The sequence below is a fragment of the Nelumbo nucifera genome, chromosome 6 (genome assembly GCF_055504915.1).
Source record: "Nelumbo nucifera cultivar China Antique chromosome 6, China Antique-T2T, whole genome shotgun sequence".
NCBI classification, from domain to species: Eukaryota; Viridiplantae; Streptophyta; class Magnoliopsida; order Proteales; family Nelumbonaceae; genus Nelumbo; species Nelumbo nucifera.
The window spans coordinates 15,346,954-15,475,786 of record NC_142654.1 but is presented as its reverse complement, the minus strand read 5'-3'; the positions used below and the strand labels follow the sequence as shown (position 1 = coordinate 15,475,786).

Sequence of the window (128,833 nt, the reverse complement as noted above, 5' to 3'; positions counted from 1 at the left end):
GGTAGGAAAGGCAATGGGGTGGGTTGTGGGTAGGGATCATATTCTTTATTCCCGACCCTGATTATGAAATAAATCCCCATCCCTGACCCCAATCCCGTTGGGATTGAAAGTTGTCTTCCATCCTTGATCCCTGGCAGAGTCGAGTTCCCCACAAGGACCCAAATCCCTGATCTTGACTCCAGTTGGGGATTCCTATTAATCCCCATCTCCATCTCTGCCCTGCCAAAGCAATTTGCATCCCGGAAGTCGGGTACCTGGTGGAGATGGAGAAAATTGCCATCCCTAGTGATAGGTTGGGTTAAATGGTAAATTTGTATTAACTCCAGCCTTAATTTAGTTTCAGGCAGGTGAACCCATTAACAAACCTAATCCATTGGCATTGTAGCCTTATGATGTTTGTATATATAGGCTTGGTTGAATATGATGAGGTTGAAGCCAATTCAGGACTAGCCCCAAAAATTGGCCTAAGTCACAGGCCCTGATTGAGCAAGTTGAAGCCCGATGTATTCAACCCAAGCCCAACCTGCACTGCAAGTTTACATACTTGGTTGGTCAATCAGCCTGTACTATCTAAGTCTCTCTCTCTCTTGATAATAGTACTATCCAAGCCCAGCCCATGTAAAACTAGGATTGGATCAGATCAAATTAGGAAAATGCTCTTCATTTTTCGAGTGAAAGAATATGAGATAATGGTTTTGGTAGCAATGTAACGAAGAAAACGCATCCGTTTCTTTTCGTTGGTTGCTCATAGAAACCATCTCTTGACTGAGTTTGGATGGGCTTCCCACAGAGACCGCCCCACAGTCCATCCCCCTCGTGCATTGGAAACCTCTCCCGTGCTTGTAATGGGGAGATGTTCCTAATTCACGGGAGAGATGGGCTTTGGGGCGCCTGTGGGGCGTGTTCTGTGAGGAGCCCATCCCATCTCTGGACTTGTTGTATCTAGAAAATGCCCATTTGATTTCTCAACCATGGCAAAGCTAATGGGTTAAGCTTTTATGCTCTTATAAAAAATACATTTGATATCTAATAACATCTGCTAAATTCCTTGAAAAAACTACTAGTTATATCTAGATGCGCAACTCGGACTGTGTTAGGTTGGATTCGAGTCAACCCTAACACAAGCCGAGTTGTTGAACCCCCAACCCTAATCCTAACTCAACCGAGTTTTTTGGGTTGGTTTGGTCCAGTTTCTTCCCTTTGTTTTGATAAAATATTTTTATTTCTCAGACTTCAACCTTAACTGAACCAAAATATCACTCAAGTTCATGTTTTCGATCTAACCCTAACCCTAACTTTAACCTGACCTTGACTACTTTTGGGTTAGGTTTTGGCTAACCCGACCCAAGTCACTAATAGCTCAACCCAAATTGCAACCGTAGAAATAACTATATATCAATACTATATATAAAAGTGAGAATGCAGAGTGGAAGATTTTTTGGACTAAAATTACCTCCTATTTCATTGTTTGAGAAATAGTATAAAAGTCATCTTATTGTAGCTTTAATGCCAACTCTAATTGTTATTAAAATGCCCATATTTATGTATTTAGTGCATTAAGAGTTGAAAATGTAGCTTCAATTATTACTTTCCACTTCATTTAATCCCCTCTCATTAAGTCTTATAACTTAAAGTATTAACTCCCATTTTCTCTTATTAAATCATATATTAAGTTATTCTTCACTAATAAATGATACTAATTATATTTATGCCAATATTTTTAACAATATAAACCCATATATTTTAAAACTAACTCAATAACCAACCCATTCTTTGTCAAAGTGGTAGCTAAGAAATTCAACTATCTGAATCAAATTGATCAACCAATATAGTCATAATTAGGTGATAAAATTTTTAAAATAAAAATAAATATAAAAAATACAAAATATAGAAAAAAATTAGACACATTTTATGATATTTTTATTAAGGAAATTAAAAAAATAAGTGTAATAAACAAGAATATTTTTTATTGATAATAAAAATTAAACACATAATTTAGAACTAAGCAAAAATGAAATTATTTTACTGTTTGGCAAAGATCAATAGTTCATTAGGTCAAATTTGTTAGTGTTTAATGTCATAAATAAATAAATAAATCAATCAATCAATCAATAAAAAATAATAAAGTATAAAAATACAAAATGAATAAATTTTGCAAAAAGAACATTCATTCACATGTATAATATCATATTAAACAAGAAGTAAGTGTGACATATCAAAATTATTTTTATACATAGAAATATAAAAAGAATTATAGAAAAAGTTGAACACATCTAAAATTCTATATTTACACTACTATTAAAAATTTGAATAAGATTATGGAACATTCTTTTAAATAAAATACTTAATTATGAATTTAGTCCCTATTTAATTGTGATGTTTAAATTGTAAATTGAACTACTACTTAGGGGTGTCAATTGGATTGGATTTGGTCCAATCCGATCTAGAAAATATTTTGTACCAGTTCAATTTAATGTCTGGACTGTCCAATCTATTCAAATTCGTTTTAATTTAGATGGTTTTCAACCCAAACCCAGTCGATTGACACCTATATTCTTATCTTATATCAATGAACCAGATATTGACTTAATCCAACCCAATCCAATATAAATTTATTACGAATGGACCTGGTCCAATCCAATCTAATAACTATTTTGGACTGGATTGGTCCAATCTAATATGTCTTGTTGGTCCATCCAATCCGTCAAAATTGATTTTGGACCGGATGGGATCCAGTCCATTGACACCCTTACTACTACCTTTTCACTGTTTGGGTGACACCTTAGCTGGCCGAAGCTACCACGTGATTTGTCTCTGTGGCCAGTGACTTCGGACCACGTTGGCACACGTCACCACAACCGTGTCATGAAGAGGCCTCATGAGGAAGCAAAGTCTCACACGTAAAAGGAGATGTAGCCTGTCGAGGAGAGTAGGACCTCCTGAGAACCTCGGTGGGTGACCTCATCCTGACAACCCCGTGAACCTCATTCGACTACAACACATGTGTTCGGTCTATATAAAGGCATCTACCCCTCAAGATAAGCTCACTAGGATCTAACACACATTACGCTCCTCGACTTGGACAAGTTTTGTACCTGCTCAACCCAATTGATCTCTCTATCTCTCTCTCTCTCTATTATTGATTCGAGCATCGAAGTGCCTGCCTAGGGATAAATTCCTCGGGCCTCTGATTCTCTTTGTTCTTGCAGACTATGGTGCACGACCTCATCCTTCCACCTTGACCTCGCCCAATTGGCAGGACTATGTGCTGCGTGTTTGATTCGATATAGCTCGGATCAAACATCATTCACCTCATTCAATTATCTTTATTTAAATCTTACATTTCTTTGATAAATGAACAAAAAATAAGATACACCAAAAAGATAAAACATTACAAAAAAAAAAAGAATCTAGCCAAGTAGGTAGGCCTATCAATGATACTTGAAGCTTCACAACTTGATTTGATGATATTTGGATGGGTTTTTTTATGTAATCAGATTTGAATTTTGCAATCTGCATCCTATTAATAATTAAATTAAAAAAATAAAAACAAACAATAAAAATACATATTAATATAATTTTTTGATACATTATTACTATCATTATCATCATCTAGAATTGATACATGCAAAGCACGTGCATGCTTACTAGTTATATATAAAAGTTTGATTGTAGTATGAAACTTTTTTTGGATTAAAAATACCCTCTATTTCATTGTTTGAGAAAGGATATAAAAGTCATTTTTTATAACTTTAATGACAACTATAATGGCCATATTTTTGTATTTAATCCATGTCTATGTGTAAGGGTTGAAAATGCAACTTCAATTATTACTTTCTACCTCATATAATTCTCTCTCATTAAGCCTTATATTTAAGGTATTAAATCCTATATTTTAAAGTTATTTTCACTAATAAATGCTATTAATTAGATCTATGCCAATATTTTTAACAATATAAACCAATATATTTTAAAACTTACTCAAAAACAAAACCATTCTTTATCCAATCAGTGGCTAAGCAATTCAACCATTCAAATCAAATTGATCAACCTATGAAGCCATAGTTAGGTAATAAAATTTTTAAAATAGAATTAAATATATAAATTTACAAAAAAATATACACCTTTATGATAATTTTATTAATCAAATTAAAAAAAAATAAATGTAATAAAGAATAATTATTTTTATTGATAATGAAAATGAAATACATAATTTAGAATTGACAAAAAATGAAATATAAAAATTAATAATAAATTGTTCAATTTTTTGGTTAAATGTGTTAAACTTTAATGCCATAAATAAATTCAATAAAATATAAAAATATAAAAATGAAAAAAATACATAAAATAAAAAAAAAGCATTTAAGCACATCTATAATATCGTGTATTTATCGTATTAAACAAAAAGTAAGTGTGACATATCATAATTATTTTTACACACAAAAATACAAAATGATTTTCGAAAAAATTGAACACATCTATAATTCTATAGTTACACTACTATTAAAAATATGAATAAGATTGTGAACTTTTTTTGACTAAAAAAAGATTTTAAAAACCGACCCAGAAACAAAATCGCTTTGGCTTCTGATTTTTGGGTCAATGGTTCAACCATCCAATTTGAGCGGGTTAAACTGATAAGATATAAAATATAATGTGACTTTTTTTTGACCATTGATTAGGATTATGTTAAATTCCACTGCATATATACATTATTATGAGAGGGGAGTGTGGAGCTTTGAGAAGGAGGCGGTTGGTTAAAGTTGAGAAGTGAGAAAGAAGAAGAAGAAGAAGAAGAAGAAGAAGGAACCGCCATCGATGGCTATCTCCATATTCATCATTTCCCCCATCATGACATTGTTTGCCCTCTTCGTACATCTCTTTAAATCTCTCTCAAATCCCAAATCGTTTACTTTATTGGTGTATTTTAGATTTTAATATAAGACTAGTGTTTAATCTCTCATCTCTTGCATCATTTTTTTGATTTCTTCATTAGAGTTGCAATTTTTTTTTGGTTGTTACAACTTAAAAAGAATCACAAAAATAAGAAAACTCAAAATCAAAATGGAAAAACTAAAAGCCTTCACTAATTTTGGCTATTGGGAAGAATTGAACAAGATTATGAGATATGAAATTTTCTTTTTCAAAATTTTTATTTTATAATTTCTATTTTAAAATAAATAAAAAATTTGGAATTAATTTGAAAGCAACCCGGGAATCATTAATCGGGTTACATTTTAATGGTTAAACCATCTAGGTCAGTGATTCTTTAACCATTTCAATTGGTTTTTGTAAAGTAGCAGTTTAGGGCCAAAACGGAACTGGTGACCTAACCGGTTCTTGGGTCAAACGGTTCGACCTTTGGTTTGGTCCGACTTTTAAAACATCGAGTAAAATACTCATTTTTGAATTTAGTCCCTATTTAATTATAAGATTTAAATTGTAAGTTGAAATACTACTTTTCACTTCATTCAATTCCCTCTATTTAAATCTTACATTTTTTGATAAATGAACAAAAGAAAAAAAAATACACCAAAAAGACAATATTACAAAAAGAAGAGTCTAGCCAAGCAAGTAGGCTTGTCAATGATACTTGAAACTTCACAATTCGATATGAGTATCACATATTCGGATGGAGTTTTTTATGTAATCAGATTTGGATTTTGTAATTTTTATTTGATTAATAATAAAATATAAAAAAATGTAAAAGCAAAAAATAAAAAATACATAAAGTTTATAAAAAATTTTGGATATATTATTACTATACTTATCATCATCTAGAATTGCCACGTACAAGGCACATGCCGACTTACTAGTGTTTAAAAAACGTGGAACCAAAATTCTGTTGCCACCAGGGTTGGGGAGGGGGGCATGGGTATTAGGGAATGAACTACCCCTGTTGTGTAAGGCCCATGAGCCATGAAACAAAAATTAGTTCCCTAAAACTCATTAAATTATAAGAATTATTATAAATGGGAATATGCAGTTATATTAATATGTACTAGGCCCAAGAGATAAATTATATTATTATTAATTTAATATTATTTTCTCAATTCATTGTGATATAATAATTCATTAATGAAGTATTATATCGGTGAAATTCCAACATACATACTTCAAGATAGATTCACTTAATCCTTATCAACATTCACTCATCAAATATTCCCTGGCTCATCAAAGAATGTTTCCCCAATAATATCCATGTGGATAGATCATAACAATAAGTTCATTTAAATCTAACTACAACTATGCATGTGTTTGGTATAATTTTTGTTTATTAAATAAACATTTGTATTTGATTTGTCTTCAAAACCAAGAAAAATACTTGATAAACCATTTATTGACAACTAGTTGCCATTAAGCACCACATCAGTGGTTGGGTGAATAAATGCTCAACCGTTGGGAGAAGCGTTAAATTGGAGTTTCTTCCAACAGTTGGTGCACACATAAATCAAAACCCACTTTTGCGAATACCAATGCATATGGATGAACAAGATGAAAAAAATGTTGATTTGGCAGTAACATGGTGGGTATTTTGATAAATGCCTATCACGAAACATCTACGGAACAAAACACATGCTATATAGCTTTATTATTGGTGATGATCATAATTTTGGCTTAAAATTATTACGAACACTAGTGAACTATGGAGTGTAGGCAAGGTTCAAAGTACCGATATGTGTGATACACAAAAATTGTGTATTATGTGACTTAAAGGGAGATATATTAAGATAAAAATGTTTTAATCTCCATGAATTAAGTGAGGCATCTGTGAAGAAATCAGATTTGGTCCTCACAAAACAGTCCTCACTGTCCCTTAGCCGTGTCTTGGAAATATTTCCGTATTACCAAATCCGAATTCCTTTGGGAAGGGTGTCTATTATCATGTAAAACTGGCCACACGTTTGGATGCAAATCGGGGTAACCGAAACCATTCTGATGTGATAATCTGACGGATCTTATAAAGATTAATCCAAATTCAAATTCACTAAGGATCTGAGTTATTCGAATCTGATCCGATTCAATTTAATTACCATAGGAATTTAACAAATTATTAGCAGGAAAAAAAAAAACAGTCTATACAAAAAAACACAAGCATTTTTTTTAACCATTTTTGTCATATATTTAAAAAAATGATAGTATAACTAAATAAAAAAAATGTAATAGAAAGATATGGTCCAGTCCATTTACACCTCTACCCATATTAATTACCTAAATTGGGTGGATTCAAAAACCAATCCGAATTGATCAATACGTAGCAAATGTCTATACAGTCCCCGATTTGAACTCGCGTTCAGACAAAAAGAAAAACATATGTAGACTGTTTGTTTTATGAAATGCAAAGGGTGTCATCCGTGTCTGGGTGGTGTAGTTGGTTATCACGCTAGTCTCACACACTAGAGGTCCCCGGTTCAAACCCGGGCTCAGACAAATGTTTTTTCGCGAGGCAGATGGGGGCATTTTTACGTCCTGCCTTTGTCCATATTTTGTCTACGCAATATGTAATTATCTATCACGAGAGGGGGGTACTTTCGTAATTTGACATTTTTTTTTTGACGATTTGAATTACTAAAGTACCTCTCTCGATTAATAAGCCCGCCCCCCCTCTCCCCCAATGTCCCACAGCACATCCCCGCCGTGTATTGTGGGGGGTTGATTTGATCTCTATTTTTTGTGATGTTCCCTATCATTTTCAACATACAGGCTACAATTTTAAAATTGAACATTCTAAAAAAAACTTTCAACTAATCCTAATCAATTTATGGTTGCTTGACTATGAATATAATTGTAGATCTTAACACAATTTTTGGCAGCTAAGCACTTCGATGGTATGACATTTGTTCATGTAAGGTGGTGTTTGGAATCAATGCCATTTTTTTTAGAAAATGGTGCTATATAAACATACTGTTTTTTCAGGAAACATTTTCTTAATTTTTTTTATTGGATATCATTGCTGTTGCTGTCACATAAGCATTTTTCAATGCTATATTGGCCTACTGTTAATAATAATAGAAAAAAAAATAAAAAAAACCCCAAAGAGTTTTTTCTTAGATCACATCTTTTTCGATTTTATAAGGCATGACCTGAGAAAATGTTTTAAATTTTAACCAAACAACAGATGTTTTCCAAAAAATAGTTTCTGATGTGATGATGCTGATATAACACCGTTTTAATGAGAAAACAACATTAATGCCAAACACCTAGGTAATAATTATTTAAGGGTATAGTTTCCTTCAGTTTAACTATTTTACAAGTTGTTAATAAAGACACCAACAACAATCAAGATACCAACTGAGTGGTGGCTTGATTGGCATGTAACTGGGTAAGTCCCAGACGCAATGCGGTACTATACCATGAAAATTAAACCTTCACAAAAGTCACTTTTTTAACATTTTCAGCCGCTCAAGTCGCAGCTTATGGAGGCCATAGCTTTAAAATTGGTTAATGAAGATCTATCACGTTTATTATTATTATTATTATTTTATTTTTTCTTTTTGGAATCCTGGAGGCAGTTAGAAAAATTCCATTCAACAATCAACAAAATTAAATCTCATTCAGCACCATAGACCTTGTGAAGTCTAGAGATGAGGACCAGGTCATCATGGGGAGATGATGCCTAATGGTTTAGTGGGCTAGCTCATTGGGCTATCTATTACAAGAGCGAGATGTATGTATGATGAATCATAGGAGTGGTAAATCCCAAAGGAGAGTTTTACAGTCTAGCTTGGACAATGGTGAGGATCTGCCAAGGAGGTTCCAAATTAATCCAACGAGAGGGCTTCAACTACAGATCTTGCATTACTTTCAGCTGAGATACAGTCCATAAACATAGCTGTAACTAAGCGTAAACCTTCCAGATTTTGCATCACTTTCAACAGATTTTGTAATCAAGGATTAAGGCTTCAACAATGCTTCTACTCTTGTTTAATTTTGATCAGTTGAAGTAATATATATATATATATATATATATATATATAGCTAGTTTATGTTCTTTATATATATATATATGTATATATTTATCTAAATTCCAAGTAGTATATCTTTAATTGGGCAATTTCTACAAATTTAGTTAAGGAAAATGTCATAGTCGAAATAGGATTTGGGGTTAAAAGTATGTTTCCAAACCATTGAATCAACCACTGTTTCGCTACTTTGATATTAGAAAGGTTAATTTTCTTGTCTAATTATTACTGGGTAATGTGATATACTATTTAATCTCCAAGGTGCCCACCATTTACAGGAGTCGAAAAAAATATTTTCTCTTAAGACAGATCTGCATGCAATGATACTTGTCCATGTATCATAAACTCTGCAGCCCGCCTTTGTAATCCTAATTGGTCTTTCAAATATTTAGTTTTCGAGAATATTGCACCAAACTTTTTCAGGTTCAGACAAAAATCCCCATATCATTTTCAACACCTCAGCTTTATTTTTGAATATGAGCATTTGATTCCAAGTCTGCTAAACTTTGGATTTCATATAGAGGTGCTTTCTGTCAGCTGTGTTTGGTTGAACTGTAAATAAATTTGTGTTGATGCAAAATTATGGTAGTACAAATGATTTGGATGCAAATTCTAATTTATTTTTGCTCTAAAATTTACCTTATTTTGTTTGATTGTAGCACAAATGAAGTATAAAAAGACATGAAACAAAATGAAATAAAATCTTAAACAAAATTAAACCAGAAAATGCATTATTTTTATTTGCACGCATTCTCATGCATTTGTATTAGTTTAAATAAAATCGCTCTCTAACCAAATACAACCTAAGGCTCAGTTTGGTAGGACTGTAAATATAAACATGTACAATGAAAATATAAGGTTCAAAAATACCACATGCAAGGTTTAATTTTACACTAAACATATTTCTATGTACACTTTTTCCCAAACTGATGAACCCAAGGTTCTAAATATCCATACACGATATGCCGATAGTGGCATATCGGGCAGTATTGATTTTTTTTTTTATATATTTTTTTTAAAATTGGTTTAGAGGGGCCGGTTTAAGGCTTCTCCACCCCCTGAATTGGTCAGAACCCCGATACACCCTCCATAGGGGCATATCGAGATGCTCCCGATATGATACATATTAACCGATGCATGTTGATACTTTAAACCTTGGATAAGCCTAAACAACCTCATTATAAATCACAAGCAAACTTGTTTGAAAGTTGAAACATTACAGGGATTCTTTGAGAAGAGAGTGATAGAGTGGCACTGATAGAAGAAGACAACCAAGAAAAGAGAGTGATCGGGCTTTTCCAGCCTTAATTTGGAATGCATGGTGTTCAAAATTAAATCATGAAGTTAACTTCTTTGAATTATATATATAGAAAAAGTGTGGACCACCAAGCCACCGAGAGGTATATATCTTTAATTATTGCATGTCCCTTTCACACCAAGCTCACATAGAATAAGCTTCTTAAATCTTCTGTGAACAGACCTGTTGACATAAATAGATGACTTAGCTCTATTAATCTCTTGGCCCGATATAGGGTAGTAGCTAGAATTGAAACGTGTGATTCAAATTACGAATTTCATGCATATAGAGCAATTACCAAAGAGTAGCATATGATCAACTCCAGAGTAATATGCTTGTCAGATTCCCACTGTGAAACTTTGATAGGACTTCGATTGTTAAGATAACAAGTATGGTGATTGTGGGTATTTTTGCTTCAACCCTCTTGTAGGGATAGAAAACCTCCTTAATAAGAAGCAAGGATTAAAATATTAATATGATACATAGGTCGTTTATAAGATTTGTGTTTTTAGAGATGTAGGGTCTCAGCCCTCTAATGATTATAACAAAAAAAAGGGTCGATTATATTGATATGCATCGGTATTCAATTTTGGGTATTGGGCATATCGATGTATCGATAATTTAATCCTTGTTTAGAAGTGTTGCCATACTAAGCAGTAGGGATGCATCGATGAGTTAAGGATCTCTTGCAATAGTTGCTATAATTTATAGATGAACAACCTCTTGAGCAATAATTTTATTATCATTAATTTGCCTCCGTGGGAGGAAAGTATTTTGTTTTGATGATATGAAGCAGTTCAACAAAGGCTTATGTATGGGTTAGAAATGATCTTTGCAACAATCTTGTAAAATGACAATGCTAAGTCCAATGGGCCTAAAATCATGAATTCTCTCCAATTCTCCATCTCTTTATTTTTGGGTATAGGGGTACTAAGAAGGTTTGTTTAGTTTCTTCCATTTAGTGAGATTCCAATTATATGTGGAGAAAAAAAAGATGGTAATCTATCTGGGCATGAAACATTTTAGTTGCTCAACTCTTTTAATTTCGAACAAGGTTTGGCTGAATGCGGTGGTTGTTCAGCAGGCTGTGGAAGTAATGATAAGGTTCCAAGCCAGTCCGTGCATTGCACAGGTCTCTTTTAGAAAGTTCATTTAAAATGGAGTTGTTATTGAATGCAGACAGAATTTGAGCGTGAACTTGTTTCTTGATGAAAAACCCCAAGGCTGTGGTTGGTTTGAAAGAAAAGGTAGGGAGAGGAAGGGAAAGGTTGTTAGGATTTGAGTCTTGGGCTCATGTGCAGTTTAGCCACGTGGCCCACTTGCAATTTGGTCGATTAACTGGGTTGTTACACCGCAACCGACCATCTTTGTAATTATAAATACCATTGTCTTTCAATAAGAATTTATAGAAGTTTCACATTTCTGATACCTCGCCTTACAAAGGTTTATAGGGTTTTCCATACCTTTTCTTTCAAACCAATCACAGCCTAAAATGATTAATCATCAAATGAATCTGGGAATGAATTTATGAACTTAAATGCTGAAAAGAGAAACTTGCTACCTACAAAAAATCGACGCAAAAAAAAAAAAAAAAACTCGAATGGTCTGACTTGTTCCACCTGATCTCTAGAAACCAATTACATAGCCCCAAGTATTTACTATAAAAATACCAAATACTCGCCATTGGTTTCAAAAGTTTGCTGTGAAAGTCTTGAGAAGGAAAATTTACCTCATTGTGCTTGAAAATTGGAACAATGTAGAAAAGAAATGGGTGGGCCTGGGCTAGAATGTGGGCCCAGATTCTATGCTGGCTGGGCCTGGATTGTCGTCAATTTGTTACGTACTTTCCTACAAGTTGATCTTAGTCATCACTGTGTGAATTGTCCAGGCCGTCTAGAGGTTCTAAGAGAGTAGATGTAACTTTACAAAAGGCTGATGAAAAAACTCGCTTGCTCCAATTCAACCAATCATGTAAACATGATATAAAAACGTCTCTCTCTCTCTCTCTCAGAAATGAATTAAGGTAGACAGTGACCCAACAATTATCAAAAAGCAACATCATTTCCAAAATCGCTTGAGAGTTGAGACACATTCTCGGTTACTCAATCGCAAGTGTATTCCCCTTTTGACCGGGTCCTCTATAGGGCTTGGACCTGGAAAACCACCACACAAGGTGCTGCCTTCCTCTCCTCTAGAACTGAAGTATCACATAAAGAAGTGTCTCTCCTCGGATCCCTCAATCATCACTTTCAAATGATAAAGATTCATTGATATGAGAGAGAGAGAGAGAGAGAGAGAGAGGGTGGCAATATCAATCCATTGTAGCAGTGGCTTTCAGATCCGAGATATTTCCCTTACTTTCATGCAAAATTGAGTGAAAGGGAGGAAGTTGATGGCGACTCTATAAAAAGAGCCATGGTTAACTCCCCTTTCTTAAAGTCTGCAAAAGCTCAAGGTGTGGAAACTTTGTCTCCATGCCTATGTATCTTTTGCAGATGCCAACAACTCTTCTTTTCTGTTTCTCTCTCTCTCTCTCACGTAAAGTTGGTGGTTCAGCAGCTTGTCTTGTTCAACCTTGCCATTAGATCCAAGGAAACCAGCTGCTTTGCCTCTTTTAACGCTAGCTCTCTCCACATTTGTTCTCAACCTAGATGTTATACTTTGGTTCTTGTACGACTAACCAACTTCACTAGTTTTTCTCATACTAAGTTAAGGCTTCCCCAATAGCTAAAAAGTATTTCTCTGAGTCTGAAAGATTCCAACGTGGTAAACTAGATTCTCTCAACAGCATTGCTCAGTCTCAGCACAACACCTTAACACATCTTCTGGTTCTACTTTTATCATGGTCGAGGTTGTAAGTCTGATTACTCAATTAATTAGTGCTTATTAAGTGATACAGATGAAGAATCAATGCAGCAGTGACAGATATAATTATCAACACATTGATCAAATGTTCCAATAACAAATAGATTAATTAACCAATAGCCATTTTATTGGGTCATTTACTGCTGGATTAAGATTAGGTGTTTTGCTTTGATTTAGTGATTTAGCTAGTATCTAATTAGGTTTAAAGAATTAGCCTAATTAAGCAACTTGCCTCAGAGGTTCTAAAGGGCAGCTTAACTTTATAAAGGGAGAAAAGGCAAGAAATAACAAAGTGACAGCATTATCTAAAGAGAGAGAGAGAAAAAAAAACCCAGAAAAATGGACATCTTGTGAAAGACATATATGATTTGAGTTTACTTTTAGGGTTTGAATTATGGTGGATAGAAAGCTATCAAAAGTGAAGAAAACCATTCTCCCGAAGATTAAAAGGAGAAAGAGAAATTCTTGGTGAATCTGATTGGTTCTCACACAAATTAAAGCTAACAAGGGGTGTTGGTCTAATGAGTATGTCTCTCATCCCATTCCCATCAGGCTTATCATTGAAGTTTTTACAACAACCACTACCACTTTGTGACGTCTCACTTTATTGCCCTCATGGGGCCAAAGCTCGAGGCCTTGTCTTCATGTGATAAGGGCTCCACGGCCATCATTTGAACAGCCACTATGAAAGTTTTATGCCCTAGCTATGTCCAACCGAAACATACATAGGCCCCAGAAAAGAACCTCACCATCATCCTTACCAGATCTCCTCCTGGCTCCTCCACAAAAGAAAAAAGAAATTAAATTAATTGAACAATATAAATATAATAGCTAATTAAGTGCATAAATAAGACCTCTTTAATTTGCTTTATATCACTTGTTTTCATGTGACAAGTTTCAGTCCAGTGGTGCTTTACCACGTGGCAAAGAGATCCCTTTTTTGTTTTTAATTTCCTTTTACCTAATGCAAATATCATAGTTGAACTACACATTGCTTATTTTTGTGTATTTGGATTATATATAATATGCTAATACATATCCTATATAGCTCTAGCTAGCTAGTACTAGAATAAGACACATAGATGAAGCCAGAGTAGTGGAATTGGGTGATTTGATGCCAACCCATAAGAGTTAAGACCCATCTAGCTATAGCTCCAACCCTAGCTAACCCATGAATAAAATTGGAGGTTACAGAACTGGGTTACACAACGTTGCAACCATATATACCAACCCAAAAATTGAATATTCCCCTTACAAAGAAAAGAAAAGGAAAATTGCTTGCTTTCTCCAACTCCAAGACTAATTAGGGGTGTCCATGGTTCGGTTAACTGAATCATGGCCCCTTTTTGTAAATCGAATCGATGGTATCAGTTTTTTCATTTTGCCAACTGAAATCGAACTGGTATCATCGGTTAATTGGTTTCGATTTTTTATATTTATAATATATATTATATAAATATATGTATAATATTATATTATAAATAATAAATGATATATAATATATTATAAATATTTTAAAAATATATAATATATTTATAAATAGATCATTATAAATATAATATAAGTATATATTTATATATAATGAATATATATATTTATATAAAATATATAGAAAATATGTGACATATATTAAATATATATATATATATATATATATATATATATATATATATATATATATATATATATATATATATCGGTCGATTCGATTAACCGAAAACCAAACTGATCATTCAATTTTTCAAAAATTTTGAACCAAAACCAAACCGACCGATTCAATTAACCGCATTTTGTGGTTCGATTATTTTATTTTTCATGGACACCCCCTAAGACTAACCCAATAAGAAGCTGCTATTGGACTCACCCCCTCAGAAAAAGCGTTCCCATTCCACTCTACAACCAAGGGTGAGAGTCTTTTAGTAATTAATTGCAAAAGGGTGCAATGAGTTTACATTGGTGGGATTTGTCACCAAGTCCACCTTGAGTTGAAAGGATTCTGATCAGTCTATGGATGGAGATTGGAGAGATTGAATTAAACAAAACCTAATTTTTGTTATTCAACAAACCAGAAAGAAACCATGTGACGATCAATGCAGTATATATTTTAAAGAGGAAATGGCAACATCTGGGGCTGACGTGAAGATGAATACGACAATTGGCCCTGGTTGGGATTTGCCATGAAAAAACCCTATTAATTTAATAGTGGTTGGAAACTAGACAGCACGGAACCCATTTGACATAAACCTGTATAAAAAATGGCTGGATAAGGGAAGGATGACCTGAATGCATGAAGTGACATTTGGTCAATTTAGGCTTGAGCTACTCTACAATCTCTTCCTGCATAGGCCTCATAATTTGTAGGAAGAACGAATCTGAAATGTGACAAAGCACAAAGATAATCCAAACAGAATGTATCTCTTCTTGAATAGAAAGTGAGTGTATTAAAAAAAGCATTAAGAGATTCCTTTGAAAGTAAAGTTCATAGCCAGTACATACATGTATCCTTCACAACATGTCATGTAATGGATGTGCGCCATCTCTTGGATTCAAGATTAAGCCCAACCCATACTGATCAAAGCATCTGGGTACAACTCTGGAGCTCAATTTGGATATAAAAGACAAAAGCCTTTGAGATCTTCAATGGCGATAGAGTCATGATAAAATTATCCACTGGATTGGAACCTTTCTTACAAGATTAATGATGGTCTTGTATGTCAAGGAACCCTACTCATTACTCAATCTTTCAAGGAAACCAATGGAGTAGCACTGCACCTTTTTATTTCAGTGAATATGTGTAACAAACCTGGTTAGCTTCTATCAGGACATCCTTTCAATTAATCCTCCATTTGGGTGACATTTGACATTTTTGAACTCAGTGAAAGCCATCTTGTTTAGGGCCAAAGCGACAGGTAGGGCTGGCAATGGACTGGTTAAGCTGGCCCAATCCAACCTTTTGGTTGGGTTGGGCCATATATGCACTTGAGGCTATGTTTGGTTTGAAGGAAAATGTAGGGAAACCTATACCTTTCCCTTTCTTTTCCTACTTTTTTCTTCAAATCAAACATTACCTAAATGAACAATGGAATCTTACACGTGGCAAAATGGGTGGGGCCCAAAGATCCTACATGCTTGTCTCTCCATCCTACAGCTCTTTGGATGTATATACACCATTTTTATATGGGTATGTTTCAATTAAAATATTTCAACCCTGAACCGTTGACACTCTTTGGACAAATTGTCAATAAAAATGTCAATGTGGCGTATAAGGTGACTTGGATGATGGGATTGAATACATGGCCAATTCAGAGGGTTCTGTCCTTGATGAACGGTTTGGATCATGGTTTTCAAAATTGGACAGGACGGAAAAACCGGGAACCGGTCAAGTGATCGGTTCCATTTTACCCTAGAACTGTTATTTCACAAAAAACCATTGATTTGGTTAGCAAACCACTGATCCGGGCGATTAAACAGTTCGAATCATCCAACAGTTTGGCCATTTTTTTTTGTCAAAATGGGCTACCCGTTTGATTTGGACAATCAGATCATTCGACTTAGGAACCAAACCCTGACCGGTTCATTGTTTGGTTCGGTTTTAAAAACCTTGGTTTGGGTCAGCCTCATCATCTTACTACTACGTGGGAGAAATAGGTTGGGTTGCATGGAGACCTAGCTAATTGACCCGACTGGTAAATTTTTTTTCCTATAAATAAAATAGTTAGACAATATTGAATGTGAAGTATGCAGAAAAAGAAAAAGAAGAAAAAATTGGATGATAATTTGAAAAGTAAAAATCTGCTTTTTTATTTTTCAAAGACTTTGTAATATTAAAAAGAAAGGAGGGCATTGTTTCCTTCAGATTTAGAAGGGTTTTCTATGTTAAAAATCAACTGTGTGCATTGTTTCTTGTTCTTGCTCTGTTTATTTTCCTCTCCATCTCGTTAAGTTCATCTTTTGACTTCAAAATCACATGCCCTTTCTTAACAAAATGGTATCATTATCAAAGCCTAGGTTCACTAATGTGTGAATTTTCCTAGTTTTTAGCGAGATGGAAGAGAGTTCCTACACAATGTCCAACCTTACTTCTTGTAACTACACTGTTTGGGAGACAGGGATGGAAATTAAGACATATTGTATTGTAAGGAGATCGATGTTTCAGCCCATCAAACTATAGGGTGTCAAACCTTATAACAAGGCCAAGGATGACTTGGGGTTGTTAAATAAGAAAGTAATCAAACAAATTATACAGTGGGTAGATCGATTAAAGTGTCTTCCACCATGTTGCATAAGAAGTTGATGCATGCATGCATACCAACTCATCTTGTACAAGTTGGAGAACCTGTATGATCAGCGCAAGACCAATGCTTAATTTCATGATAAAAAAGCTTGCGAACATGGAGTACAAGGATGAGAGTAATGTTGCAGAACACCTGAGCAAATTCCAAAAAGTCTTGGATGAGCTATCTAGCATGAAGATTGTTTTTGATGAAGAGGTTCAAACATTGTTCTTTGTATCGACTCTAAACATGGTAAAGATAGCATGATCAACGAAGAAACGAGAAAGGAGAGTGACACCTTCTCTTAATCTAAAGCTCTTATTGTTGAGAAGAGGGTGATGACAAAGACAATCCAGAGGAAGGTCCAAACCATGGAAAGGAGTAAAGTGTTAAGCTTGGCCATATAAAGGAGTGCAGGAGGTTAAATAAGAGAGCAATCGAGAGGAAGGGGTAAAGATAAAAGAGAAGACAAATTAAAGGCACAATCGTACGTAGTTACAAATTATGGCGAGGTTGTTATCACCTGTGGTGATGGAGTTGTGAACCTTTGCATGCATGCCAATACTCCAATTGGGTGATAGACTAGGTGCCTTGTTCTATGTCAGTTACTGACGAGATTTCTTCTCATCCTACACTAACGCTGACTTTGGTTGTATTGGGTTGAGAAATAATAGTATTGAAAACACTATAAAAAATAAGGATTTTAACGACCAAAACTTAGAATGTTGGCATGGGGAGGCTTGTTTAAAGACCAACTTGGTTGCAAGCTGCTGCTTCCTCAAGAATGTTATACACGTTCTAGAAATCTGTCTCAATCTTATCTCCATTGGTTGTTTAGTTGATGGCTGGCTAGAGGTGAGAAGTAAATGTTGTTGAAGATACCTTCATTGAGCCATGACACATGAGACTTGGCCACATGAACAAGAAGCTAAGGGGATCAAAACCCATGCTAAATGTATGCATTTGAAAACAAGTTTGACTTTTTAGTTGGCAAGTAACATAAGATCTCTTTCAATAATCTCCTCACAAAAGTCACAATATATATATATATATATATATATATATATATATATATATATATATATATATATATATTCTTGACTTAGTTCATACTAATGTATGTTTTATGAGTACTATGACACTTAGTGGTGCCTTGTACATCGATGACCATTCTAGGAAAGTGTAAGTTTATGCTAAAAAATCCAAAGACCAAAGTGTTGATATCTTTAAGCACTTCCATTCGAGTATAGAGGCCCATTTAATTATTTTTGCAAAGAGCACACTATCAAGTAAGGGTGTCAATGGATCGGTTTTAAATGGATTGGACGGACCAACAAGACATATTGGATTGGACCAATCTGGTCCAATATATTTATTAGATTGCATTGGACCTAGTCCATCCGTAACAAAATTTATATTGGATTGGATTGGGTTAAACCAATATCTGGTCCATTGATATAAGATAAGAATATATGTGCCAATAGACCGGGTTTGGGTTGAAACCAATCTAAATTGAAATGAAATTGAACAGATTGGATGGTCTAGACATTGAATTGGACCGGTCCAAATTGATCCAAAGCATTCATCGGATTGGATTGGACCTGGTCCATTTATAATAGACTCACACTGGACTGGATCTGATTGGACCAAATCTGGTCCAATTGACACCCGTAAGTATCAAGTTGGAGAAGACCATCCTGAAAGAGAAAATCTAGTGCATGCTCTCACAATCTAAACTATATATCTAAACCTTTCTATGAAGAAGCAATGAGGACTACAATTATATATGTTGATTATTGGCTAAGATGTTGAGAAGATTGCGAAGCTGAAAAAGGAGTAAGGCAAATCTTTTGCTATGAAGAAGGAGATTTCATTTCCTTGTTGTGTTTATCTTCTATCAGAAATCAGAGAAGTCATAATCCCTCCATGCATTAAAAGAAATAGTGGAAGTTTATTTGGACTAATGTTCCATGGTTTTTCCCTTCAAGTTTCAAAAGGTTTTTCACGTTAAAAATCATATGTGCATTGTTTCTTGTTTTTGCTCTATTTATTTTCCTCTCCGTCTCATCAAATTCACTTTTCAACTTCAACACACCCTTTCTCAACATTAACTCTATATGTATGACTGTATTCATACACTATCTCAATGTCTTCTTCTTTTATGTCATCTTTTCCTTTGACCCTAAGGCTCCGTTTGTTTGTAATACAAACGCTGAACCAGGGTATTTATGTATTATAGTTCACGTTTGTGAATGTTTATTTGATATGTAAAAAAGTCGTAATTATCAGATCAAAAATGTATTTTCTGACATTTTTGTACTATGAAAAAAGAGCATTACTATACCTATTTTTTGGATACAATTTTGCATTTTTTTGATAATCAATTTTTTAATCAAAGTTAAGGCATTGGAGCATTTAATTATGGGCCCACACTTAGTACTGATTTCAAACTAACAAGATGAATGCAAAAAATATTTAAAATATGAACTGTGTTTATATTCATGAACCGAAAAGAGGATAAATATACAAAGTACATAATTGCGTTTGCATTACAACAAAACAATATCCTTAAAAAAATAAGGGATAAAAGACTGAGTGACAGTTGTACAACAACATAAATGGTGTTTAGCAATAACATGAGCACCTTTGTTGTTGTCAATTTGTCATGTCTAGTAGATTTCACCAAGAAATCAGCCTTTTTTTTTTTTACTTCCTCTCTCTATTATATCATTTCTATTGTTTCGGCCAAACTTTATTTGGAAAACACTAATTCTTCCCTTGATTGATGAGAGTTTGAAACTCAAAGATTTTTCTCTCTCTCTCTTTATCATATATACCAGAAATACTTTTTCATCTTAATCTTCTCACACAAGACAAGTATAAAAATGTCTCGATTTGACTTAAGTGTTGCACAATTAGAAAACATATTTATATTTTGTAACAACTATATGATTACATGGTCCTTTTTTGAAATCTTCTTGGCTAAAAGTGGTGGTTGTAGTGTATAGCTATAATGCTTAACAGCTAATGAATAGGGGCAATTGTTAGATTTTGCGCTTAGTGGGATTTAAATTAAAGTAATTACCTAATTATTGCTGCTTTTAATTTAAATTAGATCTATGCGCTTAGCTAGTAAGTCTCGAGTGTTTCTGCAAGCTTTTTGATTTCATTAGTGAGTTTTGATATTCCCCCCTTTTTTATATCAATATTTTCTATTTATTTTTAATTAATTGGAGGAACTCATTTAGAAAAAATTACTTCATTTTTTCTATTTTATCATCAAATATCAATCATTTGATCAATGCCTAAGGTCAATTTCAACCAATAAGATGAAATGATTGAAGTGGCACATATGTATTTGATGAGGATGAGTGGGCCACTTAGGAAAAGAATGACAAAAGGTTAAGTTTGTATCCAGTCTTATCTCCGAGGACCTTGGATAATCATGACCAACATTGTATAATGGCCATTGTAACGATATTTTTTTTTTTAATTGGATAATATTTGTAGTGATGTATTGATAATTTCCTAAACACCCATTACTGAGTACTAAAATTCGAATAATTAAGAGCCAGGAAGGCAATTCATTCAACTAAATTATCATTTAGGCTGTATTGATTGTGATGCAAATGCAAATATGTACTTTGCATGAATATTCTTTTCGGCTCACGAATGTAAAATGTAATATGTTTTTTGTATTTTTCTTGTTTGTTTGAAATCAGTGCAAAATATAGGTCTCATCATTAAATACCTTATCTTTTTTGGTCAAATACATTATTTATAATATAAAAAATGGGTACAGTAATATGCTCTTCTCACGACACAAACAAAGATGTCAGAAAAAATATTTTTGACATCTTAATCATTATATTTTTGTATGGCAACCAAACATTCACAAGAAAACGCAGCCTTAAGATCAGTTATTAGGAGTACAAATACAAATATATCGAGTGAAAAGCCTTGTATTTTGTATGCATTTATATTGTACATATTTATATTTGTACTCTTTTTAAATTGAACCTTATTAGAAGGAATACAAATACAAATATGTAGAGTGCAAAAACCTTTTATGTTGTATTATTTTGTATGTATTCGTATTGTACAAATTTGTATTTGTACTCTCCCAAACTGAGCCTTAGGGGAACATATGAATTTATTGAATTGCCAGAAAATTGGATTCTTGCACCACCTTTTGTATTGTAAAGCATGATGTGTATATATTAGTGATTTTCCCTTTCCATTCAGCATCTGAAGTACCATCTCAGACCACACGAGATCTGCCACTGTGCATGTATCCCTTCCTATACGATTATTCACATGTCAGTATTCCATACACATGGGCCCATATATCTGCGTATGAAACATTGTTGTGTTCAGTTATAATTGGTTAAAGTTGCAAGTGATAAGTCGCACGGTTCGAGCAGTAGATTTGGGCTCAGCTCACACAATGGGATCCTTGGAGTGAGGTAGCTAAGAAGAGGCGAGAGGCAAGGGAGGTTTTTGACCTTGACAATTAAGGGTGTAAATGGATCGAATTTGAATTGGATCAGGTAATATTTGAATTCGAATCTGATTAAAAATTCGATATTAGAATTTGATTTGATATTCAATGGATATTGAAAATTAATATTTGAATTCAAATTCAATTAAATATTTAAATATTCGATTCAAATTTGACTAATTAATTATTTTAGGTAATTAATAAATACATAAAATAAATATTTTATTTATATAAAGCAAATAAAGCATATAAATATATAAATTATTTATATAATTTAATTATTATATAAAACATTTAAAAATTTTATATTATATATAAGAATTAAATAATCGGTTGAATTCGGATATTTATCGAATCGAATCAGGTCATATCCGAATTTGAATCCAATTAGCTATTCAGTATGAATAGGATATTTGAAATCAACTGATTAAACATTCAAATTATCTGAATTCATTTCGATTATATCGAATATCGAGTTTGAAATCGAATTTTTGAATACCGTTGACACCCCTATTTACAATAAACTAGGGTTGGTTTTAGATAGAATGAATGCAATCTCATTTTCAGTTTTAGAAAAATTATTCTGGTATATTAATTAAGACAGCTCCAGACCTTGGAATGAAAAAAAAAATTAATTTCATATCTAAGAAAATCATCATCATCATCCATGCCTTATCCCAATCATACTAGGCCAGCTACATGAATCCTGGTTCTACCATTCCTTATTTAAAGTTATATCCACTTTTAAATTATTAATGATTAATTAAATTATTTGTTATTATTAATGATTAATTAAATTATTTAAAGTTATATCCACTTCTAACCCTTTAATTTTAATGTGTAATAAATCATTTCTTCTGACGGATGCATTTAATTAACGAGATATTTAAAATAAAATTTTAATTTCGTAAATAGAGATATTGCAGGGAAGAGAATGAAATATTGGCAGAAAGAAACTTTTTATATGAGCTGTTGCTGTTGTGCATTGGGTAGATGCAGAAACTTAGAATATCTAAACTTGCAGCGTACATGAAGAATGAAATTAAATCAGTGTCTAAGCATTTAGAGCATGTGTACGGCATCTGCATCAGTACTAAAGAAGGCCTCGGTTGCCCCAATATTGGACCGTCCATAAATAAAATTCTCTTGAACCAATGGCCAGTCGGTCGATGTTCATTAATGGACCCAAAACTAATGGAATTTATCAAGTCCTCCGAATAATCTTAAGGGCCCCGTTAAGATCATGCATGCAAACCTAAATTTAATTCCATTTGATTAAATGATATGTGAAAGGAACAAGAACCCTATCATCAATTTCAGCCCAAATTGAACGGCAATGACTCACGTAGTAAACTAAATACGATGCGCCGGAATTGTTTCCAAGATATTCTCACTAAAGAAAGGGAATAAAGAATTCTAGAAAGCAAAGCTGGGAAAAGTGAACTGGTGACAATTTGTTAATAGAGACTTAGAGAGAGAAGGTAGAAAAGAGATGAGGAATAATGGAGATAGAAGGCCGGATATACATGGCCCAGCCAATGAAGGTTTTTGATATCGGTCAAAAGGGAATAAAAAAGAAGCCAAGGGTTTACAAAAGGCAAACCCACTTTCTGCAACTCATTAACATTTATAAATCCATTATCAATATATATCTCACCACGTTTCATGGCTACTTTCCGGCTTTTCAGATAAATGAGATTCCAAAACTTCCACATTATATTAAATTAATCTTACTTTCTTTTCCTTGTTCCCATAATGGAGGTTGAGTATTTGGTGCATAATCCACCATCACCTAAAATCAATAAGAGAATTAAATAACTTAAAAGCCAAAAGATTATATATATGGATTCTTTCTCTTTGTATCGATCATTTTCTACCTAAGCATGTCTAATTTACTGTTACGTGACTATGAAGGAAACTTAATAAAGAGAAAGAGAAGAACATAAATACATTATAAAGGCAAAATTTATGATGCATCCACTACACCATGCAGCAGTAAAAGACATGAACCAGTAGTGATAAAATGACACATCACAACTAATGACTCACCATCTCTTACCTACAAGAATAGAGAATTCTATTCTATTCACCGTGCATTGAAAACATTTCCCCATGCATAAAATTCCCCATATGTGACTGCGATCTGATAGAATCGTCATGGATAGGAGATCAGGGTCTTTAATGTTGTTGAAGTCGTGATGGTAAGTATTTCTTGTAATTAAAATGTGAAAGTAGAAAAGATTTTGCAAAATTTGGTATTAAAAAAAAGTAAAAACATTGGATTGTAAAATAAATTGTAATTTATTTCTAGACAACTCCATTAAAGTTACAGTCGTGTTAGATTTTTGGAAGGAAAAGTGTTGGGTAATAACGTGAGAGGTAGATCCAGGCTCTCCAATGATCACTGTCCATGTGCTTTTAAGTGCAAATAACTACTGTTAGGAAAAGTGTTAATGGAAAGAACTCCAAACAGAACACAGACAGACACATGCATCTCTCAATCCTGTATGACTGCCGCTGACAATAATGGCAAAGGAAAAGACTGGTTATTCAATCTCTCTTTCTTTTCTCTAGATCTACTCCTTTTTAGTTGGCAATTTTTTTTCCATTTTTCTTTTTTCCTTCTCTAATTTTTTCTGCAAGTGAAACTAGAGGTACAAATCTTCAACTGTTAGTTCAAACCCAGCCTTGAAATAAAAATTGAAGTTGGGGTTGAAAAATAATAGCCCCCCTTGAGCAGACCAACTTAAACTCAATCTTGTATGACTACTGCCGGTGACAATAGTGGTGAAGAAAAGACTGATTTGTGGAGTTCCTCTTTCTTTTCCCTGATTCCTTTTTAGTTGGCCATTTTCTTCATCTTTTTCTTTTTTACCTCAAAAAAGTTGATTGGATTATCATCGGCTGATTGAAGTTAGGGTTGAAAAATATTAACCCGGACTTAATTTCAGGATGGGTTGTATGTGTACAAGTGTATACATGCATGCTTGTATTTACTGCAATAAAGATATATATATATATATAATAAAGGATAAAGATATAAGTTAATATTATATAATTAAATTTAACTTTTATGACTAATCTACTGAATGTCCAACTCCTCGGATGAAAGGTAAATGGTAAGCTGAATTCTGATCAAGCTGAGAAAACTAGCTACTATTTTTAATGAGTCCATGGCATCGATATTAGAATTCAAACGTACCTTTTGAAACCTTTAACTTAGTTTCCTTGAGACAGTAGCCTTAAGGCATGGTCAGACCTATAGCATTATTACTCTACTGTTCTTGTCTCTTATTTGATGAATGTAAAATTAGAAAACCTACATAACTAAATAACTTATATCCACGTGATGGGAAGACAACAAAAACTGGGAAAAAATACTGTCAGAGATTACATTCTCTGCACATATTATTTGCATCTCGGAATACGAGGGGTGTTTGGTTTTTCTTGGAAAAAGAACTGTATCTTTGTCTGTTTTAGCTTTTCAAAATCATGGATTATCCCCCCAAACAGAGTCACAGACATATTTATTTATTTATTTTTTGGGGGTCGTATTTTAACAAGTATTTGTGGCATATTCTTTTTTTTTTTTTTTTTTATCTAACATGCGCATGTAGTTCAGGTTTTAATTTATTTGGAGGACGTACCGGTGAATCCATATCTAAGCTAGCTAGCTGTGGATATAATTTGTTGATTAATAATAACTTTGTGTGCAACTGTAAATTAATTAATTGTTTGCATGCATGGAGCAACGTAACCTCATATTCAATATAAACTGTTCATCGTTTATATGAAGTTCAAGAAATGGGCCCACTCTCTTCTTCCATGTGAAGACTGAAAGAGTGAAGAGAAGAGAATAACTTCATTTATTCAAGACAAAATTTTTAAAGACAAAACAAAAAATAAAGGAAAAAGCAAAAAAAAAAAAAAAAAGGAAAAGACTAGAGAAAAAGCAGTCTAACTTAGAGAGGCTTCTCCCTTTTAAACACAAGACTGGGAATAAAAGAGTTACAAAAGAAGTAAACCCAAAAGTAAGGGAGAATATATATTTAAGATGATGGAGAGTTTGAAAAGAAAGCATGTGAGAAAGACGGGAACAATTCATTCATCTAACTCCAAATTTGTGCTTCGAACTTATAGTGCATTAATTCCCCCCCCCCAAACCCCTAATCTTTTCAAAATCCACAAGCGACAAATTCCCTACTTACACTTGGGGTTTCAATTTTGAAAGCTGCTTGAGATAATTTTCTTTTCATGATTCTAAAGTAACAACATCTTTAGTGTCTAAAGATGAGATGCTTATTGTTTATGAATATTTGGTGCGAGGGGTGCTAATTTTTCCTTTTATTTGTTTTTTATTTAAATCCTTCAACCGCTGCTTTTCAAAGATGAGAATGTTTTGGGGTTATGAAATTAAAGAAGGAAAAGTAATTCTTTTCGAAACGCATCACCATGCATGAAAAGTAGAGCCTTTTGATATTTCTTGAGGAAGATTTTGCTTTTTCCTTCTAAAGTGGCCTCTCCTTTGCACAACCCTTACGTTATGGATCACATCTTAATCTTACTTTGTGTGTATTTACTTCATTCCTTTACACTAATTTATCAAAGTTTTTATATGTGGTGCAACCCCATGTTAATTAATTTGTTTAATTTGCTTCTTTCTTTTCCATTATTTTCCTTTGTTTTTTCAACCCATCTATGGGAATAGTCCATATATTGTTGCATTTTATGTATCAATACAGTTTTAAGAATTGAACCAAAACATCACTAACTCTTAGTATTTAGTATTGTATATATAGATTCAAAAAGCGATACATATCATAAAACACATAGACCTACGTACCCTTACACTTTTTTAACTTGTTTCATCATATATATTTGACAGTGTATCTTTTATCTCTCTTACCCACAAGAATCTTACACATGACACTACAATTATCATTGGAAACATCTCCCCATGAATAATAACCAATATTGCCATGCAAATATGGGAGATATTCTCAATGTAGAGCTGTAATAAGGTTGTGGGTCGTAGGGGATCGGAGCTCTTTGCATCGTTTATGTTTTTGCCTGGAATCTGTAGAGTAGAGAGTGGAGACAAAGATTAATATGTGGCAATTAAAGTATTCTATTTCCATCATTATTACAAAACTTTATTACAATTAGGATGTGACAACTCAGAAAAGTGTTTTGCTTTTTTACTTTTGGGTGTGCCATGTCACTTGGGGTTTTGTTACAACACCCCTCCCCCGATTCAAGAAACGTAAAGAAAAAGAGTAGTGATTCATTAAAACGCGCCCAGAATTCGAGGCAGGCTGTTGTGTTTCTAGTTTTGCATATATAATTAAACGGCAGGAATTATAAAATTTGTTAATAACTGTTGAAGCATCTTTGTTGATAGAAGCTAGGGTGTCAAACCAATAGCATGTGTTCCACATGTATATAATAATAATAATAATCAGAGAGAATGGCTTCATCATCATCATGTGTCCCACTCCCCCATATAAGCAACCATGTATAATGATTCTGTTTGGAGCACCTCCTTAGATTATTCTAGAGGGAATATGAATCATAATCTCATTATTTTCTTCTTCTCTAAGATTTTCGGAAGGGGGGAACTCATTATGATCACTTAACAAGGATTCTGTTTGAGTGATCCAAGAGAAGTACACCCCCTGTCATCTATATAGCAATCTTTGTTGCAGGTTGATGGATGAAATAATTATCCTCCTGAAGGTCTTACTACTCAGGACCCCAATGAAGAAGAAGAATAAGAAGAAATGGGGGTTTATTAATTAATTTAGGGCCCGTTTTGGTTTTCATCTGGGAATTGAATCCATTATTGATTCATTAGTTCTTGCTAAGATTAGTCAGGAAATGGTCAGGACATGTATATAATTGAACTGAATGACTTATTGATTTGTGTTAAATAATAAAGTCTCCGTCCCTAAGCAGCTTAATTAGGATATATTTCTTGAAAAAATTGTTCATTAAATGAAAAGACAAAGTGATATGTCATTCACTTCAACCACTCAAGCTGTTATCAAACAACCTCTAACTAGTGATTGAATTTAGAAGGTGCAACTTTCCTCTTTAGTGATACAGATTTTACTAAGGCCCTGTTCTCTTTTTGGTAAATTATTTATCCCGGTAAATACATATATTCATATTTTGTTTTTATTTCATTCTCAATCTCTCAGATAAATAAAATAATAACATCTTTAACTATAAAAATTCATTATTAAAAGAACATTTTTGTCCCATTCAAATATTAACAATTTCCCTGACGAAGTGATGAAAAAATTATTTACCCACACACCCAGAAAAATAAACTTTCTCCCATCCCACATAAATCTAAAAAATATAAATTTGTTGATCCCTCTCAAAATCCTAAAAACGAACGCCCCCCAAACTCCCAGAGGAAATGTTTCAAACGTGAATTACATACGTAGCGGATTGAATTTAATAAAAGTTTACCACCCCACATTAATTGATGGCATCTTCTAAATTTTTCTAACACTCCCTTGAGTCATAATAAGCATCTAATTATGTAGGACCCACCAGCCATATGTGCAATCACTTGTCCAAAGTCCAAACATCTCATCACCGTCAAACTCGGTGTACGCCACAAGAGTAGCAATTCAAGGAATTAGTTGACAACTGATAAATTCATCTGAGTTGCAATTTGAGGTTGACAATTGTTGCTAAATCCATCTTAATTCGAATAATTCCTAATTCATATATAGCTACAGATTAAATATATATTATAGATAAATTTTTAAAGGCTAAGGTTGTCAATCCAATACCATGGGCCTTGAGATGGACTTTATCTGATCTGCAGAATAAAGTGAGCCCCAATTTTCTCAAGCTAATTCCTTCATTCCACACTGACCCACAGTGGGTTGAACTCATCCTCATCCACACAAATGCATGCATAAACACGTAGGAGACACTTAAAGAGGTCACCACACGTGTGTATAAATATATATATATATATATATATGCACGTGTGATTAGGTGGTAAGTGGATGAAGACCTTTGGCTTTGGGCTTGGGCCCATGTAATCATCCATGACAAAGAAACACTGACTTCCAGATTTCCAACCCATATATTTGACAGAAAGGAACAACAAATGAGGGGAAGAAAATTATTCTTTCTGTTATATGAATGCAACTCATTCACCCAAAATGGATAACAAACAAAAATCTTCCTGTGGAGAGAGACAAAAGGAGAAAATAACGGAATAAACGGCCATTGAAAACCCAAAGAAGAAAGAAAAAAAAAGGGAGGTCAGAAACCAATTACAATAAGATGATGATGATAATATACATGTAGTTCTACATGGCGAATTCCTTCTTCCATATTCATTCAAAGGAAATATTCAAGAATTTGTCATGGAGGAAAGAAAATAAAAAAAAAAACTGAATCTCGGGCTAAGAAACAAAACTACAAGCCGAAGAAGATGTCTACACTGGTTCTATTTTTCTTTTTTTTTTTTTTTTTACAATTCCTGTAATTTGAAAATTATCCGTCTATCTACTGATTCAAGAAGTCCAATGTCGTCAATGGACTGATCATCGATGTTATCTTCTTCGACAGAGAGATTCAAATCCAAGGAGACACATGGGCTTGTTTCCTTCTCACACTCGGCCGCACTCTTCTCTTTTTCTGTCGTCTCACTGGATTTCTGCTTAATGGGAGGAGAGCAGGCTCTCGATCTTGAGCTGAAGCTTTCACAATTCAAAATGACAATGGCATCAGTGAGACGGACTTCTTCACCAATGGAATTTGTGACTCTCCCACTTTCAATTGCATTCTTAATACCCAACTGAGAACAGTAATCAACCTGCTCTACGTCTTCCATTAAAAAGACACGGTGTGGATTGCTGCAAACTGCTTCAGCAAACCTCTCGAGATAGCTGCAACTTGACTCATCTCTAGATCTTTTGTTTCTGAAATCATCCGTGGAATCGGCCCTTGTTGATGAGAATCTGCTCAGACCGATTGAGATAAAGTTATTCTGAGAACCAAAAACAAGGCCAGCCAACTCTCTTGCAATCTTTTCTTTTCCTTCGACATCAACACCATGGAAGAACAACCAAGTGTCCTCTTTGGCCTCACTGTTTCTCAGCTTCCCTTTCCTTCTTATCATTCCGGACCTGCACTGAAGAATGGTGCTTGCAATTTCAGGAATTATGTCTTTCTGCCATGGAACCTTTTGCTCCAACGCATTACATAGGGTCTTCAGGTTCTCAGCATTAAGTTCCTTGAATCTGTGAAGGTACTCCATTTCCATTGCATCACTAGAAGAAGCTGAATTAGGGGTGGAGTTATGGTTAGAGTTGGGATTGGATAAGAGAGACGGTTTTGGCTCCCGGTGATCTGGAATGTACATTCTTAGATTTGGGTTGAAGCTCTCATCAACCCCAGTTTCGCAGATCCAGAAATGGTGCTCCCTCCATGATTGTTTGGGTTCAATAACGACAGGCCAGCCATGGTTAGGCTGGTGCAAGTTAGAGTAGTGCTCATGGGAAGAGACTGAAGTAGAGGAAGAAGGTGAGATCGAAGAAAAATTTAGGGTTCTGTCGGCGGGTGGGTTGTGGTGCTTGTGGATTGAACTGCAAATTGAGTTCCACTTCTTGCAGAGATCTTTGACTTGGACACAGTCCTGATAGAAAGAAAGGAAAAAGAAATCAGATTTCAGACATGCATAAAAATGACATATTTAACGTTTTAGCTTTAAGTAGTAAATTAAGCTTACTAAGATTACCTGATCATTACTGGTATTTCTTTTGCTCTCGTTCTTGTACTGTTGAAGCCATGAAGGTAAGCTTGAGGTGCTGGAAGTTGTAATAGAGTCATGGTTATGACTACTGCTTGTTAGGCTTCGAACTTCTGTCTCGAACTTCGCTGAGCAATCGCTGCAGCAAGTGAGTTGTTTCTCTGCACCTTCAAGCAGGGGCCAACCGGGAGCATCTACAGTTCTCTTACTTCTGAATTGGCCTTGCGAGTCACTGAGAGGAAGGATAAGAGCATTTGGTTAGCCATTTTGTACAGAAGATTGACAACGTTGTTAACTATTTCAAATTTTCATATAATTTAATTAAAGAGCAGTTCTTTTTTTTTCTGGGGAGAAATTAAAAATATATATGGCACAATATTAAAACATGAGGACTTGAATACATGTAGTTATATAAATTTAACAAGATCACTCAATGAGCAATTTATCCAGGTAAAATTATTTGAATTCCGTTTTATTTTATTATTAGTTCTTCATATAGTTTAAAAAATATATAAAGCAAGTAAAGGCAAGTTACAGTACTCTTTAAACCATTTGAAATCCTTGATTCCAAACAAATAAGTAAATAAATAAAGATAATAATTATTCTATTTTTCTTTTTTCATTTATTCAGAAAGAAAGCATGGACGGGTTCCTACTGACTCACTGTGATACATAGAAGCCTACCCTTCAAAAATCTAAAATTATAACCTTCGTCCTATCAATTAAAAAAAATAAAACATTAAATTTTAATTCTGCCAAAGGGGAGGAAGATGAAAGAATAGCCAGAATACGACAAAATTCAATCTAGACAAAACGTAAATGAATTTTTACCTTTCAGACCTGAGACTTAAGCCCAAGCCTCCTGCAGGAATTGTAAGAGGATGAAGGTTCCAAATAGTCTCCAAGGAAGGCTGGCCAATTCTGCATCTCATGTAAGTCTGGAAGGTTGCAATCCCCATAAGCCACAATCTTCCATTTTCTCCAAATCCACACATCAACCTGCCAAGCTCCATGATCATGTGCTCTATAGGGCAGTAGTAGTTCCTACCTTGCTCACCAGAACTAGCCCTAACTTCAGCAGCCCATTTGAGATCACCCAAATACAAAACGGCTCCTCTATTGACATAGCTTTTCACCAGGCATCTGAGTTCCCCAAGCTTCTGTTCAACTTCCTCCTTTGAGAGATTCCCAAAAGGGTAGAGGGGAAGGCTTATAAACTGCACATCTCTCAAAGCTTCAGGAACCTCTCCCTTCTCAACCTTATCCATCACTCCTCTAACTACACCCTCAGCAGTAGCCAGACACTCTCCTACAATAACCGTACTTCTCCTTCTCCTATGCATCAAAGTCTCCAGGACGCTCACCACATCTTCACTCCTAACATGATCATCTAAAGGTCTTGGTTTGCTGACTTTCATTCCAATAAACGACTGACTCAAAGGAGGAGATTGGGGGACAGTACTCCCAAGGACGATTAGAGAGTTACTACTTTCCTTGGACTTATTACCAACAGAAGGATTCTGAGAGCAGATCTCCAAAGAGACGGCTTGTTCCACATTGCTTTTCACCTGGGTACTAGAGAATCCGGCTTCTCTCATGACTCTACTAACACTTGGGTCATCTAGGATGGAGATTATAAGCTGTTCAATTTCTACTTTGACAGCCAGTAGGGGTTGTTGCTGGTTCTCAATGGAACCGCGGCGCTGGTGGGCTTGAGCCCGTTTGAAGGCCGCAACCAAGGCATTAGAGAGGGAAGGGTGGTGGGAATGAGGACCTAACATGGGGCTAGACGTGGATGCCGGCAAGCGGTTGAGAGCGACATTGAAGCAGAGCTCAAGGGCCTTGCACTGAAGAGGGTGGGAATGAGATTGAAGGCAAGCTGTTCGAAGGAGGCCAGTGGAGGAAGAGAGCATGGTATTCGCTACATGAAGAGGAGTCACTTGGGCATGGCCTCTCCGCCTTGCAAGGTTAACTGCTTGTTTTACGACGGTTGCGGCCTCTGCTGTTAGAGCCTGTTGCACGGTGCAACCTCCTGCTCTCATCTCTCTTTTTCCTCCAACTCCAAGTTGTATAGCACGTCGTACTAGCTAGCTAGAAAACTAGTAGCAGAAGGAGAGGCGCGGCTTATATGCTGACGATCTATCGGTTAAGATCAGGGAAGAGCTTGTTGGGGTTTTATCATAGAAGTACTACTACAAGGTCTCATTAATTTGGATAAGAATCGAAGATAGGCCAGGAGACTAGCTAGGCTGCTGCACAAGGGATGGAATGGATTTGTAAGTATAACTTTTGGGTTATTGGAAACCAAAGGAGAGAAGTGGGGGAATCGAGAGTGTGTTGATGATTATATTGCAGGTAGATAGATATATAGGTTGTAAATCTATTCGGCTCTGTTATATATTAATATATATTTATGAGTTGTTTGTGTGTGGTTAAATTAATTTGAGACTGAGGGAGGGTGTGTGACATTTTAGAATGGCATGCTGGCTGTTCTTTTCTTGTTGGTGAGGGAAAATTTGGGGTCCAAAGTCGATTTTGTAGTGGAAAGTGGATTGCATGTGCTGACAAGGAGGACGAATGCAGTATCAAAGGCAACTCAGCTTTGCCTCTCTCTCTCTCTCTTTATTTTTCTCTCTCTCCTTCTCCCTCTCCTTTATATATGTAGTATAATATTGTTAAGGAATTAACCTCAGTATTAAACAAAAGGCTTTTTCTCTGTATAAACTTGGAACTATCTGTTGGCTTTCTTTGTTTTGTATTGTACCCCAAAGCCCGAAATCAATCATGTATTTATCAGAATCTGAGGAGATTAGTTAAATAAGAGTTAAGCAACTTGTCACACAGGGAGGCGGGCCCAACTTCCCAACTTCCTTTCCATCTCTCTCTCCTCCGCCAATTCCGAGGACCTGAAAAGAGGCGCGGACTGTCTGTCTGAAGGAATCGGGAACTGTGTACGTTTTCTTCTGGACTCAAATACAAGGAATAAAGCGTCCTTACTATGTTATGTTATGGATCACAAACTTGACACTTGAATGCATGAGAACTCAGATCGAACCTTGCTCTCTCTCTCTACATTAGTCTGTAAAGTTTGGCTTTTGGACCCCCTTTATTTCAAGAGAAAATAAATAAACAACACCAATGGCTGAAAGAACAACTCAGAAATAATTTCCAAGGCAGCCGGAAGAAGAAAATGTGCCCACCCAATCATGCAGCCATGTATATATATGTGACCATGTAAGTACATTCTGTACAGACCAAATGCGACTAAGTTTTGTGGCGATTTGATTTAAATCTTTCAAAGGGCCCCTATTGGATAGTCTGATCCAATAATTCCTTCAATCAATTAATTGAAATCATGGTAAATTATTTTTTCCTTTTTTTTTACTTTCCACTTGATCAATCAAACGATTTGATGCCTGATGATATGCTTATATTCCTAAAACGATGCAAGTAGAATTTGCAACATTTTTAGAAACCACATTAATGGAAAAAATAAGACACTAAAAGAAAGTAAGTGATTTAATTGGAACTCCATTACAAAAAAAGTTGATGTTTGAACTGACCAATTACTATATAGAAATGGTTTTAATTTGCTCTATTTAATTTGATGTCTTCTTTGTCTTCCTTTATTTATACTGAATAATCAGTATCAGTGTGTAATCAGAAATAGTTCTTTCATTGAAGTATATGTCTGTAATTCAATCAATATGGGTGATGATTTGTCTTTTCATTAGGGATTTTCCCTATTTGTCAGTAACAAGACCTTTTTGCATCATGAGCTCTTGCTAATGTTTCTTGGTTAGACTATTTTTAGCGCTGGTACAGGAGATGTGTGGTACCATTTTAGTATATTAACAACATCAAATCAGTTGAAGGAAATTCTCCATCAACATTAAGGATTTTTTATCACTTTGTCAAACCAATATTTCATTTTTGTTATCTGTATGATGAAAAGCAAAGGCTAGTAGGTATCGCTCAAAATAAATATATATCCAAAAGATACAATATGATTCTAACTAAAGCATCCTTGAGATCATTCAAGACAAATGCTAAAGTTGAAATCCTATCCATTGCTTTTATATTTTATTGAGTTACCATCAAGTGATGCTTTATAATAAAAATCTGAGAATGCATCTTGAAAATACAACCCTTGGAACCATTTGGAATGAAATTTATGGTATGAGAAGTCTTTTGGGCTTTATCAGCTCTCTTATTCTTTCTAGCTTTTTATTTTTCTGCTACTTACCATATTCAACATCAATTATATATTATTCCAACTTTGAAATTCCCTTTGGCATTTATACCATTATTTGAGTTGTATTTAACTATAACAATATAATATGATGGCAATAATACAAAGCTGTGCGGTTAAATCCTTTAAAATCTGCATTTGTTGTTCAAAGAGTTTCTTTATCTTTTTTTTTTCCTGAAAAGAACATTATACAATGAGTGATCTATGAGGTGCTCTCCCCTTAAATAGCATGCCTATCATATCCATTGAATGGGACTTTCATAAGAAACCACTTATTGGAAAAACCAACCAGTTCAAAAAGATTTCACCACCTGAATTGTAAAGATGTAAATAGGGGTGCAACTTGGGCGGGCCCAGCCTGAGCCCGAACTGATTCAGCCTAAAATTTTACATGGATTGGACTTGAATTTTTGGTCCTTGGGCTTTTTTATTTTTCGGTTTGGGTTCGGGCCTAGCCCTTAGGTAGCCTGAACCCGGCCTGAGCCTGGTCCAACAATATTCATTCATACACATATGTATACGTATGTAATTTTGCATACGTATTTACTGATATACATATATATTTGCATACATATTTACATATATATAGACATATATGAATACATATTTCCATAAATGCATATATACATGTATAATTTTAGAGCGAGTTCATTGACTAACCTGAGGTCAACCTAGGCCTGGGCCCAAGCCCAACCTGATTGCATCAAATTACAGTGTAGGCTGGGCTCGGGTTGAGAAGATCAGACTTGACCTCGGGATCAGGCCTTAAGCCCAAATTTTAGGGTTGGGCCTAGGTTGACCATATACCTGACCCAGTCTGCCTGACTTGCACCCCTAGCTGTAAACTATTTTTGGAGCTTTAACAATAAATTAGTTCCACTGATATGGTTTCTAAAAACACATAATAAAAAATAGGAAGAAGAACAACCGAAGTTATCTCATCATGTTGGTTTTTAGAGTTAATACTCTTTAATGATGTGCATTCCCCTTAGGCTTAGTTTGGGAAAGAGTACCAATACAAATATGTAGAGTGCAAAACCTTGTGTTTTGTATTATTTTGTTTGAATTTGTACTGTACATTTTTGTATTTATACTCTTTCCAAACTGAGCCTTAACGGCAATACTTCTCAATTAAAATCTTCACTATGTAGAAATGAAGCTTTATATTTTAAGTTCATATGACATGTTCTCCATGCATTACTAAGTTCACATAATATCTGTGTTTTTTACTGCCAAACTCACCACTTCTTTGGTTAGATGTCCAAATATTAAGTTGTTATGAGAGATTTTTAAATTTGGTATTCCAATTTTATTTGTAAATATCTATTGATCTGTTTCTCATCAACTATATTATATATCTTTATTACCAAAAAGGAGAAAACAATCTCCTTAAAACAAACCAAAAGGTAATCTTGATGGAAATAGTAGTGGAAAGTAGGAAACCTTATTGAATGAGGTTTTCATTGATTGAAGAGTACATGGAGTTTAAATATGACATTTCTGAAAGAAATAAAAACTTAACGGCTGTATAATTTAAGTGGGTGGCAAACTTAATTATGACTGGTTTACTTTTATGACATATATTCTAAATATATCATGTTAGTCACCTTCTGGGCATGTTACAATATATACCTATCGATTAGAATGCATAAAAACTGGGGAACAAAAATCAAACAATATATTGATATAAACAAGATCAGACCCAAGTTGGAAGATTATGGTTTGGAGTAGATGGACTAACTAAGAAAATATTAAAACACGCAGAGCTCCATTAACTGAAAAATATGGACCTGATAAGTCTTATAATCAATTATGACAAAGTAGTTTTTCATTGCACTTGGGATAATTAAAAAAAAACATTTAGAGAATTTCAACTTTTTTCTTTTTCTTTCTTTTCCCAACGGGTAACCCTCCCCCAAACCCATAAACACCCCCTGAAAACTAGGTGAAGGTGGGATTCAAAGCCAAGTATCTGCTATAACCAGCCAGATACCTAACCAGAAGGCTAGCAGCTGACACCTTTGGAAACCACATAGTAATTGAAGTAAATGGATATTCCAAATTCAGGTCAATGTCCATAGTTTGGTTTAGCTTATCAGGATGGCATATAGTTGCAAACTAGCTCCAAGTCATATCTTGATTGCTAATAGTCCCAATTAAATGCTTGAGCAAATACTTTCCTGGATTCACTAGAATACTCAATCTAGATAACACCCTTTTACATAGAAAACATGTTTTATTGCATGGTTATTATATATATTGACAAAATTGAATGGAAACATAAATTAAGTAATTTGCAACCATTTCAAGGAAAAATGTAATATCACTATAAAGTTTTCATGTCTGAGTTGATAAGCATTTATGCTATTTTCACCTACAAATGATAGTTAATATTTAAATCTGAATCATGAAAACGAGCAGATATATAGACATATAAATTCTATGCTAAATGAAGTACAGGGTCATAAGTGGACTTATTCAAAGAAACCTAGGAATAATGGGAAAAGCTTGGCTGTTTGGAAAAAGCAGCATGGGCTGTTTTGAAGCTTCATGTGCATGTCATGTTACATGGGTTTGGGGTAAAAAGATTAATTGCAATCCATAATCTTTGATTTTAATTAAAAAGAGAGGTAAAGAACTAAGTGGGGTAACATGTCATGTGCAGGAAGCTTCAAAACAGTCTAAGCTGTTTTTTCCCAACAGCCAAGCTTTCTTTAGAGTAGCACCAATAAGTGATAAAGTGAGGGGAAATAGAGCCAGATGCATGGTTTAGCCACATAAGAAGGAGACTATCCATGGCACCAATTATAATTAAGAAGTGATCTGTTAAAAATTGAAGGACTAGAAGAGCTAGCTGGAGGCAAACAAAGAATAAGGACTTAGTTTGAAGTAGTAATAATAAGAAATGTTTTGAGGTCTGACAATTTAAATGGATATAACATTAATTAATAAAATGGAAATGCTGAGTTGGATTTATGTAGCCAACCCAATATAGTTAGGACAAGGCTTGGCTTAGATGATGATATATGTGCAATATACATTAAAAATTATGTAATAGCTTAGTAGTATAAAATTATTGCCTTTGTATGCAATCTTCAAATAATGATAGTAAATATATAAGAATTTGCTGAGAAAAGATCATTTTGGTGATACTTTTATCATAAGAAAATCCATTCTTGCATTCACATTACCAAAGAGTAACATCATAGAAAAGATCATTTTCTACTTTTGATTTCCTCCAACTCCATCAATGTTCCATATTTCCATTCTTCATATTGTTCACCCTTGACTCAGGTTGGTCCGGGTTGCTTCAAATTAGATTTTTTATCCATTATTTTAACAATTTTTAATTTATATGATCTTGGGCAAGAAAAGCCCAAGAAGGTTTTGTTTTTGTTCCCTTCAATCTTCCCTCAGAATCACATCAGGATCTGCTGGTTACCTGTTAGAATTGGAGTGCACCTTTGAGTGTGTAAATACAGATGTATATTGTATTTACAGCAGTCATTACTTACATGTTTGAAGGTGCGTTCTTATTGGAGATCCAACAATGGATCCTGCTAATAGGTAACCAACAGATCATGAGTGAGAAGATATGAGGCAATTACTTCTAGTGGATCAAGATTTAGCACATAAAATAAACTTAACCTTTTCAAAATTAGCTTAATACATGCTTGTTACCTAACATGGAAATCATAAATAAATGTAGTTTCATAAAGTATGGAATTAACATTTATAGAAAACTTTCTACTCTCAGGGACTTATAAAATCCTTTTCAACCATAGTTAATACACCATAATTGAGGACTTCTAAACAATGGATATGACATTTGATGATTAGAGCAGAATGCTTAATTAAACAGGATTTCTATAACTAATCCCATATAGTTGGAACTTTGTTGAGTTTTGAGTCGATCGAGACGCTACTATATAGTTCATGCAATATTACAACAGACCTACATAATGGGTTTAAAACAGTCCGCACCAACCTATTAACAAACTTAACAGGTCAAATTAAACTTGCAAAGGAGGACCAAAATATGCAGAGATTTCTTTCTTTACATGTTCCTTTTATATCTATTTACTTCTATTAATTTGAAGGAAAAGGCCCAGTTGTTTGCTGTAAGATACTCCTAATTAAAATCACATCAAGATAAAAACTGGATATATTTCATGTACTAATCATGTTTTTTTTTTTTTTTTTTTAATTAGGTTCCAGTCAACAACAGTGTCCAGATTTTGGACCACATTCCTAATGGGTCTTAACCAATCGTCCTGAATTGGACCCGATTATGACTTTGTGGACTCATTTACTCAAAAAACAAAAATAGTAGTGGGTACAGGGGAAGGTCCACCGGTCGGTTCGTTTTTAAAGGAGTCTATGAACCAATGAATCTTCCCCGTGGCAAGATGGTTCAAGGCCAAAATGGGAACCGACCACATTTTCCTCTCCCTGCTCTTTATTCACAGAAACCAAACAAGTTTGGTGTTTTTCAATGCAAAATTAAAATATTGAAACTTTTAACCAAGACAAAGTGGATTATGAAGCTTAGGCTTGAGTGAGAATTTTTTGGCAAACCCAGAGGGTCCCCTTACCCTATCCAACAGAGAGATTGAATAGTCCACAAGATTCCTCCATCTGGCCGATTGAGTAAAACAAATGGGGATGGTCTACTCTAGGGAGCTTCTCTCTCTCTCCAATCAATATAACCCGATTAAGAAAGACAAAAGAAGAACCCATGAAAGGGCTTCCTCTCATTCTTCTGTTGGCTAGCTATGGGATTTCATGGTCGAATCTGCTTTGCTAGGGTCCTCGTTTGGTGACTGGTCTTCTTCCTTGGCGTGCCTTAGCTTTGCATAGAAAGGAGAGCTCCACCACCACCAATACCTTATTGGTGGTGTTAAAGCAAAACCAGCACCAATTGATTATTAATTATATAACAAACTAAGTTCCCTTACACACCAAACGAGAGATCTGGCCTTCATTCCTCAATCATCTTCGGCTTTACTTGTTTCCCACAAGACCCACCGATTTATCACGAGTCCCCACAACAGATTAGTGTGCACCCTAAATCCCAAATGCTGTCGTCCTTAGTGTCCCAGCAGTAGGAGAAAAGTGATTTTTCCAAAAAGAATGAAGAAAACATCATTGAGATGCAATTTTTCAAAGGCCCAACAGATATGTTCATTGATAGAAAAACGGAAATATCTCATGACAACTACGCATGAATAGCACCCAGAAGTTCGTAGCCACTGGAACAACGATATAGGAATGTTTTTTACTCATAGGGAGCCCAAGGAAGCATTAATTAGTACATGTCTTTGATATGATATGACATGACCTTGGCCTTGTAATGGTTGAGAATATATATATATATATATATATATATATAATGCTTCCAAGTTCCAACTCTGTAATCAATCTCTCTGTATGTCTGTGTGTGTGCGTGCCTTCTTTGCACTACTTCAACTCTGAGACGTACCACTTTAGCTAGGAGTTTGGACCACTATAATTTCTGGGCAGGTCTTCATACAGACTTCTGGGTGTTTATATGAGTTTTTAACACTTTCCATCTTATACACTCATCTTTTTGAGTGTTCACATGCAGCTTAAGCCGGATCAGACCGGAATCTCATGGTTGAAAGTTGAAACACAGTCCACCATCTAAAATCATTTTAGCTCAATGAAGTTGATCAATGGGTTCAATCTCCATGTGCAGCAGGTCCTCTTCTTTACTGGTGAGTCTTCTTAGTCTCAGTCAAAAAGTCTACATATCTCCATTGGTCTAAAAAGACATCAAAAGGACACCAAATAATTTGAAGGCAATTAAAGCACTCTCTGCAGTGCTAGAAAAGGAGTATTTGAACGAAGAAAAGAAGGGAAAGAAACAGTTACACATTGAGAAACCCTCTTAACCAACTTTTTTTTTCTTTCATCCATAACGGTTGCTTGCCAATATTGTAAGCCTTTGTAAGCCTTGGGCCTTGGGGGCACCATGAGATGCGTATTAAAGTGAAAATTATAGGGTTTTCTTTTTTCTTCAGTCTCCATCAAACTTTGCGCAGATCCAAATGACAATAAGCCCTCATCCACTTCTTTCATTTATAGAGTAAAGCATCCTCATAAATGCAGCATTAAAAAGTAAAATATGGCATTATCTGCTATAAAGTAGCGCTCATTTAATGCTTTAGGGTTTCAAATAGGCATCTTTGTGTTTATACGTGGCCATGTGGGCAAAAGCAATATCTTAGAGAGAGAAAGAGAGAGTACTGTATGTGTTAGTGTTTGGCTGTGCATACTTTAAAGAAAGAAAGAAAAAGGCTCTCTAACTTTGAAATGACAGCCTTGTTAATATAAAGGTGATGGAATTACGTACCACACACTCCTTTCTCCAAAAGCTTACACTATTTTATTTCTAGTTTTTTCACCCATAAACATGCTTGTGTTTCATCACCGATTTAAAAGCCAAAGGACGAGAATATTGTACATGGATACTGTTTGTCTCTCAAAGTTCAAATAGGATAGCCATTTTAACTGTCCAAAAAACCTAAAACATATATTATCTGGTCCAAACTTGGAGTACTATATGATCTACCTTGACCGAGTCTTAATTTCTGCGTTGCTGCTTTCTTATTTCAATGGTGTAGGGAATGGTCCACTACCCCTGAACTGTGGACCTTGTTTTCACTCTGTAAACGCGAATACCATTACAGGCATATTGCATGCAAAGGGGTTATGTTTTGACTAGAGGTTTTCCAAGTATCAACTCAGCCAGATGATCCAACCGTATGAGAGCAGAAATTTTGGTTAATTGGATTTACGAGGATCTAATTGAGGAATGTGAAAATGGTATTCACCTCGATCTTAAGCAAGTCTGAAGCACGAAACTTCTTTCTGCTTGGGCCTTGGAGGGACTGTTAATACAGATCATTAAGGGTAGAGAGTCCAATTCTAGCTAGTGAGTTGCTCTAGAGCGAGGCCTTGGGCAACTGGGTCCAATCCCTGCCTTAAAGTTCTAAATTTTAACCAAGGTTTTTAAAACCAGACCGGACAGGGAACCGTTCTGGGTCCAATTCCCAGGTAGAATGGTCCGGCCATTTGGTCCAAACGGACAGCCCACTGACAAAAAAAAAAAATGGTCAAAATCTGTTGTCTGGGTCGATAGTTCAATCGCCCAGTTCATTGATCAAATCAACGGTTTTTTGTCAAAAAAGTGATTTTAAGGTAAAACGAAATGAAACCGCTCAGGTGACCAGTTCCAGGAAATTAAAATCCAGTCCAGTTTTGAAAACAATTTTCCACATGAAAGATTCCTTAGACATTCAGCCTTTTGCTAAATGACTCAGCTGGCTACATGGCAAATTATTTGGGGCCGGAAATAGCTCTATAGCATCCTTTCCCTTTCATCTATTAATGGGCCAAGTTTAAGCGCTTAACTAGTCCCTGCCACAATCAACTCCCCTTTATGAGAAATTTTAATATTAAATGTTAAAAACTTCAAATGGCCATATTACTAATTCAAAATACAAATAGAACATGGAAGAATCAGTAGGTGGTGAATCCCTAATTGGATCATGCAGTAAGCTTCCTTACTGATCTGTCATATTTCTGCCACATAGAAGCATCACATGGCGAATCCGAGTTGTTCACCAAGTAGGTGGCTTCTGGATTGGCTACTTGTTAGGGCTGCAAAAGGTATATGTTTGTCTCAATTCGATTTCAAATTCAATCCCATGAAAGATATTGATCCGAATTTCATCCTTTTATAATTGGATCGAATATGGATCCACCCCTATTTTATCCAATAAAATCAGATTCAATTCAATTTAAACATATACACTCATATATAATTAAGATTTCTATTGTATCTATTTGTAAAATTGGTTTGAATGTTATGTTTTTACTAAATTTTCATCTATATATTTTTTATTCATTTTTCATAAAATATACTATCATTCATTAATAATTTGATCTTTTTTTTTTAATTTTTATTAACACTATTTAACATCCGGCTGCAATTGAAATATAAATCTGATGAATATGATCCGATTTGAATTTCAATATAAAGGAATCAAATTCAGATATATCCATATCCGGTTCATTTGATCTATTTGCAGCCCTACTAGCTACTACTAGCTCGACCAGCATGTGACATCTTCTGGTACGTCTTCAGGGGTTGTCTAGTATATATCCTCCTTCCCCATCAAGTTGTTTTTTTTTTTTTTTTTTGAATAGTTTTACCTAATTTTGAAACAGAAACTAGGCTGGATATGGGCTGTAAAATAGGTTCGGTGAATTTCCAGTCCAGGTAACAGTTAACAATTTAACATGGCCAAATATATTATTGTATATTTTTTGGATGCACAGTTTTACGTTGCATCTGTACAGTTATTTATTTATTTTTTCATTCTCTTTCTGGCATCTCTAACATACATGGTGGGAAGATGATGAACAAATTATCAAAACGTGAAAGCCCAAGTGTTTTTTCAACTGCTCTTGAGGGTGTTTGGCACGTCTTTCCTGAGAGCTTTTGGTCTGCCGGAAGCTCAAAAGAGAAAAATTGGTATTTTTCTGTTTGGTATCCTGTAGACCGGAAGACCTGAAGACTGCATGCAAAGATCGACATACCTAAAAAACCAAGAAGCTCGAAATCAAGCATTTGGTCTTTCCACACTTAAAATAGCCTTCCAATTGGTTCTTTACAACCCGGTAGACAGAAAACCAAACCGAAAAAATGTGATTAACTGGAATGATCAGTTCAGTATTTTTGAAAAACTGAAGGACCTTCAGTTTTCAGTTAATCTATAAAAAAATTGATGGTTAACCAAACTAACCGGTATATATATTTTTATGTATTTATTTATTTATTTATAATATATTATAAATATAAAAAAAAAAACAAAAGCCAAAGAACCAAACTGGTAAAATACCGAAACCGACCAGTGGTATCAATTCTTGGGAGGGGTAGATTGGATATGGTCTTAAACCTCAGGCATTCTTCTTTTTTATGCACAAAGTGGCTGCTCTGAGACTTGAACCCATATTCTCATGCTTTCTAGCCCGAGATACACCGAATAATGGCTCCATTTTGTAAAAGACCATCCTCTCTAGTTTGGGAGTAAGAGCAAAAACCTTTGTGGTAGAGTTACATATGGAAAAAAGATTTTTTTTTTTTTATTTGCTTTTCCTTTTTGGTAAAATACACAGTTTTAGTGAGCCAAAGATACAAAATACAAAAAAAAAAAAAAAAAGGTTCGCTCATTTATACTATCTGACAAATTTCTGAGAGACATCTTGGAGGAGCGGAGTTAGCAAGCTCTCAACAGAGGATCTTTGTTTGCTAATTTCTTTCAGTAACAATGAATGAGCAGCTTCACAAGCCTTGGCATCTGGAAAACCAAGCGTCCATTTTCCATCCATCACATGGTTATTGGAGTCATTTCTGCTGGCTGCCCTTGCATCAAGATTTGGGTCAAACTCTCTTATTCGTAAATGTAACCACATTGGATGATTGTCGTCTACCTTTGGCTGTTTCAGAAAATAGAGAAGAGTCAATTTATAGAAGTATGTGGTTTCTTTTGCAGCATTTGTTGCAACTTGTAACTTCTTAACAGTGACAAATACCAAAACTCAAATCCAACAATTTTTCTTATTTACTGCAGGTACTAACCTAGCATAAAAATTACATGGATCCATAAAGGGAAACATGATAGCCAACCGTAATGGGACGAAGGTAACCATGGGCCTAATATTAAGGAACATCAAGACCTTTTCAATAAAAGATGGTATGGACTAATGAGAGAAAAACGGCAACCTAGAATTACTTTCCCAGCATAATTGTCAAGGTGCCTAGGCAATTCTAGGCGACACTGGGGCACCTAGGCAAGAAGAATTTTATAATACAAAGAAGTAATTTTTGGCTAGTTCCCTAGTTTTATATACCATTCAGCATACATATTAATTGAAAAAATAGCAACTCTCTTTATTAAAAACATTAAATTTTCTCTAAAAATGTGGCATACCATTATACCTAAAAGATAAAAAAATCTTTTAAATTTATTATTTTCATTATTTTCAAAAATAATATTACTATAATCAATTATAAAAAAATAATACTACTATAATAAGTATTTAACAGACAAATTTCATATCAATTAGCAACTAAAGAATGCTATTAACTTTATATGATAAAAATTCAAGATGGAAAGTAAAATAGAAAAAAAAAGGATGCAGTTGCTGTTTTATTTAATTGAAGAGAAGGAGAATAGAAAAAAAAAAGAACCTTTATACTTCTATTATTTCTTTTTCTTTCTCAAGCGCTTTTGATCTTCTAAATTTCAATAGTAAAATATCAAAACAAAGTATAAATGATGTATTTTATATAATAGAATGTATTCACACACATATTAATAAGATGCATCAATATAAATGATATTATAATAAGGTGCCCACATTGTCATTTTTGTCGCCTAGCTGGCACCTAGTTGCCACAAGTCAAGGCATTTGGGCGAGGCAACCAGCCAAGGGTGCCTAGTTGCCTAGACGATGCCTTGACAACTATGTTTCTCAGGACTGTTAAATAGGAATCCAAGCAAGCACAAAAGTTGGGGCTAATTTGTGAACAAAAGCTAGGATTGATAAATGTTTAGACATTTAATAACTGGACTTCTCTCCAGGAACATAGATCCCATGACAATTAGCAAAAACAAGAGGATTTACAGAATTTAGACTCTTCCTATTTGGTTTCATAAAATTTTTAATTTATTTTAATTCAATTAGGAAACAGGAAGTAAACAATTTCTATACCGGACAGATCTCTCTGTACCTCAGTTACAAAAACACCATAGATCTGTTAATTTGTGCATTTGTAATGTTGTAATGCATGTATGGGTAAATGAGGGGCTGTCACTGATGAAAGCTGCAGGGGTGTCAGGCAGTGTCAAATAAAACTGTATAGGGTTGAAGTGTAAGATGCTATGTTCAATATTTTACATGCTTTCGTGGTAGCAATACAGAAATTTTCTGTACCATAGAATGACTTAAAAATTATTAATGATTGACTGTTATTTCATGTAGTTAATTAATTTTCTGTACTAAGTTAGAAAGCATTTTGAGGGTGGGCCTTGGTAGAAACAGTTAGGTTGCTCCATTGCAACCCAGGTGATCAGGGTTCAGATCTTGGAAACAGCCTCTCTGTGTATCTGCAGGGTAAGGTTGCATACATGAGTCTCTCCCCAGACCCTGCATTGGCAGGTTCTTGGCTGCCCTTTTTTAAGTTGGAATGTATTTTAGCCCAGAGAGTTGGCTTAAGTTAAGAACTTAAGATATAAATTTTTATGGTTTGCTATTGGAACTTGTAAATGCTAATAAGTTGTTGTCCTTCTGTTTTTTTATCCATTAAATCAAGTTCTAGTAGTTTTAAAGAAAATTGTTTATAAATACAAGTAGTGCCAAACACCCCTCATATATGACTAGACCATATGACGAGAGACTTTTGCAAGCAAGTGCAGGATCACTTTAATTTTAGTATGGTATCCATGAAAAGGAGTTTTGAGTATATATGATTTTTTTTTTTGTCTGGAGTCTAAATATGCAAAAGGTGGAGATGCATAATAACAATACCACCACCACCACCAGGTGAACAAATACGAGACAACTTAAAGGAGAGTGATTGTGGAACCCACAGAGTGAAATTGTTTTTTATTTTCTGATTTCAAAATCTCAAAAAAGTGACTGTAGAACCCATACATTGAAATCAAAACCATTGATAAGAAAGTTTTTGCTGCTTTTGAACAATTCCAATCTAAAGAATCACTGTAATTGTAACTGTCCATATTGACAAATACTACCTTAATATGTTGGTTTCATGAACAAATTTCTCAAAGTGAAATCAAACTTGTATTCAATATCAATGCTTTGGCACTAATACAAAAAGTAGGAACTGACTTATGGACTTACATTTAGCCCAGCCAATGGAGCAATAGCAATCACCACTCTTTGATGTGTATAGAGGGGAAGTTCTTCCGTGAGAAGTAACTTTCCAGAAATTCCATTCACAACTGGCACCATGTAAATCTCCTGAACCCCACTTTTTGAAAATGCAATTTTACAAGGAACTCTAGTACCTAAAACAATTTTGGAAGTCAATTATAGGAAGCAGAATTGTGAAGGAGAAAGCTACAATGAACCAATTAAGATTGAAACCAAAGGTGCCCACCTAAGTGCAGATTTGTCCCAGAGGTTGTGGGAGAAGCATCTACTCTTCTAGATAAACTCATAGAACTGTTTTCCAAGTGTGGTAGAGGATTTTCTAAAGGAACTCCTTTTGAGATAAATGCCTTGAGCTGATTATGGAGAAGAAAAACCTGTATATTTTATTGTTATGAGGACTTCAAAACAACAATAAACCTTGTTTTTGCAAGGGTAAGGTTCATTGGTAAATCAACAATAGATACATGCCTGAGAAAGATGAATGTTGGCAACAATGCTTGAAATAAAAAAGAAAAAAAAAAAAAAGAGATTCTTGAGTATTTGGAAGCTAACATACACACAAATAATAATAATATTAATATAATTTTTTTGGAAATTGTAAAGTATTTCATTAAAATCAAAAAGCCAAAAAATAATGAAACCCCTGTACAATGAGGAACTGAACAGAGGATATACAATTCTGCTATATACAACCCAATGCCCAATAATAATTATTAATAATATTAATTATTATTATTAACTATTAATTAATAATATTAATAATAACAATAATGTTGTAATGCTGTATTTTATTTATAATACAAATGTACTCCGGGACATAATTGTCCTTTTACCCAACTTTATGACACCCTAATATATATTAATTACACTTGAGAACCTTTTCAAACTTTTTGTTTCGTCTTTCTTTTTTTTTATGATAAATAAAAAAGAACATTTCATTAAAATAAAAAAAATATTACAATCAGATATATTGATGAGGAATCATCCAATAAAGAGAAAAGACAAAAAGAATTCTCTCAACCACCAACCCCTACATTCAGTCTCATCAGAAACTCAAATATTCTATTGTTTTCAACAGTCTTTTTGTACAAGGCAGCATCCTTGGTGCTTTCTCATCCAAGCTCTCCAATTGGTCTACCTGCTGCCAATAGCACTTCAACATAGAAAAAAAAACTGCTAGAGGCTTCTCCCCTTGTTTCAGATTATTGGTTTCTCCTCTTATTTGATAACTTCTAGCCACATTCATACCTTGGGAACAGGTTTCAGCCATAATTTCCCATATTTCTTTGTTGTCTCAATCCACATGAAGTTGCAGCCGATATGTGGCTTTATTGAATTCACAAGCTGGAGATGGCCAAATAATTCTCTTACATCCACTTTGAATGTGAAGAATCAGATTTCTCTGGTTTGGGATGATCCAATAATATATCCCAACTTGCCCCTACCATCAAAATAGATGCAAATTGATTGGGACCACTCTAAGGAGTGTTTCCAATCCCATCCAGCTTTACATTGGTAATTGAGCCCAAGGTCCGAACAACCGATTCCCCTGAAACCATTCCAGCATCCAAGACTTTCTTCAAATCTGTCCCCAACAACTCCATCAGGTCTGGCCAAGCAATAACACCTCCACTAACCTAAAAATAATGCTACTTCACCATAAGAAGTGACCTACAGTCACCTTACAAGCCTGCACTGACCAAAAACCACCTGAACCAAAACTGGAAAAGGCAAAAAACCGGTGCTGCAGTCAATAGACACTCTAGAAAACAAACCCAGTTGCTCTGCTCCCTCCCCAGACTCTTAACAGATCAAACAATGTCTAAAAAAGGCAGTCAGAACAAGTAATCAACATCCAGAAATCCATGATCAGGAAATCTCTAGTCTTCTTGGGCTCTAGGCAGAAATCTCTAGAGCTCTCTTTAGGCTTCAAAACTCAGACTGAAAAATCTCCAAAACCCTTCTTCCAATCAGATTATTCAATCTGTATTTGATCAGCAACTCACAGCCCTATACACCCTGTTGAAAATGCCCTGCCGCCTACTAGAGTGTGTACAACATAAACATAAGAATCAGAAACATAAACTTCTTCAACACTTCATATGAATGCACCGAGGTGGTTTTGTGCAGATGTTGTACTTGCTACTGCCTATGTGATCAATCAAATGCTGTCTCATATACTTCAATTCAAGGCTCCCCATTAATTCCTCTTTCCTCAGTATCCATTGTTCTCTAGTCCTATTTGGACTTTTGGATGTCAATGCTTTGTTCATGTCTTGCCTCCTTGTGGGAAGCTGGACTCTCATTCTATTTATTGTATCTTCCTTAGGTATTTGTCATCTCAAAAAGGGTACAGGTGTTATGACCCTATCTCTCAGAGAGTTTACATATCCATGGATGTTATGTTCTTGGACTGTTAGTCCTTGCTTTTATCCTGTCTCTCAAGGAGAGAAGTTACAAAGGGAGCTTCAGGACAGGTAAGTTCACCTTTCTTTGCTATTTCTGTGTTTAAGCCCATTTTTGTGTACTCTTGTTGCAAAAAGACTAGCATAAATCTCCAAGTGTGAACAAATCAGAAACAGTGCAACCTATGCCAACATGATCTCATGAGACAAATCTGAAGAGTAGTACATGTCCTATTCAGCTAGGTATTTCTCCTTCTAATTATCTTGATGTTCTTATTGCTCTTCGTAAAGGTACTTAAACCTGTACGACTAAGTATATCCAATTGCAAATTATACCACTTGTGATAACCTTTCTCTTTTTCATGCCTTTTTTTTACTATTTCTAGTACCTTCATTCCTAAAAATGTTACAAAGGCCCTTTCACAAAAATGATACATGGGACTTGGCAGATATTTCCTAAAGGGAAAGAGCCTATTGGGTGCAAACCGGTGTTTTCCTTAAAACATTGAGAAAATCGAACAATGGAGAGATATAAAGCCAAGTTGGTTGCCAAGTGTTACTCTCAAATGTATGGAGTTGATTACACAAACTTTTTCTTTGGTTGCTAAGATGAACTCCATACAGGTCCTTTCTCTGGCTGCTAATTTTGGTTGGCACCTATATCAGTTGGACATAAAAAATGCCTTTTTGTTGATGATATTGACATTAGACTCGTTGCCAGAAACTGGGAATCTGAAAATCAAAAGGTAAAGGCATTTCTACAGTCACAGTTTTAAGTAAACAATCTAAGCTTGCTAAATATTTACTTAGGGTTGAAGTTTCTAGGCTAGATAGGAGCATCTTCATCTACCAAAGTAAGTACATCCTAGATCTTCTCTAGATCACTAGAAAGTTAAGAGTCAATTTAGCTAATAGTACAATTGTGGTTAGTTACAGATTTGGGGAGAATGGATGCTAAGCTCTTGCTGATGCTAAGCAATTTCATAGGACTTTTTAGTAAGCTTCTATACCTCTTTATGACTAGACTAGACATTTCCTGTGCAATGGGAGTCCTTAGTCAATATGAGCATAGAGAATTTCTTTCTCTAAATATGGGCACTTAAGGGTAGAGGCATATATTGATGCAAACTGGGTTGGATTGGTTGATGACAGGAGATCCACTACAAATTATTGTACCTTTGTTGGAGGGAGTTTGGTGACTTGGAGGAGCAAGAAATAGAATGTGGTGGCTTGGTCTAGAGTAGAGGCTAAGTATTGGGCCATAACTTGTGGAGTGACTGAAATTTTATGGCTTAGGAATGTTCTTGCAGAGTTGGGGTTTGCTACTCAGCCTTTTATTTTTGGTAAAAGCGCTCACTCTACTACAACAACAAAGCTGCTAATAATATAGTTCACAATCTAATGCTACATGGAAGGACGAAGCATATCTAAAGACGATAAACACTTCATCAGGAAAAGATTGGAAAGAGGAGATTTTTACTCCTTATGTAGGCTCAAATGAGCAACAAGGTGATGCATTTTACTAAGGGTATATCAAGCATTTAACTCACTAATCTTTGTAACACGTTGGGGATAAATGATATATATGTCCCAACTTGAGGGGGAGTAGTGTAATGATGTGTTTTAACCAGTATTTTAAAAATTCCGTTGACCCGGGTGGTCAAACTGTTTGACCTGGAAACCGGTCATGTTCCTGGTTTCATTTATGCCCTAGGCTGATATTTTGGAAAAAAATTGTTGAATCGGTCAAAACAATCAGTGATTCAGATGGTTTAACCATTGAACCGTTTAGCTCGGTTAATGGTTTGCAGGTTGCCTTTCAAGCAAAAATAAAATAAATAAATAAATGACTGTATGTCCTACACTATATCCTGTTGAACCTATTCAATTATTCCCATTTCTCAAAAGTAGTTCTACTTTTTGTCTTTTCATTTCTCCTTTTCCAACACCTGTACTCTTCTTTCTCTCCCCCAAAACCAGGTTTACTTTTTTGCCTTTTTATGTTTCCTTTCCTTGCTACCATAATCTTCTCTTCATTTCCACTCTGAACCTACAAGCAATGACCTCTTCTTCCAATGGCGAACAAGACCGGTAAGATGGCTACCTCAAGACCTATCAGGGCAAAAAACAGATAAACTGTAGAGTGTGAATGATGACCTGCAATGGTGAACAAAATCAGCAATTATCCTCGAACGCCAAACATAAGTGATGAAGCAGTGACCAAAACAACAAAAGAAAGAGGGTTTTCCTCCGTCTATTACAATTTTACCACTTTTTTAGAAAATCTGTAGTTTGATTGCTTTGATACATTGATTTATATCTTTGGTCAATCTTACACTTTAATTGAATGAACAACAATTTTTGCATTTTGTATTTATTTTACATCTTCCATCATTCTATTACATTTTCAATCTGTAGGCTTTTTAATATAATTATTTCTGAAATTTTTATAATTTATATTTATAAATTTTAATATTTTATTTATGACATCACGAGTCGATCTGGATGGTTGAACCACTAACCCAATAACTGAGGTAACTGAGGCAAAAATGGTTCTGTTTCTAGGTCAGTTTTAAAACATTGGTTTTAATGCTGTATTTTGTAATACAAGTGTAAACAGGGGTATACTTGTCTCTTTACCCAACTTTATGACACTCTCATATATATTAACTAAGGCTATGTTTGGTATCAATGTCGTATTCTCAAGCAATGACCACACCTTAGAATTCGGTAAAGTTATTCTAGGTTTAGTACCATTCAATGTTATAAAAGCACAAGACATAAAAAAAGGGCAAGGGGCAATTTGCGCCCAAGGCGCACATCTTTTCGAAGCAAGGTGCAACAATACAAAAAATGCCAAAAAATTCAAAAATGCAAAAAAAAATATTAAACATAATATTAATAAAAAATATAAAATTAAAACTTAAAATAAATGTTTTAAAAAACCTATTATCTAAAATCAAAATACATAAACATAACATGTAAAGTGTATTCAAATGAAAAATTCAAAATAAAATTAAACATAAAAACCTTTTCAAGCATGTGAAATCCACAATCTCAATTTTTTCCTCAATTGCATTACTTCAAATAGCTAATATGATGGAAAGCATTAGCATTCCTAATTCTACAAGTCGTGTTTGTACCAAGCCCAAAGAAGTCCATGTTAGGGTCTTAAATTCTTAATCCCTACACACAAAAAAAATGATTTTATAATTTTAATTGCCTTTTAGGAAGATATTTAATTAGGATGAATGAATGAACAACATTAGCAAATATGGGGTTCTTGGAGCTTTGGTGAGTGAAGCGAGCGAACCCCCTATTTGCTAATGTTGTTCATTCATTCAACCTAATAAAGTATCTTCTTAAAAGGCAATTAAAATTATAAAATCATTTTTTTGTGTGTAGGGATTAAGAATTTAAGACCCTAACATGGACTTCTTGGGCTTACCTCGAGGGGCTTGGCCGGGGGTCCAAGGGCAGAGTCCCCAATGCAACTGCTAGGTTCAAAAACGAACAAAAAGCACAAAAACTAAAAAAAGAGCACGCTTGGGCTGAAGCGCAAGGCACACCAAGTGCATGCCTAGGCGCACCAAGTGCGTACCTTTTGAAAGTGTTGCGCCTAGGGCCTAGGTGAGGCACATACCTTAAAATGTGCCTCGCCTGAGTGCCTACGCACACCTTTTAAATCACTGGCACCATTAGGTGCCACATAGGCAAAAAGAAAACAAAAAAAGACACTGGCTCTATTGCAAAAAGCATCAAAATGACGCTTTCTTCAAAAGTGGCTCTCACAAAACCAGACACTAAGTGTTACTTGAAATAGACAGAAAACATCCAACCAAAAAAAAAAAAAAAAAAGTTAGGAGCAAAGCAAAACGCCTACATGGTGCTGACCTAGTGGAAACACCCTGGAGAAATGACATTGATACCAAACACATACTAGTGGATGCTGCTAGACCACTTACAACCTTTTCAACTTTGTTTTGTCTCTCTTTTCTCTTATCTGTTCTTCTCAATTGCACAACAACAACAACAATAAAATTTCTGGGTGAATAAAATCCAGGAAATAATTTAAATTGCTTCCATAAATAGAATATAGAGAAGGAACATATATGGCACTGCTGCAAACCAGGCATTCATCATACAAAAACAACGATGCAAACCTTGACTACATTGACCATCCTTTCCCAAGCAAGAGAAGATGTCATATCCTCTGCAATGTGTAAATGTACAAAATTTAGTATTGCAGTAAGACTAAAGTTATGGTGGGGCAACAACTAACTTCCATTTGGCATCTCAGAAGAGATTTTTTTTTGAGAGAAAGTAAAGTATAATTTCATTGAAAAAACCAAAACAAGTATAACAAGCTGCTATACAAAAAATAATAACAATGCAAAGCACAAAATATTAAGATAGAAGATGTACTTACCATCAGGCGTGTGGTTCTGAGAAGAAAGCCCAAGAGTAAAAAAGGGATCCTTTAATTCTGATGATTCTGTGAGAGCTACAATATGATACCAAGAGTAAATCTATTGAAATGCCACAAACTTCATATGACATGATTTTCTGTATTCAAACCTTAGCAATGTGTGAAAATAATAAAAAGTTGCCACTCTTTTCTTTTTCTTTTATCAGTAGCAAAATAAGAGAAAGAATGTTGAATGACTGAATACCTTTTCTACAGTTTTCCCATTCATTCTTCAAAGTAACCGGTATAAAATCAAACCAGAAATTGTTTATCTCTTTATGAAGTCTTTCACAGGACCTCTCATATGAAACCTGTAAATAGAAAGAATGAATTATAGAATTCTAAAAATATTTATATGGTATAGATGTATTTTAAAGGCAGAATGTGCTGATGGGCATATAGAAGTGGTATATCCTTTACAAGCACACAAGGCTCCACAAAAGATGAAAAAAAAAACAACTCATATTAAATGTAGATTTTAATGTTAAGCTCCTGCCTCGGGAAATACTGCAATATATAGGATATTTCTACCTAAATGCAGTATTGGAGTGCAGTACAGTTTATACAAAAGTCTATGACCTATAATAGCATCATTTATATCCCATATAAGTGGAGAAGAATATGTGAGATTTTTTACTTAAAGGAGTACAATTGTAATTTTTCATCAGTTATGAATTCTATTATACACACAGATCTGGCCAAATGAGAGTATTTTTTCTGTCATTCAGCAGTTTCATTTTTCTCAAAGCGTGACTGCTCTCTTTACTCAGTTCTCTTCTCCGCTTCTAATACCTGTAACTGAACCTTTACATGATATTAGAGCAAGTTTCAATACAAATAGTGATTCCCTATTTGTATTTGTTGAAGTAATGTGATTCCCTTTGTTTGTTTGAATACAAATAGAGATTAAGAAGATTATGGTGAATAGACTGTTTGTGGGACCAAGAGTAAGATGACCATACAGCTTGTGAGCCACATTAATGCCGGTTGATCCAATGTTTGGTGTGGATTGTGATTCCTATTGAAGAAACCTCTTGGTTGGTGCTGTGTTAATATACTCATATGGAGAAATATGGAGTGCCCTGTGACTCCTAAATACTCTGTTTTAGGCATTCTTCCCAAATACCCTGTTTCTGCAGTCCTAAATAACCTACATTAGTGAAATACAGAGTATCCATAAAAATGAAAAACTCTACTTTTCTAGATTACAGAATATAAGCATGAACCATATAAAACTGAACAATAACCAACTACACCACAATAATAAGCACGATATGAAATAGAAGATAGGAAAAACCACAGATTTTCATAGAAAACCCTCCAATGAAGAGGGAAAAACTACGAGGAAATGGTGGATTTTCTAGGTTAGAGAATTAAGCATGAACCGTGTAAAACAAAACAATAGCCAACCACACCACAATAATATGAAAAATATCAAATAGAAGATAGGCAAACCACAACATAGAGGTTTATGTGGAAAACCCTCCAATGAAGAGAGAAAAACCAGGAGGCAATACAGAGAGAAAATCCACTATATCAAATAGTAACAGTACAGAATGTTCTCAAGGTTTTATGCCAAAAATCTTTGGGTTACCACTGCAATGCACCAAATTACTTGCAACTTCCTCACTGAAAGAACAGCTTCTACACACCAATGGAGAAAACCAATCCAATGAACTAGAGTCTAATAGTTCTTTCTGAGGAGCAGGATACCACCCATGAAAGCACCCAAGTCTCTTTGTACACTTCCTTCCTGAGAACAAGAGAAAAACCTACTTTTTCTTCCTCAAGAGTAAAAACCCCAAGCCAAACTTAGTGTCACTCTCTTTTAACTAGGGTCAAAGAGAGAAACTACTCTCTTGCCCCTTTCTATACTTTAACACAAGTGAGCAATCCTCATGGGGTTGACCCCTGGTATACCTCAATAATCTCACCCCCCCCCCCCCATGAGGGAATACAAAGCCAACTAGAGTGCTCACCTAGCATCCATCCTGCACAATGTTCTATAGAATCCATGCTTCTCCTTGGGATCCACATTCATTATCATTACAAATTGATTCCAGTTAGAGTGGTTCTTTTCAACTTACATCAATTGTTCCAAGACATCACATAGACAATGGTAGCATCATCAATATGCTTAGTTCAGGAATGATATGCAGCATTCATGCTCAAGTTTATAAAACTTTTGACTGTCATAGTATACCACATACTTCTCTTGTGACAAACCCAGTTCTTTAAGAAACCTTTTCATCCATAATATTTCTTTTCCAGCATAAATTGCCTCCCCTTGCAAAAGTGAACAAGTACCCCAAAGTAGATATCCTTGACTCAAGGTCTCTTGCTAAATCCGAATCTGTATAGCCTTCCAGAACAGGTTATTTTGAGCCTCCAAAACATAGCCATAACTTAAAAGTACCTCTTAAGTATCTAAAAATCTACTTGATGGATGTTAAGTGTTCCTTGCCTAGGTTGGCAAGATACATGCCCGCAATATCGGGTCTTGTGCAACCATTGCATACATCAAAATCCGCATTGTTGAGGAGTAAGGAACACCTCAACTTCTTTTTTTCCTTACTAGACAGACAAGACATGGAACTCAACTTGAAATGACAGATTTAATATCCTTCATATTGAACTTTGTATGTAACCATTCAATATATTTCTCTTAATAACCAAAGTTTCCTGGATTTCCTGTTATAAACAATGTTCATGCCCAAAATCTGTCAGGCTGGGCAAAGTCCTTAGTGCCAAAGGACTTAAATAATTCCTTCTTCAACCTGCTAATCATGTCAATATCTCTTCCAACAATTAGCATACTATCAACATAGAGCAACAATATAATGATGTTACCCTTGGAGCAATTCCTTACATACACATAATAGTCTAGATCTAATCCTTTATACCCACAGTGTTTTAAAAGCGAAAGGCGCAAGGGCCATTTTGTGCCTGAGGCGCAAGGCGCAAGGTGAGACGCACAATTAAAAAAAAGCTAAAAAAAGTCAAAAAATTATAAAACATAATATTAATAAAAATATAAACTTGAATTTTAAAATAAATGTTTTAAAAAACCTATTATCTAAAATTAAAATGCATAAACATAATATGTAAAGCATATTCAAATGAGAATTTAAAAATGAAATCAAACATATAAAACATTTTCAAGCATATAAACCCCACAATCTCTTTTTTCTCAATTAAATCAAGTAGCTAATGTGACATATTACATTCCTAATTCTACGAGCCGTCTTTGTGCCACGCCCCTCGAGGCAAGCCCAAACAAGTCCATGTTAGGGTCTTAAATTCTGACTTTTCACACAAAAAATAATGATTTTATAGTTTTAATTGCTTTTAAGAAGATATTTTATTAGGATGAATGAATGGACAGCATTACCAAATAGGGGGTTCTCGTAGCTTCGGTGCTTGCCTCGAGGGGCATGTCACGGAGGTCCGGGGGTGGAGCCCCCGACCCAGCCACTAGACTCAAAAAAGGAAAAAGCGTTAAATTTTCAAAAGGCGCACACCTGGGCTAAGGCGCAAGGTGCACCAAGCGTGTGCCTTTAGAATGGGCTACATCTAGGACCTAGGTGAGGCGCCTACCCTAAAATGCGCCTCGCCTGTGCACCTAGGTGTGCCTGAGGCGCACCTTTTAAATCACTATATACCCATGACCCATCTTTATGATTCGAACTTCTTAGAGCATTGCTTTGGTGCCTACCTTAACCTATAAAGGCTTTTATGCAACTTGAAAGTAGTAGAAGTTCAGGACTGTTATCAGTCTTGAACCCTAATGGATTTTAGGATCGAAAATAAGAAGAAAGGTAAGAGGAAAGAAGAGGAAGAGGGAGGAGAAGCAGTAGAACACAAGAGTTGAAAGGAGGAGCAGAAGCTTAATGTTCTGCCGCCGCCACTTTAATTAATATTTATAGGTTATGCTCATTACAAGGAAAGGACAGATCTGCCCTTAGTCTTTACATAACAAATAGAGCAAAAAATAAGACTGAAATAAATAACAACTGAAACAACTAAATGACCAATAGCTAACCCTAGGCAGACTAGAACATCTTCTACCCTACGAACACAGTGGGACCGTAGCTGTGGGGCCCACATCAGTGTTCTCTACACTCCCCCTCAAGTTGGGAATAAATGTTTATCATTCCCAACTTGGATAGATCTACCTCTAGCTTCTTCCGTGGTACAGCTTTGGTGAGGATATCTACCAGCTGCATGTTGGAGGTGATGTATGGGAGACACACTTCTTGTGATGAGACCCTCTCTTGTACAAAGTGTCAATCAACTTGAATATGTTTAGTCCTGTCATGCTGCACTGGGTTGTGTGCTATATTAATAGCCGCTTGATTATCACAATACAGCATCAGGGGCTTCTCATACTCAATACCCAACTCCTCAAGTAGTGATCTCAGCCAAAGAATTTCAGCCACTCCATTAGCCATTGACCTGTACTCAGCTTCAGCACTGAATCAGGAGACAACACTCTGTTTCTTACTCCTCCAAGAGACCAGGTTACCTCCCACAAGAGCACAATATCCAGCAGTAGACCTTCTGTCATCAACACTCCCAGCCCAATCGGCATCCGTATAGACTTCCACCTTCATGTGGTCATTGTTCTTAAACAATATACCTCTACCCGGGCATCTCTTCAAGTATGCTAGTATTCTTTCTACTGCTAGAAGGTGTGTGGTTCTAGGAGAATGCATGTACTGACTGACAACACTAACGGCATAACTGATATCTGGCCGGGTGAGGCATAGATATAGGAGCTTTCCCACTAACCGCTGGAACATAACTTTGTCTTCAAGCAGCTCCCCACTCTCTGCACTAATCTTGTGGTTCTGTTCAATGGGTGTATCTGCAGGTTTGACACCCAGCTTGCCAGTTTCAGCCAAGAGATCTAAAACATATTTCCTCTGAGAGACAAAGATCCCCTATTTAGATCTAGCAACCTCAATACCCAAAAAATACCATAGTGTACCCAGATCTTTCACCTCAAACTCTTGATGAAGGAGCTATTTGAGGGACTCAATCTCATGGTTGTCATTTCCTGTCACCACAATATCATCGACATATACTGCAAGTAGTGTCAGTGACGACTCCACCCTCTTGATGAATAGTGTATGATCTGACTGGGCCTATACATAACCGAACTTCCCAAGGGCTAGTCTGAATCTGTCGAACCAAGCTCTAGGTGACTGCTTCAAACCATATAATGCCTTATTGAGCTGGCAGACCTTCTTACCTGCCTCTGTATCATAGAATCCAAGAGGCAACTGCATGTAAACCTCTTCCTGCAAGTCCCCATTCAGGAAGGCATTCTTAACATCCATTTGGTACAAAGGCCAAGTGTAGCTTGCTGCAAGAGATAATAGAACCCGAATGGTGGTCATCTTGGCTACCGGGGCAAATGTCTCCAAGTAATCTATACCATAAGTCTGAGTGAACCCTTTTGCAACTAGCCGAGCTTTGTACCTCTCAATGGAACCATCCGCATTGTGCTTCACAGTAAATACCCACCTGCATCCAACTGGTTTCTTTCCTTTGGGCAAGTCAACTAGCTCCCAGGTATTATTTTTCAACAGGGCATCCATTTCAACTTGCATTGCACCTCTCCACTCCGGGACTGATAGGGCTTCTTGCATTGTTCTCGGAATAGGGACATCAACAACGGAGGTGAGATAGGACCTGTAGGAGGGAGATAGGCGATCATAGGACAAACTGGGAGATGCAGTGGGCTGTAGATGTGGTGCAATGTCGTTTTCCTTTACGGAGGGCAATGGAAAGGTCAAGGTCATCTGCAGAGGGTGAGGTAGCAACAATGGAAGGAGTCTCTATGGGCCCTGGGACTGTAATATCTGGACTTGGAGCCGCAGAAGAGGTTGGAGCTGGCCGGGACTGCTGATGACCGGGATCAACCTGCCTGCATCGCCTGTGATAGACTCTCAACTCCCGATCCCTCTGACCACCCTTGCTACTGCAGCCCTCATCACCAACTGGAATAGGTAAGGGAACAGCCCCAAAAGTATTAACCTTGTCCTCACTGCACTCCCCCTGAAGAAAAGAACCCAAATCTCCACGCTCACTACTCTCCCCCTGAGGAGAGACCCGAGAATAGTAGGGTGTCTCCTCAAAGAAAGTGACATCCATGGATACAAACTTCTTCCCTAAGACAGGATCATAACAACAATAACCCTTTTGAGTTTGTGCATAACCAAGAAAGATGCATTTGGAGACCTTGGGTTCAAACTTGGAGTGATGGGGACCGAGAAGCTGAACAAAACAGGTACAACCAAATGTCTTGAGGGGAATAGTGAACAACTCCTCATTGAGGTATAGAAGGGAAAAATGAGGTTTCATATCAAGAACCCGGGAAGGAATCCGATTAATAAAATATACCACCATAAGGATAGCATCACCCCATAAGCGAATAGGGACATTGGAGGTAAATATAATACTTCTAGCCACCTCCAAGATGTGCCTATTCTTCCTTTGTGCAACCCCATTCTGCTGAGGTGTATGAGGGCAAGTGCTCTGGTGGATAACCCCATGATTAAGGAGGTACGATGCCAATGGCTTAGCAAAGTATTCCTTTGCATTATCAGATCTAAGCACTTTGATCTTGGCATCAAACTGGGTTAGGATCATTTGGTGGAAGTTTTGGGTCAGGGCAGGCACCTCATCTCGTGAACGCATAAGATAAACCCAAGAAAACCGGGTGTGGTCATCAACAAATAACAAAAAATACCTGTACCCACCCATAGAAGGAATGTGATATGGCCCCCAAACATCAGTATGCACAATATCAAAAGAACTATTACTCCTTTTATTACTCAATGAATAAGAGTTTCTACAATGTTTAGCAAGCTCACAACTTTCACACTTCAACTGAGATGACTCAACAGACTCAAACAAAGTAGGAAACATACTCTTCAAGGACCGAAAGATAAATGACCCAATTGGTTATGCCAAAGCATAACCGGACTCACAACCTGAGAAACAAGTAACTTCTTATCCACTGACTCTTCCCGACGAGAACTCTCCCCGAGCAGATAGATCCCATTCGTCTCACGGCCAGTCCCAATCACCTTCTTCGTCTCCAGGTCCTAAAAAACACATCGGTCAGGAAAGAAAGTTACTGAGCAGTTCAAATGTTTGGTAATACTACTAACGGAAAGGAGGTTAGTATCCAGTTTAGGAACATGCAAGACAGAGGACAAGGATATAGTATCCGACAGTTTGATGTCACCCTTGCCAGAAATAGGGACAAGAGAGCCATCAGCTATAGATACTTTATCCCTACCAGAAGATAAGTAATAAGTAGTAAACAAAGAGGGCAAGCTAGTCATATGGTCGGATGCACCTGAATCTATTACCCAACAAGGTTCAGTAGTACCTGGAGCAGAGGCATGGTAGGTTGAGGCTCGAGTACCTGAGTGTGCAAAGGCCGATGTGGCCGGGGCTGACGGTGACTGCGGTAACTGAGCTGAACTACCAACTTCCTTCTCCAATTGTATTAGAGCAGCCCGAACTACAGCTAAGGTCTCTAATGGTGTGCCTCTTGTGCCAGATGAGGATGCTGAATCAGTAGTCATAGCCACATGAGCATTACCCTTTTTATTTCTCAACTTTGTCGGGACCAAATGTGGATGCAGCTTCCAACATGTTTCTTTTGTGTGTTTAGGTTTCTTGCAATGCTCACACACCACATCCCTTTTATCTTCCTTCTTTCTGTCCCTCTCTGAATCACCCTCTGTTTTGGGTTTGACAGCTACCAAGGCAGGTGTAAGCGGCTGAGATTGCATCATGACTTTCCTCCTGGTCTCTTCACTGTGCACTAAGGAGTATGCCTGAGAGAGGGTCACACTATCTCTGGTCAAAATCTGCTGCCTCACAATATCATATTCTGAATTCAGTCCTGCCAGGAACTCAAACACTCTGTTTGTCTCGATGTGCTTTCTATGTATCTGAGCATCTTTGGGACTCTCCCACTCAAGAGTCTCTAAGTGATCAATCTCATGCCACAGGGACTTCAAGGTAGAGAAGTAGACTGACACCGGTTTCTCTCCTTGTTTAAGGGAATTCACCTCACATTTCAATTCATATGCTCTGGCAACATTAAGGGGTTGGGAGTAAGTCTCTTTCATCACATTCCATATCTCCTTGGCTGTCTTTGCCCATAAGTAATTTCGGCTGATATGGGGCTGCATAGAATTACAGAGCCATGTCATAACCAAGTAGTTTTCTTGGACCCACTTGGTATACATAGGGTCTCCCTTGGAAGGTTCTGCCACATCTCCCAAGAGATACCCTACTTTGCCCCTTCCCCCAATAGCCATCATGGCTGATTGGGCCCATTCCAAATAGTTTGATCCATCAAACTTTACGGTTGTAATCTGAAAACCTGTCTCAGAACCACCACCATAACTGTTGTTCCCAAAACTGCCTTCTGCCGGATTCTTAAACTTCATTTCGGTCAAGAACCAGAAGTCTCAAAATTAGGGTTACTACAGTCAAAACCAGCACTAGGACTACCAACCACAATCACAAAATCAGTATAGAACCAATCTGTACTCACAGTAGATGTGCATGAAACATGTATAAAACTGATCTGAAATCAATAGCCACGCACAACAGCAACAGTCCGAACTGTTTTCACCCCTTTAGAAGTGTTCGAAACCCCAAAAGAAAACTGAAAAACAGTTTGAAGAACAATCTGATATGCTAAAGCCAATTTGAGGTTTTAATCAGTCCTAAAAGCCGTACACTCCAGACAGTACCGTACGGATAAGGTTTGTATTAGGGTTAATATGAAACCCTAAAACTGATCAACGTTGAGGAGGGATAAGATCACAAGGTTCAGTCCAATACTAGGGTTTGCCGCAGGGATAAGACAAAACCCTAGAGAATAGAGAGATAAAACCCTAGAGTGGTTCGGCCACCCTTGCTGGATAGGTCCAACCTATCTTCTCTGATATTACTTCTCTCAGAAAATAAAAGACTTACAATAGGATGCAGTTCGCTGCCTACCAAGGTTACCCGAACCCTAGCCTTCTCTGATTCTTCCTGATCACCAACTCGCTGCAACTGTGCCACTTCTTCAAATAGCCGCCAATCCTCTGGAGATCTCCAAGAACCAGTCAACGAACTCTGCTTTCTCAGCTTCCAGCCTTAGATGGTTCTCATGTGGTCGGCTGGACTAGACTCACATGAAAAACCCTAGCTCTAATACCAAATAGAAGTTCAGGACTGTTATCAGTCTTGAACCCTAATGGATTTTAGGATCGAAAATAAGAAGAAAGGTAAGAGGAAAGAAGAGGAAGAGGGAGGAGAAGCAGTAGAACACAAGAGTTGAAAGGAGGAGCAGAAGCTTAATGTTCTGCCGCCGCCACTTTAATTAATATTTATAGGTTATGCTCATTACAAGGAAAGGACAGATCTGCCCTTAGTCTTTACATAACAAATAGAGCAAATAATAAGACTGAAATAAATAACAACTGAAACAACTAAATGACCAATAGCTAACCCTAGGCAGACTAGAACATCTTCTACCCTACGAACACAGTGGGACCATAGCTGTGGGGCCCACATCAGTGTTCTCTACAAAAGTCAAGTGCTCTTTTCCTTTTATTTGAAAACCTTATGGCTGCTCTATGTATATCTCTTCAATGAGTTCAGCACGAAGGAAAACAGTCTTGACATCTAACTACTCAATCTCTAGGTCTAAGCAAGCTACTAGATCTAGAACCACTTGAACGAAGGACACCTTCACAGCTGATGAGAAGATTTTGTCAAAATCAATTCCTTTCTTCTGACTAAAGCCTTTCACTACCAAACAAGCCTTGTACTTCACTTGCTTATCACCATCTCTTTTGATCTCGAATACCCATTTGTTCTCCAATGCCTCTCTACCATTAGAAAGTTCCACTAACTTATAAATGTTGTTCTTATGCAAGGAATTTATTTCTTCTTGCATAGCCTTAACCCTTTTGCCTTTGTCTTGGTGAGATCGAAAGCTTTCTGGCTCCCCCTCATTAATGACTAGAACATACTCTGAGGTGAAATACCTTCTTGACAACTGATGTACTCTTGTAAACCTTCTAAGTTGAGGCTGTTCAGCATCTTCTTGAGGGGGTTGTTCCCCCTGTTCAACATCATCATGACCTTTCCTGCAATGTGCTACTATACACTTAAAGGAGTAGCAAGGGTTTTTTTTTTGTATTTATAGCACTCAAAAACAAAGAAAAAGAGACAGTAGCAATGATTTTTTTTGCCTTCATATATCACTTCCAAAGTTTTTGTTTTAGAACTAAAAGTCTCAAGCATGTAAGATCCAGGTCATCAAGAATTGGATCTTCTAAAATGAAAATATTTGAAACTATCTAACTATAAGCTCGTGGACTCCAGAAAGGCAGTGGTCAAACCTTCGAAGGTATGAGGAAATGGTGATGATTCCATGTTAGTTGCAGGGAGAGAGAGAGAATCCAGGTCCGGCCTATTTGGGAGCCCGTACCTTTCATATATTACTTTATTTCATTAATAACTATTCTAGAATTTTCTAATGTTAAGTTGGTTTAAGTTGCCAGTGGTCAATCACTGGTCAAATGGCCTGATTTTTATACTAATTTGGACAGGGATGACTTGGTTCAAGTTCAAGTTGGGTCAACCGGGATTATGGTGTTTTATAAGTCCACAGTCTTACACTAACGAAAGGAACGTAAATAAGTATAACTAGGAGAAAAAAATAAATTGGATAAATACAAGGAAAATAGCATATCATGTAAGTCCTTACATTAAAAAGATCAAGTTCATGATCAGTAAGATTCTTTTCTTGACAACTTAATAACTTCTGCAGAATCCACCCAGCATTCCATTGTGCTATCACTGAGCATGGTGGTTGGCTTGTTATAATCTTCAATAATCCATGTAGGATCTAAAAAATGCAACAGAGAAGTTATTATACATGAAAATTGATGAATAACATGGATATCTTACTTAATAAGTTTCCAAAGAAAAGAAAAGATAGTGAAGAACATTGCAGAACCTCCTGATATTCTATTAAGAGGCAATATCATGAACTTTATGTAAATGAGGAATGAAGATATTTTATGAAGAAAATTATATTCAGGAACTTTATGTAATATCAGCTTCACAGGGGGAGTTGTAATTTTGGGTAATTTTAATATTATATGGAGACTTCATTAGAGAGACAGATTGGCATGTTGAATTATTAGACCAAACAACCTACTCTATCCTTGTTCTCTCTTCTCTTCTAGCTTCTCTTTTCCCTTCTTTCTCATTATTCACAACAAGAAGGGTTACTTGATTAACCAACAGTTTTGAGAAAAAAACAGAAAGAAGCATGGTTTCGATTACAATTATTCTAACATTTGGTTAATAGGCAACCATTGATGGACTTGAGACTTCTGTTTGCCACTAGAAAGGACAGTAGATTAGTAATCTAACTCAGGATATTCACTTTATTTGAAAGCACATATTATTTAATAGGACTATAGTCAAACTACTCAATGATTAAAATTTAATTTTTATGAGTTGCACTTTAATAAAAAGTGCATTTACTAAGAAAAAACATAATTTAGTACCATGGGCTCAGTTTGGGAAGAGTGCAAATACAAGGTTTAGAAATACTGTTTACAAGGTTTCGCACTGAACATATTTGTATTTGCACTCTTCCCAAACTGAGCCAGGAGTTAATTCAACTAAATTATGGGGAGTGAGTAGTTTAAGAGAAAGCCATATTGATATCTGTCTATCTATCTATAAGAGAGAGAGAGAGAGAGAGTCAGACCAAACATTTTACAAAGCTAGCAGGGATGAATTGGACATATGTCAAGTTAATAGCTTCTTGACAGTAAATCTGATTGAAGGTTACAACAAGAGAAGAGGAGAGAAGAGGAGAGAAGAGAAGAGAAGGAAGAAGTGTTGAGGCAATGGAATAGTACTGGCGGCGCCAATTTCATTATAATATATAGGGCGAAAAAATAAGGGAAATGGCCCTTGTGCCCCTACTAAGTGATAGTACAATAATAGATTAAAATAAAAAAGGCTTTAATCAGCCAAACAGACCCTAACAAACATAAAATCAATTATTTTAACACTTTCAACACTCCCCCTCAAGTTGGAGCATAGATGTCAATCATGGCCAACTTGTCACACAAATCATTATGCCACACATGATGAAGGCCTTTGGTGAAGATGTCAGCAAGTTGTTCTTCTGAGCTGACATATGGGGTGCACATCTCTCCACTTACAAGTTTCTCTCTAATAAAATGCTTGTCCACTTCAATGTGTTTCGTTCTATCATGGAGGACTGGATTAGCTGTAATATTGATAGCAGCCTTATTGTCGCAATAGAGTGACATAGGGTTGCTAACTGTAAAACCCAGTTCTCCTAACAGATTTCTTATCCACATGATTTCAGCAACTCCATGAGACATGGCTCTGTATTCTGCTTCAGCACTAGACCTAGCCACCACACTTTGCTTCTTACTTCTCCATGTGACTAGGTTTCCCCCTACAAAGGCACAATATCCACTGGTAAACTTTCGGTCATCAACTACCCTTGCCCAATCAGCATCAGTATATACCTCCACCTTTAAATGTCCATGTTTCTGGAACAGCAAACCAGCTCTAGGAAACTTCTTGAGGTATCTGAGGATCCTCTCTGCAGCTTCAAGGTGAGTTGTCTTAGGATTGTGCATGAACTAACTAAGGACACCCACTGCATAAGCAATATCAGGCCTGGTCATAGACAAATACAAGAGTCTCCCTACAAGTCTCTGAAACTTCTTCACATCTTTCAAGAACACTCCCAAATGATGGTTAGGTTCAATTGGTGAGTCAATTGGTCTCACCCCCAGTTTTCCTGTATCTTCTAGTAGATCTAGTACATATTTCCTTTGGGAAATAAAGATGCCTTGTGAGAGCGGGCAACTTCAATTCCAAGGAGATAGTCAGGGAGAGTTCTTAGCTACTGGGGCAAAAGTCTCTGCATAGTCCACTCCATATACTTGTGTAAAACCTTTTGCCACCACTCTGGCCTTGTACCTTTCAACAGTTCCATCAGCCTTGTGTTTCATTGTGAACACCCACTTGCACCCCATTGGTTCCTTCCCTTCAGAAAGATCCACCAACTCCCAAGTGCCATTTTTGTGTAATGCATCAATCTCTTCCTTCATTGCATATATCCATTCAGGTAGTTGAGTCTGAGCCTGTTTCTCCTCAACCCTACTCTCCCCCTGAGGAGAAACCGAGAACAAAGGTTGATTCTCAAAGGACACATCTATTGCGACATAGTACTTACGAGAGACGTGATCATAGAAAGGGTACCCCTTTTGAGATAGAGGGTAACCAAGGAAGACACAAGGAATAGCACGAGGATCAAGTTTACCCCGAGTAGGTGACAAGTTGTGAACAAAGCAACGACACCCAAAAACACGCATTGGAATGGGGAACAACGGAGTTGTAGTAAACAAAAGCTGATGTGGGGCCTTATACTCTAGTAACCGAGAGGGCATACGGTTGATGATGTACATAGCACACAGAACAGCATCCATCCAAAAGCGCTTTGGAACATTCATATGGATTAACAAGCCATGAGCTACTTCAAGAAGATGACGGTTTTTTCTTTCAGCAACACCGTTTTGTTGAGATGTCCTAGCACGAGCTTCGTTGAAGTGATCCACTCGAAGCAAAGAATTTTGTGAGATCACTATGGAAGTATTCCTTTGCATTGTCCGACTGGAAAATATGGATTTTAGTTTGGAACTAAGTGAACACCATGCGCTGAAAGTCTTTCGCAATTTTAGGCACTTCCTCTCTAGATCGCATAGGGTAAACCCAGGTGTATCTAGAGTAATCATCGATCAAGATAATGAAATACTTATATCCAACCTCAGTAGGTAGAGTAACAGGGCCCCAAACATCAGAATAAACAATATGAAACGGAAATTCAGATCTTTTATTTCTCAAAGGAAAAAGAGCTTCTACAATGTTTACCCAATTGACATGTCTGACATTGCAACTGACTCACTGACAAAGACTAAAACAACTTTGGAAACATAACTTTTAACGACTCAAAAGAAAGATGACCAAGACGACTATGCCATAAATAGGCTTGACTCTCACTGGACGAACTCAAAGACTCTATAGCCACAAGACTAGCTTTATTCTCCAACATGTAGAGGCCATCCACCATGCTTCCTCTACCAATCGTCTTCCCCGAGGCCAAATTCTGAAACACACATGAAGACGGATAGAAAAGTAACTGAACAGTTCAAGGAGTGAGTAATACTACTAATGGAAAGTAGATTTATAGGTAACTTAGGAACATGTAGTACGTTAGAAAGGGTAAGGCCGAGTGGGAGAGATATGGTTCCTTGGCCGGCTATGGTGGAGAAAGAGCCATCAGCTAGTCTCACCTTATCTCTCCCAGAGAGAAGATTGTATGCCTGAAATAAATTTGACTTACCGGTCATGTGATTTGAGGCTCCAAAGTCAATTACCCAAGGGGAATCAGAGGTACAAGATGACACATGGAAGGCAGTGGTCGTGTTACCTGAAGCAGATGCAAAAGAGGTAGGAGTAGGACCAGTATCCATCTGGAAAAGAGTCCTACCATATAACTCCAAATGGTCATGGAAGGAGTTGATGATCTCTTCCTTAGGGTCAGAACTGGGATGCCTTTCCTGAGTTACCATGAGACCAGTCTCTTGAGATGCCATATTAGCTGAGTTATACCTTTTCTGAATCTGCTGACTTGGTTTCTTTCCCTGATCAGTTGTTGACTTCTTACCCAAATCCTGTGCCCATTTAGGTTTTCCATGGAGATCCCAGCAAGTAGTGAGTGCACCCAAGCTTACTCTTATCATCTGTTCTCTTCTGAGAGTCACCCTTCTTAGAACCACCTCCAACATTAGTAGCTGAACTTCCCCGAACAGCTAGAGCAACTGGCTCCCCCTCTATAGAATTCATCACATTTCTTTTACTTTCTTCTAACTGAACCAACGCATAAACCTCCTGAACTGATGGCATGTCTTTACTTCCCAAGATCTGCACCCTGATGGACTCATATGAAGGATTCAGCCCCAAGAGGAAGGCAAATACCTGTTGCTGAGATACAAGTGATTTGTATGCCTTTGCATCCTCATCACACTTCCAGTTAACATTCTAATAGTGATCAAGTTCTTTCCATATCGATGTCAGATCCGAATAGTACACTGAGAGACTCCTTTCTCCCTGCTTACAAGTGGACGATTCAGCTTGCAGTTGGTATATCTTGGCATAGTGTCTCTACTCTGAATAGGTGGACTTTGCTTGTTCCCATATTTCACAAGTAGTTTCAGCCCACATAAAAGTTTTTCTCACCTGTGGCAGCATGGAAACCAAGAGCCAAGACATTACCATACCATTTTCTTGGTTCCATCTATCATATTCAGCACTTCCGCACTTCAGTTCCTTCACTTTCCCATTGATGTATCCTATTTTTCCCCTAGCAGTGATGTAGAGTTTTATTCCCCTAGACCATTCAAGGTAATTCAGACCATCAAAGGGAATGACAGTCATGGGGAAACTCATACCCATTCCCCCACTTACCCCATTTTGATTTCCAGAAATCCCTGAAGTAGCAGAATTCTTAGAAGACATGGTCAACACAGAATTTTTTTATCAAAAAACTTCAACTTAGGATCCCTCCTTATATCAGAACAAAAAACTCCACACACAACAAGTGATTAGTCCACCCACACTGCAGTTTTTGGACTTAATTTGAGCACAAGACCAGCACCGATTTCCAAAATAAACAAGATGACAGATCTGATTTTCAGACCTGTATGGAGTAGCAGTCCCAGCCTACTAGTTTTCTCAGCAGGTCTACAAGCAATAATCACAAGGGGAGATCCTTACACACAAGGCATCAAACCAACAAGTAGAGAAAACAGGTCATACGTGACCTACAGCAGCCTTTCACAGGTACAGGATCACACGATCCAAAACAAGCAGAGGAAAAACCTCACAAGGGTGTGCCAATATTCAGTGGTTCAGGTCCATTCGTTTTCCTCTTGGTACACGACCAAGGGAAGAGAAGAAGAGAAAAGAAAAAAATTGGGGTGGCACTAGTTGTAGGTCTGATTCGAACAACCCAGATGTACTCCTCTGTTCCACCCAGATTCAGTAGCTTGGAGAAGACACTTGATCGCCCAGATTCAATGGCCAACTTTGATACCATCTTGACAATAAATCTGATTGAAGGTTACAGCAAGAGAAGAGAAGAGGAGAGAAGAGGAGAGAAGGAAGGAAGAAGTGTTGAGGCAATGGAACAGTACTGGCAACGCCAACTTCATTATAATATATAGGGCGAAAAAATAAGAAGGTAAATGACCCTTGTGCCCCTACTAAGTGATAGTACAATAATAGATTAAAATAAAAAATGCTTTAATCAGCCAAACAGACCCTAACAAACATAAAATCAATTATTTTAACACTTTCAACATAGCTCATAGCCCTACCACCACAAAGGAAAATTAGGTGAATCAATAAGATAATGGTGATAAAGCAAGTATTGGTTGCAGTACCTACCTGAGGCATGTGACATGCAATGATGGGTGCTTCTACCATTTGTGAAAGTGACATCTCAGAGGCCTGCAAATAAAGATAGGAAGGAAGTCAGACAAAGAAATGGTAATAAAAAGTATTCAATAGGGGCTTTTATAAGTTCAAAACAGCAACAAAAAAAACCCATGAAATTAAGGGACTGTTTGGACAAGCTTTCAAAAGTATGAATGAGTTCAGGGAAAGTTTTGGCTATGTTTTCAGGACCTTAGGGGTTGGTAGATTCACTAAAGACTGAACTGATGGAACTACTGCAATGATTAAGAATTGCTAAGCAATCAAATTTTCAGCACTTGGAAGTAGAGGGAGACTCAAAGCTGATCATTTCTTGGGCCAGGAGTAATAAACTTGTGCCATGGATCTATAGGCATCAGTTTAGGGAATTGGGGTGGCAGATACTTTAGCAAAACAAGGGGTATATAGGCAACAATTGTTTTGGGCACTATTGTAATCTTGTAACTTGTTGGGGTTGGATTGGGTCCTTTTGGGTGGTTTTACCCTTTCCTTGGAATAACCAGATTCATATTTTAATATAATTCCAAATTTTCTTGCTGATAAAAAAAAAAAAAAAGTATGAATGCATGAAAAGTAAATCTTGGTGTTTGGATCAGCGTGATTCGTACTTTTAAAAAATATAAAACAAAAGTACATAAAAGCCCAAATAGACTCCGTGCTTCTGGGCGCTAGATACTTTCTATTGTTAAAAATGTGAGCATCTATAGCACATGTGATATATAAGCCCCGATACAACCCCCACCCCCCCCCCCTTCTCCATTTTTTAACCCTAACCATGCGAAGAGTCTCTTGCCACCACTCTAGTCATGAGCTCCTGCAAATTTCCATTGATTTCTTCCATTATCATTGCCAGAGAAAGACATTAAACTCACAAAAGGACATCATTCAACAGGCTAGTATCGCGTTTGTCTCTATTTTCGAATGGGTATCAAGCACTTTGTTCACATTTCTCATCGAGTTCACAAAGAAACAGCATGGAGTATGGATCTCCACGGTTCATCTAAAGCTTTTTTTTTGTCACCATAGATTCATGATCATCTTTATCTTGTTGTAGATTCATGTTTACATTTGGCCACAGAACCTAAGCTTAATGCATTAGACATTAATAGGCCAAATTAGATGCCCAACTACCTAGGAAGTTTTCTCCTTGGGGTAAAACACTTAATGTGTTTAAAACACTTCCAAACAAAACACAGTACCTGCTGTTTCACACAATCACAGGTCTACCAGACCTCTCTAAGGCTAATAGGAGCCACAAATAACATCAATAGCGCTACAGCGCTGCCAACTGAACCAGGTCACTCATGAGTAGAAAGGTGCTGAAATAAAAAATCTGTAAAAGAAAAGAATATTTCTTGAAGAAGAAGAGAAGAAAGGAGAGATTTGAGAGAGAAAAGAGAGCAATAATGCTGGCCACCCTCTTCACTATTATTTATAGTCTGAAATAATAAAGAGTACAAAGACAAATATGTCCTTATAGGGGGTTAACACATAAAATAGCATAAAACAATTAAAGTAACTACTAGAAAAGGACCCAACAAGAGTGTTGTGGTCTCCACTTCCTATCTAAACAATAAATAATAAAAAACTGCCACTATAGACTAAACGATTTGTCTAAAATATCAACACTCCCCCTCAAGTTGGGAGTAAATGTCACACATTCCCAACTTGCGTAGATTAGTATTCAAGCTTATTCTTTGCAACCCCTTTGGTGAAGACATCAGCCAATTGTAGTTCAAAGGAAACATAAAGTAAGCAGACTTCTCCAGTTGTCACCCTTTCTCTTATGAAGTGCCTATCAACCTCAATGTGTTTAGTCCTATCATATTGAATTGGATTGTGGGTAATATTGATTGCAGCTTGATTGTCACAATATAACATCATGGGCTCCTCACTTTTATTCCAATCTCACTTAGTAGAGATCTCACCCCAAGTAGTTTTGAAACACCATGAGTCATAGATCTATATTCAACCTCTGCACTTGATCTAGCCACAATTGATTGTTTCTCACTCTTCCATGAGACCAAGTTTCCTCCCACAAAGGTGCATACCCCTGATGTAGATCTCCTGTCATCTAAGCAACCTGCCCAATCTGCATCTGTGTAGGACTCCAGCTTTAAATTTTCATGGTCTGAGAAAAGAATTCCTCTGTCAGGATGCTTCTTCAGGTATGCAAGTATCCTCTCAACGGCTTCCCAGTGCTAAACCCGAGGAACATGCATATACTGACTCACAACACTGATAGCATAGGGGATGTTTGGACGTGTCATACATAAATATAGTAGCCAGCTTAACCAACTCACCATCCAAAGCATTAATTCTATGATTTGGGTCAATAGGAGTATCAGCTGGTTTAGTTCCTAGCTTCCCAGTCTCCTGTAGTAAGTCCAACGCATACTTCCTCTGAGAGATGAAAATCCCATACTTGGACCTTGCAACCTCAACCCCCAGAAAGTATTTCAATTCACCTAGATCCTTGACCTCAAACTCTTGTTGTAGTGACTTCTTGAGTGCATCAATCCCTTCAGATCATTTCCTGTAACAACTATATCATTTACATATACAATCAATATTGACAAGAGTGCCTATCTCCTTTTTACAAAGAGAGTATGGTCGGACTAAGTCTATGTGTACCCAAAACGAGTAAGTGCTCCTCTGAACCTATCAAACCATGCCCAAGGTGACTGTTTCAAGCCATAAAGTGATTTCTTCAGCCTGCAAACTTTTCCCTTACCAACATTCTCATAAAAACCAGTCGGAATGTCCATATATACCTCCTCTTGCAAATCATCATTAAGAAAAGCATTTTTAACATCAAGTTGGAATAGAGGCCATGAATAGGTAGTTGCTAGGGACAAGAGAATCCAAACTAAGCTCATCTTAGCAACTGGTGCAAAAGTCTCCAGGTAATCAATACCATAGGTCTGTGTATACCCTTTTGCAACCAACCTTACCTTGTACCTCTTTATGCTACCATCAGCCCTGTATTTCATAGTGAACATCCATCTACATCCGATTCTCTTTGTCTGTAGGAAGATCAACTATTTCCCATGTTTGATTCTTAACCAAGGCTTCCATTTCTTCTTACATAGCTACTTTCCACTCAAGTTTGGAGAGAACCTCACTAACATTCCTGGGTATAGACACAAAATCCAAGGAAGAAAGGAAAGCATGGTAGGAGGGTGATAAGGCATTGTAGAAGAGATGGTGTGAAATGCAATGGGCTATACACTTTCTCTTCCCTTTGCGGAGTGCAATGGGAAGATCAAGATCAGATGGATTAGTTGCCATAACAATGTTAGGTACAGAAACATCATTATCAGGGAAAATAACAGGCTCAGGCTCAAGGGAAATACCTGGAACTATATCGGCCGAACCTGGGATCTCAGATGGACTGATGGAGAATGGTGCAGGTTCTTCTATCTGGGCATGTGTAGAGTCGACCCTCTTTTGGTGGCACTGATAGACCTGTGAGGCTAGCCATAGTGGATCAGGCAGTGGGACTGTAGTTGTTAATGGTGGAATAGGTGGATCAGATGAAGGAACAAATGACATTGGAAGAGGGACAGGTTGTGAGTTCTCCTCCCAAAACACTCCCCCTGAGGAAAACCACTCAAGAAAAAGAAAGTAGACTCAAAAGAGGTAACATCCATAGTAACAAACCTGCTCCCCGACACTGGATCATAACAACAATACCCCTTTTGTTTTGAGCATACCTAAGGAAAACACATTTCTTGGCCTTAGGATCCAATTTCTTGCGATGAGGACCAAGAATGTGAACAAAGGAAGCACACCCAAAAACTCTCAAAAGTATATGAAATATATCCCCATCTGGAAAAAGCAAGCTGAAAGGTGCCTTAAACCCCAAAGTGCATGAAGGAACACGGTTAATTAGATACACGATTGTGAGAACTGCATCCCCCCAAAAACGAATAGGAACTGAGGCACACACCATAAGGCTCCTTGCCACCTCCACAATATGTCTATTCTTCCTCTCTGCTACCCCATTCTGTTGTGGTGTGTATGCACAACTACTCTAATGAATCACACCATACTCCAAAAAGTATGAGGACAAGTCCTTTTCAAAGTATTCTCTAGCATTATCTGATCTGAAGACTTTAGTCCTCACTCCAAATTGTGTGAGAACTATTTAGTAGAACTATCGCATCGAAATGGGTACTTCATCACGTGATTTCATCAGATATATCCAAGAATATTGCATATGGTCATCCACAAACAAGAGAAAATAACGGTAACCACCCATAGAAGAAATGTGGTAAGGACCCCATACATCAATATGAACAATATCAAAAGCAAAGGAACTTCTTTTATTACTTGGATTAAAAGAATGTCTACAATGCTTTCCCAACTAACAACTTTCACATTCCAAACTAGACAATTGAACAGATTCAAACAACTTTGGAAACAAAAACCTCAATGAAATGAAAGAAAGATGACCCCAACGATTATGCTAGAGCATAATCTGATTCACTGACTTTAATCCACTACTAATGCTGCTACTAACATGATGGTCTTGATGTCTCGGAATCTCATCCAGAAGGTAGACTCCATTAACCTCACGACCACTCCCAATTGTCCTCTTTGATTCCAGATCCTGCAAAACATAATTACTAGGAAGAAAGGTCACTTAGCAGTTCAAATTTTTTATTAGAGAACTTACTGAAAGAATATTAGTGTGGAGTTTAGGGACATGTAAGATAGAGGATAAAGTAATGTCATTAGTCACTCTAACTGTCCCTTTCCCAGGAATGGGAATATGGGAACCAATTGTTGTAGAGACTCAATTTCTACCAGAGCACAATTGGTAAGAACTAAAGAGGGTAGATATATTGGTCATGTGCTCAGATGCTCCTAAGTCTATAATTCGGGGAGGTCCCTCCTTACTTGAGGTGGATACATGATTTACAACTGCATATGAACTACTTGTATGAGCAAAGGAAATAGTATGGTTGGCTCCTGCACTGTTCTGCCCATTTGAAGAACTACAACTGGCTGAATCCTTCTTACTCATAAGCTGTCCATATTTTTCCAATTCAGTTCTCATTGCTACTGCTACAATGGACTTTAGATCAGCTTGGGAGAGGGGTCAAGAAGGGTCTCCTGTAATTGCCACATTTGCATTTCCCTTCTTGTTCTTGATCCTAGTATGAGATGAGGGTAGAGCTTCCAACAAGTGTCTCTGGTATGCTTTGTCCTTTTGCAATAGTCACATACCAAGTCCTTCTTGTCCTCCTTCCAAGCATCATTACTCCCCCTGTCTCCATTTGGCTTAGATTTAATTGTACTAACCATAGCTGACTGATCAATCCCAGGCTGTCTCAACATGACATTCCTCCTACTCTCCTCCCCAGAGACAACGGCATAAGCTTGAGAGAGAGTCACACTTTCTCTAGAAAGGAGATGTTGCCTGGCAATGTCACTCAAATTCAGGGTTCAGCCCAGCCAAGAACTCAAAAACCCTATTCTTTTCTAACATCCCCTGATAGGTTGTTGCATCCTTCATACTCTCCCAAACCACAGTTTCTAAGTGGTCAATCTCCTACCAAAGGGTTTTCAGCATGGAGAAATAGGTGGCAAGAGGTCTATCTCTCTGTTTTGTACTACTCACCTAATTCCTTAACTGATAGGCTCTATCTACATTTTGTTTCTGGGAATAGGTTTTAGTCACTCCATCCCAAATCTCCTTTGCAGTATTAGCCCACAAAAAATTTTTACCAATGTGAGGTAACATAGAGTTACACAGTCAGGTCATCACCATGTAATTCTCCTGTACCCACCGGGAGGGATCTGTATCAGGTTTCTTCTCCTCCCAGTAATGTACCCTAGTTTCCCACGAGCACCAATGGCCATCTTGGAAGATCAAATTGATCTCACACACAAATGTAACAAACCTTTCCGGAAGAAGAAAACCGTGTTCGGAGAGAAATCTCTCTCCTCTCACTCTCTCTCACCAGAGAGAAAAGTTAATCGGCCACTTCAGAAGGCCCGAAAAATTCCAGAAACCTAACCACCCCCTATAGAATACCTAGAGAAGTCCAACAATACCTGAGCGCCCAAGATCAAATCAAAATTAAAGAGTCCAACTTGACTAGGACTCTTCCCCACACTCTAGTTCTTCCTGATTTTGATGCCAAAACATAGATCACCCTCCTGGTGACTAGATCACACCAAAATATCCAAGAACCAGGCAATCTGAAGTAGATCGATCAGCTCTTTATCTCCTCATGCAATCAATTGATCTAGGACTGCATGAAAAAGCTTCAAGAAACCCTAACCTTGTTCTGATACCAAGTAGAAAGGTGCTGAAATAAAAAATATGTAAGAGAAAAGAATATTTCTTGAAGAAGAGAAAAAAGAAGAAAAGGAAGGGAAGAGATTTGAGAGAGAAAAGAGAGTAATAATGCTGGCCACCCTCTTCACTATTATTTATAGTCTGAAATAATAAAGAGTACAAAGACAAATATGCCCTTATAGGGTGGCTAACACATAAAACAGTATAAAACAATTAAAATAACTGCTCAAAAAGGACCCAACAAGAGTGATGTGGTCCCTGCTTCCTATCTAAACAATAAATAATAAAAAACTACCACTATAGACTACACAATTTGTCTAAAACCTCAACAACCTACAATGGTTCCATATGCACACAGTTCTGCATCTTGAGACCCACAAAGAGGGGTTAAACTCCCCTTATGCCATTCAGTCAACACAGACCTTAACCTGTTCCCAAGGAAACAAAGGGCTTAGCTTCTGTCCCTGTTCAGACCGAGTAGCTTTCTGGAGGTTCCAATCCAAGAAAATAATAAGAAATGAGGAAAATGTAATCACCAACCTCTTAAGAAGCTTTAATTAATCACATGCTGACTTCTGGAATCTATTTTATTGAGTTTCAATCAAGAAATAGAAGAAGTGACAGCCAAAGTGTTCTTGGGGCTTGGTCAAACTTACCTATTCCATTCTTTTTTTTATTGGAAATGGTAACTTCATTAATATAACTTAAGAATGACTTTCCAGATTTAAGTACAGCTGTCAACTCCCAAGTAGGTGTTGAGCCCCCAGTAATCTTTCTTACAAAACTGCCCAGAACATTCTCTCCCTCACGGTCCCTTGTTTAGCCAACGTGTCAGCTAAACCACTAGCTGCTCTCCTTGTCCATTTGAAGCATGCATCGATCTCCCTTGTTATGTTGAGGATTTCCCTTATGGGCTGTCTATAAATCCAGGCTCCCAACTTACTAGATTGCAACCACTCAATCAACAATTTAGAGTCTCCCTCTATCTCGATTTGGTGTAACCCCAATTGTTTTGCATATCTTACACCTTGAAGCAAGGCCATCACCTCCGCTCTCAATGAGTCCCCCACTCCTATTGGTCCTGAAAACAAAGCCACAATTTTGCCATTTTCATCTCTGAATACTCTTCCTATACCTGAAGGGCCCGGGTTACCTCTTGAACTCCCATCAAAGTTCAATTTCACTCTTTCTTGTGTTGGTGGGGACCGCAATTCCTGCACAATAGGTTTCATGGAAGTTGTAGAAGCTACCACTTCCCAATTCCTATAAATGTCTTCAACTGAGAAGTATAATTTGCCCAAGTATAATTTGACCAAGTATAACTTACAGCAAGTGGGAACCTCTTGAAAATTTGACCAAGTATAATTTGCCCTCTAAATAGGTAAATCCTGCAACTCAAAGGTCTCTATGAAGAGGTTAAACTTCCTCATACTCATTGTAACCCGGTGATTTGGGTTGTTTGATTCACTCAAAAATCTTATGACATTAAAATCTCCTCCCAAACACCAGGGGCCCTCCCATAGACCTCTCACTGCTGCTAACTCCTCCCAAAGTCCCTCCCTTTCCTTATAAGAGGTGGCTCCATACACATTAGTTAAAACCCATTCCCAGTCATCCATCCTCCTCTTCAACTTGATGGACACTGAATACTTCCCAATTAACTCCTCAGAACACTCCATCTCTGCATTTTTCCACAAAGTTATAATTCCCCTGAAGCTTCCCAAGATTGTGCATATGCCAACTTATGTCTCTCACTGACCAGATACTTCTTACCCAATTCCTATCTAACTCAGACAACTTAGATTCTTGAATCAACACAATATCTGGTTTTTCTCTTCTCAACAGATCCCTAATCACTCCTCTTTTTCTTGAGCTTCCTAACCCTCTTACATTCCAGCTAATCAATTTCGTGGAGACCGCGACAAAATACCCTTTAACCAAACAAACCACTCACCGCTTCTTCTTCTCCTTTTTTTCAACATTCCCTCTATCATAATCCACCTCACTTAATTTTTTCTTTCTCTGCTTTTTTTACACCAGCTCCTTTAGATCTAGGCTCCTCTAGCTTCTCTTTCCCCTCTTTCTTTCTATTTGGACCCTTTTTCTTTGTTCTCCTCCTTTTGTTTTTTTGAGCCAGCTTCTGCATTTAATCTACCATCACCCTTTACTTCCTCTTCAACAAAAGGATTAGGAGTGTCACCCTCCTCATCCCTTTCAATCTGTTCAGCCATCTCTTCCAAGGGCAGAGCCAGGGGGGACCCAGGGGAGCCATGGCCCCCCTATGGTTCAGAAAATCTTCATAGTAATACAGTTTTTTATGTAAAATTTCCCCCCCCCCACTGTCCACCTCAATGGTTGCCCCCCCCCATGGGTCCATCTATATTTCATTTAGGTTTTGGCCCCCCTTATAAAAATTCCCTGGCTCCGCCCCTGATCTCTTCCTCCACCTGGATTCTAAACAGTTCCATAAACAGCTCCCAAATTCTATCCCCGATTTCCATGTCTACACTTTCTGAAACTAAATCTCCAATCACCTCTGTTTCCTGTATTTGATCATTCTGATTGGCAGACTGCAAGGTTGGGTTAGTCTCCCCTGTAGGCACAACATACACAGGACTAGAAGAAACATTAGTAGCAACAAAAATCGGGTTCAAAAGAGACTTTTGTAAACAGATAGGATTTACCGGAAGATTTGGCAACCCTTTAATCTCAATCATTGGGCTAAAGTCAGAGGTGTTACCTTCAGAATCACCCTCTAGATAGTTAGCCGTGGGAACAGGGCAATTTGTAGCTATACTAAGAGGTTCTGGGTTGACTTTACAGCCCCTACTAATATCCTATATTTGGTCTTGTTCCAAACACAGATATCCACAATTCTTTGTCTTAGGTTTTACTTCCCCCGAGGTGGTGCCTAATCATCCTTCCCCTTTGTCAGGCTGGACTGAGAGTCTAGGAAGTGCAGTAAAGAGATCATCATCAAACAGTAGTTTCAAGCCATCTTCTGCTTCTTCCCCAAGTCGAGAGTGGCACTTGCTTTGAATACTCCCAAGGCTAAAACCTTCAGAGTTCTCTCCTTCCGTACTGTCCTCTAAACTTATCCACCCTGAATCTAATGTTTCACCTCTGTTCTTTGTTCTATTGTACCTTGGATTCAGCTTCTCTGGACTAGTAGAGTAGGAAACCAGTCTCGGCACCCAAGCAAGCCCCAAACTAGAGCTTCTCATCGAGCCTGCAGCTGGAGAGTTGTGTTTGGAAGAAGATACACCCAAACAATGGTCCCCCAAAATTCAACCACTTGTTGTAGTCACGTGATCACATGACTTCCTTTTTAATGGTCCAGGCCTAATTAGTCCAACAGCTCCATTTTCTCCCATTTGAATCATATTTAATGGGCCAGGAGTAATCAGCCCAGCAGCCCCCCCCCCCCCATTATCTACTAAAGTCACGTGTCTATTTAGTCTTTCTTGTGACTGGGCCAAACCATTCGAAGGCCTACCAGGATTTACTTCTCTCCCATTTGTTCCCACCCCCGGCCCTTTGTTTGAATTTGAACCTGCCACGCCTCCACCTTTTGATTTCATTAAAGCCTGAGCGAAAGTTTTACATCTGCCCGTTGAAATTCTGACCTGCTGTTTCGAATTCCCACACTGAGAGGTACCTTGATTTACACCTTTCCAATTCTCAGTCTTTTCAGTTTCCTTATTCATGAAACTTCCTAATTTTCTCTGTTCTCCAAGGAAGCAGAGAGAAGAGCTTCGATCAAGAAAATAATTTACAGAGCACTGTCCCTGCTCTGATATCATGAATTCAGTTGAAAAGAAGAAAGAGAGAAGAAGGGGAGGGAAAAGAGAAGAAAGAAGAAGAGAAAGATGTTATAGAGCCAAAAAGATGCGCTGGCAGCATAAATTTATGTGCCCCTTGCGGCACATAAATAATAATATTACATCACTATATACACTACAACCACCTCTTTTGGCCAAGAGGATTTCAGAATAAGGTAATAAAATTAAAGACATTTAATCAAATAGGTCTAAGAAATATTAATTTGCTATCATAAAGCAAAGGGAAACTCAAAATTGCATGTACCATCATTTGTGTCCCCCCTGTCTTCTTTAGTGGAAGTCCCAGCATAGAAGAGAATAAAGAATCAAGCTCTGCATGAATACAGTAGACAATAATAAATGCAGTAAGTTAGCATATTTCTGAGAGGGCATAACAATAAACTCTTTTAAAGATACCTTTGCTTTCTGATAGAACTAGCAATAACATCATAGAGGCAAGCAATAGATTTTGACTTTCAGAGAAAATCAGTGAAAGTATTCCAGCCCTGCACAAAGAGAACTTCCTTTCCTCATAATCATAAATTCATAATAAATAAGCAAATGATGTATCTCACAGTTTCTCTTATAAGCAACAAAACATAGAATTTAAATATCCTATTTACACCAACCTTTGCCTCTTTATGTCATCCATAACATAGCTGACACATTGAAAACTAGATGAAAAGTACTGTGACAAATGCCTGAAGAGGGGGTTCTTATTATTGTCTTCTGCTGCTTCTGATTCAGAACTGGAACTGCTTAACTTTTCCATTTCACTTAAATAGTCATCAAAAGAACTAGGACTGGTATCACCAGTTCTTTCCCTTTCAATAGGACCTCTCCTACTCAATACCAGATGAGGAAATAGAATTATAAATGCCACAGAATTAACCAACTCTTTGCTATCAACAACCTGAAGAAGACGACAAACTACATACAGGGCAGTGATTGCAGAAATCTGTATTTCCTGAAAATAATAAAGGAAACATCAATAAATAATTTACAATTGGTATACATAGTGAATTCTTATTAAGTTAAAAAAAAAAGTTCTGACAGGGAATACTGCAGATGAAAAGAATCTCATAACTGTTTCGCTGATCTGCAGCAAGGGTAGTAGAATAGGTAAAACCAATAAGCTGAGAAGATTTCTGATCATCAGTCTACCCAAGCAACTTTCACCTACAAGGATAATGTCCTTGCAGTAGTAGAGATCGTCCACAAATTTATCACTTTCCAAAAGCAACTTTTTCCTCATTTCATGAGTGGAAGCATCTCTGCATCAAATTCAACAATTTCACCATAATATAGAAGATTCTTCAGATGGAACCAGGTAAGATGTACTAAAGCTACATAGATTTCTCTACAAAAATAGAAAGAAGCATACTTTGTAGCATGGACAAGTGCATCTAGATGGAGGCATTTCCCTCTCAAGTTCAGAACCAAGTCAGAGAAATATTCTGAGACTGGAGGAGTTGTTATGAATTTATAGACCATTTCATCGCTAACTGCATAATAAAAGGATATTGTTGCAAAATACCAGAAAACAACTTTTACATCCAATACTTTACATATTCTTCTCTTCACTTCAGAAACAAAAAAAAGATAATAATAACATACCATTGTATATATTTAGAATCACTGCACGTACTGCTGTCTGGATCATCTTTTCTTCATGGCAAGCAAATTTAAGTGCTTCATTGTACAGTGGAAATGAGACTACAGTGTCCTATTAACGGTAAAGTGTCAAAACATTGTGAAACCATGCCCTAGGTTTAAGCAAAACAGAATTTCAAAGATGCATGCCTACAAATTATAAGAAACATAGGACTAAAGCTGACTTAGCACTCAACAGTATAAAGTATGTGCATGGTAGGTAACATATGATTAGTTTTCATGTAATTTTAGTTCCTTTTGTTATTCACAGTGATATCTCTTCACCTTCTCAGTATCATTTATTTCCAATCAATGAATACTTCCTTATTACTATCAAATATATATTATCAATAAGATCATTTATTCTCTTGGAAAGTGAAAGGCTTAAATGAGAAGGGTAAAGAGTTAGAAAAATGTGGAACACTATTCCAGCTGCGGTGTCTTGGTCCATTTGGAAGGAGAGGAACCAGAGAATATTTCAGAATAGGAGTAGCTCCTTGGAGGATCAAATCAGGAAGATTCTGGGCACCATCCATTCTTGGTTGGCTGCAACAGAGCAATTCAAAGGAGTTGCCCATCAAAGTTATTTGCATACTGCCGTTTTGTTTTTGTAACCCTGGCAGCAGGGCAGGAGTGATCAGAATACTATCTTGTAAAGATTCACTTTACATGGTTATACAAGTACATGACCTTTTTTGAGTGAATACAATCAATGCTTTACCTTTTCTTCAATAATATATATATAACAATTAAAAGAATTCCAGCAGTCCCCATCTATATCTGTATCCACACATTTGAAGCAACCAAAATTAACACTAGGTTTTATGACTTAGGAAAACTGTAGGGAGAACATTTGACTCATCTTCAGTATGCACATGACACTGTCTTCTATATTGCGCACAAGTTGGAATTCCTCCTCAACTTGAAGAGGGTGCTGACTTACTATGAAGTAGTGACAGGGTTAAAAATCAACTTAGGGAAGAGCAGTATTACTGGTATTAATGTGCCTCATCAAAGGTTAGTCAAGTACAGCACTACAGTGGGCTGTAAGGTGGAACCTTGGCCCATAAAATATCTTGGCTTACCTTTGGAAGGTAATCCAAGACTTGGGCTCCAGTCATTGAAAAATGCAAGAAGAGACTTGATACTTGGAAAAAATTATATCTCCAAAAGGTTGTAGACTTACTTTGATCAAGGGCTCCTTCTCCAGCAAGAGTAAGAAATCAGCTAGAGAAACAGACTTCTTATGGGAAGGTGGAGAGGACTTCCCACTTGGGTATTGGTTGCACCTCTGAGAGGAACACAACTCTTCCTGGCAAGTGGATTTTGACATAAAAGAAGGAACCACAATCCCTATGGGCATCTGTAATTTGCAGCAAGCATGAGAGGAGAAGAACTGATAGGGGTAGCTTCCCTTTGGCTAGGACTTCCTCAGCCAGCCCCTGGAAAGGTATTATCCAAACTCTTCCCCTTTTCCAACTGAACCTTAGGTTCGGTCTAGGAGATGGTAAACTAATAAAACTTGGGACAGATCTTTGGCGGGATCCTTCCCCCTTGTCTGGCTCCTTCCCTAACCTTTTCAACCTGGTGTGTGATAAACAAGTCCTAGTGTCTTCAAACTTAACCAATGATATACACAATCTTTCCTTCAATTTTAATTTCCGAAGAAACCTAAATGACCTTGAGTCGCATGAGTTGTCCTTCATTCTTTTGCTGCTGTCTAATGTGCATCTCTCCTCTTCCTCCCATGATCAGTTAATTTGGTCTGGCACCCCTCATGGCTCCTTCTCTGCCAAATATTTCTTCCTTAGCCTGGTCTAAAGGTCCTTTCCTTCCTCTTTCCCATCAAGTAGGATCTGGTTTTCTTCAGTTCCTTTGAGAATATCCTTTTTCTTGTGAAAGGCAGCTTGTGGCAGGATGAATAATTGTGATATCTTGCAGAAGAAAAGACTAGGGCAGTGGTGCATCTCTCCTCATGTCTGCATTATGTGCTTTGAAAATGGAGAAACTATTGACGCCTCTTGATAAATTGTCGGGTGGCCCATAGTGTATGGAAATTTCTTCTAGACTTTATTTATAAAGGCAGCTTCTCTTGAGTCCCTCCTAATACAGTTGGTGAGTTTATCTTGCAATGGAAAGGTAGAAATTTGGGTGAAAGGGATAGGATTTTCCAGAAGACTGCAGTTCATGCTACTATGCGATGCATTTGGAAGGAAAGTAATAAAAGGACTTTTGAAAATAAAGCTGCCTCGGAAGTTTGTTTAAAGAAAAGGATTATGACTCAGCTGATTTGTTGGATAAAGACAAACAAAGCCTTCACCAGTTATCACTATGGAGACTTAAGCAGGAATTTGTTAGAGATCCTTCAGTCATCTACTTTCGGCCCTCAGCTTCCCATTTCCCCAAGGCCTGATTGTGCTTACACTCTGAGGTTTGATGGCAGTTTAAGAAGAGCCTTTAACTGTCCTCTGATGGCAGGAATTGGGGGAGTTATTTACAAGTCGGGGTTATTTCTTGGGTTTTCAGTGGCCCTGTTTCAGTCCAAGATGCCTCTGAGGCTGAGGTTCAAGCTCTTTTGATGAGTCTACAATTAGCTAAAACTCTACAGGTCAAGTCTTTACTAGTGGAAGGAGATTCTAGATTCCTAGAAACACCATTGGGTGGGCCAAAAGGAACAGTGAAGGCCCTTGGAGGATCACCCATTTCTTGCAAGAAACTTTTGATTTGTCTGATTACCTCCATTGCTGCTTCAGATAGATCCCTAGGAACTTCAATGTTGTGGCTGATGCTTTGGCTAAAAGTGGGCTGGGAAGGAATTTGATGTATAGTGCAAATATGTTCCCTATTTCTTGAGAGAGCTTTAGTTGTTTTTTTCCCATGTGCATTGCACTTTTTTTTATTTGAATGTGTAGTGAGAATGGGTTGAATGGGCCTTAGTTTCTTGATTTTATTCAAGTCATGTTTTTTGTTTATGTTCTTTGAATAGTGGACCTTAGTTATGGGCCTGTTACTTGTTTTTTTATTGTTTCTTTAGTGTGGGCCACCCCATTAAGGGCACTCAAGAATTGTTTCCTTAACTGAAAGGCTCTTTTGTTTCTAGGAATAGGTTTCAGTCACTCCATCCCAAATCTCTTTTGCAGTATTAGCCCACAAAATTTTTACCAATGTGAGGTAACATAGAGTTACACAGCCAGGTCATCACCATGTAATTCTCCTGTACCCACTGGGAGGGATCTGTATCAGGTTTCTTCTCCTCTCCAGTGATGTACCGTAATTTCCCACGAGCACCGATGGCCATCTTGGCTGATTATGCCCATTCTAGATAATTTGTACCATCGAACTCCATTGTAGTAATAATTCTAGACCCAAAAATATCACTACTACCTCCAACACCCAAACCCATGTTATCGGTGGACTTCTACTCAATACTCCAACTCTCCATTTTACTTCAAACAGTTCAAAAGCAAAAAATAATTAGGTAGAGAGCCTCCAAGATCAAATCAATCTCACACACAAAGGTAACAAACCTTTCCAGAAGAAGAAAACCCTATTCGGAGAGAAATCTCTCTCCTCTCACTATCTCCCATTGGAGAGAAAAGTGAATCGGCCACTCCAGAAGGCGCAAAAAATTCCAGAAACCTAACCTCACCTATAGAATACCTAGAAAAGTCCAACAATACCTGAGCGCCCAAGATCAAATCAAAATTGAAGAGTCCAACTTGGCTAGGACTCTTCCCCGCACTCTAGTTATTCCTGATTTGATGCCATAACATAAATCGCCCTCCTAATGACTATATCACACCAAAAAATCCAAGAACTGGGCAATCTGAAGTAGATCGATCAGCCCTTTATCTCCTCGTGCAATTGGCTAATCTAGGACTGCATGAAAAAACTTCAAGAAACCCTAACCTTGCTCTGACACCAAGTAGAAAGGTGCTGAAATAAAAAAAAATCTGTAAAAGAAAAGAATATTTCTTGAAGAAGAAGAAGAGAAGAAAGAAGAAAAGGAAGAGAAGGGATTTGAGAGAGAAAAGAGAGCAATAGTGCTGGCCGCCCTGTTCATTATTATTTCTAATCTAAAATAATAAAGAGTACAAAAACCAATATGCCCTTATAGGGCAGCTAACACATAAAACAGCATAAAACAATTAAAATAACTTCTCAAAAAGGACCCAACAAGAGTGTTGTAGTCCCCACTTCCTATCTAAACAATAAATAATCAAAAACTACCACTATAGACTACACAATTTGTCTAAAACCTCAACAATGATAACTTCCACCACTGTTTTTGTTGAGTTGTTAAAAACCCTATTATTTCTCTCCAACCAAATCTACCAACAGACAACAAAAAGGACTAGATTCCACAAGATCTTACCCTTCTTGTTCAAAGCCTTACTGGCCAAGTTGCTACCAACACGCCTAATTCCTTCAGGACAACCACTTGAAAACCAAAAAGCTTAAAAAAATGCATTCAAATGGTGTAGGACAAATTACAGTGGACAAGAAGGTGATCCGCTGTCTCCTTTTTTTTTTGATAAATAATATTTCACATTTCATTAAAATCAAGAAGAAATTGCAAACCCTTGGGAAGGCACGAGATGTTGCCTCTCCAAAAAAGGGAACCCAAAAAACACATAAACCATAAGAACTATGGAAAAGAGTACATGAGTGCTATTACAAGATTACAATTTAGCCCAAAACAATGTTTCCCTATTTGTCCCTTGTTTTGCCAAAATATCAGCGAAGGCATTCGATGATCTCCCTACCCACTGTACTAGAACAGACATATTCCTTGTCAGCCATTTATATTTCTTTATCTCATTCTTGTAAATCCATACGACCTCCTCTTAATTATTTAGCCACTCCACTACTATCTTAGAGTCCCCTTCAATCAGTAGTTGCTCCACACCCAATTCAATTGCAAGAAGGACTTCTTGTATGGCAGCTAGCAATTCTGCTTTGACATAATTCCCAATGCCCAATGGACTAGAGTAGAGAAGGATAACCTCTCCAGCCTCATTTCATAGAACTCCTCCCAAGCCAGAGGGCCCTGGGTTGCCCTAGGTGCTCCCAAGCCGGAGGGGGGGGGGGCAGTTTGTAGAAACCCTGCCCTTTAAAGAAGAGCAGCTTGCTACTGCTGTCCAGTTCCTCCATAAATCATTAAAAGAGAAAAGCAGTTTGTAGAAACCCTGTCCTTTAAAGAAGAGCAGATTGCTAGTGTTGCCCAGTTCCTCCATAAATCATTAAAAGAGAAAAGGTGAAACAGTTCCATAGATCATCCCTCTTTGGTCTGAAGATGGTCAATTGTTAATATCTCATCCAAAACCCTGTCCTTTAAAGAAGAGCAGATTGCTAGTGTTGCCCAGTTCCTCCATAAATCATTAAAAGAGAAAAGGTGAAACAGTTCCATAGATCATCCCTCTTTGGTCTGAAGATGGTCAATTGTTAATATCTCATCCAAAACCGCAAACTAGATGAACAAAATAGCTTTGGACCCACTTCCACTCTACATCAGGCTGTTCAAACTCAGTCAGTTTGGAGGACTTCACTGAAAATATCCCATTGTTGAAAACAATCCACTTCAACGTCTCCTCAGCACCAAGGCTGATCCCCACTGTAGTTAAAAGATTAAGTAGAGAAGTAATCTCTTCCAATTCCCAATCTTTTTTTTTTTTTTTGAAGATAAATATAGAAGAAAACTTATTGAAAAAGAAAACAAGGTACAATGTCAATGTGATAAGGAGTCACCCAACAACATATAAACTGAAATATAGCAAATAAAACAACAAGCATCTCAATCTACCAAGTTAAAAATTCAAAGTACACCAAAAATCAGCTGCATAGTCTTCTTTACCAAAGACTTCAAATTCTGGAAGAAGTAGGTAGAACCCAGCCAGTTATCCTTGAGCTAATCAACGCCCCTAATTCTTCATTGCTTTTCATTTTGTCCTCAAAAATTCTCATATTTCTTTCCTTCTACACTTCCCAGCACACAGCAAAAGGGCAGCCTAGTGCATGAAGCCCCTGCCAATGCATGGTTACCATCTACAAAAGCTCCTTGAGATGAAGAAATGAGATTGCCCAAGACCTCTCTCAACCTATTAGCCAACACCTTTGAAATGATCTTGAAGATGCTTCCTACTAAACTTATGGGTCTATACTCCTTCAAATCAGAAGCCCCATAATTCTTGGGGATTAAGAAGATGAATGTTGAATTGACTGCCTTGGGGAATTCCCAGCCTAACATAGAATTCTTGCAACACATTCAGCAAGCCCACCTTAATGAAGTTTCAACATTTCTTGTAAAAACCAAAGGAAAACCCGTCCAAGCCAAGGGCTTCATCTCCATTTAGGTCATTGATGATTTACCAAACTTCATTCTCCTCAAATTTGCATTCCGTCCACACACTCACTGCCTCTGATAATGCATCAAAACGAAACTCCATCCAGACTAGGCCTCACCAAATCATGTATTCATGTGTTGCAAATAGTTCCTTGTGGTAGCTAACCACAGCACAGTCAGCGCCTGAAACCTCCAACTCTCCTTCAAACCCTCGATTCCCCACCTTAATACTAGACTCATCACACTTGCTATTTTGTCAATGAAGCATATATGTCACCCTCCTTAAGCCATTGGACCTTAGATTTCTGTTGCCATTAGATTTCTTCCATCAATGCAAGACAAAAAAGATCATCTTTTGCAATTTCTCTTTGCCTCTTCTCTACTTCACTAAGACCTCCCCCCTCCTTTGCATCGAGCCTTTGAATCAACTCCAAGGTTTTTGTTCCTATGAGACACACAACCCACCTCCTCCTTGCACCAAGCTTTGATATTAATATTCAAATGTTTTGGCTTCTTCCAAAACCTCATGCAAGCAAACCCCGCCACTTGGACTTCATTCCACCACTCCTTTAACTTTTAATAAAAACCTAGAACTTCGAAAAACATTATCTATTTCTTAAAAGAGCCAGGCTTGAGATCAACAACACTAAATCTGAAGACAATGGTCCGAGGTTGGATGGGCTAGAGCCACCTACACTGAGTTCAGGAACATGTCACCCACTTGAAATCAATGAATATCTATCCAATATAGACATAGCAGGATCACCCCTAAAACTGCTCAAGTTTAAGCTGCACCTTTCATTAGCAAGTCTAACAATTGCAAACTATCCCCAAACTCCACCATATCAACTATAATTCTTCTCTTACCTTTCTTCTCCAAGGCAAATCTAACAACGTTGAAGTTCCCACCAATGCATACTAGGAGGCCCCAAAATTTTGGGAAAGGGATTCGTTCTCACCCCAACAGTTCCTTCTTTTGGCAACTGACTGTCAGGCCATACAGACCTATGCAGGTCCACTCCTCCCATCTGAAACAACTTTGCACCTAGCAACCACCACAAACTTCCAAATAACAAAATCAACAACCTCAAACACATTTATGTCCCAAATCAAAAGCATGCCATCTCACGCCTCCTATGACACTTTCCAGATATAGCCATTACCTCTCCAACTCCAAACTTCCTCCACCAACTGATTGCTGACGAACTCCTTTTGTCACTAGAAACAAAACCATGCTTGCATGATGATCATCTTGTTCATGCCTGTCAAATGACAAACCAAGAAATAGATTGATATCTTTGATATGCTTCGCCACACAATCTAAAACTCCGCCCCCATTTTCCTTAGCACCTCAATCTCATCCACCCAAGTCAAACTCAAATTGTCTAAAAGATTTCGGTCATTTGCCAACATCATAGACCATTGCACTAATTGTCTGCCTACATCACCATCAACTGCAACTGCTTTTTTTTTTTTTTGATCAATAACAACAGTTTTCATTAAATAGGAATAAGCTTACAAAGTAGAGGAGCTAAAGTATCTTAACTCCCCAAGAAAGTGGGCAGGCACCCAAAAGGAAAAGAACAATTACAACTGAGCACAGAAACCAGAATCCCTATTCACCCTTTGCCTAGCTAATCCATCAGCAAAGGAGTTTGAATTTCTCTTTACCCAAGTACACTGAACTTCCATGTTCTTGATCAGCCATTTGAATTTTCTCTTTTCATTGCTGTAGCTCCAAAGCATAGAGGTGTCTTCTCTTTTCTCTTTTCAGCCATTTGAATTTTCTATTTACCCAACTGCAACTGCTATTTGCTCTACATTCAGCACCATTGTCTCACCCTCCACCTCCAACCTAGACAATGCCTTCTCTCCTTCTTGACACTGGACCGCAACCTGCAGCTATCTCCTTTTTTGACTGACCACTGACGCTGAGTTGCTTTGTATTGGAATAGCATGAGATTGAATCAACCAATTCGCCTAAACCATAGGTCCATTGGTTTTTGGTCAAAAGCCAAGTTTTAGGTAAACCAGACCCGGAATCATGGCCAGTTGACGGTTCGAACAGTTCAACCATCCAAGTCAACGATGGCTTCAAAACACAGACTTGTATGTTGTGTTGTGGTTAGCTGTGGCTAACTACCATCTTTTGGGTTCTACTTCAAATGTAGCATTGTCCTTATCATTTTACTGAAACATTTCTGTTATCTATCAAAAAAATGTTTGAGGCCAGACCCTTAAAGATACAAAGTAGAATAAAAAACACAGATAAAACAACATCAAATTAACATAAAAAAAGTAGAAACAACCTTCTCACAAAAATTAGTAATTTAACAACCTATATGCTCATTGTTTTATATATTCTATAAAACGAAGTTGTAAAATAAAGGCCTTACTCCCCAAATTGGACTCAGGAACTCATCCATATGCATTAAAAAAAAAACTAAGATATGGTAAAATGTTAAGGGTACACCCGCGAGTATAATGGAAAAATCAACGCTGCCGGCAACATAATACCAGAACTCCAAAAGAGCTTTGACCAATCAAACCCCCCTGGTGAATTCTAATAAATACCACCTGATTGGTTACCAATTTTATGATACCGGTTTATTGATTACAAGTTCTTCTGGTATCATAGTCAAACCCTAATAAGTATCAACCTATGACAAAATTAGTGCATCAACCACATCAAAGAAGAAATCCAGCATGTGAAGTTTTATTTACCTCTTGAACCTTTACAAGCAGGCAAAGAGTATCTCTGTTCAGTTTTCCACTAACTGTTCTGATATAAGCAAGAGAAAAATTAGTAAGAGAAGCATTCTTCTACTTTTTTAACATATAGTTATACAAAAAACAATGAAAAACATAACAGCACTAAGTTATTTATATATCTTCTAATCAATTGGAATTCACACAGGATTCTACACAGAACCAACAGCAATGAACGGATAAAGAATATTAGATTGCAACCTTAAAAATGATACGTAATAGGGAACCAGATCCCCCCCATCAAACTTGTACTGGTGCAGTATGATGTTGTTAATATAGTCATTGCTGAAACAATAGTCTGCAGCTCAAAAACATTAGGTAAACCATAGGGGATTAGTAATGCAAGACATTGAATAAAGTACAATGGTATAATAAGGAAATGGAAGGAGGTAGAACACTTGAGAAATGAAGAAAGTCATGTTGAAATTTCAGGGCTGATTGGAGTTCGGGACTAATTGAGGGGAGAAGTAGGGTGTTATGGATGCCTTCCTCGGGAAGACGTACCGTCGCCGCCGGCAGCAACAGGCACCTGGCCCACCGCCAGCAGCAGCAGTGATTCAATGATGCTCATCCTACCTAGTTCGGCAACAGCAGCCTTATCTAGATTAGATTAGATCATCTTGCTTGTTCTTATCTTATTGTTCTTATCTTATTCTATTGCTCTTATCTTATCTTGTTAGTAGCTTATCAGATTAGGATTAGCTTATCTTATCCTTAGCAAGATAGAACTGGAAGTCTCCCTATTCAGCAAGGAGACTCCCTTTGATTAGGACTCTTGTAATCTCCTATTTAAGGAGACCCCATTATTGAATGAGGATATTGAAAATTTCAGTCAAGAAAGAGAACAAAGGAGAGTTGGTGATCTCTTGAACAAATCACCGTTTAGGGCGGCAAGATAAGTTCTTCAAGAAAGGGGAGGAACAAGGGAAAACAAGAGGTTTTCCCCGTGGACCAACCCGTGACGAGATCCTATTCCCGGGCCCATAACATAGGGACGCAAATGGATCGGATCATATTCGAATCAGGGTATATCTGAACCCGATCCAACACTGCTACTTGCAGATCCGATCCAATCCAAAGATCTAATCGGATCTGATAAACATGGATCTGAATTCAAATCTGATGAGGAAGTCGGGTTTTCGGATCTGGTCCAATCTGCTTAGATTTTTATAAAAATAATAAATTATTAAAAGAAAAGTAAAACATAACAATTTAAATAAAGAAAAACAAAAACTACAAGTATCTTTTCAACTATTTTCATCATATATATACATGTTTTTCATAAAAAAATAAATAAATAATATAACAAATTTACAAAAATGCAATATAATAATATATTTATAAATAAACAAATAAATAGCATATATATTTATATAAATAAATAAATAACATATATATCGGATCGAATCTTCTCAGATCGGATAAGGGTGATCCGAATTCGATCCGATCCAATCCAAAAATCCGAAACAGGGCTATCCGGATCTGAGAATATCGAATCGGATCAGATCATGATCCGATCCATTTGCACCCCTAGGGAGAAGTGATGGCTATGGTGGAATCTTGGAAGGTGTGAAGAGAGCAAAAGAAATGAATAATAGAAGGGGATTTAAAGGTGGAAATAGGATGGTTGGTGAATTATGAAACTCTTTATATGTACAAAAACGAAAGTACAAGGATTATATGGAGGAAAAGGAGCATGACAGTTATAGTGCAGTGGGTTCAGATATTGGCTAACTCGACTGATAATTTAGCCAAACAAGGAGTTATGAGAAACAATATGTTCTGGGATTAAGTTGTAATATACATGATTGGGGAGAGGTTTAGGTGCCTCTTTAAAAACAGAATGTAAACTTTTATATATAGGTTTTCATATTAATGAAATTGCTGTTAAATATCAAAGAGGGAAAGAGACAAGGTCATGCCCACTACTCAAGTAAACAATCCTTTGTACTGATAACGTGAGATTATGAGGTTGATCAGTCAAGAAGAATGCACATTAATGCCAAAGAAAAGAACATGAACACAAATTAACATGCCCAAAAAGAAGAGAGAAACAAACCAAACAAAGAGAAGACAAAAAAGGAAGAGGTGGATATTAATTGCATTTGGCATCTTACAGATTGCATGTTCACTAGCCAGGTTTTGGATCATTATACTTAGATAGTGAAGCAAAGGAGCTTCAATGATTGAATTTCTACTGATCTTTAGTATGCGAAGAAACTCTGCTAAAATTTGATATTCCATAAATGACCTGCCAAAGAAAGAAAATGCAAATCATACATTCGCTATGATATAACAATGATGAGGATGTGAAACCACAATTAATAAACTAATTATTTATTACTCAAAAATAGATGGGTCATGTTGATCACTGTATGTCACTAATTCTACTATTGATTTTAGTAATTCCACAACAAACTCCTGCAAAAGAAAAAATAAAATTAACCAAAAAAATAAAGAATTGTTAATGACTTACAGTATATCCAATGAGAAAAAAAATAAGGAAATGAAAAGAAAATTAGTTGTTATACCCTGTTCATCATGTTCACAACTTTGATTTCTTGCAGCTCATTAACCAGGTATCTGCATCCATGGGCAAATCAACAAAAGAATCTCAACCTCTTTTTTTTTAAGATAAATAAAAAATAAAATTTATTCAAGAAAATATGAAAAAAAAAACACATGAAAGGTGATGAATCATCACCCGGCCCCAAGGCATTGGAAACATAAAATGAAACCAAAAACGGACAAAGAAAGCCCTTCAATCAAATCCTGAGAAACCATAAAAAAAGCACAGCCACCCACCCCTGCATGAACCATAAGCAACAATAATATAGTTACAGATCCCAACCCAATGCCTCACTACCCCACCTAAACAAAACAACAACCCTATAACCAATCAGAAATCTTCTGACTTCCAACTTACTACAGAATCGCCGTAATTCCTTCCGCAAATTCACCTCGTCCTTGAGGAAAGCAACCTCATTGCTTTTCTCCATAACCTTCTTTGTTTTTTTCACCTTTTTGACTGGTCTCAGACCAAATAAACCTCCTCTCAGTCTGGCGAAAACCTTTGAAAGAACTGATATTTGCAGATTCTGTCTTTTTTTTTTATCAGCAACAAAGAAAAATTTTTGCAGATTCTGTCTTCTAACTCTTCTTGCTGCAACAGGAGCCTTTTCATTAACTGTACATCCTTTTGGTCAGAAACTATCCTTTCTAACTCCAAAACTGCATTTTTCTCGAACAGCCGGTCAGCATCCTCAGTCCTGTAAACTCTGTTGGGATTCACTCCAGACTTAAGCCTTCTCACATTACCATCAGAACAACTTACACAGGGGGTCCCCCTCTCCCCATCCATCCGAACATCTTTTTTTTTAAGCTTCGTCTGAATGCTTTAGGATTCTTCCACTTCTCTGAATGCCTTTCTAGCATATTCCTCGCCCCTAGAAAGAACAACCCCAAGATCTTACTCACCTCCAATTCTTTGTCCACTACCGTCTCCAAGTCAGCAGAGTTTGCTACTTCATGAGTCTCATTGACCCTCATGTCTTCATCACTTGAGTCCCCCTTATCGCCTTCTCCCTCCTCCAAATCTTTATCTTTCATCAAAGGCATAGTTCTATACTTGTTCTTTCTTTCATCTTCCCCTTCACAACCTTCCCCTCTATTTCCCCACCCACCTGTCTCCTTCATCTCCCCAGAGTTCATTGCATTGCATCTTTGTACCTCCAAGACCCTTATCTCCATTGGCATCAGCTTCATTGGTCTCCCTCCCCCATCTTAATTTTCTGTCTCCACAGCTCCCTCTTCGCCTCCTACTCGAGGAAAATTATTACCTTCGACTTGAACCTCTACTAATGTCCCAGTTAACTCTTCTCAACCGCCAATCAATGCGTTCCTTGAGACCTCATTATCAAGAATCTAACACTGCTTTCACCCCGAATCTCTGCAATTGCAATTTCTCCTTCCCTTCGCTGACCATCCTCCATGACTTCCCTAATTTCTGAGAAAATGACATCACTATTTCCTTTCACAAGCAAGGCATCCTCATTTCCCACAAATTTCAGTCTACACCAAACAAAACCCCCCGAGTTTGGTGAAGACAGCTCTGTAATCTTCCTTATAGCCCTACCTTTTCCTCTGTTTTCTTCGCCCTCCTTATCACAGTTCAACAAAGGCATTGATGCTTCTATATTGAATTCTACCCCTAGCCCAGAATCAACCTGGGCCCAAAGGTTCTCCTTCCCCAAAATATCTTGCATGTGACAACTTCAAATGTCACATGTGCTGGTTTGGCCTGTCCGATAAACCCGGTTCATATGCTTGGGTTCAGAAGCCCCCAACCTCTCATCTTCAATCCTTGTCTTTTCCCAACCTTTGAAGCCACAAGTACGAGACTATTTCTCTCTAACATTTGTACCGAAGCCCTACCCTATGTCTCTTCTTGTTCCCTGTATTTAAGTTCATTTAATGGGATTGCACACTCCTATTTTGTTAACTCAAAGCCTTGACCTTCCATCTCCACGGGGAGTCTATTTTCAATTGAATCCACCAACCATTGCCTACCACATAGCACTTCGAATTCCAACCTTTCGTCTTCCTCCCTGTGACCTTCCCTCCACAACCTAGCTTCCATGAATGTCACAAGCCACACTGAAAACCAACTTCCATCAAAGAAAAGTTTGATATTTCTAGAGATACCTTTAGGTCTTGTAACTCTTGTAAGAACCAGCCTGATAAACAGCTTCCACAAGTGGCAGCAATTGAGTCAAAGCAATCTCACCTCCACAGATGAAACGGCAAGCCCAGAATTCTCACTATTACTTTTTTCAAAATTAACAAATCTTTTCCTTTAGAGCATGGGCTCCATTTTGAAATCAAGAGCAAACCAGCTTTTGTTTGGAGTGAAATTGTCACCACATCCAACTTCAGATCATCCTCCAACAAATCAATGAGGGCATTATGATTTTCAAATGGGGTTAAATCATCACACCTTTTGTTGAGATACTCAGCAGGTTTTTGTTCCTTTTTATGCAGCATCACTAGTTACTGTTAATGGGCCCAAGGCCCATTAGTTTATGTTTACTTTTAACGACTGTTTTTATGTTATTAGCAGAAACCACCCAATTAAGGGTATATTAGTCATTGTAATCTCTTTTAGTTTGTGGGTATATAAGATAAATGAGTGGGGCAGCCAGATCATTATTGGATTCTCCCGTCTCTTCTTCTCTTTCTCCTCTTCTCTTCTCTCCAAGAAACACTTTTTTCTCTTTCTTTCTATCACTGTTTTTTTTTTTTTTTTTGTTGAGCAAAGGTAAAGTATCATTGTATTGATATAAAGGTCCTTTGTACAATGAGAAGCTGTACACATCAAAACAGAAGGACCTCAAAAAAAGTCCACCCTCAAAATATTACAGTCAGAAATATCCCCTTTAAGTTCAGTAAGTATAGATAACCAACTCCTAACTAAACCTACAGCCAAATTGATGACTTCAGCTGCAGTAGAGGATTTAAGATCAAAGACCCTACTATTTCTTTCTAACCACACTGCCCACATTATTGCTAAGGGAATGGAAGACCAGCAAAATTTTCCTTTCTTAGTCATCCCTCGGATCTGCCAAACCTCCATACAGGCTTTAACTGAGGCTGGCATACACCAACTTACCTTCAGACTTCTTAAGAAATGGCTCCAGATCTCTGAGGCAAAAGTGCAGTATAAAAACAGATAATTTACTGATTCTGTTTCCCAACCACAGAGGCTGCACCTCAGGCCACTGCAATTAAAACCTTTTCTTGCCAGCATCTCTTTGGTTAGAAATTTCTCCAAGGCTGCCCCCCCATGCAAAAAATTTTACTTTAGAGGGAGAATTGTGCCCCAAATGGCCCGGATTGGGAAGGGTGTTTCAAAACCTCCCCTTACGGCATTGTAGAAGGATTTAACTGAGAACTCCCCACTTTTGCTCCCCTTCCATACTAGAGCATCCTCAGGTTGTAAATTCAGCACCTGGGACTGAAGCAACACCAAGAGATTCCCCACCTGCTGAATTTCCCAATCATTGAAGTCCCTTCTAAAGGTAGGGGCCCAGCAAACGGCATTCTCCCTTAACACAAATGAATCTGCTACCACTGCTTCTTTATCTTCAGCCACATTAAACAGTGTAGGAAACATCTCCTTTAGGGAGTTCTCCCCTGTCCAGGCATCCAACCAGAACTTAATCCTTAATCTGACTTCCCTTCTGAACAGGTCAGAAGCTTTGCTTATACCTTTCCATAGACTGCAGCCAAAGGTAGACATGGGTGGACCGCTTCCCCAGCCCCTTTCATCCAGCCCATATTTTTCTGCTATGACTACTCTCCATGGGTTATCAGGTTCATTAGCAAACCTCCAAAGCCAACTTCCTAGAAGAGCCAGATTGAAAGATTTTAATCTCCTTAACCCCAACCCCCCTTGAGATAGAGGTTTACAAATCTGCCCCCAGTTAACAAGATGATATTTGTGAGAATCCTTCCACCCCACCCACAAAAAGTCTCTCATCTTTCTTTCTAACACCTCTGCCACTTCTGAAGGGATAGGAAATAGGGTCATGAAGTACATTGGTAAGCTTGCTAGGGCACTCTTGATGAGAGCTACTTTTCCTCCTTTGGAGAGATACCTTGCTTTCCAAGTGGCCAATTTCTGACCCATTCTTTCCAATATTGGGTTCCAAATGGTTTTTGAATTGCATTTAGCTCCCAAAGACAACCCTAAATAATTTGATGGCAGTTGACCAACCTCGAAGCCTAACAAGTCTGCCATACCCTGAATGTTAGCAACATCACCAACAGCTATTATCTCACTTTTTGCAAGGTTTACTTTCAAACCTGAAATAATCTCAAACCAGTAAAGAATATACTTCAAATTCAGAACTTTCTCTTCTGAGGCCTTGCAAAAGAAAATAGTGTCATCAGCATATTGTAGAATTGGAATGGCAGTTCCATTGGGATTCACCTGAAAGCCTTCCAGCAGCTCCCTCTCCACAGCTTTATCTACCACCTTATTCAAACCTTCCATTACTATTAAAAAAAGAAGAGGAGACAATGGGTCCCCTTGCCTCAAACCTCTAGAACTCCTAAAATATCCTTTAGCTGTCCCATTTACTAGCACTGAGAATCTAGGAGTTGAGTAGCAGACCTTCATCTAATTTCTCCACTTGGATGGATAGCAGACCTTTTGAAGTGTTTCTCCACTTGAGTAGCAGACCTTCATCCAATTTCTCCACTTGAATTAGAAAAACTAATATGAGTTCCACATCTTTTGAAGTGTGTTTTTTGATGGATAGCCACATGTATATAGTTGGCACTTTTTCTGAAAGCAGAGTTAACTACTCTCACTTTTTATGAGAGTGGATAGATACGTGTCTGAGCAAAAAAGCTTCTATTTGAGAGTGGAAAGTACCTATTTCTTGGATATTGTTTTTCTCTTAAAAAAAAAATAGAATGCCATGTGTCTGAAGGAGAAGCTCTCTAGTTGGAGGGCTTTCCTTTATATATATATAGGGGATTGGTACAAAAGATTGTCATATTGGGAGAGCTAGGAGCCCAGCCTCAATGAGTTCCTTCAACTCCATTTGATAGGCTGGAAGCTGAAGGGAACCTAACTACTCAAGTAACATTTGTCAACCAAAGGTCTTCACAGAAAGATTATTGTAAGTAGAAGCCTATCCTATTTCCAAATTGAACATCCCATTATCTTGGATCCCTATGTGAGCTAATATTACTGCATTGCATCAACAAGCCTAGTCTAGTCATGTAATGTTACAAAATGCCCTTATGAAAAGTTCATTGAGGTCTTTGCTATTGGATTCTCCTTGAGATTCATGCCTATGGAGAACTTCCTTGTCAGGTGGAAACCATGTTTTGATTCGGGTATCCCAATATCCCTTAATATCCACATAATTTAACATGTTATCCACGTTAAACTATTTTCCATTGAAACAATTGATGCAAAAGTAGAATTAATTCATCAATCTAAGTATATAATGCAGTGGACGTAGGATTAATTAAGCGAAACTCAAGTACCTTAAAATGGGCAGGCATTGTAGGCATAGAAACTTTCTCAAACCCAAAAGTAATGCATGAATGAAGAAGCACAGAGTACCAAGTTTAATTAACTACGCATTGTATTTGCATTTATATATTTCATAGAATCAACTAGATCCAATCAAACGAAGCAGTCTCAGTTTCCCAATAATCAACTAGATCCAAGAAAAGTTTTGCCCAAAAACAAAATGAACATCAATTGCGAGTTTTACGCAACTAGGTTATTTGCAATTTCATAAAAGAAGCAACAATAACTGAGATCCGAAAGATTCATGCATTCATTCGCTTTAAACGTACTTGAAGTGTTGAACGGAGAAGCGATCGATAGATCTCCAAAAAGACCGCCACATAATTAGTGTCCAACAGATCAACTACGAGACCCTGTGTCCCACTACCGTTTGGAATTGGAAGCTCTAGAGAAACCCTAGAGTGAAAACAGAGAAGGTACAAGCAGAAGCAGTACAGTTGTTTAGAAGTCTTCTTCCCCTTTTCAAATTACCCCCGCGCATGAACTGATTCCAGCGCTGGTGGTTCAGTCAAAGCCCGTCAACAAACCATCAACGTCTTTAACTTCCGTTAGTTCCGCTAATCTCTCTCTCTCTCTCTCGGTGCTTTTTTGGGATAGCATAGATTCATTGATTATAACGGTTATCAACTGGTTTTCTTAGAACTTTTTAAGGGCAACATGGGGATTGTCTGAAATAGAAAGGGATTAAATGGTCAATGCGCAAATAAAGGGAGCTCGTCGGTCGTCCCAACTATCCAAGTAAAGAGGGAATAAAACGCTGGTCTGCAAACTGCGATAAAGCGACGATTCTGACGAAGTAGAGAGACGAATGAACAGCGACGCAATCAATGAAATCGCTAAGAAGAAACCTTTCATCTTTCCACGCTCTCTTCCTCTCCCTCTTATTTAATCTAGGTGATGATTGGTTAGTTCACATCTGCCCCCACAGGATGCGCTCCAAAAACTCCGAGGTCGGCTTCAGTCAGTGAAGGCCCGTTCGAACACTATTCGAATAGCCTGTACAGCCTTGCATCGGAAACATCTCCGTACTATATTCCCAATGCAAGGCTATGATGATTGTTCTAATTGACTTTTGCACTGACCGAATCCCATCACAAAAACTCATCGCATGCACATCTCAGTGTTTATTAAGAACATCTCCCATATTCGTATTTATCATTAGGTGGAATTCACATCTCCATATATAATCAGGAGATGTTCACAATACAGGAATGTGTTGTGGGACCTTGTGGAGCAGAGATGTGATCTCCATTAGGAGATATTCCAAATATACAATTGGAATGTGATGTAAGGCATTTTTAGGGTGCATTCTATGGGGGCAGATTTGAACTCAATGTTTGGAAGCATTGCCGTTTTCTCAAATAATGGGCAATCCAGCGGTGCTCAACCAAATTGTGAGTTCTTTTTTAAATTGACTCAGCACTATTGGTTTTTGAAATTCTCTTAACCAAAATCGAACTGTATTAATCAGTTAATTTTGATTGCTTTTGGCTTTTGACTAGTTTAATTCTTTGGTTTTCGGCTTTCTAAGAGTTAGAGAGATGTGAAGAGAAAGAAGAAAAAGAAGAATAAAAAGTCACTTATCTTGGTCATAACTATGCATGTACTTTATCCTGTGGATATTTTATAGTAGGCATTTATCAAAATGTTGCCACATAGGTGTCATTTCAACATTTCCCCTACTATGTGGATCTATACGCATAGAGGCTTGCAAAAGCAAGCCTTGACTTGTGTGTGTGCCTATCATTGGGGGAAATTTCATTTTAGCGCTTCCCCTAACAGGTAGGCACTTATTCACTGTTTTGCTGATATGGTGCATAATGCCACCTGGTGGCACCTAAGTATCAATAAACGAATTCATTATTGTTTTTCTCAATTTTGCAAACAAATCAAATATAAATGTTTAGTAAATAAAAGCCCACGATTCCAAACACATACCGTATGTGTTTGGTTCCGCTTATGTTTATTGAATAAACATTTGTAATTTATTTTTTGGTAAAACCGAGAAATGCAATAATTGCAACCGTTTATGACAACTAGGCGTCACATCATTGTAACAGTGAATAAATGTCTGGCCATTTGTGGAAGCTTTAAAAAATAACTTCCACAAATGGTTGGCATGCACAAAAACCAAAATTCACTTTTTACATTTTCGATGCATGCAAAAGAATAAGAGAGAGAGAGAAAATGCTGAGATGGCACCTATGTGGCACCGACAATAAACATTTATTGAATAAACATAAACGAAACCAAACACCTTGACTATAACTCTCTTGTGAATGAAGTACATGTTAGTATCTTCAAAGAATCCTATTAAGCCTCCACAGTCTATTGTTATAACAACGTTGCTCCAAAACCTCATATTTATATTTACTATTGAACGTATGGGGCTTCTTCACTCCTTTGGTCGTCAGATCAATTTCCCAAGTCTTCTAAGCGAGTTTGTGTGGTAGAGGACAAGACAAATTACCAATTCATTCCTATAGTAGAAACAAGAGAAATTAGAAATATGGGTAGTAAATGACGAATAAATAGCTAGGTTATTTTTTCACCAAATAGCTATGGTCGTTTTTAGTTTTAGACTGTTTAGGTATGACTATCTTCGAAGTGGTATGATAGTCTTTGAAGTGTAGACTCCAAGTGATATGGGGACTTAAATGCATATGTTGAAACTTTCAGCCTTAGGTGGGAAAAGAGTTTGAAAGTAAACATTTGTAATTTATAATATATAATTGGTATGACTTAAATGCATATTTCTAATCTAGAGATATAGACTATGACTTCCCCTATCAGGTGATGTCATCAAGCACCTCCCCTCTTTTAGCCATCTGTAAGGCAGGCTTAGTTTTGAAATAGTACAAATACAAATATGTGAAGCGTAAACATATACAAAATACAAAATACACAGATTTATAAACATTATACATATTTGTATTTGTACTCCTTCTAAATTGAGTCTAAATAACTGTTTGCATATTGACGTCATGGCCTAGTGAAATTTTTATAGGAACCTAAAGTTGCCCCTTCAAGTTATATTGGTTTTGCTTTGTGAGTTTCTTCTTTTTGAGATACTTATCTCCATATTTTGTTTCTCTTTAATTTGCCTTCTCTGCTAAAGATATAACATAAGATAAATTTTCATTCGCATTTTTTTGTAATTGGGGTTACCTAGCATCCCTATTTAATCTAAACTGAGGTTTTGGGAGTTTTTATGGAAAATACGGTAAGAACTAATGCTAGATTTTCCTAATACTCAGGTACTTAATTTTCTTTTTGATTGGGGTATTAATGGTTTGCTTACATTCTTGCCTTTTTATGTAGCAGTAGATGCAATTGTTTTTTTTTTTTTCTGGGTTGTTTTTTCTTCTTTGGGATTTCTTTTTCTTCTTCGGATCGGAGATGGAATGCTTACACTCAAACTGACTTTGTTTTTGTGCTACTACCAATAGGTAGTAGATTGGGTGAAGGGCAAAAAGGTTTGGTTTTCCCAAGTGGCAGCAACTACACATGAATGATGAATTTGATCCAATATCAGTGGCTCTCTTTGAAAATTTGAAGGGTGTTGAAAAGGCAAAATTGTCTTTTTACTAAGGGAGTGTTTGGCAAGTCTTTTTGGGAAATTCTTCTAGTAGATTTGACAATCAAAAGACACATTAAGATTTTGCATTAAGATCTGAGTAGCCTAAAGCCCATTTGGTTAAGGTGCGTCTTTCCACGCGAAGACGAATATAAAAAAAATGCAAAAACTCCATTTTGGAGCTTCCCAAAAATCGCCCGATTTGGGCTTCTCGCGTCTTTTCGATGCATCAGCTTTTGATGGTTAGATCTGCCACAAACTAATGGGAAAAGATCGAATCACGGCCCGACAGGCTTGAAAATAACCGATAGACCACACAAAAAGATGCGTCAAACGGAGCCTAATTTTGTTAAAACATAACGACATATTATTCTTCCAAGGGAGGTTTTAGTCCTCTCTTGTAAGTATTTAACTGCAACTTCAAGGGAGGCTAAATTCTTTTTCCCTACATACTATATATACCGGTCAGTTTAGTTAACCGTTGTTTTTTTATTAGGTTAACTGAAACCAAACTGAAAACTAATTTTCTTTTCAAAAAATCAAACCATCAATTTGGTTTATTCAATTCAACTTTGGTTTTTCAGTTTCAAAATTTTAGTTTTTCATGAGCACCCTTAATTGGCATGCCTTGGAATGGGGAAATTAATTTCAGGTTTTCAAGTATATTTTAGGGATTATATCTCATAAGAGCAACTTTTGGGCCCTAATATCAATAAAAACAATACTTTTAATATAATTTCTAAAATAGGTTAACTTTTTAAAAAATATATCAAATAAGGGTAAAACACTATTCATCTTCCTCCTCCTCCAAACCACTTCTGCCCCTGCGAATTTCAATGACCATCATCCACCAATGCTGCCACCGCCACCTCTGTCCACCTCCGGCAACACCAATCTGACGACATGCCTCTACTACACCAATGACTACCACCAATCTGTTGATGTGGAGTTTCTTTGAATCATTTTTCCTCTAGAAGAAAAATGGCTTCATGTGGAGGCGGTAGGAGGGGAAGAGAGATGAGGCTTTTTCTGAGAGTCGTGTTGGGGACTAACTCTGTATTTGTTAGCTTCTCCCATGTTTTGGGATAGGTGTTGTGTTCGGCCCTGAGCAACTTTTGAATCGATGAGAGATCGTAGGTCTGCCTGGTTGATTCGGTTATAGGGTCAATTATAATCTCAAGAGAGATGGGGCATCAAAAATCCTCTAGGTTCAGGCAACTAAGCACCTCCGAGTCGCGGGTGCTTAGTGGTGAGTTGTGGGCCACTGTTCAATGATGCCAACCACTGGGTGCTTTGTGTCGTCGAAAATCTTTTGGGTTTAGGCGACTCACCACTAGTTTGTTTGGAGGAAGAAGATAAATAGTGTTTTTGCCCTTATTTGATATATTTTTTAAAAAGTCAACGTATTTTAGAAATTATATTAAAATGATTATTTTTATTGATATTAGGATACAAAAGTTGCCCTTATCAACTATAATCCCTATATTTTATACTGTTATTGGGTGTTGATTAGGTGCCACATGGGCAAAAAGCTAAAAACATTGTTTCCATTGTAAAAACATCAAAAGTTGTTCTCATAAAATTCCAGAGTTGTTTTCACATAAATCTAGGCATTTAGTGTTGCTTGAAACTTGAAAATACTCAATCCAACAAGAAAAAGAGACCTATATGGTGCTAACATAGTAGAAATGCCTTTGGAAATACCACTTCAATACCAAACCTGCACCGCCCTAATTATTGATACCTGAGCTGTTTCCATTTCTGCTCTAAATAAGAGTGACCTTCAAAACCTAAACAATTGATTGGTCTTAGGAGTGATGGAAAAATGTGTCATTCTTGTAAAAGTTTGAACTATCTTTATTCATTAATTAATTTGGTTATTGGTGGACTATCATTGTTAAATGTGTTTGTTTGGTTCATTATCATTAGCATTATCATCCAAGCCTTATCCAAGGTTCGAAGTATTGGCCCGTATAGGTCAATATGTATCATTCCAAGACCCCTCCGATATGCCCCTATAGTGGGTGTATCGGGGGTTTGACTGGTTTAGGGGGTGGAAGAGCCCTACACCAGCCCCCTGAATTGGATGTGAAAAAAAAAAAACACACCAAAAAGCAGTATCGATTCGCCAGATATGCCCCTACCGGCGTATCGGGCATATCGATATTTTAAACCTTGGCCTTATTCCAACTATATGGATTGGATTGGTTGGCTACATAAATCCTATGTCGACATTTCTGTTTGTTAAATACATTTTTTTGTTCATCATCATTAGCACATTATTTAAGCCTTATCCCAACTATATGTGGCCAAACAAGCCACATAAATCATATATTGGCATTTCTGTTTAGTCTTAACTTGCAAGAGATCACTTCTTCTTCCTAATACTTAGATGGCTTTTTATGCACATGAACAAACCATCTTGGTCTCTACTTTCTCTCGTTTTATCACCTTTGGAGCTATTACTAGTTTTTTTCAAATGACTTTGTTTTTTACCTTATCCTTTCTATTTTTTTTATTCATTGATCTCAGTATATGCATTTCTGTCACACCCATTTTTGAACAAATCGCATTTTAATTATTCAACACTATGATAACATTTCTGGTCCTACAATTGTTTTTATAGAATTTTCCTTTTAAGTTCAATGGTATTCATCCATCACATAGGACTCCAAATACAGCCCTTCTTTTTCCCATCCTACTCTAGTGACATCCTCTTCAATATTTCCCATGTTATTAATTATTGAACTAAGGTAATGAAAAAGATCACATTGAGTTATCTTGATGTAAAATGGAGTAGGAGTCTCTTAGGTTGCATTTGGCATTCATTATTTTAAGGATTATATTTATCTCCTTTGAACACTGAGTTTTTAATTGCAAAAAGGATATAATTCCTTAAAATAAGGAATGCCATATGCAGCCTTAATAATTTAAGATCTAGTGGTAGGCTTTTCATGGTAAAGAAAGGGTTGTAGGTAGAAAAGAAAGTACACAACTTATTGTACATTGAATGAAGAATAGGACATTAGAAAGAAAGAGATGAATTCTGCTATTATGAAAAACGACAAAAAGATGGATCATTTAGAAGAAGAAATAAGAGAGAGATGTTAGCATAGGAATTAAAAGATTGGTTTGTTTCCCCATGAATTCCTTCCTTGCTTCTTCTACATTTGCACCATATGGCTTAGCCTTCAATCTTGTACTTATTTTTACTCATAAAATCTCATACTTATTTAAAACCTTTTGTTTTTAAGGTATTTGTCCATAAACTTAATTTTACATTTAATCCTTCATTAATATTATTGATCAATACAATGTCATCTAAAAGAAATTAACCCAAAAAAAAAATGAAATAAGGAAAAGTGGACTAAGATCATTTGATCACATCGAAGAAGACAATCTACAACACCTATAAGAAAAATTGATCTATTGCAAGTTTATGGTGCAAGAAGGGCTAGGGGCAAATAAAAAATGACATAGGTTGAAGTATTGAGAAATAATTTAAGTGTTAATAATTTAACAATAGATATTGCACTAAGGCCATGTGTGGGAGTGCTTAAGTTAAAAATAAGTGCTTATTCAAGCACTTATTTTTTTAAAATAAGTACTTATTTTATATTGGGCGTTTGATAGTATTTTTCTCTAATAAACACTTAAATAAGCATTTGTGACTATTTTGTCCTTCATCTTCTTTCAAGAAAGTACTTTTATGAAAGCATTTTTACAAAAGCTTATTTAAGTGTTTGGTAGTCTTTTTCTCTAATAAACACTTAAATATACTCTTTGAAAGCACTTTTAAGAAAATACTTTTATGAAAGCATTTTTACAAAAGCACTTTTACAAAAGTACTTCTATGAAAGTGCTTTTATAAAGTGCCTTCATATAAGTCTTTCATAAAAGTAATTTCGTAAAAGTACTTTTACAAAAGTGCTTACATAAAAATACTTTTATAAAAGTGCTTTTGTAAAAATACTTTCATAAAAGTACTTTTATAAAATTCAATTAGGGATAATTTTTTAAGTGGTATTTTAAAATTCAAGTAGGGATAATTTCGGAAGAAAAAAATTGAATAAATTGTATAAGCACTTAAAAAAGCTGAAAATTTGGACTTAAAAAATAACTTATTTTTTAAATAAGCACTTATTTTGACTTATTTTCCAAATATAAGTGCTTAATGGCCCAAATAAGTACTCCCAAACATGGCCTAAATAAAACAGAATTCATGTTGCCAACTCCATATAGTTGTGGTAAGGCTTAGATGATGATGAACCAAAAGGAAAAACTACTTTATGAATTTAGTAGTTCTGGTGAAGAAAAACAATGATATTACTTTATCAGTAGAGTAGAATTTAGATTTATATATGGCATAGTGAGTGAAATTTTATAGCTAGAGACACTAATGTTTGCACCCCGCTTGAGCCGGATGCATGACCCAGCCATTAATCAATATTGGCTTGTCATAGCCACCTAGTAGATGCTAGTTATATAACAGCCCAAAGTTTTGTTTAACCGCTGTAATCCTAAATGCCAAGGCTATGTTTGGATGCAATGCAATCTTATTTGCACTAATACAAATGTATGGGAATGCAAATTCTGATTTAATTTTATTTTGGGTTTTATTTTATTTTGTTCCAGTCATTTGTATTGTAATCAAACAAAATATATAGTAAAATTTAAAAAAAAATCAAAATTTACACTCAAATAATTTGAACCATCATAATTTTACACCAGTGCAAATTTATTTGCACTGCAACCAAACACAGCCTAAGCAGCAAAACAAAATGATAGGACTAATGCTATGATTAAGGGCAATTTCCATCGTGTAGCTACATTTGTTGTCACTTGTCAGCAGAACATTTATGATTTGGTTATGACTTAACTATCCCATTCTCCCCTCCTCTTCTACAACTGCAACTCTCACCCCAACGCTGGGATGCAACTCAAGCAGATTGGGTCCGGTTGAGGGTCAACCCAAGCTCAACCCTAGGACTCAAACATCAAGTTTGGGCTTGGCCCAACCCTAGGTCAAAATCAAGTCTATCAACCCAGACCTAATTCAGACTACGTTTAGGTCTGGGCAAGTTGGTCAGGTCTGAGAGTATATATTTTTGAATTTTTTATATATTCATGTTTTATTGGGCTTTATGGCAAATAAAATAGATTGAAAATATGTACAAATATTATTGCTAAATGTATATAAGGTTCAGTTTGATAAGAATACAAATGCAAATATGTACAACATAAATACATACAAAATAATACAAAGTATAAGGTTTTGCACTCTACATATTTGCATTTATACTCTTTCCAAACTCAGCAATATTTTATACGTATATTGCAAGGTACCAAGTGCCAGTTGGTATGACCTGCTGACTGTAGCCTGTAGCGGAGACATGGGATCCAGTCGGCTCACCCACTCATTCATTTAAATTGAAAAGCATTCCCCATATTCCTCTTATAAGTAGAACTTTTGTTTTGTGTTGAGAGTAATAGGAATTTTTCTGTGAAGGACAGAGACAGGAGAATTCATTGAAGCTGGATCCTTATGCAATCAAATCAGCTCCCCACAACGTCTCACAGCACATCTCCGACGTGTATTGGTAATATCTCCCAATGATGACATTATCATCGGGAGACAGGGATGTGTTGTAGGACATTGTGGGGAGCTGATTTGAACTCCAAATTGGTTTTCCTAAACTCCTACACTAACCAATCACTATGTAACAGGTAGTCAGGAACCCAGGATTTTGGTGTTGATTTCATTTACTCTTATGTGTACAAGACCAGTGGATCTACTCTTCAGAGTGCTCCTCACACCAACCACATAGCACATTGCAGTTGTGCATTGAGAACTGATGAGGGCAGATTTGGCCCTCCAGTGAAATTGCGACACGTGGCACCTCATGACAACTAAGCAAACACCCAGGCAAACAACTTACCAAGTTGGTGTCCCACCCGGGCACCGGTCTGGCTGGCCTGGCGCGACCTGCACGCGACCTGGCACGGACCGCGCGGCCTGCGCGCGACTTGGCGTGGCCTGCGCGTGACCTGGCACGGCCTGCGTAACCTGGCCGGATCAGCCTAGCACATGATCCAACCTAGCCAACCTGGCAACCTATAATACGCCCACCGAGAACCATTAACGGCATACCCCGTGAGCTCGGTAGCTCACCAAGGAGCTCGCCAAGGAGCGCAGTAGCTCACCAAAGAGCTCGCCAAGGAGCTAGGCAGCTCTCCAAGGAGCTCGCCACCAAGGAGCCAGGCAGCTCGGCATAGCTCCCCCGGGCTTCTCGCCACTTGTAGGGTAGCTCGGTACAGAATAGTAGTTTGACGTATTGCAGGAAGATCTCCTGCCTGACAACCTGGCCCAGACACCGACTCGCCGAATGACACAGGTGCCGACCTGGCAACCTGGTCTGGATACCGACCCGCCGACCTAACAACCTGGCCCAGACACCGATCCGCCGACTGACACAGGCGCCGACCTGACAACCTGGCCCAGGCGCCGACCTGGCCGCCTGACACAAGCGCCAGCCTGACAACCTCGAGGAGTTCATCACCGTACCCCGGTTCTGACGGGATATGACGAGTCTTACCGTTTGAAGGCTTTTCACCCACCTAACCCGCGAGCACACCACTATATAAGGACTCCGACCCCCAAAGCCAAAAGAGGGAGAAAATGATGGAACCCCTGCTCTCTAGCTCTCTCATTTCTCTCCAAGCTCTCTGTAATCAGAATGCTAACTTATGCATCGGAGAGTCCCCGCTGGGAAAATACCCCCGGGTCCTCTGATTCAGTTCTCGCAGGTCCCTCAGCTCCCGCCACCTACAAAGGAGAGGAAATCACCTCACGCGGAGGGTAGTCAGGTTGCGCTGCACCAGGGAGCTCCACCATCCTCTGAGTTGTAGGCCGCCTAGGAGCAAGTCAAATGACGAGTCCACCAGGGAGTTCACCACCAGGCAGTTCGCCACCAGGCAGCTCGCCACCAAGCAATTCGCCACCAGGCAGCTCGCCACTAGGCAGTTCGCCACCAGGGAGCTCGCCCCCAGGGAGCTCACCACCAAGCAGTTCGCCGCCAGGGAGCTCGCCACCAGGCAGTTCTCCACCAAGGAGTTCGCCACTAGGTAGTTCGCCACCAGGGAGCTCACCACCAAGTAGTTCGCCACCAGAGAGCTCGCCATCAGGCAGTTCTCCATCAGGGAGTTCGCCACCAAGTAGCTCATCACCAAGGCACGTCACCACTGGGTCAAATAACGAGGTACTTAGCCAAAAAAATTATACATCACAAAAAATGGTACGTGATAAAAAACGGTTACATCAATTGGCACTGTCTGTGAGAACACGCTACAAAAAGCTAAGTTCTCATCCTACAAAAGCTAAGTTCTCATCTTACCAAAGCTAAGTCCTCACTTTTTAAAAATTGAAGCTATCGCTTTATAGTTTACATTTTTTATGAACTCAAAGACTATGCAGGGAGCTAACAGACTAAGTAGCTCTACCAACCTTACCTTCAATTCAGATAATGCCTCATCAGTCCCCTCCGCAAGGTCCCTCCTACAAAGATGAGCTCTTCGTGGCTTCCATAGGAGTTGGCGGCCAACAGACTACATAGGCGCCCTTACCGGTCGAGCCTTCCAAGGCTCCCGTGTGAGCTGGCAACCTAAAGTTAGTAGTGCTGCCCCCGAAGGTCGAGCTCCTAGTAGCTTCTTGTAGGAGTGGTGACCGGCATTACGAAGCTGATGCAGCACAATCATAGCTCGACACCTCACAGGCAAAGCCTATGGGCCACATTAGTGCTTAAGACCCGGTTGCCTCTCCGGCACGGGCAAAGTCAAAAAAGAGTAGACTACGAGTCACTCCCAAAGCCTACAGGCCACATTACTACTTAAGACCCAGTCGCCTCTCCGGCACGGGCAAAGTCAAAAAAAGAGTAGACTACGAGTCACTCCCAAAGCCTACAGGCCACATTATTGCTCAAGACCCGGTCGCCTCTCCGACACGGGCAAAGTAAAAAAAGAGTAGACTACGAGTCACTCCCAAAGCCTACGGGCCACATTATTGCTCAAGACCCGGTTGCCTCTCCGGCGCAGGCAAAGTCAAAAAAGAGTAGGCTATGAGTCACTCCCAAAGCCTACGGGCCACACTATTGCTAAATATCCAGTCGCTTCCTCAGCAGGAGCAAAATCAGCAAAGTGAACTGTAAGTTGCCCTAGAGCCTAAGGGCTACACTACTAAACTGGCGGAGACCCCCTCGCCTTAGTGGCAGCTCGCCACATACAGGCAGCTCCCAAAGCCTAAGGAATTGGATCAGCACTTACTAGCTCGTCGACTTACGGGCCAAAAGAAATCTACTCCCTTCGCTAAGTTACTCTCAGCTCGGGAGTGGGGGGCAATTGATGAGGGCAGATTTGGCCCTCCAGTGAAATTGCAACACGTGGCACCTCGTGACAACTAGGCAAACAACTTACCAAGTTGGTCTCCCACCCGGGCACCGGTCTGGCTGGCCTGGCGTGACCTGCACGCGGCCTGCACGCAACCTGGCGCGGCCCGCACGGCCTGCGCGCGGCCTGGCGCGGCCTGCGCGACCTGGCCGGATCAGCCTGGCACATGATCTGACCTGGCCGACCTGGCACCCTATAAGACGCCCACCGAGAACCATTAACGGCAATATCCCGTGAGCTCGGTAGCTCACCAAGGTACTCGCCAAGGAGCTCGGTAGCTCACCAAAGAGCTCTCCAAGGAGCTCGCCACCAAGGAGCCAGGCAGCTCGGCATAGCTCCCCCGGGCTTCTCGCACTTGTAGGGTAGCTCGGTACAGAAGAGTAGTTTGGCGTATCGCAAGAAGATCTCCTGCCTAACAACCTAGCCCAGACACCGACCCGCCGACCTGGCAACCTGGCCGGTACACAGGCACTGACCTGGCAACCTGGCCCGGACACCGACCCGCCGACCTGACAACCTGGCCCAGGCGCCGACCTGGCCGCCTGACACAAGCGCCAGCCTGACAACCTTGAGGAGTTCATCATCGTACCCCGGTTCTAACGGGATATGACGAGTCTTACCATTTGAAGGCTTTTTACCCACCTAACCCGCGAGGACACCACTATATAAGGACTCCAACCCCCAAAGCCAAAAGAGGGAGAAAAGGATGGTAACCCCTGCTCTCTAGCTCTCTCATTTCTCTCCAAGCTCTCTGTAATCAGAATGCTAACTTAGGCATCGGAGAGTCCCCGCCGGGAAAATACCCCCAGGTCCTCTAATTCAGTTCTCGTAGGTCCCTCAGCTCCCGCCGTCTACAAAGGAGAGGAAATCACCTCACGCGGAGGGTAGTCGGGTTGCGCTGCACCAGGGAGCTCCACCATCCTCTGAGTTGCAGGCCGCCTAGGAGCAAGTCAAATGACGAGTCCACCACCAGGCAGTTCGCCACCAGGCAGTTCGCCACCAGGGAGCTCGCCACCAGGCAGTTCGCCACTAGGGAGCTCACCACCAAGCAGTTTGCCACCAGGGAGCTCGCCACCAGGCAGTTCGCCACCAGGGAGCTCGCCACCAGGGAGCTCGCCACCAGGCAGTTCTCCACCAAGGAGTTCGCCACCAGGGAGCTCACCACCAAGCAGTTCGCCACCAAGTAGCTCATCACCAAGGCACGTCACCACCGAGTCAAATAACAAGGTACTTAGACAAAAAATTTATACATCACAAAAAGTGGTACGTGACCAGAAACGGTTACATCAAAAACATTTCCGTACTTGTGTGTTGTGCACTTGCAATGCTCGGATACAATGTGTGAGGATCACTCTGTGGGGAGTCTGGATTCCATGTGCAAAGGTCCTTACTTTCCTATTATGAGAACCTGTCATATAATGATTGGTTAGTGATGGGTGGGACTTTGTTTATCTACACTTCAAGTCTAGGGGTGAGCCTGATAAACCAAACCTACCGGTTGGCCAATATAAAAAACTGAAGGTATAGTTTAGTTTCAGTTGATCAATATAAAAAAAGAACTGGCAGTTAACTGAACGGACCGGTATATATATGTATGTATATTATATATATATTTCATATATATCTTACATTATTTATATATTATAAATGAGTATATATATAAGTATTATATATATTTATAATCTATAATATATTATTTATACTTATAATATAATATTTTATATTTATTATATATAATACTATAAAAATAAAAAAACTGATGAATCGAACCAACCGACTGGTTAATTAATCAGCTTTGGTTCAGTTTGGATTATTCATTTTTCAAAAACTATAATACCACCATTTTGATTAACCAAACCATGAGCACCCTCCGCTGCTCTTGCTATTTGACCTAATGAAGGTACGGGAGGAAGCAAAGAGCACACTCTCCTACATTGATGTTTCTCTATGCTTGCTAATCTCATTCGCTGCACTCACTCGATTAGCTCACTACACTCGTCTAGCAGCTACAGGAGCATCAACGCTTCGCTAGCTCATGTAGCAGTAGTAGCCCTAAAAAGCCTACAAGGTCGTTTTAGGCCATGTTAAGCAAGCGATAGCTTGCCCTATAGTAGGGTGGTACATGAGAACTTAGCCCTTCATCCCTTTTCATACAATCTAGGGGGAAAGGGCATTCAGAGGATTAATCTGGTAAGGTTGGATGACAAAGGTGATTGGATGAGGATGGCATGGGGACCAAACTAATAAAATCCTTGGTTCTCTTCAAGCAAAATTCAATGATGTTCACCGCTTGAGCAGGGGGAAAGCATGTAGACCGCCCGAAAGCTATCGCTTTTTTACTCAAAAAGAGAAGCACTTATATCCCTTATTCAAGTTTGATGAGCTTTTGTATAAAGGGGCATGTTAGAGAATAAAAACCTATATATTCAGAGACTCACTTAATAGCATCAAGCTATACCTAACCACGTTTTCAAGTTTTACCAATCATTGTGTATGGGCTCACAGCCTTACACAAATCCCTCAAAGGTAGCTCAATATGTTTGACCATCTACTCTGCAGGGTTGACATGTAACTCTTCTCATGCACTGATGATCCACACTAATCTACATGGATGGCATCATTTGATAAGATGGAATCCAGTAAGGGATGGCAAATGGATGGGTTGCATTCGATGAGTCCACATCTCCGCCCTATAACGCCCCACAGAACATCCCCACCGTGTATTGGGAACATCTCCCGATGATAGTACCAGTCCTGATAATGTCATCATTGAGAGATGTTCCCAATACACGGCGAGGATGTACTGTGGGGCGTTGTGGAGCGAAGATGTGATCTCGCATTAGATGGCCAATTTCCACTTCCATGGCAATCCTTTTGAAGCAGTTCATATGTCATAGGTGTGTTAACAATCAGTATTTTAAGACTCGGACCGGAGTAAAAACTGAAATGTTCTTTTTGTTCCAGTATTATCTGTTAATTGGGTGGTTTATCCGCCCAAACCGTCAAAACCATCATTTAACCAGGACCCGGAAAATCTACCGGTTCCCAGTTTTCATGGTTCGACCATCGAGTCTAGGCCGGGTCTTAAAACGCTGGTTAACACTGACAAGGTCAAAATTTTCTTATGCAACTATGCATCACTTCTCATAGAATTACTTTTTAGAAGTCCAGCTCCAAGCCTCCAATCAAACCCATCAATTCTCAGATGCAACCTGCATCGGTTCCCTATGCCACTTCAAGATGATTATGGTATCTTCTACTAGCTAGAGCATGGGTTTAGGTTCTTACAATATGATTGCAAATACAAGGAATGCAAATTTATCTGTGATTCATGGTTATGCTCACAGTACTAACAGTTTAGTTAAATACACCATTCATCCTTTATGGATCCAAATTGCTTGTTAAAATTTCTTAATAGTTTTAAACTTGAAAAATAAATATATCACCTGGACAGACATGTGAAGTTAGATGGTTAAGGAACAGAAAACTACTATAAATGTTTCTAACATGCATTTATAGTAGTTAATAACTTGCTAGATATTTAATGTATCAAATTCCTATGGATGCGTGAGGAAAGAATTCAAGGATGGTTAAATGTAAAAATAAATAAAAATAGTATTTAGTGTTGTTTTTTATTCTTAGATCATGGAGTGTCTGAAGCTTGGAAAAGATATAGATTGGATGCCATGAACTGTTAAATTTTCTAGAGATAATTTTAGCTAGCTTTTAACAGTTGTTTTTTTGGTTGGCTTGGACTAGTTTGTAAACCTTCCAAAGTGCACATTGTTTTCTATGTTGTCTCTTGGTTGCACCTGGGAAAAACCACCAAGATTAGAGCATGGGTTAACCCTGTAAGTATGGAAACCTTGATAGCAAAGTTTGATTAGTCTGGTAAGAAGATTGAATATGAATCTCTAAATTTAGAATTCACTTTCAGAACTGTTGGCTTTGATTCTTTGTAAACTTCATGTTTGACCTTTTAATGCTAGACTTGTGCAAAAAGCAAGCAAAACCTAGTCTAACAAAGGGTTTTAAATTAAAAGACACTAAAAACTGGGGTTTGAGGTGATAAAGGTTAAGAAGATGTTTGGGATTTTACTGATAAAGGAATTATGTGGCACGAAATGGAATGCTTCCATGGTGGATCATGTTTTTACGAGCTAACAGGTACCATTGGTTGTGGTTCAGATGCCATGACCAACTTAAGACGACAATTGGCCTTAAACCAGATAGAATGACTTCATCGTTTAAAAATACAGGTGCAACTAGGCTGCCAAAAGAATATCAACGAATGTAAATCCTTGAAACCAGGTTCTACTGGCCTAGAAATTAAGGTAAAGGTGGACCTAATCAATGTTGTGTGCATTCACATGTGAAGGGTTTTAAGGAGAAAATTGTTAGAATGTAAAGGCACTTTAAAGGATTTGGCAAACAGTCGGATGAATAAGTCCATTTTCTAGAACTTAGGAATAATTTAAGCCCATTTGGTGGAACTGAAGTCTGTATTCTCTAGACACGGTCATGGCTAAATTTTAGTTCTTTTAAACATGAAAATTGAGTAATTAACAGTGGCAAATGTCTTATTTGGTAATGTTTGGATCATTATTTTTTAGCCCATTTTTTCAGTGTAAATCAATGTTTTAAGACTCGAACCTGATACAAAACCAAAATCCTTGTCGGGTCATGGGTCAAATCTTTCGTGAATTCTATTCATATGTCAAGGGCGAATCTAGGATATGTGATTTCTGCATAGGAGTTGATCTAGGCTAAAGTGTGGGCCTGTTTGTTTCTCTTTAACTCTTACCTCTTAAGAGGAATCTTACAACTTTAAGAGGAAGTTGAACCCTCCCCAGTTCCCTCTTGTTACTTGTTAGTTTGTTGTGCGATCCCATTTTCATGTTTGTAAACAAATTGACTATTGAGTGCAAATTCTGGTTTATTTTAGTTTTGAGTTTCAGCATGAGTTAGTTTGTTTGCAGTATGGATTAAGTAAAATAAAAGATGAAGCAAAGTAAAGACTAAGACAGAAGTAGACCAGATTGCACTCAAATGAATCTACAATGAGAACAAATGGAGTGCCAAGAAAATGCAATATCAACGTCCACGAATATTTTAACAATTTGCTGGAGTTCATCAGTCTCACACTCAAACCGATAATTGATACGTCTTAAACTCGCCAAACCAAATGCATAATCTTTATAGTTAGTAGTTAGTACTTCTATTCATTCACGGACGTCAACTGAGAATAAGCACGACCACTCAATGAATTTATACTAATTATGCTCTCTGTTTCAACTTTCAAACACACAAACACACTGATGAAATGCAAATGGCAACGAACTGAAGAAGGAAGCTATGAAGACATGTCATCCTAGCATCAACTTACCCGAGAAAATGTAAGGGAAGAATAATGGTAGACTTCTCATTGTATATACACACAGCTTATGATGTTATGTACAACAAGGCAGAGCAAAACTGCAAATATAATTTTTGAAATGTCGGATGAGACTCGATCACTTGACGGTGTAAATTGGGCTAGTCACTATAAATGATGTTATGCACAACAATCAATACAAAGATTATCTTAATCATCAGCCACCGGTTGGATGAGATACTGTTGAGGTAATTGAGCAGCGCTCGTTGTGCCCCTTCCACATTTGCTAGTGTGTCATCCTTGACCACAAATTCCATTCTATATTTTAAATTCACCATCAAATTAGGCTTAAGAACTCTTCAACATAATCTGCAACAAAAAAAAGACAATATATTACTTAGCATGGAGCTTAGAAATATAAAAGTACAAAATATTGAAAGAAAGACTAAAAGTAAAAACTTCCAGAATCCGTTCAAGGACACTAAACCTATGCTTGTCTAGGCTTCATGGATATAGCAGGAGAAATTAAACTTACAAGTGAATAGCTTACACAGTCAAAGACTTGTTCATGTGGAAACACCAAAAGATATGTATTCTAATAAGAGAAATGTTGGTAAGCAAGTTTCACCCCAGAGATAAGGTGTGGCCCATGAAAAAACATGTCCAACATTGCCATGTCAACTCTCCAGTCAAGGATGAAAGCATCAAATATGTATCATACTGTATTGTAAGATATATATTGGCTTCCAGGGTTAAATAATAATACAAGGTGTGCATCAATGGTGATAATTTGCACTAAAACACTGAAACAACAGAGACAAATGGAGAGCAATACTTGCAGGAGACAAATTCCACGTTCCCACTTTGATTCCCTTCACACAATTTTAGAGCACCTAGAAGTTACATTCAACCAACCTTTTTTTCATTCATGCAACTAAAACAATCTAGGCTACAGTAGGAAGGGAAAAACTTTCTGATTTGTAAGACCAACTAGGACCAGAATAAACCACAAGACTCTCTTAAAACACATATGTCCTACATTGTCATCAAATACATATAAAAAAGGAGATAAGTCACATGTTCTTGTCCAAGGATCCCTTTGAAGGTTGAGGCCTCTGCAACCATGTCCAAGGGGTCCTTTGATACTCACTATATATATAATCATGACAATTAGTAATTGCCTCTATACACAATTCAGTCCGATATGACATATCTAGAAACACCAACACAATTGGACCAATGAAAAGTTATCATCATGTTTCGACATATTCAACAAGCCATGAGTGTGATTTTTTCAACAGGATAGTCGACAGGTTTCTAAGGCTACTATTGCCCAACCTCAAACTAGGAGTTGAACAAGACAGCAACCCTCTTATCCAAGGTTGAAGTTACAAAATTGGGAATTAAAGGAGATAGTTGGTCTCTTATTCAATCTCCAAGGCTGCTGCCCAACCTCAGGTGTGCTAGACAAAATGATTTGGAAGTGGAAAATCGATGTTTCTCTTCTCTACTTTTTCACAGAACAATTTTAAAGACAAATGAATACAATTAAAGTCACACGTAGTTACTTATAATGAACACCACTTGAATTCCCTCTTTCTCTCCAACACCATAAACACCAAAGATCTACAACAACAAGGTCAAGAAAATTAAGCCCAACATATTTAAAACTAGAACCTCTGTTGAATCCAAACAACAAATATCCAAAATTGACTTGATGAGTTACTAGCTACAAGGTCCTAATTTTTTATGATGTTCAACAACCTTTGCTTATTGGGACTTTGATAAGCATGAAATTTTCATACCTCTCAATTAATGTGGAATACAATAATTGTAATATTTTGTAATGGTTCTCTTAGCAATTAAACATGAAGTTCAACGAACATATAATTAGCTTAACTATTAACACATAACAATAAAAGCATGTCAATGAACATGAAATAGACATTTTGGATTAGAGTAGTGATCCAACTTACATCAACACAACTTCAATACGTATCAATAACATCATTCACAAATAAAACATCTTCAATATATCCAATAATTTCATATCAGAGCATGTAATAAACTTAACTATAAAATTGCAAATTTATTCGAATTGTTCTCTTGGTTAATTGGTCAAAGTTTATTTAACCATTTTTTTTATTAATAAAATTTGAAATCATAAAGGACTTTTAGGTATGTATTGCAAAACCTAATTGTCCACCAACTACATATCAAATTTAATTGGAAGACTTTGATTTAATGCTATGTTTGGTTTGTGGGAAGATTTTAGTGGGATGGGAAAGGGAAAATGGGTGGATTTTTTCATGTTCCATTTTTTTGTTGCAAAAGGGAAAATAGTGGGAAAATCAACCTTAGTTTAATAATTAATTAATACTAAACTATTAAATAATTAATTAATTAATACTAGATTCATAACACATAAATTATTAATAATATATTAAAAATAATTTAATAAAACATTAATAAGTATAATAAAAAATATATTAATGAAAAAATAATCAATAAAAATTTAATAATTTAATTAAAATATATTGTACTAAATAATTTATCAATGAAAACTAATTTAATAATTTATGAATAAATAATATTCAAATATTCAAGTTATTAATTAAGTCATGGGTATTTATAAATTATAATATTAATAATAACTCATAAACTAAAAAATGTAAAACGTTATTCAATTAAAATAATAAACTAACTACTTATGGATTTTAAATAATTAATATCTAATTAAGAATTTAATACAAAATAGTGAAAATGTAATATGAACAAGTTAATAATTAACAAAAAATAGTTACTAATGAATTAACTAAGCAATTAATGAATAAATAAATAAGGATTTTACTATTAACCTAATTAGTCATTCAATAAAAATAATTAAATACTAAAAAATTAAATAATTAAATATAATTAATACTAAACATAATATTATTAATTAATTCATAGTAAATATTAATAAAATAAATTTTAAAATATTAATTCTTAATGAATAACTAATTAGAGAAATGACCACCAACGTCGCTGCCACTGCTGCCTCCTATGCCTCCGCCCACCTTCGGCAACGTTGCCGGAGGCGGCGGTGGACGGTGGCGCCGATGAATGAATTGCAAGAGGAAGAAGATGAACATTGTTTTTGCCCTTAACTGATATTATTTTTAAAAGTTAACCCATTTTTCATTTTTTTAAATACATTACTTTTATTGATATTAAGGGCCAAAAGTTGTCCTTAACTGCTATAATAAAGGAGAAAAGGGAAACAATTTTTTAGATTATATAATTATAGAAAAAAATTTGTAGATCTCCTTTTCCTAATGAACGAATACTTCCCGAAGATAAATAGGGCTCAACAGACTGGGGGAAAAAACACCTAAAAAGGACTCGATAACCTTGTAACCTCACCACACTCGATGTCGCCAAAAAAAATACCAGAGTTCTAATGAAGAAATTAGGGTTTCAAAACAAACAAATCAAAAGAAACCCAGAGAAAATTATAGTTCCCCCGGAGCTACCAAAGCCGGTAAAGAGAACTAGAGATTCAGAGGCCGTCTCTCAGAGCGATAGTGTAGATGAGTTTTTTCCGTCTCTCAGAGGACTTCAGGAGTGATCAACACCTCTAGATAACGAAGGTGATGAACATGAGTGCCGTCCTTTTATACCAACAATAGACATGACGAAACAGAAAAACTTTAGCTGTTGGGGGCCAACATTCTATGTTGTTGAGAGAATTTCTGGAAATGTCACGTTAACATGAATTTGAATAGGTGAACTGTCCAGAACGTGCCAAGCCCAGAAACTGTCTCAACAGCCTGTGCTGTTGGAACAACCAAAGTTAACCCCTATCATTAATCCAACGGTCAATAATTAATGATGCCTACAACATGGATCCCTGGGACCCATAAGAAGGTATCCTTTGTCATCTAACTTCATCTGGCCCGTTCATACCAGTTTTAATGTAAGGTGGGCCAATGGAATGGTCGGTTGGTCCACAACCCAAGTCCACGTGTTTGAGTGCCGCTGTAAAGTCTGCTGATGGCGGTTAAAGATACGTGGAATTTGAGGACACGTGGCTTGGAATAAAAAAATTTGGAGACGCGTCAGATCAAGCAGGGAATGCTGCCACTGTCGGATTTGTTGACCAAACTACTTGGTAAAGTTTGTTTCACGAGTTTGATACGTGCCACGTGTCTTTTCGACAGGTATTTCTATCAAGCATCATTGCAGCAGCAAATTTGGAGACGCGTCAGATCAAGCAGGGAATGCTGCCACTGTCGGATTTGTTGACCAAACTACTTGGTAAAGTTTGTTTCACGAGTTTGATACGTGCCACGTGTCTTTTCGACAGGTATTTCTATCAAGCATCATTGCAGCAGCAAATTTGGAGACGCGTCAGATCAAGCAGGGAATGCTGCCACTGTCGGATTTGTTGACCAAACTACTTGGTAAAGTTTGTTTCACGAGTTTGATACGTGCCACGTGTCTTTTCGACAGGTATTTCTATCAAGCATCATTGTAGCAGCAAATTTGGAGACGCGTCAGATCAAGCAGGGAATGCTGCCACTGTCGGCTTTGTTGACCAAACTACTTGGTAAAGTTTGTTTCACGAGTTTGATACGTGCCACGTGTCCTTTCGACAGGTATTTCTATCAAGCATCATTGCAGCAGCGCTGCCTCGCTAGCACGCTTCAGACAAAGGTGGGCCGAACAGTGCTTTTAAGGCTCCCTTTGGTTGAAAAAGGGATGGGAAAAGAGGAATATTCTTAAATGATATTTTTTTTCATGTTTGATTGTTGGAAAAACGTGAGACATGCATGAGAAAAGTTATCGGGCTTTGTCAGGCTTGAACTCGAGAGTCTCTTCTTCCTTCAGCTAAGCATCCCAACGGTCATATCTTCGACAACTTCTTTGGTGATTTCCACTTCCATGGCAATCCTTTTGAAGCAGTTCATATGTCATAGGTGTGTTAACAATCAGTGTTTCAAGACTCGAACCAGAATAGAAACTGAAATGTTCTTCATGTTCCGGTATTATCGGTCCAACCATCGAGTTTGGGCCGAGTCTTAAAACACTGGTTAACACTAGCAAGGTCAAAATTTTCTTATGCAACTATGCATCACTTCTCATCGAATTACTTTTTAGAAGTCCTGCTCCAAGCCTCCAACCAAACCCATCAATTCTCAAATGCAACTTGCATCGCTTCCCTATGCCACTTCAAGATGATTATGGCATCTTCTACTCGGAAGTTTCTCACTCTACATTGTCCATTAAAGCAGAACACATGGATATAGAAAATTCTACTTCAAGAGTTTTATGGTGCAATATTGGGAGTTCAAATCAGCCCCCCACAAGATTGCCCCCCACAACGTCCCACAACACATCCCGCTGTGTATTGTGAATATCTTCCTATGATGGCATCATCATTTCTGATGTCATCATCGGGAGATATTCCCAATACACGACTTGTATGTGCTGTGAGACGTTGTGGGGGGCTGATTTGCTCTCCAATATTGGCATCAATAGTCATCTTTTGATGTGTCAATCTTGCAGCTACCTACTTACTTTATTCTTAATCCATTATTTCATACAATGACAAAACATATTGAACTTGATTTCCACTTTATAAAGATAAAGTACCAATACACAACTTAAGAAATTAGGTACATCTTTACCAAATTAAGCCACTAAACACAACCTGATTTGTTGTTATATATTATATCACACTAGTGTTAGGGAAAGTTTGCAGTAAAGGGGTAAAACCGTAAAGATAGCCAGATAGGTATTAATGTTATATGATATGGTGATACCCCGATAATTTTTATGACCTGCGCACAAACCAAGGCCAGTATCAGTCTTATGTGCCCGTCTGGGAGGGCTGAGCTGAAGATTCAATTAAATTGGTTAAATGCACAGTTGGGAAGGAGTTCAAATCTGCGTCCCACCCGGTTTTTCCCCACAAATGCTCCACATATTCACCATCCGCCATCTGTCCCTTCACACGAGAGACGCTAAACAGCGCGTGCAGGGCTTCCGTTAGCCTCTTCCGTTACCCCCAAAAGTCCCATTTACGAGTCCAAACCCTTCATTCGATAGCTCCAGGTTAGGGTATCTCCAAAACCCTCTTCTCCCTCTCCTCCCTCTCGAGTGCCTGACCCTGACTGCTTCTCCCTCACCAGAGCATCTTCTCCTTCTCCGGCACCGGCATCTACGACGGCAACCGGCGGTACTCTCCAGCCCATCTTTTCACCTCATTTTTTATTTTTTCTTTTTTCTTTTTTCTTTTCTGATATTTTCGTTTTCCAGATATCAGAGAAACCGGCAACAGAGTCATCTTCTCCTTCTCCGGCACTGGCACCTACAACGACAACCGGCGGTACTCTCCATCCCACCTTTCACCTCATTGTTTATTTTTTCTTCTTTTTTTCTGATGTTTTCGTTTTTCAGATATCAGAGAAACCGGTCTCCTTCTCTGGCACCGGCACCAAGATCCCCAGTACGAAACCAACCCCCTTTAAGGTACCCATTCACCACCACATTTTGATGTTATGACTTAACGAGAAATTTTTGTTTTTTTCAGAAACCAAATTCTTAGTTTTTCCCACTTCATCACCACATTTTCAGATACCAAATTCTATCAGAGGCATGCATTCCCCTCTTCAACTTCTCGACAGTCTACAATTACCTCATTGGATCTACCAAATCCTTCGTAGAGGCTTACGATGAGCCAGGCCCAGTCGGCCGTGGCCGATACAGCCCCCGCATGAAGCCACATATCAAGCTTAGTCAATGGCGAAAGGGTGCTCAGTGGTTCGAGATGGACCAAGACCTGGCCACCGAGATAGCCTCGGATCGGAAATATTTCTCTCTATTTGGGAGATACTGCAAGCCTTCGTGTTACTCAGATGAGCACTACATACCAACATTCGTGTTACTCGAACCGAAGCTTGACTTAGGTCGACTGGTCAAGAGGAGGACCACACCCTACCAGATTTATGAGAACAGATGTGACTGTAGAGCTTTTAGAGAGGATGAGGAGTGGAAGAACTTGCGAGTACAATGGCAAAACTACCAATGTTTGCTCTCTGTTTGCGAGAAAGTTCTATCCTAATACCTTGGATAGGCTATTGAGGTTTGCACCAAAAGTAATGAGGTTCAATTGATCATAATAGAGTCTATAGACCATACATAGACAATGGTTCGACCTTAGTTATTACTTAGGGCAGAAGAAAAGCAAATGCCCTTGATTTTTTTTATCTTAATTTTCATTTCATTTGTTAAGGGCTTCAAGCAAGTCCCTAGGGATTTAAACCCTACTGAATAACAGGGTTCTTCACAATTTTGAGGGGTCCTGACGATTATGATATGTGGATCAGTCCCACCTGTGAATATAAAAGGAATGGCAACCATACAAATTGTTTCATTTTTTCTGTAATAAGAGTTCCTTCTGGTCCTAATTGTTAACCAGCTGCATTGTAATTTCTTGGAATATTATATTAATAAACGGATTCTTCATTTGTCAATATTTTCAATTCTGTTTTTCCAATATTTCTTAATGCTTCATCTATTGGGTACATAAGAATTAAGGATGATTGAAACTGAGGAGTCCCAAAATGTTACAGGCCTTTCATCCCATCAAGGACTCCCAATTTTCACAGTTAATAGGGAATTGTGTTTTGTTCAAATAAGTGAGAAAAAGAAAGTTGTGGTAAATTCGTTAATAATTGTAGAAAATGTCTCAAAAATTTTCTCACAAATTTCCCTTATTTTTATTTATTTTCCAATGTATCAAACACAGTGCCAATTCTTAACCCAACCTGCCCATTTAGTAGATGGATGCTTAATGAGTTGATGGGTTAAAGATCAATCCAGGCCCCTAAAACCTGCCATGCCATTCTACTATGAACAAAGGGATCTTCTCAAGTCTGAGTAAACAAGACAAAAGAAGGTTCTGAGGCCCCTAAAACTTGGCATGTTTTCCATGTTTAGAGGGGGACCAGAATCTACCCAATACAATTAAAATAATGTTTTCATGGAAAATCACCATGATGTTAACTAGACATAATTTTCCTTCCAAGAGTAGGCACTGTCACTTCTACCAGTAAAGTTCCTTTGATTTATGGTCGGTGGGCAAGGCAAACGCGAAACGCCTCTCTCAATAGCGCAGCACATCAAGTCATCAACCAGACTTACCGACCTGTTTTTACTCTATTCATCGCGCATTCACTTTTCTTGTGCGCAAGCTCTTTGAGCAGCAGGCCTGCCCTTAATGTTAGCCAAATGGAATAAAGATTGGTGCCGGTGCCGGTGCCGGTGCCGGTGCCGGAGAAGGAGACCGGTTTCTCTGATATCTGGAAAACGAAAACATTAGAAAAAAAGAAGAAAAAAATAAACAATGAGGTGAAAGGTGGGATGGAGAGTACCGCCGGTTGTCGTTGTAGGTGCCGGCGCCGGAGAAGAAGATGACTCTGCCGCCGATTTCTCTGATATCTGAAAAACGAAATTAACAGAAAAAAATAAAAAATAAAAAATGAGGTAAAAAGATGGGCTGGAGGGTACCCTAACCTGGAGCAGTCGAATGAAGGGTTTGAATTCGTAAATAGGACTTTTGGGGGGTAACGGAAGGGGCTAACGGAGCCCTGCACACGCTATTTAGCATCTCTCGTGTGAAGGGACAGATGGCGGATGGTGAGTGTGTGGGGCGTTTGTGGGGAAAAACCAGGTGGGGCACAGATTTGAACTCGTTGGGAAGCTGAAGTGCAATGGTTCTCGTTTTTTGAGGTGGGTCCTGATTGCCTTTTAAGGTATTGATGATGCGCGATCCGGCCGGTCTTAGCTGTCAATGACCTTGCCTCTGAACCGAGTAGTAGAGGACCTGAAACGGAGGAGATGAGGAAGCTCCGGGGAGAACCCGGTGTAAAGGCTCCGAAGCTTAAGTTAGAATCCTTCAAAGGCAAGATAAACCAGATAGCGCAAAATTTGCATACCTCCTCTTTGGGGGTGGAGAGCCTTTTATAACCACCTCGCGCAGTCACTCCTAGGCTCCTGTCAGGTCGGGAATGAGTATTTCCGTGCTTCCGCCAGTTCGGGCATCATCGCCTCTGCTGGGGCAGAACCGTCACTGCTCCTTTTGTCGGAGCCGTCTCTGTAACTGGAGGTAGCGGTGACAGGTGACGGTGGCAGGTGGCCGTTTGAAATGCGGCCGTCAGGCGTCAGATCCTAAGTCAGTCGGGTGCACCGCCCCTGGATACGGACTCCTTCGGTGTCAGGTACGGCGTGGTTCGTCCAGTTCAATGCTCCGGAAGCGAAGTACCTGGAGCGGTGCGTGAGGAGAAGTCTTGAGTTCGGATAAGGGGGGCCCCGAACTGTCATAAGACGAGCTAGTTCGGGTCTCTGCTTTGTGTGACTCGGGGCCAAAGGGAGAGTTCGGGCTCCTCGTAGGGAGTTCGAGTACTAAGTAGGGAGTTCGGGCACCTTGCAGGGAGTTTGGGCTCTTTGCAGGGAGTTCGAGCTCTAAGTAGGGAGTTCGGGCACCTTGTAGGGAGTTTGACCACTAAGTAGGGAGTTCGGGCACCGTGCAGGGAGTTCGACCACTAAGTAGGGAGTTCGGGAACCTTGCTAGAGAGTTCGAGCTCTAAGTAGGGAGTTCGGGCACCTTGCTAGAGAGTTCGGACCGCTGGTCTCTTCCCTTTGGAGTTTGTACCCTCGGTACGCTGTTTTAAGTGTCGAGCTACTTGCTTTTTTGCTGCGTGTCGTGATTTGCGAGGTCGGGCCAAATCTTCCTTCATCAATTGCCCCCTACTCCTCGTGCTAAGGGTCTTGCCCTGGCGCGGGGAGTTCGCAAGGTGTCAGGTAGATTTGTCCTGCACTTTGAATCTTGGTTCTGCTGGCGCGAGGTGCGTTGTCAGGGTTTCTTGGGCTTCTTCGAGCGTCCATTTATGCGGGAAGCGCGTCGGCCTGTCTAAATGTTGATAGATGTGGCGGCACGCGCGTTGTTTCGAAATTTCAAAAAAAAAAGCGCGCCACTTGGGGGCGCGATAGCGGGCGTTTTTTCAAATTTGAAAAAGACGTGCTGCTGTCGTTTTTTCTGAGGAGACGTGAGCTGGCGTTCCGTCAGTTTTGAAAAGATGTGCGCCGGCGCTGTCAGTTTTAGAAAGACGTGCGCCAATCACGTCTTGGTCTCGGGGGACGTGCGGTCAGTGCGGCCGTAAGCCGTAGGATTGGCTTTGATCTAAGCTGTTGCCTTTCGGTCATTGTGAGCATAAATAGCGGGGAGGGGACCCCTTTTGTTGTCACTTTTGTATTTCTCTCGAGCTCGCGTCTGAGTTTCAACTTGCATCCAGTTCGTGTCCAAGTTTTTTCAGTTCGCACTCAAGGTCTTCCGTTCGTCCGAGCTCCTGTGTTCTACAGCTTTTGTCTGGGTGAGTACTTTCCTGGATCTCATCACTCCCAATGTCTAGCTCGGATGGATCAGATAGTCCTTTCAGCGGGTCTGATGCAGGTTCTACGAACCAAGTTGCATCCCCCGATAGCCCTAGCGAGTCGGAGGTAGAGCTCGAGGAAGAGTTCAAGCCCGTAGGCCGTGGCGCTTCGGGTAGTTTGGCGTCCACCTCTCGCCGGGGTCGGATGTTAGACAAGTTCGGCCCTTCGACCATGACGCCCGAGGGGCTCCAATCCCTCATTACTTACTATAACTTGCCCGGGGAGTATGCTTATTTCATACCTTCGGGTGGCTTTCCTTGGGAACACAGTCCTGATGAGATCGTGATATTCCGGGAGCAGCTCACCGCGGGGCTGCGGTTGCCTTTCCACCCCCTCTTTGTCGAAGTCTTGAACCACTTCGGCGTGACAGTCGGCCAACTTCACCCGAATTCCATTCGAAACTTGGTGGGGACAATCTCCTTTTTCTGTGATGAGAGCTTTCCGTTGGACTTGGAGATTTTTTTCTTCAATTTTGATGCTTAAGAAGCAAGCGGGTCCTCTCCTCGGGCGCAGGCGGGCTTACTACCTGTCTCCTCGCCCGGGTTTTAAGCTTTTACATGAGCTCCCCAACAAAGTCCCAGCATGGAAGCGAGACTATTTCGGGGTGCGAAGTGTGCTGGGGTGGCCTTTTCAGACCGGGTGGGGGATGACCGCTCCTGACTCCGGGGTTACGCTTGACAAGGAGACGGCGAAGGGCCTCCAGCAATGGGCGTGGCTTGGGCTGAAGTGTCAACAGTATCTGACAGAGGCCAAGCTCATTGCGGCCAGCCTGAGCTTGGGTAGGTTCTTCACTTAGAGACTCTTATCTTGCTGTCTTTCTTGCTTTTTACTGATGGCGAACTTCTTTTCGCAGGTGTGATGGATTCGCGAGGGACCCGGGGTGGGCACTTGTTTCAAGGTATGAAGAGGATAAAGTGGGTTGCCAAGTGAACTCGCGCCGAGGTGCCTCAGGATGCGGAGCCCGAGGTGCCGGGCTACCAGCCAAAAGATCCGCCCAGGGGGCCCGAGATGGTCCCTCCGATGTAGGAGCCGGCAGGGGGCCCTTATGCTAAGACTACATACACAGGGGCTCCTACATACTCCGGTGCTCATGCTTACTCCGGGTCTGCTCATACGCGAGCTGGGCCCTCGGGCTCGGGGGCCCTGGGGGATTTCAAGAGTGTGTTGACGCCGACCCATGCTCTCCAAAAGAGTAAAGAGGCTATCTTCCCCGAGGAGGTCGCGGCGTGGACTGATCTCCCTCTGCATCAAGTGGCTTGCCGTGCCGTTACCCTTGCCATGGTGGTAAGTGTTCTCCTTTTTTAGAGCTCTTTGGCTTTTGTTTTGTTGGTCCTTTTGATCATTCGGTCTCTTTTGGTAGGTGAATTCTTCCATTCACACCTTGGCGGCTCAGGTGGAGAGGAGCTCGAGGCAGGCACGAGCTGCTGAAGAGGCTCGTCGTGCTGCCGAGGAGGCTGCTCGTGCTGTTGAAGAGACTGCTCGTTTTTCCCGGATCAGGCAG

At 38.0% G+C, this 128,833-nt stretch overlaps 2 protein-coding genes, 1 non-coding gene and 1 pseudogene across 6 annotated transcripts; 2 read left to right on the top strand and 2 right to left on the bottom strand.

Moving 5' to 3' along the window:
- The first annotated feature begins 7,357 nt into the window (after positions 1 to 7,357).
- TRNAV-CAC (transfer RNA valine (anticodon CAC)) lies at positions 7,358 to 7,431 on the top strand. The gene has a single exon. It is a non-coding gene; the product is annotated as a tRNA-Val (tRNA).
- A 21,764-nt stretch (positions 7,432 to 29,195) lies between these two features.
- Positions 29,196 to 32,867, bottom strand: LOC104589948 (protein SMAX1-LIKE 3-like). Its single transcript, XM_010248432.3, has 3 exons — positions 31,514 to 32,867; positions 30,671 to 30,914; positions 29,196 to 30,568 (listed from the first exon to the last, which is right to left on the bottom strand). The coding sequence occupies exons 1-3, from the start codon at positions 32,722 to 32,724 to the stop codon at positions 29,402 to 29,404; spliced, it is 2,622 nt and encodes an 873-aa protein (XP_010246734.1). The 5' UTR covers positions 32,725 to 32,867; the 3' UTR covers positions 29,196 to 29,401.
- Positions 32,868 to 44,086: 11,219 nt separating this feature from the next.
- LOC104589941 (protein TRANSPARENT TESTA 9-like) lies at positions 44,087 to 100,066 on the bottom strand. 3 transcript variants are annotated; one of them, XM_088889908.1, is made up of 21 exons: positions 99,730 to 100,066; positions 93,882 to 93,933; positions 93,695 to 93,771; positions 93,468 to 93,601; positions 91,552 to 91,648; positions 91,306 to 91,363; positions 82,203 to 82,311; positions 81,970 to 82,090; positions 81,673 to 81,859; positions 81,524 to 81,552; positions 81,215 to 81,427; positions 81,003 to 81,091; positions 80,851 to 80,918; positions 70,404 to 70,466; positions 64,600 to 64,740; positions 54,004 to 54,109; positions 53,760 to 53,834; positions 53,494 to 53,543; positions 47,152 to 47,299; positions 46,893 to 47,059; positions 44,087 to 44,462 (listed from the first exon to the last, which is right to left on the bottom strand). In XM_088889908.1, the coding sequence occupies exons 1-21, from the start codon at positions 99,780 to 99,782 to the stop codon at positions 44,202 to 44,204; spliced, it is 2,298 nt and encodes a 765-aa protein (XP_088746034.1). In that variant the 5' UTR covers positions 99,783 to 100,066; the 3' UTR covers positions 44,087 to 44,201. The 3 variants fall into 3 exon arrangements, with proteins under 3 accessions (XP_088746034.1, XP_010246726.1, XP_088746035.1); XM_010248424.3 differs by having other exon boundaries at positions 81,215 to 81,552; XM_088889909.1 differs by lacking the exons at positions 91,552 to 91,648; positions 93,882 to 93,933; positions 99,730 to 100,066 and having other exon boundaries at positions 81,215 to 81,552; positions 93,695 to 93,737.
- Positions 100,067 to 122,059: 21,993 nt separating this feature from the next.
- Positions 122,060 to 124,373, top strand: LOC104591343 (glycosyltransferase BC10-like; annotated as a pseudogene). Its single transcript, XR_016077666.1, has 5 exons — positions 122,060 to 122,161; positions 122,947 to 123,076; positions 123,157 to 123,226; positions 123,298 to 123,369; positions 123,475 to 124,373. The product of XR_016077666.1 is annotated as a glycosyltransferase BC10-like (transcript).
- The last annotated feature ends 4,460 nt before the right edge of the window (positions 124,374 to 128,833 follow it).

Coding starts and splice junctions, on each gene's coding strand:
- LOC104589948 (XM_010248432.3), bottom strand. CDS start 32,724: ATGAGAGCAGGAGGTTGCACCGTGCAACAGGCTCTAACAGCAGAGGCC. Junction 30,915..31,513: donor TTAAGTCTCAGGTCTGAAAG/GTAAAAATTCAT, acceptor CCTTCCTCTCAG/TGACTCGCAAGGCCAATTCA. Junction 30,569..30,670: donor GAAATACCAGTAATGATCAG/GTAATCTTAGTA, acceptor TCTTTCTATCAG/GACTGTGTCCAAGTCAAAGA.
- LOC104589941 (XM_010248424.3), bottom strand. CDS start 99,782: ATGTGGCGGTCTTTTTGGAGATCTATCGATCGCTTCTCCGTTCAACAC. Junction 91,649..93,467: donor GGCTAGTGAACATGCAATCT/GTAAGATGCCAA, acceptor TTTGAGCTGCAG/ACTATTGTTTCAGCAATGAC. Junction 81,860..81,969: donor GCACTTGTCCATGCTACAAA/GTATGCTTCTTT, acceptor AATTTGATGCAG/AGATGCTTCCACTCATGAAA.